This window comes from Chamaea fasciata, unplaced genomic scaffold (genome assembly GCF_029207755.1).
Source record: "Chamaea fasciata isolate MVZ Bird 193981 ecotype frontalis unplaced genomic scaffold, bChaFas1.0.hap1 SCAF_16, whole genome shotgun sequence".
Classification (NCBI taxonomy): Eukaryota; Metazoa; Chordata; class Aves; order Passeriformes; family Sylviidae; genus Chamaea; species Chamaea fasciata.
This window is the reverse complement of record NW_027094101.1, coordinates 294,136-438,314: the sequence shown is the minus strand read 5'-3', so window position 1 is coordinate 438,314 and position 144,179 is coordinate 294,136.

Here is a 144,179-nt window from a genome sequence, read left to right as displayed (position 1 = left end):
GATAATTACACGTAAAAAGCTGTATGGCCAGATGGTGTTCACTGCAAATCCATGAGCAAAGACGGTTTTCCCTTGTCTCTAGTTGTAAAAAACCCCAGACAACAAACCAAAGAATGCAGCCTGAAGTGTTCTCTGCCCATCGCCTGCCCAGTGGTTCCACTGTTGTTTCTCAGATCTAACCAAAGGCTGTCTCTTGTCTCACTGAGCAATACCTGATTTGCCTGGTTTGGATTCTGCTGCGTGACGCCAGCAGTTCTTTCCCTACAGTGTTTTGAGCAGGGGTAAGCCCAGATACATAAATACATAGATATATATGCACACAGACTTGAAATCTGTCTTTCAGCTCTTTGGCATCTTGAGTTACTCCTCTCTATACACAAGCTGTGATCTATTTTGTTTTGTTAGGTCGACACACAATTTTCCTTCTTTTTGCTGTGTGGTGGATTCCTCTGGCAACCACCTCATGCCAGCTCAGAAAAATATGGCATTTCCTGGAATTGCAGGGTGTTCAGAGACCTGTGTGATGCTGCTGAAACAGACCCTGCAAACTCTGCAGGGCAGGCTCATTTCAAAAGAGGTGTGTGACAGATGGAAAAAAAAGTGACATTGGCACTAATTTGTAGTTTTTATTATTAAGCGCTTTCCTGGCCTTGTCAGTGCTGCAAACAGAAAGAAAAAAGAGCAATAAAAAACACTGATCTCTATAGTTATCTCTAGTGAACCCAAGGGTGCTATCTTAGTGGGAAAGAATATATTGTTTTATTTCCAACAGTATAAAACCCAGAGCTGTGCAGGTGACATAGTGCCTTCCTTCATTTCACTTGGCTGCTTTCATTCAATATTGCTTTTAAAATTAACAATGACCTTTAGTGGCTGTGGAAGCATCAGTGTACAGAAGATTAAATAAAGAAATAAAGAGGGTGCATGGTAAATAAGTACATGAAGATGTAACTGATAGATTAACTATCATATCCCAGTGAATACAACTCGGAGTAGCATTTCCTGCTGGGGGCTGGTTCCTCAGCACTCTGACCTTACTGGTGGATACAGCAGTTGTAGCTTAGTCTGTATGTTATCCATCATTCTCATGTGCACTTAGGAAAACTTGTCTCAAAAAAAGGTACTTTAAAATTACTCTTTTTTTATTTTCCTTTTTTTTTTTTCCCCCCCTGCTAGCACTTAAGTTATTCAGTGTATGAGGGTACAGCAAATAAAACTGAGTGGTTGGACAATAAAATGGCAGATGAAATTCAGTGTGAACAAATCCAAACAGGGAAAGAACCTCTACCTTTGCTGTAAGTTGCTTTTCTTGACTTCAGGATGTATCTGCTGGGGCTCTTCTGTCTGATCCAAACCTGTGCAACCCTGGTAGAGGTATTTGCCATCAATGATAAGGGATTTGTATGTTCACAGCACACTGCAGGTACAGGCCTACAGGCTGATTTTGATGAGTATTTTCAATGGTTAGAAATCAAAATGTCTTATTGGACATCTCAGGAGTATTTTTAGATCTGCCATGTTCCATCCATGGGTATTGCACAGTAGTCGAACTGCAGCTCAATGATCCCTCAAGCTAAATTTCAAAAAGGAAATTGCCCCAGTTCATAATAGTTTAATACAAGAATTTTCAAATGTATGCGTTTATGGATAAAAATCCTGGATTCTGGAGGAAATGCCATTGGCATTACATGGATAAAATTATACTCCAGTATGTCTTCATGGAGTGTGCTACAATACTGTTTTCTCCTGTACCCTATGGCAGCTTTCAGTTTCACCACTGGGTGAAATACCCTAAATAATATCAATCTTGGCTCTTAAATGAAATATAGAGGGTTGTATGTAGACCTTTGGCATCTGAAGTGTGAACTGAAGGAGGACTGAACAAAGAAAACCGCGAGAGCCCTTTTCCAGGAGAATGTGTTTTCAGACTTGCAAAGAACAGAAATTTGAGTCTTAGAAATTCCTAAACGCCTGTACTCACTGCTGAATTTTAACTGACTTTTTGTACTCATTCCATCAAAATTGCAGGTATAAAATGTGTGTTCTGAATTGCTGTGTGGAAATAATGAGCATGTCACACCTTGCCGTGAGTCCTCAGCCAAGCATTTGCAGGAAGAGGGTTCAGTGGGTGTGCAGGGAGCCAGCCCAGCTTGGGCAGCTCCAAGGGGGAGCCTATGGAGATGCAGAGATGTGCCAGCGCTGGACTTGGAAAAGCTCGTGGAAGCTGCCCAAAAATGCAGCACCTTTGGATTCAGCCTGACAGGTGTTCAGGTAACAGGACTGCAGGTAGGACAAATACAGAGCTGTGAAGGAAAATTGCAGAGGCTCATTGCAAAGTTAATTCATGTTCAAATCCAAGTGGATTTCACTTCATTTGTTTAAGAATCTTTTGTTTGGGGATAGAGATTAGATGCAGCTGTTGTTTGAGAAGAATCTTCCTGCTAGCTGAATGATTCCTAGTCATTCAAGGCAGATTAGGAATAAGCATCCAGTAAGATGATTCTCAGACGAGGAACTCTGAATCCATGGAATGGGATTGGTGGCTCTGCCTGTGATCTGAACCATGCCCCGATATCTCTACTTGCTTTTTGCTGCATTTCAGGCCCTGCTCTATTATAAAAGTAGCACATTCCCACTGCTTCTTTTCGAGCACTTGCTGACAGTTACTAGAATAGTCCAGGGCTGCTCTGAGCAAGGGATGCTTGTCTGAAGGAGTCTCTTTCTGTGGGAAGCTCCAGCAGGAGCCGAAGGCAGAATGTCCTTGTGTGGTTGCCCAGGATGAAGGCAGGGATGCTGCTCTGCCAAACACGCACAGTAATTCATGCACAAAACCCAGCGCATGGATATTTTTGAAAACGTATGAAAAATATATGTGCAATATGTCTCTTTTCCAGGCGTGCTGCCAGCATACTGAGTTCTTCTGGGCTTTTGTCTTCTGCAGAACACCACGAATCAGAACAGCAAAGGCAGAACAAAAAAAAAAAAGAAAAAAGAAAGAAAAAAAAGAAAAAAAAAGAGAAAAAATGAAGAAAAGAAAAGAGGAAAAAAGGGAAAACAAGGGAAGAAGGATATATTTTCTGGCATCTTAATCTTATGTATATCTTCAAACTAAGGGTCTGACTTCTCTTCTCAGGCCTGCACTGTGCTCTTCCTTGGTGTGAAGTATGTGATAAAGCACTTTGCTGAGGATTCAACTCTGTGCAGCTGAATCGAATTCCCCTTCTTGTTGATTTTAATCTAATTACAGCCATGGCACATGTTAATTGCAACCTGCCTGCTGTGCCAGGTCTTGGCATGCTCTGCATGTGGGGATATCCAGCTGGAGACGGTTTTCATGGAGTTGGTTTTCAGTCTGGACCTTTTTATTGCTCTGCAAGAGCACAGAACTGTTTGTGTGGAATGTGGAAACTTGCTCAGAAGTTTTTGGAGTGAAGTGAATACGTGCAGAAAACATCCTGCTGACAGAGGTTGCCCAGCCCTTTTCTAGTAGAGAAGACTATTTAAAATTTTTATAAACTATGTCAAATGTCTTTGACTTTCACAGAAGGTGTTTGGTATTTAAGTGGAAGCCCCTGGGTCTACAGAAAAGCCACAGCTCTTTCTCCCTTGTATTTCGGTTAACTGGGTTATAAGCTCTTACAAGTTGCTGTTTCTCTTGCACATTCTTGTATTCCCCAAGAAAATTATGGTATCTACCCTAATTAGTATGTGAATATGAAACTCTCTGAAGAGCTAAAACTCAATTTAGCCTAAGTAGCAGCAGTAGCACTGCAGGGCTACGTAAAACACACAGTGCAGAGCAGCAATCCCAGTGTGAAGGGAGCTGCTGGGCCCCCATCCCACCCAGACCCTTCTGTGACATCCCCCAGTGGCACTGGGGACAGCTGAACTGAAGGAAATAGCTGGGGAAATAAAATTTTAATAGTGGTATCTGATGGTTTATTAATTTCTCACAGGATTCCAGACCGAGAGCCAATGGATTTGCTGTCCTGCCCTCCAAAATTAGAAACGATGAGATTTAAGGTTGCCCACTGGACCTTAATTCTTCCCCCAGCATTTCTGGTCCAATTTCTGTCTCCTCAGTGGGATCCTGGGTTTGTGGTGCTCCTTGCAGCAGAGAAGTTGCCCACAGAAATGACGGAGGGAATATTTCTCAGGCCTCTCTAATTCTGGCATATGCTAACTTTCAATTGGGTGACTTTGCTGCGTCCTTTAACGTAGCTATTTTTGTGTGTGTGTGTGTATAAATTAAAAATAGCTCTATAGAAATAACTTTAAAACCCTGGAGTATTTAATAGCAAGCAATTCCTTTTTATAAAAAATTTATAACAACTTATAAAATGTAATCAACAGAGAATTGTGCCCCCGCTTTTGAATTCTTTAGATGGTTTTAAAAATAATACTTTAAGGATGTTGGAAATGGCAGCATGAAGTGTTTCTTTCCTGTTGAATAGCTACTAAAATAAATTATTCCAACTGTATTAAAAATATGAAAAGCCTACCACTGTTACATATACTTGAGCTGTGTGAAAGCACCTCTGTTTGATGGGATAATTGCTCTGGCATATACAAACATAATTTATTTTACTGAGATTTAAATATTAAACACCAAAGTTCTTCAAAATGAGGTCCTAATGATGTAGTGCTTCACTATGCCTGCAGTCAGAGGTGTTCATCTCGAGTCAGTTAATGAGAAATGTTAAATATTAGTGTTTTATTTTACTTTTATTTGATGTTCCTTCCTATTTTCAGTAAGCAGTAAACACTATAGTAGAGGCTCAACGCAAAGAAGCTGTGAAAAAAAAATCCTAAAAAACAACATTTAAAAATCTATAAATTTGAAAAGGATGACAAATTGTGGAATGCTGGTTAAAATGCTCTTTAGGGCGTAGACAAAACACTAAGTCTGTTGTGTCCAGATAAAACTTGGTTTAAGGAACTTTACATAATCACTGGAGATGGTAAAAATGTCAACTGGTTTTAATAGTTTTAGGGAAATCAGCTAATTTTTCCCTGACCAATATTTCCCAGAAGAATCGTGGATGGGGCTTTTTTTGAGATATCAAAAGGTAAAAGATGCCATTTAGTTTTAATTTCTTCCTAAGGAAGCATAAAAACGGTGGCCAGAATGAAAATAATTGTTAAAATATTTGAGGCCCCAAGCAATGTTTCAATCCAAGGCAAAATAAAAAATATAAATAAATAATCTTTGTGCTAAAATCTCTCTATTGAGCTCACATCACACAAGTCTCATCCTTGTCAAACGGAGCAGCTGGGTAGAACAAATCCTGGCATTACACTCCCGAGTCTTTGTGGAGAGCCACAGGGTAAATCTGCAGCAATGGAACAGCTTCCCACAGCTGGGATGTCTGATTATGTGCTGTGCTGCAAAAATTACAACCACACTGTGCTTAAATGTGCTAACAGGATAAAGCTGTAATAGAAAGCCAGACAGAGACAACCAATACAAACACTCTGCCATAATAAAACACTTGATTTCCCTTCACGTGTAAAAATGCCTTGCTTTTAGAACATGGGTATTTGTAAAGAATGAATTTTAATGATGAATGCTAATTACTGTAGATCAAAACAAGACTCTGCAAGTTCACAACTAGATTCTAAGTAGAGCATGTTGTCTTTAATATAAGGGACATTTTAAATAACATTCCTTGTGCAACTAAACTTTGCAGTACGACCGCCCTTCTCCTGCCATCTATTATCTCCTTAATGCTCTGTGCGCTAAGGATGATTTACATCCTGGCTATATCTGACGCGGGTTAGAAAAATATGTTCTGCAGTCTTGACCAGCGTAGGGTTCCGAGGAAATGCCTTCCTTGGGCCATGACTGAATAGCTGAAAACTGACATTTAACAAACTGTTACTTTCTCCTCTTACACTTCTCTCTGGGAAGGGAAACTGTTTCAAGACAGTCTTTTCCAAAGCTGGCTCTTCAGACTCGTTTTCTGCGCATTAAAAAGACCCCAAACCCAATACAAAATTCCAAAGGCCCACCAAAGGTTAAAGAATAATCACGTTTTGTCTAGCATTGCTGTCACTTCAGCATTGCAGAGCACACTTTCCCCTTAAAACCAGTTTCCCATTCCTTTGACAGGCTGTTCCTACATGAATGTATTGGGAAGGTTGTCCTGCTAACGTTTGTTGGCTCCAGCGCTTCACAGGGAGTCAGCATGAACACGCAGCAGCCCAGTCCTGCTCTCAGGGGTGTGAATGAGAGTCTGCCACAACTCTTAGAAGCAAACTCTCACAAATTCTGTATTTTCCTTAAATTGTTATGTTGTAATGTACATATCTGTTTACCCCGGTCTTGCCAACTCCCTGCCCCAAAAATATGATAGAATGGGTTTTTTCTGTTCTTTTCAGTTTCTGCTGTTTGCTTGTGGGTATCTCCTCCCATCTCCCATTCCAGCAGGCTGGTAGCACTGAGATCAGGAATTGTGCTACAGCTGTCCTTGGCCTTTGTTATCAGGCCAAAAATAACATCAGCACCATGTGGTGGTGCCAACATTGTAGCGAGCTATAATGACACATGTTTTGTTGAGAAATTGATGCTGTGACTCTGAATAACAATAATAATAGTAATAATAGTAATAATAACAACAGTTGTTTGGCTGGTGCTGGTGGTGATTGCATAGGAGAGGGCTGCTCTGCATCCTTCAGAACTCCCTGGGTGTAGAATGAGCTTGTTGGGATCTTGGTTTGCATTTAGAAATCTCCTTGTGAAATGCAAAAACTCGTATCAATGTTTGTAAATACAACCCAGGCCAGTTCCCAATGGGCATCATCACGGCGCCAAACTACGCCGGGAGGGCTGCTACAGATCAGCCTTTGGCCAGAGTGGGGCTTCCATGTGCAGTGGTGGAGCCTGAGAAGCCTGGGTTACTGAACAATAATATATAAATATTAAAAAATCGTTTCAAGCCCTCCATTGCCCTGAAAAGACGTAGGTAAAGAGAATAAATCCAATAGGCTGCACTGATTTAAGCCAGTGGAGACTGGTTTGTTGTGTGTCAGAGGATGTTACACGTCTGGACTGCTCCTCCAGTGCATTCCAGGGTTCATTCTGTGCAACTGCTGGTGTAGCTGAGCAGGGTTTCTGTTCTGACCCGAGGTAAACCTTGAGCGCTGCTTGCCGCTCGATAATGCTTGGAAAACCAGCAAAGTGCTCACTGGAGTGAGTTGCCCACTGGACGCACTCACTGCCTGCCTCCTCCCTGCACAGAGCAGACTTCTGGGGTTGCTCATCAAGCCCCTGCTATTTATACCAGCAAACACCTCTCCAGCAGTGCAGGAAGTTTGTAGTCTGCTGTACGCCACTTGCCATCCTGCCTGTTAAGAGCTGAGAGAAAAGAGGAAAAAAAGTGTGAGGTGTTGACATCAGAGGGTATTTGTATAATGAGTAATATGGCACAGAGCTGGTACAGCTTGGCTACCATCCTTCTCCTGCATTATTTTAGTGGCTGTCTAGCTGTCTACTCGCTGTGACACATTTTTACGGTTTATCATAAAAATAAAAGTGTGTCTATTACCTCTAGCCGGAATCTGGATGATGCATAAAAGCTGAAGCAAGGGAGTTCATGTAAGGAATAATACAAAAGCCATTTTTAGTGTGCCATGACAAAGCACTGCTCATGCAGCAGGGCCTCCTGCAGGCTGTGGCTTCCCATGTACACAGCCCCAAAGATAAACCACCTCTGAGCTTCCCCAGGGAAGGGCTGGGTAAGGCAGCAAACTATTTGCAGATTGAGTGTAGCAAAAAAAGTGTTAATCGCTTCTGGTAGGAACACTCACTCACCTGCTATCTAAATAAGCTGTGAATTTGTATTCTTTCTTCACTTCACTACATTCTTTACTTCTTCCTATTTTCAGAAGCAATGACTTCTTAAAGTCATTGAGAAGAAGAAGGAAAAAAAATTTCTTTCTGGCCAAGTATTAAAAATACCAGGACAATCACTTGTATCTGACAATGAACCAACTTTCCCAGGAATTTAAAATGCAAAATTAAAAAAAAAAAAATCTTCAGTTGCTTCTCTTCAAGTCATGATTAGCTTAAATGGGCTCTTCATACACTGAAGGAGTCCTAGAAGAATATTAATAAGAGGGGGAAGATGCTGGATAAAGCAGGTCAACTCGATTAGAAAGAATCTTTTTGGGTTTCATTTGTTACCTCTGTGTAACTCTTGTGGGAAGTGTATTAATGAAAACCAGGAACTTTCTGGCCTAGCAGAGTGGTGATGTAGAGAAATAAATATCAAGGAGACCCTCTGGGACTCTATCCTCAGCTGTGGTAAATTGGAATAGCTCTCTCAAAGTTGTTCTAAATTATAGCAGCTGAGGCTCTGCTCCTTATCCCTTGCTCACTTGGTGCAGCAAAGTTTTGTCTTAGTTAAGTAACAAATAAGAAACTTATTAGTAAAATGAAGAATTTTTTTTAATGTTTCTTTCTCTCCTCTGTAGTCAATGGACTAAAAAAAGTTGTGTCCAAAGTCACAAGACAGAACATGCAAGAAATTTTGAATTTTTCTCAGAGAGAAGAAAAATGTTTTGTTAGCAGTTGTTCTCCTTTCCCTTTACTGTGGAAAAGGAAATATTACGGATACGATGCTGTTGGGGGCTATAAAACTCCCAAACCAGGATGCTGACCTGAGATGCATCAGGCTTAGTGCTGCATAAATCCTGAAAGACTGTTGGTTGTGGGAAATGGTCCATCTAGACATAATGTTTTAATTTAAAACAAATTTCTGATACAGGGAGAAGTGAACCTGAGGATATTGCACCAGGATCACTATGTCCACAGTTCCACTTCTAAAGCTGCCAGATTTTTCTTAGGCACGTATCTGAAACACAAGGTACAGAGTTGCTTTGCACAAATTCGTGGCTTGCTTCCAAGGCAGATTACTTCTCCCAACATTTGTATCTTTCTTCTCATATAATGTAACAACAAAGCATTAATCATGCAAATATCAATATTTAATGATTATGTGGTTAATGCCTGCAAAGCACTTTAGAGATAAAAACTGCTCTATAAATCCAAATGTAGGATATTTACTCCTTGCCTTATCTTAGTTGAATACAGAAGAGCTGAGAACCAGTTCATGTTATCTGGAAGGGCAGGTGCCTGATGCTTCTGGTACCAGGAGTAAAATATTCATGCTAAACCTACTGAGCTCTATGACAGTCTTTTCTCTTTCTCCAACCTGCTTTTGAAGTTTGCACTCTTAGAAACATTTGTATGTTAATGAGGATACTGCTCAAACCTCAAAATATACTAATTAGGTAAAAAACCAGGACTGGGAGCATTTGGCCAGCTAATTAAAATGTCACAGTTGGTGCTGCAGAAACCATTGTTACTTCATACAATTATATAAACGAACATCTACTGTCTAATGAGGGGCTGAGAGAGGAGGATTATTGTAGAAAAGTAAGTTGAGCGCAAGCTTTCCCCGCACGTCAGCATTGCTGAAAGCCCCCTCAATATGGCCCTTTCTAAGTGATGGGTGAGTCACAGTCACCTTTCCTAAAACACCTCCTTTGTACTGAGGAATTTCTTCTGGACAGGATGGCAAAAGTTAAATTGCAGCTTATGAAGCCACTGCTGGATGTTACAGAAGTTTGTGTACAAGACCCTTCTGCTGAGCTTGGCCATGAGCAGTCGCTGGACGAGATGAACTCCTCAAACCAAGATGCTGGCAGGTCTCCCTTGCTCCTTTTACTTTCTGTGCCTGTGTTATGAGCCGTGCTCAGGTTTACGTGGGAGATGAAACACACAAAAAGTTGTTTCCTCAGGTGTCATTTTTGCCAGCATCAGTCTCATTTGTCTGCTGGCATGTAGCAATTTTCTCAGCCATTAAAATATTTGAGGAGAAAACATCCAGTTCATATATTCCTGGAGAAGGTTTATTTAGCAGGATCCTAGATTTTGGAAATAGAAGAAGTCATGATCTCCCTAAAAGTCCCTGCTCAAAAACCTTTCCTTACTGTGAACACAATATTGAAACCTACTATACAAAACACTTAAACGTGCTGACTTTTGAGTTTACGCATAAATCTTCCCAAGTCATCTGAGAGTCTTGCTGAAGAGATATGGGTGTGTTTTATACCAGGCCTGTCAAAATGATGAAGTTTCTATTAAATTGCTTGTGCAACAGACCTCCTCCACATGAGGAGGCTTAATGAGAACACTGTGGCCATTTGGGTAGGGGTTTCAGACTCAAAATTGCCTGGATGGGGAACGTCTGGAATCCTGGAGGTCCAAAGTGGTAGAAGGGAAGATTACAGGTAGCAATAGGATCTGGCAGCCCAAAGTCAAAACTGGTAGGGGATACCCAGACACTGCAGAACACAGGGGTGGACAAATCGTGAGGCACTTCAGTGAGGGAAGAGCAGGGGGGCCTTGGAAGGCTGGAGAGCAGTTTGTGTCCTCAGGTGTTGCCAACAGTGAGCTCAAAACGTGGCTTTGCAGAGGAGAGATCTGTCTCTGGTGGATACCGATGAAAACCACCGCCACCATCAGAGCGAGACTTTGCACATTTGCTAAAACAGAAGGGTGACAGCACAGGAGACTATTCAGTCAAGGCTTCCAGGAGTAGAAGCACAGATTTATTTTTAACTCTTTTTTTGTGTCCCAAGTGTGATTGGAGAAAAATTATCATTTGATGAAACCACGTTGAGATTCATTTCAACCTGACAAATGAGGGAACATAGCAGAGAAGGCAGGTAAGGTTTAGTTTATTTAAATTGGATTAAAAATAGGGTTTGAAATTTGTTGAGTGACATAATTTCCTCATGGTTTGCAGACACCAGCTGGAGACTAGCTAGAATAGTGGAGAAAACCTGTTAGGCACCTCAGTGCAGGCAGCTGAGAGTCCTGCTGAAAGCAGTGGGGAAGAATAACACCCAAATCAGAGACTTCTCTCTCCACGTTTAACACTCAGTGTTTCGAAGGCAGGGTACTGATTATTGTCTGGTACGACCCAGGGCTGTTGTCACTTGGTTATAATTAGCTTCAGGCTCTTCTCCATGCTCAGAACTCACTGCTCTGGCTGTGGGAAGCTATTTAAATCTATTTACATAATTTTGGTACGTTTTTCTTAAAATATTTCCCTGTGATTGAGGAACTCTTCCCTGGATTGTGCCTGGCTTGAGCTATACTGGCAATTTTAGTGGCAAGTCAGATTTCAAGGGAAAAGGAGAGGCCCCCTGTGTGGAGGCTCCCTGGGGGCAGTGAGGTGGCACAGCCCCTGCCCAGGTGCCAGCCTGAGCGGGAGCAGTACCAGCCCACATCTCCCCCCATCACTGTCTCCCCATCCGACCTGAATATTCCTTGTGCCACTAAATTGTTTCGCCCTTGACCATGGCGACTGTGAAAATGTCTGATTTTTTAAAAGTTGGGCCCCTGTGGGAAAGACAGTCTGTCATTTAGTTGTGTTGAAAAAGAGGAAAGGAACCTGGCATTGCTAACAAGGTGTGAGGCACAAAGGAAAAATGAGCAATTAAAAACCTCCACAGTAACTTTTGCCTGGATTTTTCCTCAAAATCCTGAGTAATTTGTCACATCTTTTAAACAGTCATGAGCATTAGCATACTGAAAAGTGTTACCCCACATCTTCTTGATGCCTCTTGGGGTAAACTGCAATGGGCTGTGTTTAGAGACTTTAGGCTGGACGACTTCAGTTCATTCAGAGATATTTAAAAGTGGTCTTTGTCATGATTTTTGGTATGCTGTACTTCTGAACCAGCACTCTGAAAAATGTATGTTCTGTAAGGGAAAGAGTTTTGTCATGAGCTGACACTGGCTGAAAAGTAAAACTGGGGAGTTTGAGTGAGGGAGAAGAGTAAAAAGATATATTTTTGTTCATCAGAGGATGTGCAGTTATGGGACAAAGGAGGACACATTTGGGATTCAATTCAGGCTCAGGGTTACAAACGCTTCCTTCTAATCAGAAGCATACAGGTGAGAGACATGCTTTGTGTCTTTTGTGCCTCCCATCAGAACAGATTCGGGTGCATGCATAATGCATGAGGCAAGTAGCAGCACTGATGCAGAATAATCCATAAAATATGAAGCTGATGTTATGAATAATTAAAGCACAAACACACTCAGAAACACCTGCATGCAGCTAATAGGGTGGGTTGGACTTGGCCTGTAAGAAATGTAGAACTGTAGCTGTCCCTCCTCCTCCTCCTCGGTGTCCCTTGGGCTCTGTGAGGAGCTGCCACAAGGCACAGCTGGGGCTTCGGACCCCTCTTTGGGAAGGGGCTGAGCGCTGAATTTCCTTGGCTACAGCTGCAGAGAGGCCTGGTACCTGCTTTCTTTAGAGAGAAATTGCCAAAGTGTTTCCTTGTTATAATATTGAAAAGGCTGAACTTTCAGCCTCCTGGTAAGTAAATGCCAGTTTTGTTTAGAGACGGTGCAGAAAGATGAAATATTTAGCTTTTATCAATAATGTACCCTGTAAGTAACAGTGCCTACATCGACACATAATCTGTGACAAACTTTCACAGATCCTCTGATGCATTTGAGGCAAGCTTGAGGGTTTTTTTAACTTGTAGGAGATGAATAACTTCTGATGTTCCCTGCAGAGAAGGGAAAGAGCAGGGCAAGAACTAAGAGCTAAGAGTATCAGCAGCAGAGAAGGTCACATAAATTATTACAGCTTGTATGGCTTGTACAGATATACCCACTCAGGTGGGGTTGGTGTTCTTGCTTTATACTTTTATGATCTCAGTGGAGGTCCTGGGTCTGTTAGAGAAGACACCGAGCACAGAGCAGAGCAAAGCATCCAGGTCCTAAAGCATGCGTCTGACATAGAGGCAAAAAACTCTGAGATCTTCTCCGAAGTTAAATGGCCATATTTTATTGAATGAGTAAAGCAGGGGAATATATACAGATACCTAGCAGACATTGATCGCACTTTTACCTGAAACAGGAGAAAAAGCTTCTCTCATCTCAGGCAGCTTCCAAAATATGGTTTAATTTATACCTCTGTAAGAGTGATTTGAACGTAATGGAAAGTAACGTCTGGGTTGTAGTTCACATTTTATGGCTGTGCACAACTCACACTACAGCATATTTTAGTTTTTGTATTTATATCTCTAGGCTTTTACCCTGCTGCTCTGATAAAGAAGTTCTAGCTGGGTGCACAGCAATCTTACATCGTTGTTATTTAAAGTATCTTCTTCGGTCTGATGTGTTGAATCTAAGGAGCGTCCCTCTGTACTTTCATTTCTGAAGAGAGACTGTGTATTGCTGAGAACACAGAGCTTTCAAAGTAGCAAAATCACAGTGCTGTGGCTGGGTCACACAGAGTGAAGGCTGGAGGGACACAGTGCTCAGGGGAGAGAGTGGAGAGAGGACAGATTAAACCAGAGCAGCTGGACCCATGGGTCTGTGAGTTTGAATCAGCTAAAGAGACAAAACTCCAAGGGCCCCACAAACCCAGTCCTTACAGGCGCAGTTTGGATGGTGTTCCTGCCTACAAGAGGAACAGTTTTCCTTGGGTATCAAAACAATGAATTAATTTCTACTTTTGCCGTAACACTCACTGTCCAATGCTGTTGCATGTTTTGCATTCCCTGTTCTCAACTGTTAGACCTGGAGTGTGTTCCTATTTAAATTAGGCTATAGGCATTAGACAAAAATAAGTCATTTTTCAGTTAATTCTAGAACTAGGACAACAGCCCCTTTGGAAAATGCTTCCTTTATGAAAATAGTACTCAAATGAGCCTGACAAAGCACAAAATGATTATGTGTGATTCTCTAGATTGTTTTACCAGCTTAGTTTGCAGAAGCAAAAGTTCTGAAATACTTTGTGGCTGGTGTCTTGCGTCAAACATCAAGAAATCACCATTTGTGTTTATCTCTGGAGGTTATGCTAAGTGCTGAAATATTTTAGCATGATTTGCTGCCAATTTACATCCAATCACTCTTCCCTTGCATCTAGAAGCCTTAGATCCTGGGATGCCTTGGATTCTCCACTGACCTCAGATTTAATAAGTCGGAACTGCAGAAAACCTTCAGATACCATCAACTCTCTGCTGTTTAAGGGAAAAACAAAACCCAACAAGCACTCTAAACCCAAACAACCCCTCATATTACTAATGAGAAAGATGAATTCTTTCTGTGTTCCTCTGATTTTTCAGTTCAGTGCCATTTTCACTTTAGTAACTAAATATTCATATTCACAACAATCTTCTTTCCCTACTTCAGAACTGAAGGAGCTGGAGAGGCATTGGAACATGGACAACACTAATTATGAATCCAGGATCGTTACCACTGGCAGATTGAGGATTTTCATGCCACTCCTTGATTCTCAAATTATTATTTTTAGGCAGTGAATTTTCTGTTAATTCTGTCCTCCTGACAGGGAGGAACAAATTTTAAAGTGTAGGTTCATAGAATATAAAACATCTTTCAACTCTGAGCTTTTGGGAAAGTGTTCCTTTGCCACAAGCCGCCATAGAGCTGCACAGGCTTCCTGTGAGCTGAGCTGACAGGTAGGATGCTCTTCACATAAAGCCTATATTTTCCTCAATAACTGCTGAGTACTTAGAAAATAAATGACTAGAAACAAAACAACAAAATACATTTACTGTCACCCAGTCACAGAAAATTACTGTATGCAAGTACACATCCTAGAAAGAATAAGGGCTTTTCCTAAAACTACTTTAGCCTTTTATTTTGTTTTTAATTATGGCTTTACATCAAATTCAAGAACTTTTATGCTTCAAACCTGTTTTAAAAAAAGACCAAAGTGGGGCTGCTGAATTCTGCCATAAGCACTTTAATACAGAAAAGTAATGCTGTACATGGTGCAAGTAAAATAGGGATGCTTGTGAATTCTTTTTTCCTATTTAGCAAGGAATTGAAAAACGACACTTTTCAGTCCTGTGACCTCTGAGAAAGTATCTGCAAGTGACGTTGAGCATTTTTTAAATCATCCCAGCCACACTTGCAAGATCCACACCATCAGACTGATCATGCAGTTGATGGATACTCTAATGATCTTGGCCGCATTATGGCAATTTTATGGAGTGGCCTCAAAGCCACCGATGATGCCTGAAATTAACACTTGAGATGTAATAGATGGGTCTCCTGGTGAGTGGTTTTGTTTGAAGGACTCACAAACCTGCTGCAGTAGGAATCTTGCACAATGTATGCAGGCTGTTCTGCTGCTGATACTGTCCACATGGTTCCAAAATAGACCTTGCCAAATCATTAAATGGATCTTGCAAAGCACTGAATTTTAATTGCTCTGGGGATACTGAGAGAGAACAGTATTGATTGACTAACTTTATGTAAGTTTATTAAGAGTTGTTAATCTAATATCTAATTAAGGGATTTTTTTAAAACTTTTTTTGCACGATATCTCTGTGATTTTATTAATGGTATTTTAAATGTCCCTTCTCTAATAATTTAGATGCACCCAAAGGGAATTAAAAGAATTACCTTGAACTGAAACATTTTCCCTCTAGGACCAACTTTTAAACATGCTCGTTTCAGACAGTTAAATTCTGAGTTAGCCACAAAGGAGTGGTGAGATGCAGAAGACCTGAAATGTGGGAGGCTGACTGTTCATGTCAAAGGTTACACTGTGAGAAGAGGTGGCATTGGGCAGGATGGGGTTTTTTATCTGTTGTAAGCTTTTCCCCATAAAATCCCCTTGCAGATGAAGGTAACCTAACGAAGGGACAAACAAGCATGGAGTTGAGGTGGTGGATGCTCTGCTGAGAGTGGATGAAAAGGATGAGAAAGATTTTTTTGAGAAAGATTTTCTCTTCTTGAGAAAGATGCAAGAAGTACTTTGAAAAGAACAACTGTGTCCTGCCAAAATGACTTTCTGTCTTGCAGAACCTCCTCATTAAAGATTGTGGTCCCGTGAAAAAGTGAATTTTAACATTAGTGTCAGTGGATCAGATTTGGTCATCTCCCGCTGTGTGTATCCCTGTGGCTCCTGGTGAGGACAGAGCAGACAAGAGAAAATGGTGAAGATTTCTTCTTTTTTTCTTGTGTGCCCCAAAACAGAGCAGGATTGGTTAGCTTTGAATTTAATTTGCAAGGAGGCTGTGCAGACTAAGGGAATTTGTCTAGGAAAAGAAAGAGCTGATCGGGTAGTTTAACAGAGTACGTCCTCTAGCCCTGGAATTTTTCTACTGACAAATGTGACATTACTCCGACATTCTTGGAATACAAATTACTCCTGATCCATATGTCATGGGTGGATACCATGTTACTGAGTCTCCCAGTAGTTTTTAATGAAAAGGTATAAAATAAAATAAATTTCAGACCATGTTCCAGGGAGAATATTTTCCCTGTGAAAACTGTAGCAAAGGACATGGAAATGTCAGGGAGAGTGAATTTAAAGAGGGGGTGCAAAGCTGGAGAACCACTTCTGGCTCACATTACTGGGAAAGGACATATTTTGCATAGCCTATGGCACAAATAAAGTGTGAGGCTAAATCCCGTGGGCGAAGTGCAGGAGAGCCATTAGTAAATGACCATTTCCATATAACACATGGCACTGCTGGCACAGGGTGAGTAACAAGTGATGAGAAGGTTGGCACATCCAGCTTATTTGTTAATTGTTATGAGAGAGAGAGCGAGCTAAGAGATGTTTTGTACAAGATATATAGCACCAACCTTTGGTTTGAAGGATTTAGTCTGTAAATAGCCAAACAAAAAATCAACAGCTTTAAGCACTGCATTTCAAGTAGAGAATAGTGATCAGCAAAGGCAAACACAGAATTTGTCTCAGTCACCTCACTGCGTCAGTTGAGACTTTTGTAAATGTACAGAAAACACCCTGACCTGGCACCTTGGTAATCAGGACATTGATATGTGAAGGAAGTGTTTGAAAAATAACTTATTATTTGTATACCAATTATGTAAAAAAAAAAAAAATTGAACTTAGCAAAATGTGTTGGTGAAAATGCACCTACTTTAAAACCTGCTTGAAATAATAAAAGGGCATTGTCCTATGAAAGTCTGATCAATTAAATATCTATAAGGGAAAAACCCCAGCTCTGAGTGCTGTTAGTGCCTAGGAAGGCTTGTCTCGTAGGGAGCTTTATTGAAATTCATGTGGACACTGGCTCCCATCCTCAGGCTGCCTCCAACATGTGGCATTCAATTCCAAAACCTTTCTAGTTTGTCTCCACTAAGAAATGTCCCTGATGACCAGACATGCCAAGATTTAATAATCAGCCTTGGACAGAAATAAAGCAAATGCATAAATCCCAGAAAGAGCAAAGTGAATCTTGTGGTTCCTACCACGAGAGGCTTCCTACGGCAATTTTAAATTGTGTTTGTATGCAGAAGTGTTAGTTATTAGCTTTCCCTCTGATCTTTTAAGTCATCATGGTTTTTTGATCACAGAATTCCAAACATGTTACTAGGCAGAAAATTTGGTCCCTTGCTTAATTAATGAAAGTAGATTAAAGCTTGTGCTGCAAGGATAGTGATAATGTCACAAGCAAAAAAAAAAAAAAAAAAAAAAAAGATGTTATTTACATCATGTTTGCATCCTGGGTAAATAGGCAAAATGTAAAAAACACAAGGGTAGTTCCCACCATCTGCAATTTTGTGAAAAAAAGAAAAAAAAAAAAAAAGCTGATAATTACCAGAGTGCAGTCTGAGCTGGGTACATCTGTGTGCATTTCTATTAAACTTTCTACAGGCTATTTCAATAAAATGCTTCAAATGACTGTTTATTTTCATGGTACACAAGTCTCAACAAACACCCAGACTAGTAAATGAGTTTTCCAAAGAAAGGTGCCATGCTCATTTAGCATGGGTTTAATTTTTGTAGAAAGAGATGAGCTTAGAAGCAGCAATTTCACCTACTGAATTGATAGCACTTAGGAAGTTTTAATTGTAGACCGTAAAATTCCTCTTAGCTCCTGGCTCCGTTACTCTTGGAGACAGCATTGCAGGGTACAGGGTCTGCTCCAACCACTCCTGCAAACTGTAATGAGGCAAAATGCACACAAATGATTCTGCTAGTTTAGCATATATCATGTTTTTCCTGAAGAAAAAAAAAAAAAAAAAGGAAAAATCCCCAACACCCTGGGCACTAAAACAGTCGTGGCATGAAATCAATTTTGTAAATGTCAAGACATCGGACTGGAATTTTCCAGGGAGTCTAAGCGCATTAGCAGCTCAAATCCCATTGAAAACCTACCATATATACTCTGGACAAATTACAGAAACAGCAGATCTGTAAAAACAGCTGCCTGGCAATGTGGAGTGTTCTTTGGAGAGGAGCTGGGGTCAGCTGCACGCCGGGGTTGCAGGGATGGCACCTCGCTCCTCTCCAGAGTGAAGATTTTTCATGTGTCCTTCCCAACAGTGCAGGATGTTGGAGGGACGTTGCCCTCCCTGCAGAGCTGGGTGTAGCTGCAGCCCCAATTTACCCTTCCAGCAGTTAGGTGGGAATGGCTGTAGTGAGAGACGTTGTGTACCCATTTAAAGCTTCCTGGGCAAATAGGCAGGATAAATATGAAAATGTTTCTCTAAAAACAGCAGCACGGACCCTTCAGCTGACACTCACCATGTTCCTCCACAGCAGTTAAGTGAGGAGAGGATGGGCAATTCACACTGTCTTCCCGTCTGTGTTCTATCAGCAGAAACTTCTTTCCCTGGGATATTGCCCATCTTCCCTTCAGCAGTATTTAAAATGTGGTCTGAGCAAAACCCCAGGATCCTCTTTTCCTCAAAAATGTGTATTTGTATATATAAAAATACACATATGTTTATGTGAACATAAACTTGTATACAAAGAAATTCTTTTTGCCCCCCTGAAATCAATCATAAAATGATGATGATGATGCTTTAAATTTGTGTTTTACCACGAGTTGTAGCTGAAGTGTTTCTAACTCCAGTTCTTCCTTTAAACGATGTTCTGACCTCTGGCTGCATCTACTGTGTTTCATGGCACTGGCTGGTACCTGCCATCAGAGAGAGCAGGGACACACTTGAGTGGTGTGCTTGCATTTATTCAGATACTGAAAGTGATGCTTCTCTTTCACCTCCCAGGCACCTGGGGACTTCAGAAATGAGCTCATACGCTTTGTAGGCAGCAATATAGCCTTGTTCAAATCCTTCCAGCCTTCAAGTTGCACTGAAACAAAAGCTGATCAGCACTTTACTTTTACTTAAATCACACCAACAGCTCAAGCAGTATTTGGTAGTCTTTGACTATACTTCACTGATTACTGCTGAGAAAGAGTAATTGCAAATGGCAAGGAAATAAAGTTTCAGGCTTGCATTGCAGCTGATTTTAAACGTCAGCCTGAGAACTGCAATGTTAGCTCTTTGTGTGGAGAATACTGCTAAAGGAAATGTTATTTTCTCCAGTTTCATTATTGCCTTAAAATTTTTCTCATTCCTCAGAAAAAGAAGGCATAATTCTGATTTCAGTGAAATGCATCTGCTGAGGCTGATTGTCTCTCAGATCTATTGTTCACTCAGGTTCCTGTTTATTAATGGATGTGTCCCGAAGAAAAACGTTGTGCAATTTGTTTAATAACTTCATGAAGAAATTCTGTTTATGCAGGTTCTTATTTCATCTCCCTTTAGCATCTGAAGGCTGGACCTTTGCTCCTGTTATGATTTGTACCAAAAAGATAAATATATTTGAGAACATTACATATTCTGCCTCCCATTTCTACAGTGATGTTATGTTTTACTGGAGTTGAAAGTGTTATTTAGAAGGATGGTAGGATTAATATTTGCACCTTTGCTGTTGTAACGAGGAAGTGGAAGAGCAGAGTGTGCCTGTGACGTGTTGGCAACGGGGGGGCACAGGCCATGTGCGCACACATGATTTAAATACAAGAACTTTGTCACTCGATTTATCATCTAAACCCATAACCGGTTTATCTGATCTCCATTAACTGCTTTTATATATTTAAAAAACAAATACCCCTGAAACAGTTACACGTGAAGAATAATTTTGTGCTTGAAGTTTGTATTGCCATGGCTTCCTCTTCATCTCTCTGTTCTGAAGCAGTTTTTTTGATTCTGCTATAAGGTAAAATCCTATGTGTGCTGGGTAATGAAGAGGTAAAGTTGCTGGTTTTGTGTATGAATGATTTATAAAAGTTGTTAAATGTAACGAGCAAAGGCAGAATACAGTGGTAGCTGTAGTGTAAAAATATTATCAGATGATATAACTGTCAAATTAATTAAATTCACTGTGATATAAATTAGGCATCGTTGTATGCAAATAGGTGTTCAGGCACTTAGCTGTTTGGTTGTAACTAGTATGTCCAACTGATGCCAAGTAACTATCTCAGGGTAAAGAGCACCATTTGCATTTGTTATACGCTCCAAGAGGTTAACAGAGCTGAAATTCTGGTTGTGGAAATTTGGCCTAAGCTGTCAACATAAATTAAAAATACTACCTGCTCTTCATAACAGTCCTTTCTATTCTGGATCGTGGGCTTGTATAAATTAGTGCAGATCCATGGAAAGCAAATACATATCCTAAGGAGAGTTGGGTGTGAGGAGTGTGGACATGGAGTGTTTCTATTACCAGCTTTTACAGACATTCTTGAGACATCCAACTGGTAACAAATCTCTCAAGCTCCGTCCTAAGCTATTTTTTTTCCCCACTGTCACTCTTTCTAAAGCTGTGCCATCCCGCTGGCTGGAAACCCATTTCAGGCGTCCAGCCTAAATTACTGCAGTCCTTTGCTCCTCTGACAGTATTTTCTTCTGGCTGCTATCACCTTCTTAGCCCTCACTTTGCCGCATTTGCTCTTCATGGAAGTGAGGATCTCCTTTCTTCTGGTTGCCACTGGTGCTCTCCTCTGTAACAATTGGACGTCCTCTTTCTCAATGCCAAAATCATTGATATTGGTATGATGCTGTATTGTCTACTCAGCTTGAATATTGGGATTTGTAGCATTATTCCTCAGCTCTCTGGAGGGTTGGATTTGTTAACACTAGACATTCCTGTGAAAGTCATCATCCTGCCTTGTGAAGAACATCAGTCCAGGGAAGACATAATGGCACAGGCAATCATAACACTTTTTGTTTTCTTTCTGATAGCAAACCCATAATGTTTTGCTATTGCAAGAATTGTATTAACAGAGCTAGCTACAACCTGTTTCAGAAACTGGCATTCATTTGATTAAAATGAAACAAAGTCTTTTGTTATTTTTCTGTTCTTCACTGCTAGAAAATTGTTAATATTCTAGGGGACACCAAGAGGATTATTGTGTGAAAATATGAGAGGTATGAATGGAGAGAGTTAACAGTAATGGTAAGTAGACTAATTATCGAAAATGTTGTATTGGAAGTTCAGAGAATTCACCCCTGACTAGAGGGGATGGCTGTCAGAGTGCACCTGCAAAGCTTTTCTTTTTGAGGACAGGTATTTCATGACTTTGGAGGGTACGTCAGTTGTATTTTCTAACACAGAGCATAAAAACAGAAGTGGTTCAGTAGATAGCTCTGTAGTGACCCCAGATGCTTACAAAACATTCTATTTGAACAGGGGAACATTAACTACTTGAAAAGTACAGGAAAGTCACTAAGAACTGGAGTAAAATTCAACATTAGATATTCCCAGAACAATGGGTCTTCAAACCTGTTTAATTTTCTGTACTAACAAGATAGGAGATGTCACATATCTAAGGTTTTTTGATAGTGTCTCCTGTGAGCTCTTGTAAGCAAGATAGAGGACTACAGTTTGATAACAATATAGGGAAAGGAGGTCAAGACTTATTGTGAAATGAGCCTCAGAGAACAATTATAAATGATTGTCAGGATGGGAAGGCATTAACAGGCAAGTGCCCCAGTGGGCTGCCCAGGTACTGCTCAGTGTTCTCTTTACCAGCCCGCAGCAGAGTCTGTTCATTAAATCTGCAGGTTATATTAATGTGAGAGACTGCATGAAGAAGATTTAACATTTAGGAAAAGCTTGAAGAGTGGAAGGACTAGTTTGTGATTCCGTTAAGGGTAAATAAAAAGAGCTAGACTTGCGTACAGGTGATTATCAGCGCAGCAGGAGCAGCAGAGTGGGCAGGTGCTCTGGGCAAGGGGATGGGAAGGGCCCAGAGCGAATCACAGGGGATCACTGGAGTCCTTTTAAAGCTCACAGGGGGAATTTCTACTAGCAAATTACATCTATGAAATCATCCTTCCCTCTCCAGCAACTAGTAAGGGACTTCATCTGCCTGTCCCTCACCTAGTCATGAAAAAGGTGGCGTTGCTGAAGGAGTTTCTGCATGCCTAAATCTATATTAATTTCCTATTAGTCAACAGCTTCGTAAAATGATTTTGTTAAGACCTAACGTTCAGGAAAGGGAACCCAAGAATTTTAAGCCAAGCTGCATCAAGCATTTCAGATAATAACCTGAGGGAAAGGTTTCACAAAGATGTAAGGATTGTCACATCTCAGTATGACTAAATTTTCTACATCAAAAAGAATTGAGATTTCTGTTTTGCCTATCCCAAAGACTTGAGATATCTGTGTTGTCTACACCAGACAAACATTAAATATTAAACATTGCTTGGGAGAATCACATGCAGGATGCATGGATGATTTCATCCATGATCTCTGCCTTAAAGACACTGCTAAAAATTCTGAACCTTGCTTGTTTGAAACTGATTAGCTGGCCATTATTTTTACCTTATTACATCTTCTCACTGATATTTTTTCCTCCACATGCGGATTTCACTGTTCAGTTTCTTTGTAGTGTCAATAAGAAAAGTCTTAAACCATTATTTTAACAGATTTTCTTGCACAGAATGATCTTGTTTTCCAAGATAAGTTGTTTAGGTTCACTGATGACGAGGGAATCAAAAGTATGCTCGAGACATATGGTTGTTTTCAAACTCGTACCTAAGTCTTTTCCATGCTTTGCCAAAGAGTGGGCACGAGTGAGTTCCTCAAGGATAGAACCAGCGCAGAGTTATCCCAGGTCACAGAGACTTGCAGGGCTTGCTTTGCTCCTCGGTGCTGCAAACCCTGTGCTCACTCATCCCCTGGGATGAATGGTTTGTCTCACAGAGGAGCACCTGCAGCAGCTGCACCACTGTGAGTGCAGAAGCTTTTAGAGGGTCAGCCAGTATTTATAAAAGCACCGACTCTAAATATAATTAAGCTCATTTAGTTCAGCACCTGTGACCTGCATCTCAAAAGCACAGCCTCCTTGGTGATCCCCGTGTGTGCTGACTAATAATAATGATAATTTCTGAGAGTTTCAGACCGAGGTAAACAGTCAGTCAAACATTTCCAGCCATAGGAAGATGAGCACAAGAGATGACCTGGTTCAGCACACCACACTGGCCCTGGGGGCATGAGGGCTGAGGGACACGGGAGGAACTGTGGCCACTGCTTAAATACAAAGGTTGGAGCATTTGCCAAACATGTATTTATTTGTATTTGAAGTGGTATTTGTAATGAGCTCTTAGGGCTAGAACTGAAAACGGGTTAGGGACAGTAATGCTGATTGCTGTAATTTCTCTTTTTTTGCCTTGTATAGGTAATTAGGTAATGTAGGTAATAAAATAAGGTTTCCAAGGAACTTCTGTGCGCGTAGGACTTGGACCTAATTTAATGCTATGATTTTATTCACACTCTGTGTGATATTTGTTACCTGCCACTGACGATTTTGGAAAGCGACAAAGTAGTTTAAGTGCTCCTCCAATATTTGCAGAAGCTGAGTTCTTTGCAGGAGGGAGCTGAGGGCCCTGCTGGAGGCCATGGTAGGAAGATTACGGATTGCAGAGTTTAATCTGTCTCTTTTTGCACATCATGCACCAACTGCAGACCCTGCCTACTGACTTTTCTTTTTTTTTGTTTCTGTGACAGAATTAAAAAAAACCCCAAACCAATCTGAGAATGCTCTGTAGCATAAGGAATAAGGTCATAGAAAAGATGGTCCTTTTTATATCTCTGTTTCTGTCTTGCTGTGCAGCCCTGGGTAAATGAGATTTTCTCTCTGTGTTCACTGTTCAGCCCTTGGCTTTTTAAATGAGCAGGATCCCAGAAGCAGGGACTGTGTCTCTGTCCTTCTATAACATTGACCTTTTAAACCTACATTTGAATTTTGCATTGAATTAGCACACATGAGAATCATGCACTACCCTACACTTGATTGCAAACTGAAATGTAACTCAATAAAGAAACTGCAGTCATTAAACTGAGAAATAAAGACAGAAGTAAACATTTCTGCTTCTCAGAGATTAACCAGGTAAAATATATTGTTCCATTTGGAGTTTATGGATTACAATGCAATTGACAGTGTAAAAAGCATGTAGACTTTTAAATACAGTTAAATATTTCAATAAAACACTCTAAATTAGGGCTGTATAAATTTAAATGGGACTTGCTTATCTCTTCTTTCATGGTCTGGTGGCTTCAGAGCCTGACATTTCTTTCAAAATAGTGGAACTGTGGCAGGAAAAAGCATAGTGCTGCTGTGAATAAAAGCTACTGTTGTTTCCCAATGAGGTTTTGTTGTCAAGAAGCTCTGAAAGAGCTTGGGAAAGGACAGAGGAAGGAAATAATTACAGATTTAAAAAAAGCCAAAACCCAGTGAGAGCGCTTACCATAAATTATTTCATCCATTAGAAGTAGAAACAGCACCTTCAACACTACTGCAAGAATTTTCCTGCTTATTAGTTCGATGTTTTATTGTTGTTTTCCTTGATGATTGTTGCTGCGAGGTTTGTGGGTGTTAGGAATGCACTGGGGAGTGTTCTATTGAAGCAGCTCACCTGTGCTCCTGAGGCAGCCGCTGTCCACTAGTGCGCTTTAACCCCAAACCAAGCCTCGTTGGCTGACACTTTGAACAATTTCTCTTTTTGGCTAGTCTGCAAAACACCGTTTACCCTGGGCCAGCACACACATGCAGCCAGATGTGAATCTGCAAGAGTCACTAGAAAGGAAAAAAAATCCTTCTGCCTTTTGAATTCAGAGCAAAACCAGTTTACGAATATTCTTATTTAAAAGATTTGCAAGTAGTTAGATGATCAGGATTCTGGCTTTGATCAGCACATACTCCCCTGCCTTGTGCTTCTTTCAGCCTCCTGAAATTTTAACTACAACCCCAGGGGCTCCCCAAGGGCATGATTCAGCCTGGAGCCTTCTGTTTGAGCCCTGGGGAGCTCAGCCTGGGGCTCGCTGGGGATCTGTGCTCAGCTGCTGGCGGCACTGGAGGCTCAGGCTGTAATTCAGGTCTCCTCTCTGCGTATTTGGATTTCATTAAAGAAATGGCTAGACAGAAAATGATTGGAACATCTTGATGTGAACAAGCAGATTTTGTTGCTATAATGCCCAGCAGAAACTGTAAATTGTTTGTTGCGTGCATTAGGAGATGAATGCTGGCAAATGCCAGCTGTGGATTCATAAGGGAAATAGAAATATCTGCTTTTCTGGCCAGATGTCAAATCCTTTTCTTGGATCATGTATAAGCTTTAAAGAGAAGAGGCACTGGTTTTGAATTCAGACCTAATATCTGGTGAAAAAGGAAGAGGCACGGAAGGATGTTTTTAAAGCATCTGAGAATTGCCAGGTGGGTTCTGCTGTGAGCTGTACTCCACGGCAATCAGAACTCTGGACTACTGATTTTATACATCTGGAGTGCCTGAGGGAGGAAATCTAGAAAGGTTTTGAATAAATTATCTTTTGCCTACAAGTAACAAATGCAGGAAAAGGATTCCAAAGAAAAATATTTCCATGCTGATGTTACTTTAAGAAGCGTAAAGGTAAAAGATATTTCAAAAACAAGAAACTGGAAAAGCCAGCAATAGTCTTTCAATATGTTGGTAGCTGCAGGAACAGCAAGAAGAAGCAGAAAGGCACTAAAACCCCAGGAAAACACTGTTCACAAAATTCAGTGTGATAGATTGGAAACCCCAGCATTGCCCCAAGCCCTGTGTGTGAATGGGCAGGGACACACCACTCATCCTTGCAGCAAAGTCCCACAGTGGATGGATAACGTCTCCACAAGACAATCAGTTTAGGAATAACAAATTTTCCAGCTGACAGAAGGAAATTTGCTCTTCTTCTACACAATCACACATCCCATTTAAAGGTGCATGCCTGGAACGAATGTAGAATTACTCCCCAGAGCACAGATTTTCCCCAAGAGCTGCAGTGACCAGGCAGAGTGTCCCACACTGCAGGTGGAAGTGTAGTGAACCCCATCTCCCAGTGGGAATGGGACATCAGCCACAAATCCCCCCAGCCATCAGTGTGGCTGCACGGGATGCGCTTGGCTGTGCTTCCAGGAGCAGTGAGTTGTAGCAGGAGAGATCATGGCAGAAATACACGCAAGATGCCAGAATGTTTGGATAGCACCTTACTGAAAACTGGATTTAGGGCCAGAGCTGGTTATGCTGTGTTCATTTTCGTGGTATGTTACATTATTTTATTTTTTGAGTTAGGGAACAGGTTTGAGAACAAAGGAACTGATAGTCACAGTGAATGTAAGACTAAACCACCACCTCTGAAAAGGGCTCTTTCCCCACACCTCTACTTGAGGTAGCATGTGGGAGGCAAGTAGGGATTTTAGGGGATTGTTTTTTTAAATCTCTTTTTTTTTTTTTTTCTATTTTTATCACTGGCAATGAAAGCGATTCACAGATTTGGCAGGCAGAAGTCAATCGGGGCCATTGCTATTTTAGGCCTAAAAAAATCATCTCACAAAATCAAGAACATAAATTAAATACACCTTTTCTCATTTGGAAAGTGTCAAAGGTTCAAAGACATACAAACGTACATCACTTCTCCACGTAGATTTTGTAAGGCTTGAGCATATTTTGCTAACAAAAGGAAAATTTAGAAAAGTAGCTGTACGTTTAACTGATGAATCTGTCTGGGAACTCCATGGGAAGTTGTTTGCATTTAACAGCTTCTATTCATAGGACTTCTAAAAAAAGCCCCTTGTAAACCTTTAGGTTTGAGTGAGTGACTGCGTGGTACTTAGATGCCAGTTGGGGTTAAACCATGATGTATTGCATATTTTATCTGGTGGATTTTGATCCTTTTTTTTTTTTTTCAGGCTGAATAGGCAGAAACATGTCACAGTTTTGAGAAAATTAGGTTTTTAACTCAAATATATTCAGGTATACTGTTTCTGAATAATTCTTTGTGTGGAAATAGTAAAAATTCAAACTCTTCTCCGATTTTAAAATAGTTGTCACTGACTGGAAAAAGACTTTTTCTGAAGACCAAGTTTCAAACTGAATGGCTGATACCATATAAAAACTGTGTAGTTGTTTTCATTTCTTTATTGGGTATAACAGCACTTTGAGGGGAAAATAGTACACATGGAAATGTGAAATCTAGTCTGTGTAATTTTCCACTGATACAACAGCTGCATTTCCTTTCTGGAAAAACTGCTGTCAGTGATATTTTATACCTGAATATTGAGATGAAGAATGTAAACAGGCCAAACTTATGTAAAAACAGAGACTGTTAAATAATGAATAGTCGTACACTCCCTGAAGTCTTGCCATCAAAACACTTGTGATTTTTCTTATTTTCACTCCTTGTTTCAGTTGTTGTGAAGAGCAGTGGAAGGAATATTCACAGTGTTGTCCTCAAGCTGCATGCTGGCTTAGTCTGTGTTACACTTGTTAAAGTGAGTTTAGGAACAGCTTCCTGAGGTGCCAAGTGCTGTGTAGCGCTTCAATTCCATTGACTCTTTGTTCTATGGGATGGAAGATTTTCCAAGACCGATGAATCCCCTCTGTTCATCAGACACCTCTGGTCCTTGCCCACCGGAAGGCTTATCTGCTAAAGTTTTCTGTCTGAATTCTGGTCTAAATTCAGAGGAGAGAGGCTGAGCTGCATCGTGCTCTGGGCTGGGCTCTGCAGGAGCTGGGGGATGATCCCTTAAAGCCATCTGCCATGGGCACCTGAGGATGATTTCTGTTCTGGGACTCTAGCCCAGGGAAACACAAGGCAAAACCAGCTTTTCACCAACAGCTGCCTTCCCTCCACCCCTATTAATGATGAATGATGGACTTCACAAGAGGTGAGAACGTGAGGGAATGAGGTGAGACTGTTTTATTAAAATGTTTGGTCTTCGCTGTGGAATCATCACCATAGGATCCCTCCATCTAGAGAATTGTGTGTTTTGAATCTCACCAAGAGCCACTTTACCTTGCAGAGGTGCCAGAATAAATATACATGTTATGAAGGTGCAGCTAAGGCAGGGATCTAACTCATACTGCTATCTTGCTGTATTTTGGAAATAGTACAGTAGGGAGCCAGGCCTTTTAGTTTTTATTTGTAATGTTTCCAGCTTGAGCTGGCATTTTGTTACAAAAATAAAATCTAGCTGAGCCAGACAAAAAAACCCAAAACCCCTTGGCTTGCTGGTAACTGTAAATAGATACCACTTAATGTGGAACATTGCAACTGAATGCTTGCAGGCATTCACACTCAATTTGTGTTTAATTAATGACATCATAAAAACAACTAAAGGCTCAAAGTGTCTGTTTTAAATATATTCTCAGATATGGAAGTGTACCAGGTGTGGAATAGGTGTAGGTCAATAGGTGTAGAACACCAGCTATTTGTGGACTGCTCAACAGGCTTTCCTTCTAAATCTGCGAAGGGTTATTGTTGACTATTTCTGTTTCCCCTGTGCAAATCCCATCTCCTCATTTTTGGCTATAAACAGGTACCATATGCTCAAAGAGCTGATGGGCTTCACTGTGGTTGTCGCTGCTGTTACTGTAAAACAGCAATGTCTGAATTAACATATTGCCTAAACTTTGTGGATCTGAGTTTTTGACTCTGGTAGTTCTAGTGTATTTATTAATTTATTAAAACCCTCAAATTTATAAGGACAAAAAAAAAAATCAGTTCTAAAATTCTATGTAATACTGAAAAGTTTTGTTTTGTAAGAGAAAAAAAAAATAAAAAAAAAGGAAGGGAATAAACCAGCCCCAATTGACGAGGCTGTAAACGCCCTCTTTCTCTGTTTCATGATATTGTTTACGTCTAAGTGAAATCTAACGTCCCCGCTGGTTTTGCTCTGGATGATTCTCCTCCTCTGTCCCTTGCCAGGCTGTGTCCCCCGTGCAAGCGCGGCACAGACAGCCGGAGCGTCTTTCAGAGGAGCAGGACGGGTCCGGGGCAGGCTGAGGGCAGTGCCACCAGCTCTGCGTGCACAGAGGTCAGCCAGGCCACCACCGTGGGCACGGGGCCGTGCACGTGCTCTCTTGTAGGAGCCCAGGACGCCCGTTTTGAGCCTGGCAGTGGTAGGAGTCACAGCACCAGCTCCATCCTCTGCTCCTGGCCTCTTCCTACACCATTCCCATGGAGGAACGCTCCCAAGTGGGGCCTGGTGCTGCCAGCGCTGGGTGGGTGGAACCCTGAACGGTTACCCAAGTCCTGAGCTGCCTCCTCTCCAGCGGCCGCCCACACCTCTGGGGCAGAGGGAGCTGCAGCAGAAGCTCAAGGAAGCCCTCAGTGGGATCAGGATTCCCCCCGCGCCTCCCCTCAGCCCTGGGCGGCGGCTGCAGCCGGCGCTGGCCTGGCGCAGCCACGGCCTGGCCCAAACCCGGCCTGCTCCGGCTGCCGTGCTCTGCCGGCACAGACACTCGCCAGGCCCCACCGTGGGTGAGGCTGGGGAAAGGCTCCAGGAGAAAAATAAGCTGGGACAGCAGGACGGGGTGACGGCCACCAGCTGCTGGGACAGCGGGACGGGGTGACGGCCACCAGCTGCTGGGACAGCCTGACGGGGTGACGGCCACCAGCTGCTGGGACAGCGGGACGGGGTGACAGTCACCAGCTGCTGGGACAGCGGGACGGGGTGACGGCCACCAGCTGCTGGGACAGCGCGATGGGGTGACGGCCACCAGCTGCTGGGACAGCCTGACGGGGTGACGGCCACCAGCTGCTGGGACAGCGCGATGGGGTGACGGCCACCAGCTGCTGGGACAGCCTGATGGGGTGACGGTCACCAGCTGCTGGGACAGCGGGACGGGGTGACGGTCACCAGCTGCTGGGACAGTGGGATGGGGTGACGGTCACCAGCTGCTGGGACAGCGGGACGGGGTGACGGCCACCAGCTGCTGGGACAGCCTGATGGGGTGACAGCCATCAGCTGCTGGGACAGCCTGATGGGGTGACGGTCACCAGCTGCTGGGACAGCGGGACAGGGTGACGGTCACCAGCTGCTGGGACAGCGGGACGGGGTGACGGTCACCAGCTGCTGGGACAGCGGGACGGGGTGACGGCCACCAGCTGCTGGGACAGCGGGACGGGGTGACGGTCACCAGCTGCTGGGACAGCGGGACGGGGTGACGGCCACCAGCTGCTGGGACAGCGGGACGGGGTGACGGTCACCAGCTGCTGGGACAGCGCGATGGGGTGACGGCCATCAGCTGCTGGGACAGCCTGATGGGGTGACGGTCACCAGCTGCTGGGACAGAGTGACGGGGTGACGGCCACCAGCTGCTGGGACAGCGGGACGGGGTGACGGCCACCAGCTGCTGGGACAGCGGGACGGGGTGACGGTCACCAGCTGCTGGGACAGCCTGACGGGGTGATGGTCACCAGCTGCTGGGACAGCGGGACGGGGTGACGGTCACCAGCTGCTGGGACAGCGGGACGGGGTGACGGTCACCAGCTGCTGGGACAGCGGGACGGGGTGACGGCCACCAGCTGCTGGGACAGTGGGATGGGGTGACGGTCACCAGCTGCTGGGACAGCGGGACGGGGTGACGGCCACCAGCTGCTGGGACAGCGGGACGGGGTGATGGTCACCAGCTGCTGGGACAGCGGGACGGGGTGACGGTCGCCAGCGGCTGGGACAGCGGGACGGGGTGACGGTCACCAGCTGCTGGGACAGCGGGACGGGGTGACGGCCACCAGCTGCTGGGACAGCGGGACGGGGTGACGGTCACCAGCTGCTGGGACAGCGGGACGGGGTGACGGTCACCAGCTGCTGGTACAGAGTGACGGGGTGACGGCCACCAGCTGCTGGGACAGCGCGATGGGGTGACGGCCACCAGCTGCTGGGACAGTGTGGCACCACCCAGGAGCTGGGCCTCCATGCACGTGGGACCCTTGGCAGGGCATCCACCACAGCACAGGGAACTTCCCTCCCTCAGCAGCACGAATTAAGGATTCTTGACAAACCGTGGTCCCTCACACCACGCACTGAGAATGGCCTGCTTCGAATTTGCAATTTTTTCCTTCCAAAGGAGTGCAGACAATTATACTGGAGCCACCTCAGAAGCTGAAGGGTGAAAGACGTTGGGAACTTCAGATACTTTGTGATTCTTCCTTTGAGTTATATTGCAAAATCCTTCACACTGCATACAAGAGCCTTGCTCCCTTCAAGAGACTGAGTGTTGTTAGCATGCATAAGAGGTCTACCAGTAGCTGGAGAAAGTAGCAAAAAAAATTGAACCCCAGGAGAATTTTCATTTTCTGATAGCTGAGGTTGCCCTAGCTGAATTAGCATTTCAGAACTTACACTGGGATAATCCATGCAGCAGTTAATTTCAATGTTTTACTGCTATAGCAGTGTAAATCCTAGTAAATTAATTTCTGTGATGCTGGAGAAGACTTTTTTTAGACATTCCCTTTCTCATTCATATTTAATAAACTCTGAAAATCTGCATTAGGACATCTATGTAAATGTCTTGGTTTTTTACTGATATTTAAACAGAAGGTTACAAAGAAATTAATGATACTTAGTCAATCATTTGCTAACTGACAGACCTCTTTTCCTTAGGTGGAAAGGTTCCAATTCTTTTTTTTAAATATCTACTTTCTCACTTGAGACTGGTGTTCATGGCCAAATAATCTAAATCTTGAGGGGTATGTACTTTAAATAATATTTTGATGTAGTGCCTCTGTTTTTTCCTTTTGATTTAACAAATCAGGAATTTTGCAGAAACACAGGTTAGAAGAAACTTTTCTGCTGAGCTCTGTTTATAACTTCTTGCTAAATGTGCTGTCTTGGAGAAGCTGTAGTCTCCACTGGGATGCAGCTGTGATTGCAAGAGGAAAAGAAAGAATTCAAAGATCTGCAACTGATCAGCAATCACAGGAGTGACTGTGCACAGCACCGTAAGAGAGCCATCCTACTTACACCCTATTTTTCTTATAAATTTGTCCATGACATGCCTGAAAAGGGGAACAATAATTTAAAATAACTACCTGGTGTAGTTATATCCAATATCTTTCCACACTGATTTTTGATCCTTAAATTTTAGTCTCCTAAAGTTACAATTGTGCATCACACCCAACTTGTTCCTGCCCAGACAAAAGCAACATAATGTCAGTGAAATATTTTGGAGGCAGAATATAAAACTTGTAGATGTAAATTACTTACTTAAAAAGAAAATAAAGCAAAGGGGAGGGCCTTAAGATGAATATTTAAAGGTTAAAAAATGTCTTTCTCCTGCAAAGTCATTAACTCTGCTTTTCACTTTCATTACTCCATTTATCCAATTATTCTAGCTTGAAACTGCTAAAATCTGCAGAGAACCTTTAAAATTTCATTTCAGATTATTTTCTGTGCAGTGTTACTAAACACTGACTTATTCTGAATGTGAGAACTGCAGAACATTTTTCTGCAGGGAATGACCAAATCTCCTGGGGTAAAAAAATTTGTTACTGACAAACAAAGCTTGCATGTACCATCATCACAAGATTTTGTGTTTTGTTTTTTAGTTTTTCTAAAATGAAAAGCACTGTTAACCACCATTCTACTTGTGTCCTGCCTTAGTTAACTCCCTGGGAAAGATGTCAGGGGAGCTGGTGCCTCTCCAGGGGTGCAGGGGGGAGAGAGAGGGGACAGAGAGGGAACACAGGGAATATGAGGGGAAGGGAGGGGAGTTTTCTGATTGGGAAAGAGGCTATAGAGAGAGGCAAAATCGTGAAAAAAGGTTTGTAGCTGGCAGGAACAGGCTAAGAGACGAAGAGCATAAAGTTCATGAGCAGGAGTGGGGTGAGTTAGTTTACAAAGAAGGAAAAATTGATAGTATATCAAGGGGTCAAATAGGAACACCAGGAAAATCCTTTTCCAGATATCAGTGGACAAGCCTACAAGCAGAAAAAATGGATAGCAAGGAGTAAGGCTTGACAAACTTAGGCATTCTTTTCCCCTTGTAGTGGATTCACAGGATTGGGGATTTATTATGAAAAGTTAATTGTAAAAAATGTTGTAAAAAAATAGATGTTATTTACTAAATTTCCAAAAAGGATGATAGACTGGGGAGTTGATCTAATTTAATAGCTGTTGTCCAGAGCTATAGAGAATAACACACTGACATCAACGAGGTGCGAAATGCTCTAGTCAGCATTCTAGCCAGAGACTGGCACCTCTGGCTCTCCTCAGCCAGTTGCCCCAATAAAAGTCTATGCAAGAAAAAGGAAAAAGCATGGACAGGCATTTGTTCTACGCACTTTAAAATTTACATCCTTTCAGTCACAGGGCTCACCAGAGGGGACTGCTTACATTCTCTTCAAAGAGTGCTATGAAAAAGGAGTTTCTGTACGTTTTTGTAACGTACCTTTTGAAATCTGTTGTCAAAAAGAATAATTGTTTGGCAGACCTTCTGAAAAGATAATACTCTCAAAAATTTCACTCCTCATGGAGAGTTTAATGAAAGTCTTTATTGACCCAATTAAATCAAACTTTGTACTTCCCCCTTTTATTGATTAATTTTTCAATAGAAAACATTACAGCAGGTGATCAATGGCAGTAATTTAGAAATGAGTTCTTCCCAGGCTGCATAGCTCAGAGGTGTCCCTGCCGTCCATGCTGTCACTGCAGTAGATGTGGTACTTGGGCATAACGTTGTCAAAAAACATTTCAAATAAACTTTGATTGCTTGGTAAATGGGGAGGAGACTGCCAGGGCCCTGAGGGCACTAATGTGTTTTCTTTGCGCTGAGCAGCCTCACCTGGATACCCCAGCCCCTGCTCCAGGCTCGGTGTGCTCCAGCTGGGCTCAGGTTTGGTCAGTGTGCTGCCCCGAGATTTCTGTCTCCAGCCTCATCTCCTGAGAGGCTCTTTGGGATTCCTGGACTGATCCAAGATCAGCTCATTCTCCTGCTGTGTCTGCTGAGGGCATCCTTGGGGCAGCCCTACTTGCGCTACATCCCAACAGAGGTGTCTTGTCAGAAAAGGGGTCGGCCAGGATCCTTTATAGGGTGTGAAGAAATGGAAATGAGAAGGGAAAGAGTCTTGTTCCCACCTGAATGGGTAGGATGGCCATAGGTGCTGAAAGGAAATGCAAAAAATTAAAATGCTCAGCTGCTGGGGAAAAAGAAAATGGAAAGCAGGAACTGATGACCCAGGGGAGGAGCTCTGCAAGGACCAGACAGGACCCTCACTGCTTAAGGCTTGTGGAAATGGAGATAGGAAGAGGACTGGAAATTCACGCTGAAACAAGAGCAACTGCGTGTTTCTGCACGGCAAAAGGCTGTGTGGGAACCAACCAGGGCATGAAGTGGAACTACTCAAGTTATTCTCAGGAAGCTTATGGAGGAAAAGATACTAGTCCTGAGGGGAAGGAGAATGATGGAGTAGGTGCTGAGTCCAAACCAATCCTATCAATTTGACAGCGAGTGCTCTGCATGGCTGGACACTGATGTGTACTGATACTTTCATGTACAAGACGCAAGCAGAGAAAAAGGAGATTAAAAGAAGAAGTGAGCATGGGGGAGCAGAGGAATGCAGTAAGAGAATAAAACCAATTTTATTTGAGTATAAAAAAAGAAACAGGCAGACATATAGTTAGCGCAGAGAGAAGGTAGCAACATAAATACCTTCACTTGTGTGACTCATTTGCTCTTTCTTTGCTGGCAGATTGTGCTTTAATTATGTCTCTGTGAATCAAATAGTGGTGAACTGTGTATTTGAAATACATAGATGTAGGTAATTACTAAAGAGGTACCAGTGTCCTACAGCCACCTCTCTGCATCTGCTTCCCATTGCGGAATTTAGCTAGGATAACTGGAAACACCACTGGGCTTAGTTTTGGATGTTGGTGACCAAGTGCTGAATTTTCCCTGCCAAAGCTCAGGTACTACACTGGCAGCTCTGCCAAGTTAAACTTCTGTGGCTGATTCCCCAGTGTGTGTGTTTGATACCACTGGGTCTAAGGAGAAAACTCTTCCATTTGCTGAAACATCACATTGAATGATTTATGGCAGACAAATAAAGATGTATATGTGAGGCTCTCTAAGTAGGGCTGGTGTCAAAGGAAAATATTGAGAGGAAGAAAAATATTGCAAATTTCCAATTAATTTGTTTATTTATGCACACAAACCTTGAAATATTAATAGAGAATGCATAAGTAATTGATGGGTTACATATGATTTTTCATTTTCTTTATGCTGAGATAGGCAGGAAAGTGGTTTGTCACAAGGCACAGGCACATTACAACCAAAAATCTGCTGTAGGTTGGGACTGGAGCTGCTCAGCTGCTGGGAGTGATTGAGCACTCCTTTCCCAGAGCAATTCCCAGGACTTTCCTTGAGCCTTATGGGTCTTCTCCTGGTCTGATCAACCTTGATATCAAATGGTGGGTCAGTTTTTCATCTCCTATTTAAAGCAATGAATTGAAGGTATGCTTTTAAAGCAGTTTAACAGCTGAAATAAAACTAATTCATATCCCAAGGGCAAATAGAAATCTATTAATATAGGATATTAAAACTCTGAGAGATTTTAATGCCTGACTCATGATTTTTGTGAGTGCTGGGGTTGCCAGCAGACACTTGTCTGAGTTGTGGAACAGACTCTCTGGAGGGTGCAGGAGGTGGCATGCATTAGCAGAGTGGGAAGCAGCATTGAACAAGGGCTTCTTTTTTTTCCTAAGTTAAGAATTTTTTTGTTTAGAATAGGAAAAATAGGCAGAAGGGGAAGAGTTGAAAAGATTGAACTGCTAGGAATACCATCTTAATTTTCTACTTCTGTTTAATTTGGGTGAGTTCTGGCAGGGCAGCCAAGCTCGAGGCCTCTGTGCCGGATGTCCCCAGCTTGCTCTCCTCGGGCTGTCTGAGCTCACTGCTCTCAAGGTATCAAGACCCCCTGAACCATAAGCCTCCCACGAGTGCCAATCTGCAAAGAAGTGCCTGTGCTTCCCTGTTTCTTTGTTGGGAGAGAAAACTGCTGAACCCCAAGAGTTTCCTGGTGCAGATCTCCATGGACTGTGGCAAACCCGCTGATGCTCTCCTGCCTCCTCTTTAGCTGTTTTCCACTGCTGGCAGTGCCCACTCTGCACAGATCAATACATATGCCTGTTCTCTTTAGCCCAGATGCCCTTCCTGTTGGATAGGGTCCCAGTGCCTGTACTTCCAGCTGAAGAAGAGCGAGAAATACCTTTAATTTTCCTGCAGGCTACTGTCCCTGTTGACCTTTTCAGCTTCTGAATCTTTAGCTCTCCCCTGTTCTCTGATGTTGGGCATGAATAATTAAAAGTCCGTGGAGAAAAGAACACGGGAAATTCTGTGGTTTTTATTTTAAATGCCACCACTGCATTGACGATAATTTTAAGATTTGCATATCTCTGGGTTTGGTTTGGTTTCTTTTTTTTTTGTTTCTTAACTACACTATAAAAAGGACAACTAGGACAGTGCACTGGTGTTCAGGAGGCTCATTTCTCTAGCAGGACCATATCAGCCTCCCCACAGTCAACACCTCATTTCCCCTGTTGATAAAACTGGCTGATAGTTCTGTACCAAATCTTGCCAACAAAGGCCTTGGGGAGCTGTAATACCAGAAACTGTTTCCTCCTGGTGCTTTTGATACCGGCTGATCTGAGGCCACAGATCTGCTGATGCTTTTCCTGGTGGCAGTGCTGATGGTGGCTGCTGGTTTCCTTTCCCAACAAGTTGTGCAAGTAGGACTCAGAGGGAAATTTGTTTAAAACGATTTTACTACTTTAGAGATTATTATTTTTTTTATTGTTATTATTATTAATACTGTTATTATTGTTATTATTTGCAGCATCTATATTATTATAGAGTGTAGTATTATAGTGTGTCAGTGGAGCCAGACAAGCATTTTCTGAAGGGAATTCATCCCAATTAATCCCTGAGAGTGACTAAATTTGTCTCATTTGTTTAGGTTAAATGCAAAATTTTATGCTGATGTTTAAGCATTTGGAGATGGTTGAAATTTGTGTCTGTGTAGAGCCCTGGCTTGAAATGAAAACACCATGTTACAATATTGACTCTTTCTTTCCTCCATTCCAACCTGAATGTCCGTATTCTGAGGGGTTTCTGAGTGGACTCAACAGCAAAGCAAGCAGCCAAAAGTCAGACTAATATTTTGCAAGCTGTGTCTTTTGTAGAAGGCTTATTCAGCCACTTCTGATCAGGGTGTCTGTTCTGTGCTTCCTACCTGGATTTTGTCAGAAGTGAATTGACTGCAGTGGCTTCACTCCTACTCCTTCACCCACAATCTCCCCTCCTTTGCACAAGAGAAAATCTCAGCCAGCACTAACATCCCTGTCCACCCTTTTGGGGTACACATTCTTTTATCTCAGGTACTTGCAGAAAAAAATCTCAGTGACGTGCACACAGGACTGTAATATAATAGCCTGTAATTTAACAGTGAGAGTTTTGATTTGCTTAGTAGTTAAGTTGCCCATACGAAAGGTCATGAAGATTTTTCTGTCTCTCTTGCCTATAAATTGTATCAAGAACCCTTCCAAATTCAAAGCTGCCATATGGGTTTTTACAGTCTAGGGATGTTGCCAAATTAGCCTTAAATATGCATTATTTATTTTGACTGCTTAAGAGTCAGCCTTTGGTATCTTTCTTTACTCTTTCCTTGCTTAGAGCTTGGTCTGCCTCCACTGCAGAGACACTGTTGCACTGCAGAGCGAGCCCTGCTCATCCTTGCTGCTTCTCTGGGGCACTGTGCATCCAGCAGGATTATTTGCTTACAGATTGTTTAAAAAGAGACAGAAATCCTGACCCAAAATGGTTAACAGGTTTGCTATCCCCTCCATTGGGCTCAGGATTGTCTGCTTTTACTTCAAAACACATTAGGTTAAGTGCAAAGCCTTTTTTTGACAGCCTGGACTGGTTAGCAGTTTATAAGCACCTTTTTCCCAGGCTGGGCTGACTTAGCAGGCACCTTTGCAATGCTGGGTAAATACACTGAACCATTCAGGTGGAAAATCATTTTAATAAATAGCATTTTAGTAAAACCTTTGGTTTGCCCTCTGAATCCTTATTAATAAAAATAAATCTCCATTACCCTCTCACTTGGCCTTACCCTCCTCTTTGGTAGAAATTTATTTTTTTTTCAGTAGGATCATTAAAGATTCATCCATTATTTGGAGTAATTCTTGTGCAATGCAAACCTAATAGACTTGATGCATAGCATTTTCTTTAGGGTAAAAGCTAGCAGTCTTTATCCAGCTTACACAATCCCTTCTGAAAGAGCCCTTTATACAGCTCATGTCATGTCAGCAGTAATCATGGCCTGAGCGGTGGTGCATGCAAATCAGCAGCTGCTCTCTAGCTGGGCTGGAGGAGTCACATAATGAGTTTGCCAGTAAGTGCAAGGGCAGATCGTATTTAATGCTGATGGTCTTTCAGGCAGATCACTCTGTTATCTTTTCTCTCCTCACCCTGCCCAGCCAGCACCCAGGCTGCCACCTCTGCAGTGCCCATCACCAGCCAAACCCAGCCAACAGACATCAGAACCCAGGGCTGGGAAAACAAAACAAGAGTTTCCAGTTGTCCTGGTGTTTGTTTTCCCCATAGCTACAGCATGGGACGGCAGCTGCGTCCCTGGAGGGTGTGGATACCTTCACATAACCTCAGAGTTCTGTATTACATCATCAAGACAGTTGGGAGCTAGTGCTGACCTAAGCAGTTCTGTGCTTCGTTTTGTTTTTTTCTTCCCCCTCCCCAGGATGTAGATATGATGGGAAACCAGTCAGGAATGCAAGCTAAGGCAGTCATCTAACCCAGGAGTCTGAACTGTTCACTAAAGCAGATGTTTCAGACGGGTGGGGAGATGGACTAACATCTTTATATTACAAAATTCTGTTGTGATTGTAGATGAAAATCTGGTTTCATGAGTGGATAACAATCACCATTCCTGATCCATACCATGCAGGCTGATGTCAGTGAGAAGTCCATGGATTTCCTTGCTGAAAGAAGCAAAGGGTGCTAAGAACTGGTTTATACCCGTGTTTTTCTAGCAATACTTTCTAAGCTGTTTGTGTGTGCTTCACATTTACTGGGAGTTTCTGTCATGTCCTCAGAGCACAGGTTTTCAAAAGAGGGAGAAGTTATAAGATTATCACAGAGAGTAAAAAAAGGGAAAAAGTCTGCATGGGAATGTTATAAACTACAAACTGGAAACTACCCCGTTGCCTTTCTCCTCTTCTACCAGCCTCTTCTCAGACAAAATCTTTGCCTATTACTTTCCACGATGATCAAAACTATTCCAATATTGTTTTGTTATTGGATTCCTGCTCTGTTATTTCTCTTGTTAAGCACTTTTCTGAGGTGGTTATGGAATAACCCCCTGGCCTGCTCCTTCTCGATGCCACAGTAGAATAGCAGTGAATCACTGAGGGATAATTAAGGCTTTTCGGATCCCAGTGGGTTCTGGTGTGTTCCAGAAAAAAGGGCTGGTAAGGAGAACGCAGGTGCCTTTTGCAGCTCAACTGAAGCATCACTCTGACCTTGTTTAGCTGAATTTTAGTTTGTGTGAGGTGATGTCATTTCTTTGGCCATGCCAGATTGCACAAGAGGGAAAGCAGTGCTCTGGGTTGGTACATCAACCTTGAGTTTTGCAGTGTCTGGAGCCACTTAAACCCCTTCAGTAAGATGAAGGTTTCCTGCTGTCTTGCAAGACAAATGGGCAGGAAGCAGGAACTGTTTCAGAGGAGATAAGTGGTTTGGGTTTGGTTTTGTTTATAGCATATATCTTTAGAAAAAAATAATCTGGAAGTATATGTGAATCTCCTTGCTCTGCTTCTCCTTCGGATCCTTTTCTCTTTCTTTTTGTGGAAGATTTCCTTGGTGTCTGTTAGACTGAGAATACTTTTCAAACATCAAAGAACAGTAATGTATCAAAAAGAGGAGATTTCGCCATTGGAAAATAAACTAAGAGCAGTGCAAATGCCACCTGGGTTTTTCAGGTGGTGCCTGCTGCTTTATGCTGCTGTCAGCGCTCATCTAGTCATTGCTTTTTCATCTCTATTCCAAGATTTTGTGAAGAAACGAAGCGGAGTTCATTCCCACAAACTGCTTTGGGTTTACAGATTTCTCTCTCTTTACCCCTCACTTCACCCTTTCTGCCCCCTCCCCTCTCCCCCGCAGCCTTCGTGCAGCCTGACAATCCTTTGCTTAATCCCAGAGAACATATTTTTGGTACTGGCACAATAAAGAAAAAAAGAGACAAATTGATTTGCATTTCTTATCTGGGAGATTCACTTGCAAAATCTAGTACAGTTTCACTGACGCAGAGGCAGGAGAGATGATCCTGTAAATCTGACATATCTTTATTGAGGCTGAGAGGAAAGGAGTGGGAGGATGGTCTGAGCTCTCTACAGGAAATCGTACTGTAGGTAGCTTTGCTTGTTGTCTCAACACACGTTTCACAGAGGCCTTCCTGGCTGGTTTGGAGGTGCCCCCACAGTGCCACGAGCACCCAGTCCCAGGTAATCCAGCTGCATGCAGCTCCTGTTTCCCTCTAGCTTGGCTAGAACTGAACAGGGGGAACAGCCCCCTGCCAGACGGGGTGTACGCACACCCTGCCAGCCCAGACACATCGTCTTCATTTTCACACAGATGCACGTGCTGAGCCCAGTGAATCAGCTCCAGTGAGAGCAGAAGTCTGCCTTTCGTCTGCTGCTTCCCTGTGTGTGAGGACTTGGAAGGCAGAAGTAACCAGAGTAGAAAAACCACATTATGGAAGTGTCTGGGGTCTCCTCCTTCCTACAGCTGCCAGAGCAGTTGTGTCATTCAGGTTTCCTCTACATCAGGCTCCAGCTGTGAGCAGTGACTTCTTACCTGTCCTCTGGCAATCTGTGCTATCCTCCTACTGTCCGTGCATCTCTGACACCTGAGGAGCAGAGGGGTGAAGAGCCTGTCCTGATCCTCAGCTGTCAGAATTCCTTCCCCTCTTCAAAACAGGTTCTTGTTCAAAGCCCAGCAGCAGCACCGAGGTGCGTCCCCTGTTGGACTACCAGGCTGTGCTTCCAATTGGGACACAGAGTGGTTCTTTAAGCCTAATTTTGGGCAAAAAGAAGTGAAAAACTGAGAGGTGGAAAAAGACAAGTATAATTGGCTGGATGAGACAGTAACCTCCTCGGGTGCCTCTGCACTCAGCACTTAATGCAGCCTCTCAGAGATGAACTACTCATGTGGTAGGCAGGAGGTTGCCCACGCCTCGGATCACTGTGTTCTCTGTTCAGGTGATTCCACCGCCTCTCCAGGCATGTCTAGGAACACGGAATCTAAGGAAATGTGGGGTTTTGGGTGCCTGATGCCTGAAACAAGCAGAAATTGCACATCAGTCAAAGAGATATTAAAGTGCTGCTCTGGGAGCTGGTTAATCTTTCAGAGCTTTCATCATGGCTTTGTTTGCTGCAGCTGCACAGCCACCCTGTGCTTGCTGGGGTTGGTTGCCCTGTTCTACAGCAGTGTGAAGGAAGAAATGGGCTCTTACATATTCAATTTTCACTTTTGCCCCTCTCCTTCCATTCTGCCCTTCATGGCATCTTCAGAGCTGCTTGCTCGAACTGTGAGATCACAGGATAACAAAAACCTTGAGGCTACTCAGGGCAAGGTCCAGACAGATGTTTGGTATCTCCAAGGATGGAGATTCCACAATATCTCTGGGCAACCTGTTCCAGTGCTTGATAACTCCAGAGTGAAAAGGTTTTTCTCTTGTGTTTGACCAGAACCTCCCGTGTTTCAGTTTGGGCCCATTTCTTCTTGCCCTTTCACTGAACACCACCAAGCAAGTCAGGTTCAGTCATCTTTGCACTCTGACATCAGCTACTGCACACATTGATGAGACAGTCACGAACCCTTCTCTCCCCAGGCTGAGAGGTCCCAGCTCTCAAGCTTCCCTCACATGAGCAATGCTGCACTCCCTCCACTGCCTTGGTGGCCCTTGGCTGGACTTAATTGAGTCTCTCTTGTATGGAGAAGCCCAGAAAAGGCCCAGCAGTCCAGATGTGCCTCACCAGTGCTGAGCAGAGAGGAAGGATCGCTGAATGCCAGAGATCTCACTCAAAATCTTTCCCAGATGTGCAATTGGTTGTGGCCAGGCCATGGAGCAGATTAACTTCAATGAATTTTCTAATTTTACCTTATGCTATATCAGCAGAGTTGTTTGCTATTTGGCCCTGAGTAATCTCTTCTGAATGGCAAAGCAATCCAATCAAGTCCAGCCCTACTGATGAGTCTGTGATGAAGTGATTTGTGGTGCTGGCCTGGTTCTTGGGTAATTTTCTTGTTCTGATTTTTTGTCTTGGCTTTGTTCAACCAGCACAGAAATCATGATGCCAAATATAGACAAATGACATTTCCAAAGTTGTGTTTTAAGGATTTCTAACTTGTCTTTTTGTGATTTGAATTCTTATGAAGGCCAGTGAATTGAAAACAATTGTTTCCAATTTATTTTAAAATGTTCACATCATTCATGAAATACATGATGACAAATATTCTATAGTCTTCTTGTGAGTGGGCTGTGTTATTCAGAGACATTTTTGAATTGATACACTCAATCAATTCTTCAACAGCTCCACAAGGTTCAGGTATTTTCACTGGATTAATCATTCTGTGAAATCTGTCAAGTAGCCATACCCTGATGATGCTATTTTTGTCACTTCTATCCTTATGTAGAGCTAGATATTTATTATGATAGCAGACTGTAATATTCCAGTAGGATTTCTGTGAGGTGTTAGTCATTGTGGAAAGGCGTTTTGCTAAATATGTCCTGGGTTGTATAAAGAAGTGTGGCCAGCAGGTTGAGAGAGGTGATTCTCCCCCCGTCTGCTCCTCTCTCCATAGGCCCCACCTGCAGAGCTGCCTCCAGCTCTGGGCCCCCAACACAGAAGGATGTGGAGCTGTGGCAGCAAGTCCAGAGGGGGCCATGAAGATGCTCAGAGGGCTGGAGCACCTCTGCTCTGGAGACAGGCTGGGAGAGCTGGGCGTGCTCAGCCTCAAGTAGAGAAGATTCTGAGGAGAACTTAGACCTCCTCCAGTGGCTAAAGGGGAGCTGGAGAGAGAAAGGACAAGGGGAAATGGCTTCCCACTGCCAGAGGGCAGGGTTAGATGGGATATTAAGAAGAAATCCTTCCCTGTGAGGGTGGGGACGCCCTGGCACAGGGTGCCCAGAGCAGCTGTGGCTGCCCCATCCCTGGAAGTGTCCAAGGCAGGGTTGGACGGGGCTTGGAGCAGCCTGGGATAGTGAACGGTGTCCCTGCCCATGGCAGGGGGTACAACTGGACGGTCCTTAAGGTCCTTTCCAGCCCAAACCACAATGTGATTCTGTGTCTCCATTAATTTTCTATAAGTAGAAGATACTTTTTTCTGCTTGCAGATCACAAGGCAGAAAGATCATGTTCCTGCCAACTTCCTATTCTAAACCTCAGACCAGTTCAGGAAGGAATTCTCGGTAGTAACTCAATGTTTTTATTTCATCATCCAGTACTTTGTCTCCTTGTACCAAATGTAATAAAAATACACCTTATTTTAGACACTTCTGGAAAGGAGATAAATGAAGCGTGCAAAATCTAACGGTGGCTCAAAAGACAGGCCTGAGGGGTGAGAATCCAGCAATGTGGACACAACCACAGGATCTGGCCTCACTTGTTCTGATCATAATTCACGTTTCAGTTCTGATCAATTGCTGGTACAGACCTTGTTCCCTTTGGAAAAGGGTCACTGACCCAGGAGGTACTTCCTAAGGTATAAATCCCCTTTTCATTCTAGTCTTGTTCCAGGCACAGAGGTGTCAAATTCCAGCACCTTTTGCTTTTGTGTTTAGTATGCAGGCTGGTGTTTGGAGCCCCATGTCCGTGTGTCTGACCAGTTATGAAGTTTCCCTTGGTTTATGTGGGTTGGGTGCTTCACCAGCTACACCTCCCACACGAGACGCAAGGTGTCCTTCTGTCCCAACCAGCCCTTTCTTTGAATGTGTAGGGACTCTAAAATTATCAACTAAGCCTTTTTAAAGAGCTGCTCCATGAGTCTTCCAAACTCCCTGGGAAGTGCAATCTGTAAGCACAGTATCTTGACATCCTCACAAAAAAAATTACCTTGGAGCAACCAAGTGAAAGGTTAGGACTGTTGAGTGTTTTAATCAATAATATATGAGTTGGATGAGCAGTATACTGTACTTTGCAGTGCACAATCAATAATACATTTTTTATGCTCACCTTTTTAATCCTCAGAAAAACTACTTCAAAAATTTCACCCTAGACTGCCCACGAGAATCAATAATAGAGAAAGGTTGCCTCTTCCCCTTAGTACAGTTTAATGAAAAGCATAATGAATTTATTTCCTAAATGATGCTGCAAATCAATTATACATCTTCTGGAAATACCAAGTGGAAAATAATGTTTAATACAGTAATAGAGTTATGAATTTTCAAAAACTCGAAACGCAATGTTTAAAGTTTTCACTGTAACTTCATATTTTAAAGAATAAAAGCAAGGAAAATGGAGTCTATGTAAATCAAGCTGAGTTTATTATTATTATTATTTACTATTTGTATTCTTATAGTGTATAAAATCCTAAAGAGACCATTCCAATATACAGGGTAAATAATTCTCTCTGATTTGCATTGACTTTAATGGTTTCACAAATACCTCATGACTGCTTCTGTGAATGGAAGCCTGGCACTAGCTTGGATTCTATTTGTAATCTAACCTCTGTAATTTTCAGTACATTTGACAAAAGTTTTAAACTTCACTTTTTCTACTTAATCACACAGAAAAGTTCTATACTTTTGAAGTTTATGTACATTTATAGAGAATTTGCCATTATACTAAAAGAAGGATCAAACTTTTCTTAGTGCCAGCTGACCACATTTCTATTTCAGGCTTGAAGGCATTAAAATTCCTGCTTGCTGAATCACAAAATGTATTGCTTTGTTAGCAGTCCTTCAGATCCCCATGGACTTCTGCTGCTGTTTTAGTGCATCACCAATTATTTGTGATGTATTATTAATTATATGTGATCTATACTTGCACCACTTTCATGGCTGTAGTGGTAGCTCATTTAAACAAGGAGGAGATTATGTAAAAAATGGCTTTTTCTTCTGTTTTTTTGTTTTCCCTGTGGCAAGTTGCCAACTGAGCGGCATAAAAAGATTTTTATCCCAAGTGTTACGAAAACTCTGTTGTGTGCATGCCCAAGCCTGGCAGGAGCAGGCTATAGGACATACACTGTTCTGGACAATGACTGGGGAGAAGGTTGGAAATGTAAAAGAGAGACTTCAACCTCAGTGTTATCTGTTTTCTTTCCTAGAAAAGAAAATAACTGATTCTATTTTCCTGCGGGGATTGTTGTTCTTTTGAGCTGCGGTCTGTGAAAGTCCAGTAATTGGTCCTGGTAGAGCTGAGATGGGGGTACAGTAGGCAGTGTGTTCTTTCTTTGGCAGTCGCAGTTTTCTCAGTGCTGTTTCGGAAGGTGCAACATTCAGAGGGGACCTTTTGACTCCATTAAAATCCATGTCATATCACCAACACTACTTGTAGTCAGTAAAATTTCCCTTTGTGTGAGGTGTCTGTGTGTGTTGGGAATGGCCCTGCTGCTGTAACATAAAAAAGATGTTTTCTGTATCCACCAGGATACAACGGCAACAGGAGAAAAGGGAAAACAGGACAAGTGAATCCTGCCACTCTGCTGCTATCAAAACCCACAGAAACCGTGACACAAGGATCCCTCAGCAGTGTGTCTGACCGCAAATGTGAGGAGATGGGTTTGAGGTTTAGGCTGTGTCTTGGCCAGCTCTGGTGGAAACCTCCCCGTGGAGAACTGAGAAGTAGAATTCAACTTCGCAAACACATCACAACAGTTGTTCCAGTTTGCACTGCGTTGGGATTGGTACCTTAAGATAAAGCTGTACTGCCTTATCGCTGCTCACAGCTACCTCGTTTCTCATGTACAATAAGTTTTGTAAAATCCTATACAGCAGGCAAGTAAAATTCTAAGGAAACAAATGTAAGTGTTGCTGGAGGTAGGAACTAAAATCAATTAAGATTTTCTCACAAAGTAATTTCCCTCATTTGCAGTCTACTTAATCGTCTCTGAAACTCCTGCACAGGGATGTAATGAAAATGTCACTTTTCATGCTGTTTGTCTCTTTGAGAAAGCATCCCCTGGTCGGAACAGACCCATCCAGGGCAAGCTTGTGCTGGCGTCTCAGACACCACCAGCAGCTGAATGCCAGGAGCAGAGTTCAGCCCTCCCCAGCTGCGGGGGGAGCTCATCCCAAGCCTCAGCGTGGCAGCCCACGCCCGTCCTGCCTCGCTGGAGGGATCAGGGAGTCACTGCCCTGCCAGTCAGGAGTGAAACCCTCGGGTTCCTTTATGCTGGAGAGACAAACGCCCCCGGAGTGTGACTCAGACTCCAATCTGCTAATTTTCTGGAGGTGTCTGCCTATCTGCATTTACTATTGAGGGAGTACAAAATGACTAGTCTCCTAAATTAGGTGTTCTGCTCGGATGTTTCAAGGTGGAAGAATGAAACTGTATCTAAGTGCTGAACACCCTTACAAAGGCTGAACTTCTCGCCATCATTGCCCAGCTCGGATAAAGTCAGCCCCAGAGGGGCTGGATGTCAGTGTGCTTGCAGCCCGGGAAAGGAAGCAGTGACAGCTGCATGTCCCTGTGGCTCTGGCCGGGCGCAGGCAGTGGGGACCGGAAAGGAGCAAAGTCGAGGATGGGTGTGTCTGCTGTTGCAGCGGGGCAGGGAGATGAAAATCTGACATCCTGCCATAGCTAAACCTGGTCATTCCCAGGAACGAGGTTCTCTCACACGATTACTTTTAGCAGTCTTAACCTGCATGTTATTTCTGGTTTGTGATTAAATTTTCTACTTGTGTGGTGCTGAGCAGAACCCTGTGCTCACCAAGGCAGTGGAAGTTACAGCCACCTGGTGCTTTGCAAGATAGAGAACTTGACAAGGGGCAAGCAATTAGCGATTCTTTCAAAAAAGGATAAACTTTATTATGAGGGTGCTTGTTTATGGTTCATGCAAGACCTTCTCCTCTTATTAAAAAGGAGGATGTTGGTAATTACCAATATCATCCTTAACAAAAAACCCACAAAAATCCTTGATGGATGCCATTCTCTAACTAGAGGGAAGTAAAATATGTATTTAAATATTGCAGTACAAACACTCCTAATCCTGAAGGTTAATCAAATATGTTGCAAGTTTTTTCAGTCTTGGTTTTGTACCAGTTCTAAAGTTTATCAGTTTATTGGGCTGGATGGAAATGAGAGATGCCTTGATGCTTTGCAGAGATCATGGGTGACATTGTTGATATCCAAAACATTCCTTTAAGTAATGGCAAATCTCTCACTTTAGTCCATCTGTTTTCTCTTTTCCCCATCACAGTTGCTTTCTTGACCACACTCATTATTGGAAATAATTTTTTATCCTAAAAATGCTGACCAGGGAGCTCTGCCTTGACTGACATGGGTCTCAAGTGACTCTCCACAGTGGTTATTGTGGAATTAATCATTTTTCTCTCCCAGGAGGAAGACCCCTGAGCTAACTTTCCGCAGAATCTTGTTATCATTATTATTATTATTATTGCCTGCCAATAAATTTATGTGGGGCTGCAAATAGCAGTAGACGTCATCTGAAAGCAGTTTGCAGTGGTGTTGCTTTTGTTTGATTGTTGTAGTGCTGGTTAAAATTCCTCTCAGCAGCACTGTTTCTTGATTGCTGGGTGCTGCAAATTCTGGAGAATTAGAGCTGTTTGAGTGTCGTGGATAGACTGTGGTGATTCAGCAGATATTCTGCCTTTGTTCTTTCTGCAGCACCCCCACATGAAAACCTACTTTTCCTACTTTGCCCATGGAGAGACAACCTATTTTATTTCTTTTAACCACCTTCAAATGACGTCTCCTGAGACTTCTTTAGGGGGGAGAAAAAAGACCTATTGTTAGTTATAACCTGCTCTCTCACGGAGATATTTGATGAAATCAAGGGCTGAGAGATGACTTCACTTACTTCTGCCTTACTTTTCAATCCTAGCCTTACATTCTCTAAACAAGAGAGGGGAGGAAAGGTTGGATAATGCTGCTTAAGTACTCGGGGAAGTAGAAAGATGGCAGTGCTAGATCCAGAAACTTCCTGCCGCATTTTAGATGTGCATGTGGAACCTCAGCCTCCGAGGAGAGTGAGAGGGCGAGGGTTGCTTCCTTCAACACTGTGCTCTCTTGGGAGGAATAGTGTGTGTAGCCGTGTCAGCTTCTACTTGGAGCAGGATTTGCCAGTCAGCTGCAGCCAATCTAAACACACTCTGCTGTTGGAGGGGATGGTCTGCTGCAGCTCTGTGCAGCTCTGCACGCCTGTCCTGTCGTCTGCACTGCTTAAATGGCCAGATTATCCTGACCTGAGGCAGGGCAGCTCAGTGATATGGCTGAAAGTAAACCTGAGTTTTGGGTTTGTTTTCAGTGGTTGCTCACCCCCGTGCTGGGGAAGAGACGATGCTCTGGAGGTTCCTCCTGTGTGGTGGAAGAGGGCAGACCTGCCTGTTCACCAGGGTCTTATATCTGCTGAGACTGCATGAGAAATTGCAAATCTAGGTGTCTGAAGTGGGAATGCTGACTCTAAATAGCCAGTAGGCACAAGGATCCCTTTCAAAGCTTCTCCAGTGTAACTGTCTTCAGCAGCAATCTATTAATAGTCCGCCAATTTAGAGAAGTACCAGTGGCACTTAACATTGTGAAGTGACACCCATTCAAGGGTGGAAATGCTTATTCCTGCAAAGATGATGTTATTGCACAGGGCAGCTTCTGCTCATATTGGTGTGTTCATGGAGTACTGGATTTAATTGGGAGCTGTGAAATCTGTATCAAGTGAGGAGTTTTGCTAAAGCATTGCCGTTCCTTTTATTTTTAGTGGTTTTCTTGTCCCATGTTCCACAATAAAACTGTATGGTGAAGGAGGCTGGGCTGCCGCACATCACAGGAAAGCTCTCCCCCCAGTCCTCCCTGTGGAATCAGGGGTCTAGGCAGCAGGGCTCCTTGGAAAGCCCTTTGGGAGAAGCTTCTGTGGCCTCAGGGTCCCGAAGGTGCTCAGAGGCGGTGTCATGGTGTGCTGTGTGCTGCTCCCACAGGTTCTCACTCCTTCCAAATACACCCTGATCCTCCCCCTACTCTCACTTGCTTGTGTGACTCTCAAGGAAGTTGCGCACACAGGGAGACCTCAGAGTTGACTGGCAGACCAGATCCGGATTACAATGCTCTGTGGATTTTGCAGGCCAGATTAAAGTGCTTGGAAGGATCAGTCTGGCTCATGGGCTATATTTTTGACATACTTGTTGTAGGAAAGTATTAGGAGTTGTAAGAAGGACTAATGTGAGCTTATATTTTACAATTTGGTGTGGTAACTGCTTTGTTAGGGAAAGCAGAATTGGAAGAAGTTATACTATTTTTGTCTGTTGGGTTTTTGTTGCAGCAAATGCCTGTAACGTCTCCTACATTGAAAAGCAAACCTCATTTCCACCCTTATAACCATTCAATTAGTCTCATCTCTGCTCCCATTTTCCAAGCAACTTAACAAGATGAGAAAAATCCTTCAAATTGCACTTATAATATAAACAGACTGCCAGTGAGCCTTTAGCAGGCAGGAAAGCCGATGGGACAATCTCCATTTACAGAAAGCTGGTTAAGAGCAAACGCATTTCAGCTGATAAATGGCAGGTAAAGGTGTGTGTCTGCATAATGCAGTTATTGCCTGTGAAATGTTTCCCTCGTAGAGATGTTAATGTACCTTGCAAGGGAATGCGAGTATCTTTCTGCTTCTGAGGCACAAGGAAATTGAAGGACAAGTCTGGAACAACATCCCAAGGACATGCTGCCAGAAGTAGGGGAGTTTTGTGACTGTGTTGGGTGTCTTCCATCTTCCATCCACTGACGGGGAATCAGTCTTGAACAGGTTTTATGAAATGTTGTGTCCCCTTTGCAGTAAGGAGCTGTTACTGGGTACAGTGAGAGGCTTCAGCTCAGTGTAGGGCTCAGGAAAGCCCTGAGGAAAGCTGATTCTCCAGCAGCATGTGACACTGGACTTCCTTCTCAGGCTGAAAACGGGACATGCTTAGGGACAGTGCCTGGCCTGGGGGAGAGAGGTTTCATTTAAGGCACCTTTATTTCCCTCCTCTCTATTTTCTGTGTGAAAATTACAGCTTCTGGGTGGAAAAGGCTTGTTTGGTTTTCTTAAATGTCTCAGAATATTCAGATAGCTTGGATCACTCTCCAGCTGGTTAATAGGCAAACAAGTACATCCAGCTGGTCAGTGTATATCTGGAGCTTGGGGAATGCCTGTAGGGAATGCAGCATTTCCTGGCCGGTAGTTTGGGATGTGAGGAGCAGATGGCAGCATTGTTGCCAGGGCAAGAACACGAGACAGGTACAAACACTAGAGGACATTGTAATCAGAAGGGACGGGGAAAACTGTGGTACAAAAATGAAAAAATAAATTGATAGAGGTCAAACCCTACAGGTAATGTAAATTCATTAGCTCTGCTATTCTCTCATACAGCAGCAGAAAAAGTTTAGAACTGACCTGAATTTTTTGGATAAAAGAAATGTAAAAATCCATGAAAAAAAAAAACAACAAAAAACCCTAACAAAACCCAAACCAAAAAAGCTCAGGCTGCAGTCTGAGAATTATCTGTACCACCTGTTCTTGTATTAGTTTTTTCTTAACTTTTATATGTAAATGTGTATAGATATTTTGGGCAGAATTTGTAGGCTGGGTTAAGCAGGGTGAATATCATAGACAATGAGGATAAAATAGTATAAAAGGAAGGTTATTTCGATATTTGCATCACCATCTTATGTGGAACTTGGCATTGTGCTGGATTTCATCTTTGTCTTCATTGCTTCAGTCATCAAATTTCTACTTTAAAAAAAATGAAATTTAGGGAGAATGTGGAAATTTAAATTTGGCATTAAAGGTCATATAACAACATTTCTGATGACTTCAGCTATTTACTTTTCTGCTCTTAAACTTTTGGTTTAACACCTCTGAGAACACTTTCTGCCCTGTCATTGGCAGACACCAGATTTTACGTGTGTTTCAAAACAAAATGGATGGCTCTCTGCTGATATTTCTTCTTTTAAACATGTCATTTCTGGTCCCAGAAGGCTTCTCTGGGGGCTGCTGGACTGTGGATGGCTGTTGAGGGGTTGAATTATGATGTGTTTCCTTCCATCCGTGTGGGTTTCCTGCACTGCCACCACTTTTATCTGTTCCAGTTTCTGATTAAACACTTCCAGATCGTCGGTAAATTCACTCATCAAAAATTAGAAGCAAACCCCCAAGCTGACCAAGAAATTGCTAGTCTTCTTCCCCAAACCTTTCTTCTCCCCCAAAGTTTCTGCCTCTCCCTGCTCTGCGTTTGGAGGAACCTCCTGTTCTTCAAGCCAGATCCCAAATTCAGGAGCTGTTTCTGGAAGCCAGGGAAGAGGAAGCTGTTTCTGTCTGGTGTGATTGTGTCCCTACTAAATCAGTGAGATTTCAGTGTAGCTTGGATCAGTCTGTAGTTCCCAGCCAATTTAAAATTGCAAAGTTTTTTACTTACATATTTAAACCAAGTACTCACTTTGCTGAAAGGAGCTTTGAAAAAATAAGATGGAGTAGTCCGCTGGAAAATCCTTACTGAAGCGTGGCACTGCTGTCAGGTCCAGAATTTGTTTTCCAGATGTTAATTTGATAGAGCTGGGGTTGGAACTGCTCAAATTGCTAAAAACTTACAGGAGAATTGTACCCTTCAGAAGGGACATGCTAGTCTGACCATTTCCTCTGCAGCAACACCCTTCTTTGATATATGTTTGACATTGCAGATCTAAGTCTTGGCATTTGCTATCCTCTCATGAATTAGTGGCCATGGATGCTATTTTTTCTGTCTTGTAAATGAACACTAAAAACTTGTCAAGCTCCTTATCTCTTTGCACCAAAAAATAGCTTCGATCATTGCAGGATACAGTTCCTACTAAATGTGCTGATATTAATATCTAGGGGGTTTTTTAATATGTCAATCTTAGCTAGAATTTCCTTGAGCAAAGTGACTGAGACACCAATGGGGGAAAGTTAGGAAAGGCAAAATTTGTATAGATCAGATGAAACGCTTAAAATACCTCTTTAACAACCTTTTTAAATATCTAAGTGTTGATTTCCATTTTCAGTGTAGTACAGGCATTGCAACAATTAGACCTTCTATTTACAGAGTGCAATTGGCACCCTCCTGTAAATATTGCACATCCAATGTTTGTTTTGATTTATAAAGAATTATCAGGAATTACACACAACTCAGTGTAGCTACACACAGTTCAGTCTGTACTAGAGGTCTATCTACTGCAAAATCGAGGCCAACATATTTTCAAGGCTGGTTTTAAAGGAGATTAAAGAAAATCTACAGAATGGGATTTTCCTAGACGAAGATTCAGGTTGGGGTAAATGACATTTAGGTCACTGCCTCAGGACACACCTAAAGTGTGTGCAGCCACATAGCAGCTTAAGCCTCATTGAGGGTTATTCCTTCCAATAATGAAAGTGAGTTTGTGTTTTTGGAGTGATAAACAATACCCCCCTCAGTGAGCAAAGAGATTAACAATACATGACATTAAACACAAGATGTGCAAAAAGAAACAGCACGCTCACTAACTCCTCTGAGCTTTATATTATCTCAAAACATAAATTTTGTTGCCAATGGAACTCTATATAAGAATTAATTAGGGAACTTCACAAGCAGTCAAAACTCTTGTATGCCATTATAAATTTATCATTGCTGAAAGGATCTATTTCTGCTGTCAGACATCATGCTTATGTGGCAGAATATGGAATAAATAATCTTCTTCCTATATAAAGAGCCCTGGAAAAATGCTTGGAAAACTTGTTTTTAAAAAGCCAAGCGTGTTTATTTTCTGTAAGGCACTGCTGTCGAAACAACCAGCTAGTATGCTGCCATTCAAATATTCAGACAATTGCAGCAGATCCCTTGCTCTCCACAATCAAAGATAACCTCCACAGGGGTGTGTTGAATACTGCGCTGCTTGAGCCTGTCCATAGGTGTTCTCCCCCAGAGAAAGGCAGAAGGTGTGCTGGGAGTAAACCCCTGCCATTCAGGAGCTTAGGCAAATCCTCTTGGACTGCAGGACCAACTTACCTTTCTATTCATTTTTATTTGAGTTGTATTAACCATGAGCAATTGCTCTCTTCAATAGTTTCCTAAGCTTATCTCACTTATTCCCGTGTCAGTATTAGGTGTGCAATTACAGTTATATATCTAATACTATCAAGATACTTGGGAAAGCCAGTACTTCGTAATTCCAGTCATTACATATAGTTAAACATTCCGCGCTATTACATTTCAGTAACTCCACGGCTCCACCCCTAACAGGTATCAGAAGAAGTGCTATAGGGAGGGGAATTGCATATCCTTCTCCTGTGGAGGCTGACATTCAAGGCCCAGCCAATAAGAAAATCGGAATGCCTCAGAAGTGTTTTTCCTGCAGTGTGTTGTTACTAAAGTGACTTCACTTGCAACTGGGAAAAATCCTTTTTTCCCATTCTCTGTGCACTCTCAGGTGCCTTGTTTAGCTCAAACACCATCACAGATAACAAGCCAGTCAGATTACTGGAGGGTGCACAGCACTACTGACACAAGCTCCTCTGGGACCTTGCTCCTGACGTCCCCACAAGAGCACTCTCTTCTCTGCAGTGCCAAGAGACACAGCATGAAGGGCTGCTGAGCAGTGGTGGGAGTGGGAGCAGGAGAAGGTGATGAAAGAACTGCTGGAGCCCAGATTTAACCCTCTGAGGGCTGAATGGCAGGACTGGGTCTGTATGTGGTACCGCAGAGCCTGGATGTGAGTGCTGGGCGGTGAAGCGAGGGCAGGGTGGAGGAAGGACACGGGACCACGAGCAGTGAGAACGTGAGGGGCTGTCCGGAGGAGCTGACTCAGGGCAGAGCCCTGGGGAGTCTCAGCAGGCCCTGTCCCCAGCAGCAAAGGGCTGTGCCTGGGTGTTCACAGTCCCACTGGCTGTAAACTGAGGGCAGAAACACTTCAGACAAAGTGATGTTCTAGTTTTTTCACTGGCTCTTGGAGTGGACGCTGTGTTATCCTGTTGTTTTAAGCTTTGAGGAGAGTCAGGCAGGTAAGGACTTAGTACTGTCAAAACCTCCAGTCTGAGTCTTTCCTAACTCTTGGGTCATTTTGCATCAGACCTTCTCATCTCTCTTTTGTATCATTTTACTGACAAGGCGATTTGCCAGAAATTCACACTTTTGCTGCACATCTTTCACACACACTGTACTGTGGGTGTGATCCTCATCCTGCTTTATCTGCTGTTTTTATCCATGCTGTATGTCACCTTAAATGCACAATAATAGACAGCACTTCTCAGGAGCAATATTTTTAGGTAGCAAATCTGTGTGGTTTAATGTTATCATTTCTAACTGAAGGTGATACGTTGAGCTGTGTGAAGCTATTGCCCCATAAATACCTGGGAGTGCCCGAGATGTGTTTATTTGTGGTTCAGCTTGCTGCCTGATGAGCAGGGGCTTTCTCACACATTCCTCTTGTCATTCTTTCATGTTTCATTTACTTACGGTCCCATGGTTGGTTGTTTTTTAATGCCATGAAGATGAAGTTCCTTCTGTGATAAAAAGCCTTAGAGCCATTGTCAAAGTGTGACTTTGCTGGAGTTAATCTCTCATATCACATTTACCTGTTTGAAAGGTTCCCCTTTTATTGTAGTGGGTCCTTAATGTGGGTGTGATGTGTGTGAAACAAATCCCTTAGAGGGACATCCTACAGCCTCTCCCTGGGTGCTCCTGTTCCCGTGGGCTCTCTACAAATTCACAGTGCACAGCCTCCCTTGCAAGAAATCAAATGCCAGCACTTGTGGGTACACCTACATTGCTCAAGGTTAGCCCTAAAAAAAAATTAGACTAGAAATTCGGGTTGGATAATAACACTGTCTTTCAGTGACGATATTGAAACAGTGAAGTATTTTCTGGAAGAGATTACAGTTCTTTTTAAAGAAGAAAGGCAAGATAAATTTCTGTTGGGGATGTCCGGGTAGAGTTGATTTGGATTTGGGAAGGACCTAGGTATTTTTTGGAGGACCCTTCCATCCCATCATTCTGCATTCTGTCACAGACAGTCTACCAAAGTGCAAAAATCCTAATGGAGGCTGTTAAAATAGAAATCTGTCAGGTTTCTGTCAATTACTAGCCAAGCAGAAGATCTCCAGAGTGAGGGGGGAAACAACTCTGAAAACCTTGTACTCAAAGATGGGTCCACACCTGAGAACATTAATACAATGTGAAAGCTTGAAAACATCTGCCATCAAGTGAGATTCAGGAGATCTGTGTGAAACCAGATCTGTGTGAAACCATAATTACAACCAGTTCTGTGCCCGCAGGAGCAGCTGGAAATGTGGAGATGTTGAAGAAACTTGAAGTGAAGGCGCAACGAGCAATGGAAAAGAGATTTCTGTACTTTGATTTATGTATTATTTTCTAATGTCTGAGAGTTGAAATCTTGAGCAGCTTTTCATACTTAATAGTATTTATGGAATGGGTTAATTGAATTATTCGAGTTCCCAAATTTAAAAAAATATTTGATTTCAAATTTTGCTCGTGTTATGGGTAAAAGCTATCCTGGCATGAAGTGACATTTGGGGGAAGAACAGTGTGAAGGAAATTACATTTTGGTGTTATATTTTAAACACGGGAGCATGTAATGTTTTGACAATCTCTAGCTTTTATTAGTTTAGGTATTCAGTTCTAATGAAAAGCTTAATAATAGACCATGACCATCTCTGTAGAGAAAACACGGAGGCTGTAAATGTTACAGAAATAGTGTTAATGGGTGAAATTAAAAAATTAATACTTCGTAGGGAACAGGAATAGCATGCACACCCTGCTGCCTGCTCACTGAGTAGGAATGACTGTGCAGCCCATCTAAAAAAGATAAACTTGCTGGGGCTGGGCTGAATTGGAGTGTGGAGGGTGCAGGATCTTGCAGGCTTCGGACAGCAAATACATCTCTTTGGACGGTAGATGGAAACACGGCAGGCAAATCCAAAGAAATGCAAACTGGAAGAAAGAGTTTTAAAATGCTTGCACATGAGAACGTGTTCAAAATTGTTGCCAGAGTCATAACATGTCATATTGGGGAGGACCACTTAGGTATGTTTGCTGAATTAAGAGATGTAAAAGAATGAAAAAAGCCGTGAAATGAGGGAGAAGGTTCTATTAAGGAGATAATAACGTAGAAAGTTGCTAAAATGAGGAAGTAAATGAACTTTGCTCTATGCTTCTTTCTCTGTCTCATCTATGATGGCAACAGAAATACCTAAATTGAATTAAAATGAAGATATCTTTTTATCCAATAAAGAGTTCTCCAGTTTTCCTTACATAAATCTCACTTATTGCATAGATCAGAGCTGGTTTCTTCATGGTATTCTGTGTTGGCTGTGCCTGAGGCTCACTATTGGGCTTGAAGGAGCCTTGATTTCTTTGGGAGTGATAAATTGATACTTCCATTGATGTATTTAGATGTGAAGGGAAAATGGGATTGATGAGGATTTTATACTACGTGGCAATTTAGGACTGAGATATGCACAATTCCTGTTTTACCATCCAGCATCTCGTTTGTAACATTAACGGGATCTCCAGAATTTCAAGTTTAATGAAGGTTTCAAATGAAAGATGTTATGATATTTACAGGTGTTGATCTTTTACTTGATGTCTTTGTCCCAGATTTCCTTTCTCTGAAATATACGTCTACTCCTTAATCTCTTTTATTTTTTCCTTGGAGGTGGAAAATTTTTTTTAGAAGTCATCTGATGCTGAGAGCAGAACCAGAATCCGTGTCCAATGTATTGGCTCAGGGTGAGGGTTGACTGACATTGAACTGGATGGTCCCTCGTGATGGCCAAAAGCAACTGCTGGGAGGATAAAAGGACAAGGCTTCTGCAGTGTGATTCCCTCTGCTGATTTTTAATACAGATATTTTGTTGATTGAGTTTTCAGGGAAATCACACCAAGTACAGCTTTTGGGCTACAGACTTTCCCAGTCGTTAAATAGTTACAGACCTAAAAGATATGTTTAGTCACTCTTAGCATGATTTATCCTTTGGCTCTCCACAGAGCTGCTTTTAAATATTCCTGGGGTCAGAGAAGGATGGATGGTCCACAGCATTTGTCTGATGCTAAACAGACAAATGTGTTACGGTGCGCCAGCAGCCGGGGCCCTGTCCGTGGGCTCTGCACGGGCTGAGTGTCGTGGTGTCACAGCCTGTGCGTGCTGAGGGAGCTGCTCCTCCCCTCAAAGCCAGGGACAGCCCAGCCTTTGGTCCTGCTCACTTGTCCCAAACAATCAATTTATCTCTGCAGCCACACTGATGCTCCAGCTAAACTTGCTGCATTAATTATATCTGCCCTGAGCTAACAAGCTTTTAGAGCTATTTGGAACATAAATTTTGCAGGCTTGCAAGTCAGCAAGGGGTTTTTCTTCTTCCAAGGTACCCGACTTGCAATTAAATGAAACTACCAGGTGTTGGTCATTACCAAAACTCCCCTTCAGTCTGCAGATTTAGGGTAAAGGATTGATATTTCTAGGTTATTGAGTAAGTAGCAGGGAGCGGTTATACTTTAGGACACTTTTGTTGGACACTTTCTGTCACTCTCAAAGTGGGACTTATTCAAGTATGTTCTTGGCAAGGAATGTGACAGAGACATTTTCTTCAATGTATTCCTTTACAAGCTAAAAGCATGGACTGAGATGCATTACACACATTTAAACCCACTCCTGGGTCTAATGTGCACTGTCGTGGTGTTGTGAGTGGCTAATGATGGAGTATTTGGGCTCTGACAGAGCTGTATAATTTTAAAAAAATGCCTACTAATCATATACCACAAATTCTATTTTAGAATGTGACAGTCCGTGTAGCAGTGCCTTAGTGTTCTTAAGGAGGTCTCTGTTTGCTCCCTCAGGATGAAGTGAAATGTGTAATTTGGGAAATCTGAACAGAGAATTTGTGAGGAGACAGCACAGAGACAGGAGTATCCCTGAGCCCATGTTAGAAAGTATTTCCCAGGAAACTGAGTACAATTTTGTGAGGTTCTGGATGCTTCCTCCTGTGTTTCCTTAAACTCAATCTGTTTGTGGAAGCTTTCATCACCATGCCTGAATTTTTATGTTAGTAACCACACTTATTCAGACAGTAGTCTTTAATTGGAAATCTAATGGTTACGTAGGTGTTCCGATGAAGAAGAAAAGAGAGTCTTTATCCACTAAGCATTGTTTTGGGTCAATAATTAGTTGGTGGTCCACCAATTTAAAAAGCTACTGAGTGTGTATTTGATATGTATTTTTGATTAAAGATTTCAATGCTAGTTTAAATTCTCTGGCTTCAGTTTAATCTCTTCCAGTGGTTCAGCTGATATAGGAGAAGAATGTAAGACAGTTACATTGCTCATTACTTACACACATAAATATTTGAAAATTTTGGTATTTCAGTCCTAGCTGCTGTAGGGACTTTGTTTTGAAAAGAATCTTCTTATATCAAGCCACAGCAGACTTCCTGATTGTTCTGAACCTGAGTTCTTAGCAAAATAAATGGCAGCAGAGCTATAAACTGAACCGAAGAGAGCTGCTTTTAATAGAAATGTTCAATCTCAAGTTTCCTGCAGAGAGCTCTTGGGAGACAAAATCTGGAAAATGAGCCAGGCTGGGACAGCCCCAGAAAACAGCAGTCCAGGGACCTAGAGCTTGAACACCACCTGTGTCTCCGGTAAAACACCTGAGTAAGGAGGGAGCCCCAGCTAAGCCCTTGTGTGCCCCAGTGCAGAGTGGCAGAGTTTCTTTCACATGGGGCAAGCATTTATCTCTCTTTATGAAGGGATGCTGTGAGCAGGCACTGCCAGGAAATGTTGTCCTCACAAAGGGCAGCCTCTGCAAAGTGGGTCATGGAGGGTTGCAGGAGTTACTGCAAAGGCAGACCCAGCGACGGCTCCTTTTATCTCTGCTGATTTCTGTCCTTCTCTCACCCCTCACTCTCAATGTAGATCAGATTCCTTAAAGCAGCTGCTTGACTTCCAAAAATGCTCAACCCTCCCGTCTCCTGCTGAGAGGAGGAAACGGTTACTATGGCTTCACCACACAGGAACAGATGTATTTCAATATGCTGGGTACTCACCGCACACAGAGCGCTTCATGGTTTTAGGTCCGGAATAGGACTGGCCCATGGATAGCCCAGAGAAGGCTGCCCTGGCTCTGAATTCCTCGCACTTCATTTCTGATACTACAGAGAGTTTCAGTGAAGAATAACAGGAGAGGTCTGAGTCCTGCTTATGCTCTTCCTTCGCTGGTGTTTCACCAGGTTCCAGCCTGATTAAGGGCTCGAAGAGAGGGTAAGGCATCCAGATGAGCCAGAGGCTGCATCTGGGACTGATCCTACCCTCCGTACGTCAAGAAACAGTCAATGGACACGTGTGGGTTAGGAAGGTGAGGGTTGGAAGCGATGGCAATTTCCAGCAAGATGGAAGGCGATTTTGGTGATTATGCTGTTAATATATTACCTGTTAATATATTGCAGACTATTAAAGGGAAGAGAGTGTACATTGTACATTGGAGTTGAGAGAAACTAATTTTCAGACTTTGGGGAAATTTGAGTGGGGATCTGAGTGGTGTGGTTTGAACCTTCCTCCATAGTGCAGCATTAGTGAGTGAATCATCAGAAACGTTCGGACATTCTGCCCATGCAGTCCTATTCACTTCAGCTCATTTCTAAAACCTGATTCTGTGCTCTGATGGATTCATTCTGAAGGGAGTCAGGGTGGACTGGGAATAGTTTCTGGATCTTTTCCTCCATCACTAACTTCTACAGGGGCTCTAAATAGAAATGTAGCATACTTTGCTGAAGCACATGAAATGTCAGTTCTACAGTGCTGTCATTCATAAGAACTCAGTCATGGTATGGTAGTCAGTTCCCTAAAATCGCACTCCTTTTTGGCGTTTCTCTATTTTTTCATCTTTGCAGAAAATGGTGGTTCTGAGAATCAACCTGTCTAATTTGAGTGAGACCTTCCATTAAGTGAACAAATAATCTCTCTCTTTCTGATTGTCTCAGATCTTGAAAGGTTTGTAAAAGTCCTTTTTTTTTGCTAACATCACAAGGCTTTACAGTTTAAAAAGCCTAGAATTCAAAGCTTCATCTACATTTTTAATCTACAAAAGTAAATCTTCTGCACATCTTAGACTTCTGGTAAGTCGTTATCTTATTTTATCCTCCATTATTTCTTTTGATTGGAGTTTTACTGCTGTGTTCTCTAAAGTACCACAATTCATTTCTTTAATATATGAAAATGTGTTTAAAGACTTGTCCATCTGCAAGGTCATTTATTTTGCAGGCATCCTTATAAATCAACCCAAGTACTCTAAACACGATAGCAGGCTAATTTATAAGTGCCCTCAGTGGGATGCAAAAAGATTTGAATAAATCATTGAATTGCTGAAGACTGGAGGTGAGGCAGAAAGAGACAGAAATATTGGAGTGGTATGTCTGGGGGAAGAATTAACAAAGCTGTTTCCAAAAAACACAGAAACTCCCCAGTCAGCGTGTGGGACAGGGCAGCCCCAAGCAGACTCACCTGCTCAGGAAGCACAGTGAGGTCAGGTGCCCAACACTCATCCTGTGCCCAGGTTTGGCTCTGGGTGCCCTGTGCTGGTGAGGATGGGGACAGCTGCCTTGCAGCCCCAGTGTGAAGGATGCGTGAGGCTTGGCCATGGGGTGGCTGTGAGGAAAGGGAATTATTGCTCTCGCCTGTTACTGACAGCTGCTAAAGAGCCTGTCCTGGGATGCTCTGGGAGGCTGTGCTGTGAGGAGCAGTGTCGAAGTGTAATATTTCACTAGGCTGTTCCCAAGACACGGCTGGTGATCCTGGGAGGAGCAGCCCTGTGGTCTGCGAGTGGCACAGCCCGTGCTGGGTGTGTGCAGGCTCCCTGTGTGATTCTGGTCCTGTGCCACCTGGAATATATCCTCATCCTGTGCTTCAGAGGTGTGGATTGGCCTTGGCTAAATTCCTCCTTCGACTTAAGCGATATCATCTCCGAAAGGCTGTGGCAGAGCAAGAGTTGGCACCCAAATTTCTTTCTCATCTGGATACCATTTAATTGACTAGTCACTTTTGACTTTTTTATACAGCACCACTTCCATGTGTGACTTTGTTTTCATTCTTGTTCTGACATGAACAGGATGTGATACACTCAAAACAACATCTGAGGCTATCGAAACACAATGAATAATGTCTGAAAAATATAAAAGAAAAAGGAGAAAACGTTAAAAAGGTTTAGTTGCAGTGAAAGAGCATCTCATCTTCCTACATGATTCTTGGCCTCTGACCTTGAGGTGAGCACAGGAACCATCAAAAGTTGCCCTTTCTTTGAAAGTGAGGACTTACTTCTGTGTCTGCTAAAGCCCTTTGCACATTAAAGTCCTGGCCCTTTGTTGGCTTCCCTTTTTCTGAGGCTTGGGCAGGACAGCTGTAACAACTTCATTGAAATGTCCGAGAGCAGAATAAAATCAGTCCTGCAAAGAAATGCAAGTTTCTTTATCCTTGTGGGATTGTGTGTATATACAATAAAAGCGAGTTCAGTGTTCCTTACTGGTTACTTAGAAGATTACCCTTCCAGCAGCCTCAGTTCACTGAGGCACTTAAGCATGGATTTAATTTTAAGCACAGAATGAAGTGAGAGCCAGTTGTCAGCTCTGTGCTTTTCATCTCCCCAGCTCGAATTATCTTCCTTGCTGCTCTGATCATATCTTCCACTTACATATTCTCAGTCCTCCCTGGCTCCCTATCTTGTCACCTGTTTCACATACCTTAATCTCACCTTAAAAATGCCACCCAGTTCTTCCTGTCTCCAGGGATTTGCCTCACACAGAGGCAGTCTCTTAATCCCACTTGACACCGGCAAATTCCCTTGACCTGCAGCACATTCCCTCATCTGAGCAGATGGCTGCTACTCTTCTTCCCTGGCCCCTGTCCCCCACCCCACCAAGGACCTCGCTGGCTGTCCCTTGCCACATTTGCCAGCACTTTCCCAAATAATTCTCTGTCCTTATGCCTCCCACTCACCTCATTGTTTACCATAATTTAATTTGAATGTGTGGTACAGCTTAAAAACTCCAGAACAGCAGGTTTCACGAAGAATTAAACTCTTAAATGACAGGGTCAATATTCTTTGTGAGAGCTGTGTGTGCAAATTCAGGTGCAGAGGTCAGGAATGGATCTGAGCTCCAGCTGACTCAGGGTGGCTCGTTCCTGGCCATTGCATGGAGACACAAGCGTGTGATGTTTGAGGAAAGGAGGGATGCCAGTGCACACCGTGCCTCTCATTTGCATTTCACGTGCTGTTACTGTCTGTGGATGCTTTGTTTTAGAGCTGATTGGAAAGGCTGATTACATCAGTCTGTTATTGAAGGAAGGTGTTTGCAGAGGACAACAATAATAAAACCTATTAAAGCTTCAATACTTCCCACCTTTCAAAACTGGAAAAAATTTCACCCTTTCAGATTTTTTGGCCTTCACCTTTTTAGTTCTTCCAATTTTAACATGGAAAAAGCAGTAAAACCTCTGGTGAATGGCCATTTATACTTTTGTTGCAACTTTGATGCTAGAGGACAGAATTTGCTCCCTCATGAAGTTGTGCTACTATTCACTACCAGTAATATAGTAAATCAGTTCACTCTTTTATAATAAACTGCACTTTAATTCTTACAAATCACTGCAGTTTCACTCTACTGAAACACCCTCTCTCCAACAAAGCTAATTTCAAGTCATGTTCATTTACCTGACAAACCCTGACTTTGCTTGTTGCTTCACTTGTTTTTCAGTAAGTGCTTCTACGATTTACTGTGACTTGCTAACTATTACTTCCACCAATTGCCTGTTTAAATTGTATTATTCAGATTGTAACATGACTGAAATGACAGGAATTAAAAATAGATCCTGCTCTCTAGGGCTGAAGACCTGGAACCATAAAATAAAATGCCTTGAACACTTGTTAGAAGCCTGGATTAATTCTAAAATTCATAAATAAAGCGATTGCAGCAATTAACTTCACCTCTCTTAAGAGACTCTAACTATACAAGTTAATCTCTGAAGGTTCTTTGAAAGTATTGCCCACAGTCATTTCCAGGCACGAGGTCTCAGCAGAGTCCTGTCCTACTTGAGAGGTTCAGGCTCACTGAGGCAGGAAGATTTCCAATTTATGCTCCTAGGAGTCTGCATTTGGTTTAGCTGGAAATATGCTATGGGAACAAGAGCCAAAAGCAGTTGTGGCATATAATCATTAGCAAAGACTTTTATAACCTTTTTTATAAGTCAGCTCTGACCACATTTCCAAACGTGTCACTACCGCAAGCAAGTTACTTTGTTTGTGAGAATTAATTCAAAGCCAGTAACAAACTACCGGGACAGATTTATCTGAGGTTCTGCTCATAAATTTTGAGAATGCCCCATTTACCAAGTGACCAGCTATACTTAAACATTTTTCAAACACTGCCTTAGGGAATTAGAAAGACCAGGAGAGTGAGAAGAGATGCTGTTTCTGTTTAAAACACGAGCAAGAGGTTTTTAATGATCTTTAGTCTGCAGCTCCCACAGGGCAACTCAGTATCGCAGCAATGTGCTATTAATTAGCAAGGTTGGATAATTGAAGCCGTGGTTGCATGCAGTTCAATGGGAGTGACAGAAGCTGCTCAAAGGCAAAATAAGATGTACGTGATATGAAGTTGCTGAGCTCCCTGTGCCTCTTCAGACTGCAGTAGGTGCTGGAGCCGGCTGTTTAAAAATTGGCTCACAGCTGTCCACAGACCATTGTGGCGGTACTGCAGTCCCTAGATGATACCTGAAAGCTACTGGTCATTTCCTCCACTCCAGAAAAAGAGTGAACAAATAAACCCCAAGAGAGCTGCAAAGCTCCATGCTATGACTGAGGAAGTAGCTTAATTGTTTTGTAGCAAAGGGAAGAATGGCTCGTTTTCCTGGCAGGGGCCGGAGGCAGATGCACACCTTCACATTTGGACTAAGCTGACCAGTCCCAAGGCAGCTCTCATCCGGGAGCCAGGGATCTGCAATGCAGACATGAGTATCACTGCCTTCAATTTTACAGATCAGAAAACTGAAACACAAAAAGGTAAAATGAATTACCCCAGGTCTGTTTTTTCCATGGTACTGTCATTTATAAAACTGGAGCTGGTCCATGCTAATTCTTCATCCAGTTGGCTCTGAAGCTTTTCTGTCCTGTTTTGTGCAGCGCATCTTTAATCACAGGCAATATATTCTGTGACAGAGCCTTGTAGGTCTTGCATAGTAGGTAGATAGAACAAGAATGAGTGTGTAAGGAATGAAGTGCAGCTCCTTATCACAATTACTTGGCAGTCATGCCTTGAGTCCGGAACACCCTGAACCACGGTCTGGTTCTTACTAGATTTATCACTGGTAAAGATGTGATTGCTGATCTCACTGAAGGTTCCTTCTGGTTTTTAAGAGATTATTTCGCTTAAAGGCATGAAATGTCCCAGTATTTCTATCTGTTATAAATGCTATTTTCCCCTCTAGGACCCAGTGGAATTTGTCATGGGTGTTTTTGCTGCCATTAGGTTCTGGGAAGCCATTCTGGCTCACTGTATCTATAGCACTCTCAAAGGCTTGGGTTTAGTTACATTTCAAGAACAGTTTCTCTATTTCTTGTAAACTGCAAATGTCCTTGAAGGACATTTAATTCTCTGCAATTTTCCAGCTCAGATTTTATCAAAATGTATAGCAGAGGCAAAGTTAAAATCCTTTTACCGATAAAAATGAAGGACATATGGTTGAAAAGGACATATGGATACGAAATGTGCATATTTATATAAACATGCTCTGATCAGCTGAGATTACCTTTTTCTTTCTCTTGTGATCAAAATGTGATAAGGCACAGAGGATAGTGTAGTTCCTTCACAGACAGATAGGAACCTTGCAAAAGGCATTAGGAAGATTTCCGGTGATTTCCCTAAGCCTTGGACCAGGTCTTTGTTGCTCGGTGAACACCAGTGAGCCGTTTGGGCCGACTTTACCCACGTGTAAACCCCTTGTGAGCAGTTGAAGATACGAAATATTTTCAGTGTAATTTCATTTCCATTTTGAGTGTGTACTAAATGACGAAATAAATAAATACATAGATTTGAAAAATAAGCCTAACCAAAGAAAAGAACAACCTGCACAATGAGCTCATGAGGAGGTGATGATATGGACAGAGGGGTTTGCCTGTTGTTTCTGATTCAGTTCCCAGGGAAATCAATAGGAGAAAACTCTGTTTGCATTTGAACAGTGCTAGTCACCTTCTCTACCAGCTTCCGAGACCCTCAGCTAATGTGCAGGCAAACAGCTCAGCAGTAAAGAAGTGTGTTGAGTGTGTAGAGCTACACCAGCTACATGAGATGAAGACCTGTCCCTGAAGCATCTGCCAGTAGCATCAAATACTCAGATAGCCCAGCAGTTCAGCTGTTTGAATTTCAAAATCCCATCAAGATAAATCTCGTAAAGTGCCCTGCTGACAGGTTATAAGCATGGCTTGTGTTTTTCTTGTGCTGCTTGTGTTTTCTGGGAGGATCATTATCATAGTTTAATAAAGAACATTCTTGTCCATGACACACCTTCCAGCAATGCTATTTCAATATACTGAAATACCTCATCAGTGGCAGCTTTGGATTGAAAATGGGCTTTTGTGGATCGTGGGGAGCATTAAAAAGAAGATGTTTTCTTGTCTGTATGTTCAACAGCTTTCTGATTTCTCTTGTTTCTTTCAAGTAGCATTGCAATTGCCTGTGTTGGTAGAGCATTTTAAAAATCACTAAGATTTAAATTTTCTTCCTAGTCTCTTATGAGATCAAATGCAGCCAGACAAATTTGGAAGATTTGCACTCTGTTATGGGCAATAAGGAATATTTCCTATAGCAATTCCTGTTCTGTTAATATCAGGTAAGAGTGTCCATGTGTATATTGTATGACTCTCATTTTATTTCCTTCCTACCCTTAAATGTTGCTATTTTTCATAAGTACTGCAACGTAAAAAGCCACTTCTCAGTAGCAGAGAGGGGAAAAATAAGAGGTATTAAAATACTGAGTATTTTCTGGTGAAGCATTTTGTGTTGCCAGCTCCCAGTCTCTTTCCATGGAAGCTGAGGGCTTTCCAGCTTCCTCTTGTTCTCAGCAAAGCCTGTGGGGCCCAGTGGATCCTGCACTGCACCATCCTGGAGATGTGCTGTGGCTGCTGGCAGTTATATGTGGAGTGCTGGGAAATCTCAGGGAAAATAGATTTCTAAGGAATCTAAGCTCCCAACTACAACACTTTGCATCAAGGTGGTCTCAGCATTCATGAGCTCAAAGCTCAGCTCAGTATTCAAGCAGAAGAGCCAGAGCTGTCATTTGGAAGAAGGGTATGAATGAAAAGGGAAAAGCATGTGATAGATGCCATCTATCCTCTCTCCCTCCCAAACTGAAATCTGTATTTCCCTGCCAGGCCCCTCTCAGGGGACAGGCTGCAATGGGAAGGTTGCATGGCTTGGGCACTGCTGAAAGTGCCACAGGTCAAATCTCACTTCTGCACTAGATAAAGACAAACATTCCTTATCTGTTCAGCCATGAGATAGCAACAGCTGTTCTGTGCAAGGCCAGGAGTTGGACTTTGAGGATCCTTGTGGAGCCCTTCCAGTTCAAGATATTCCATGATTCTGTGATTCCAAGGATCAGCAGTGGATTTAAGGTAAAGGAAAAGGGAGGAAAGGTGTGGAACCTCTTTGCAGGAGGATGCTCCCAGTACAAGTTTCTCCCTCCGGAGCCAGCACAGGGTGAGCAGCTGGTAGGAAAGATAAAATCGGAGAACTCCAGGCTTGAGAGACCACCCAATCCTCCTCCTCCAAATGGGATAACTGCACCTGTCCTGACAGCTCTCTGTCTAATCTGTCTTGAGATCCCCACTGATGGAGACCACTCTGCCTCAAGGTAAATAATTTTCTTGATACGTGTCTTGAGTCTTCTCTTTACAGCTACTCAACCTGTTTGGCATACCAAGGTAAAAGATTGTTCTTTCCTTGCTTGCATAAAGAGCTCACAGTTAAGCACACCTGATCTTTTCCTGTTTGATGTTTCTTTTGCAGTGTGTTATGTACTACTAAGGATATGAGAACAATCTGAATCCACCAACCAGCTCAGAAAGTGTCAGCCAAGGATGCTAAAAGGCCTGAAAGTTTGGAGAAGTTCGGGCTTGAATTCAGATGACAAGCTTTGGCCTGGGTCCAGCTGTTGCTAAAAACCATTCTGGTGTGCAGACAATAGCTTCAACAAGCTGGAGAGATGGGCTGCCAGCCAAGCTTTGCTGGGCACAGGCAGAAACCTGTGCCACGTGCTGAATGGGAACTGCAAGAAAGACAAAACATTGATGTCCAGGGGCCCTGGACATACAGACAGGTCATTCTGGGGCTGGACAACACCCAGAAGGCCAAGGAACATTTGGTAGCTGACACGGGCACAAGCAGTTCTTGAGGTGCAAAGATACTGTGGCAGGGCCAACCACACTTTAAAAAACACTCCAAAAAGGCCAGGAAACACTCCTGAGAAGTGATCTTGGGCCCTTGGGCCTGCAGTGGGAAGCTGGAAAGTCAGCCTCAGTCCCAACTCTTGCCACTCAAACGTGAAAATACAAAATACGGAAGCATATTGTCTGCTGTCACAACTCATCTGTAAAGCAGATGTTTCTTTTGGGGAATTATTCATGGTAAAGATCACACTTCAAAGTAAACAATAAATGTCATTTGTTCCCTTTAAAAAAAATGAAGGCTGAAAATCAAATTAATGACTACATTTCCTCAAGGGAAGAGACAGAAGAGGGACTACGATTCTTTTAGTGTATTTGTAGCAAGTAGTTTTAGGCAAACATATTGGTTCCATGCTATTTTCTCATGGATTTAGATAAGAGGGATACAAATAACAGTCAGGGGAATAAAAGAAATTGCAGAGGAGGATGTGACAGGAAAAAGAGTACGGAGGGGTTGAAATGAGAAGACTGTGTGGTCTAGAGGGTGAATACATTTGGGCAACAAAGAAAGCAGCAGCCTGAAGGGAAAAATAGTCCATGAATTTGTAGAAATTGCAAAGTCCTACACCATGAGACAAAGCCAGGCAGGTATTTTTAGGGCAGTATGGTAAGCACAATGCTGAGAGACTTGGTTCTATGTCCCGCACTATTTTTGTAAACCTGGTGCTGTGTCTGACATGTCTTGGTGTGGGCAGGCTGGGACGGCTGCAAAGAGAGGCTGAAACCCATTAGGTTTTCCTATGGGTCACTGCTTTGCAGCCTCCTGCTTAAGACTTTATTTCAGTGAGCTCCTACGACTCCATAGAAACCGAAAGCAGCTGTGTTTCAAATTACTGCATGATTTATCACCCAGACCAATTTTTACCCGCCTTGGGTCAAATACAGGATGAATGGCAGCCTTTAAGTGTTTAAGAATTGCCTGGGAAACCAGAGTCCTGTGCGATACCATTCTTGGACTCCCAGGCTGCTTTCCTAAGAATAAATTAAATGGTGCCAAGGCACATTCCCAGGCACCAGACCTGAGCTGTGATCCTGCACCGGCAGGATGGTCCTTCTGACTGGTCTGCCGTAGTGGGGCAGAACCCCCTTTTGGCTGGTTTGGATCCCACAAGTCTGTCCATACAGAAATCTTCCACATGAAACATTTTGGACTCACTCACTCACCGTGATTTTCAACAATAATATTTTGTTGGGTAAATTTCTGATCTTAACTGACTACATGCATGATTTCAGAACTGGAAAAATACCTGATTCGCATTTATGTCAGCCACATAAACACTGATGTATGGACCTACATTCCTGTTCACTGTTAATGAAAGTTAGTAAAATATTTTGAAAAATGATACCAATATTTTGATTCTTCATATTTATCTCTTCTTGGAAATTCCTTGCACCATTAATCAATTATTGTTGTTTCCCTGTACCAAAGACTATTCAAAAAACTATAAATGCATTCTGGAGTCAGGCTTCATCAAGACTTCTCATCATCAGTTCAGAAGCTTGTACCCAGGGTTAGTGCAATTGCTGTTATGAACTTTGAAAAGGGTAGTTGAATGCTACAGCCTTCATTAAGTTTTGATAAATGCATTCACTTAAAGTTTGTATCCCAAAGACGTTACTTTGGCTTGACTAGCTCCAGAAAAAATGTTGTGTATTAGAATTTTCAGGATGAAATCTTACCTGGAAGGTGGGAAGGAAACGCAGGTGTTATTTGGATATTTAAATTTATTTATTTATTTTAATGTTAAAGCTGGCGATTCATGACATGCCTGTGCTCGTTCTTTTCCCCAGTTCCTAAAACCAGCTCCCCCCTTGAGCCGGTTTGGGATGAAGGGTACGGTGCGTAAATCGTTACATGGCACGGTGCTGGATAATTAAACAGCTGCTCTGCACAGAGCTCCCTCGTTCTCCGACAGAGCAGATGTTTCATCTCTCTGCTGATTTCAAGTGTTCCTCAATAACATATCATGTGCATCAGCCTTACTCACAGTTTTGCTGTGTCTGTACCGTCCTAAGTGTGGATCAAAGCGTGGATCAAAGACTGGTGCAGGCGGCCAGAGGCTCCACATGGAAGTTAGTGCTGTGGAGCTTCTCAGCCCATCCCAGTGGGTGCCCACCAGCCCATCCCAGTGAGACCCAACCAGCCCATCCCAGTGAGACCAACCAGCCCCTCCCAGTGAGACCAACCAGCCCCTCCCAGTGAGACCAACCAGCCCATCCCAGTGAGACCAACCAGCCCATCTCCCAGCCCATCCCAGTGAGACCAACCAGCCCATCCCAGTGGGTGCCAACCAGCCCATCCCAGTGGGTGCCAACCAGCCCATCCCAGTGAGACCAACCAGCCCATCCCAGTGGGTGCCAACCAGCCCATCCCAGTGGGTGCCAACCAGCCCATCCCAGTGAGACCAACCAGCCCATCCCAGTGGGTGCCAACCAGCCCATCCCAGTGAGACCCAACCAGCCCATCCCAGTGAGACCAACCAGCCCATCCCAGTGAGACCAACCAGCCCATCCCAGTGGGTGCCAACCAGCCCATCCCAGTGAGACCAACCAGCCCATCCCAGTGAGACCAACCAGCCCATCTCCCAGCCCATCCCCATCAGGCCAGGGCAGCCAGAGCAGCTCCCCCCACCCGACACCGCAGGTACCGATGTCAGACACGACGCCGTCATTTGCATTCCAATAGCTGCGAGTGGGAGCACAGCGTTACAGGAGGAGCAGGAGCAAGAGGATGCACAAGTGGGGGTCGCCTTTTGCCTCCCTCCTGCCGCTGGAACTGACAGCCTGAGCTGCTCAGCTCCATCCTGAGCCCTCAACAGCATCCACTCAGCACACTGGGGTGAGAGCTCATGGGGTGTGTGTGTGTGTCAGCAGGGGAATGAGAATCTCTCCTGTATTTACCTTCTGTGCTCTCAGAAGCACCAAGCAAATCCCAAATGGTAGATGAGCTGAATAAAAAAATGCATCAAGTCAAGTGGTATACATTCCTCACCAAGCTGAAAAGATATTCCTGCATCATTATTTTCTGCCCTTGTTATCACTTGATTTACGAAAGAGGTGAGCGTGCACAGAGCTGCAAGGAGCAGGTGCATCCCTCCAGGTGCGTCCCTCCTGCCCTGCCCTGCTCCCGGTGTCTCGTGGCTGATGCTGAAGCTGCTTCCCAGGGCAGTGTGTCAGGCAGCTGCTAAAAACCTGTGATGAAAAGAGGACTATTATAAATATTGGGAAGTGATAGCCAGGGTGTCCCAAGGATATGTGTGTCTGTGTGTTGGTCAAGCAAGAGAGCCCGACCCCATCCTCATTCTTCAATCAAACACTGATTTCCAAAGGTCTGTACTTCCTCAGACAAATATTTCCATTTAGTTATGTGCCTTGCTAGGATAAATTTCATACAGTGTGGAGATTTTTGGACTTGCAGATTTTTTTAATTGGCCCTGCTACAATGTACACGTTGTTCTTATTCCTAATGAACAGTTTACATATTTGTACCCATTTCCCATGTATTTATAATGGGACTAAAGTTTATATTTCGGTCCGTACTTCCAGATGGGAAAATGCCCATGAACTTCTTATTCAGGGGACAAATGGGTATTGTAGTACATGGTCCATATTCTGCATTTTTATATACTGATCCAGCTTGCCAGATCCTTCAAATTACCTCTTTGAAAGTGAGCGAGGGAGATGTGCCAAATTCAGAGCCTGGCTGAGAGTCTGGCTTATTTTCTAGAAATGTTGAATATTCCAAGGCTTGCACAGTATCTTTCAGTGATGTAGAAGAAATAACTGCCTTAGAATGCCTCTCTTCACAGAGACAACAATTTAAAATTATTGTGTAACATGCCCTTTTCTTCATCACATGGTCCTCATTTTGTTCACCATTATTTTTAATGGGCCAATTTTCTCTCTTCCTTTTCATCTACTGAGTCCTTATTATTATTATCATCATCAAATTCTTTGTGGGCTGCCAGCATTTGATATTTCATTTCACTGATTTAATTATCTCTGTAGCTTGTTATGGGCCTGATTATTTTTATAGATCTCCAAATCCTCCTCTTTACCAAAATGCTTACATGCAAATCTGTTTGTTCACTGTTTATATGGTGCTTGGAACTTGGGCTCTTTTGTGCCCTGCATTTGTTCCAGGGGGTGTTTTAGACTGATCAGATTTTACAGCTTCATCCACCAAACATGGGCAGACAGGTAACACAACAGGGTCTTCCCATGTGCGGGTAAAAGGATGTTACACTGGTTCAAATAATTTGATTTTGTCTTCTGAGCATCATCACCATCTTTGGAAACATGGACAAGGGATAAAAGAAGCCACTCTGAGCTAAGGGGATTTTTGCTGTCATCTCTGCTGTAGATTAAACAGCTCTTTGCATCAGCTGCTAAGATTTTCTGCCTGACATGACACTCTAGGAATGACATGAAAGAAGTCTTCACTTGCATCATACTGTGAAAGCTCCTGCTACAGCTTTCATTGTGTTTTTCCAGTCAGCTCCCCCAAACCATTGCCTTTATGTGATCCAGAATATTTGAGTCATCCCTCAGTAGTACCCCAGTGGCTGGCCCCTCAATTCTCATTCCTCCAGCAAACCAGGCCAGCCGTGTGCTGTCAAGAATGATCTTGTAGCTGCTGGTCTTTCCGAGAACCTCAGCCCAGCTTCTGCATTGTGCTGACTGGCCTTCTGTAATTGCAATTACTCTAGGAATAATGATACACACACATGGACACACTGTAATTTTGTGAGTTTCTTGGACCTATTGTAATCAAGAGTCCATAAATAACTTCTTCTCATACATTTGACTAAAGAAAGTAATTACTGTATAAAGGATTAATTTATCGTGCTGATTAAGTGCTCAATAGGTGAGAACATTTTAATAGAAAGTAACTTAGTAAGTATATTTTTAATAATTATTATTTGCCTGAAAGGGATCTGATGCAGAAGTCATGTAATGACAAGCTCTAATTGATGTTTTTAAAGTATATTTGTTTTGGATAAAGAGTTACTTTATTGCACGTATCTCTTTCCCTCATATGCACAAGTTCCCAGCTGGAGGCCCTGTTCTGTTTTATTTTAGTCTGTTCCTCCCTGCTTTGGAAAATTCTCTTGCTTGTGCTTGTGAAATAATCTCAGTCACTGCAGCACAAAGCAGGATGTGAGCAGAGGCAGGGAGCTGCTGGTTTCTCCAGAAGAAGTTCTAGTTTTAACTTCAATTGACTATTGGGCTTTAGGTTTTGTGGTGGTACTGGGTGCAAGGCAAACAGAATTCTGTTTTCTACACAGCCGGGCTTAGAGAGTGAGCCAGAAAAACCCTTGGAAGGTCAGCTTCCTCCAGAGATGGAAATCAAAGTAACAGGGCAGGGCAGGGTATCAGTTTGTAGACATCCTCACAACTGCCAGATCACAGAGATACACGGATGCTCCCAGCTGTGTCACATCTCAGAAGAGCAAGTTTATAACTGGGGTCCTCTGGGGTACATGGACATTTCCCCCATGGTGGTGGACATGAGCAGAGCTGGGAACTCCTACAACAGAGACCTTCTCACCTGGGGAGTGTGCAGGATGCCAGGCCTGGAGTGAAATGATTGTGCAGAAAGAAAGGATGAAGTGCAATGTCCAATGTTAATAATTTCATTTGCCATGAAGGAATGTGAGGAATGGGAGCTGGACAGTTGGACTGGATGAGCTTCAGGCAATGCAGCAGTGTCCCAACTGTGTTTTAATCAAATATCCTGGGAGGAGTTTGAATTGGGAACAAGTAGTATCAGATTTAAGGACTGGGGGAGTTGACAGCTGATGTTCTTTCCTGGCAAAAATGTTATGAGAGAGTCTGTACTGACCTTTCCTTAGCACTCACTTGCTGTTCATCTTCGCACGTCTTCACCTCCCTGTGATTCTCTGGCATCCTTGGCATCACTGGGCAAAGACTGTTCTTATTTTGTTGTAAATTCAAAGGGAGATCCTCTGAGACTAAAATGAGCAGTGGACGGGAAATGGATCCATCGGTAGCACTGGCATGATGGGGACAGCCCCATCATGTCACTGCTCTGGCCTGGATCTCTTTAATTGTTTTCCATCCATAAGATGGAGTTAACTATGCACATTTCCTTCATGAAAACCATTTAGTATTTTCTGTTGAAAACTCCTATATATGTTAGAAGTGTTAATCATTTTTGTCACTCAGGCACTGATTTAGGAATTTCTGGAGTACTCCCACATGTTGAGAATCACACCTATCTTAAGGACCAGAATATTAGATCCCAGTACAGAGCTGGGCTAATTTGACAATGACATATTTTTCTAGGATAATGCCTCAGATAGATCTTATATAAGAAAATGAATTGCATTTATATCCAGAAAGAACTATGGATCATATGATTTTAAATGTTTAAATCCAGCACTCCTGAATTTATTGAAGGAATTTATGTATGTTTATGGTAGGGTTTCCAGAGAGACATTGCATCTTCTTCTTCTACTGTTGGTCCTTTGTACCTGTGATTACCTCTTATGTAAAAAATCTCATTTTCTGGATTTTCTTCCCTTTTTTTTTTTTGCAGGAAAAATAGATAAATTACTGAGGAGGTTTTTTTTTTTCCTTTTCTTTTTTCAGAGTATTTGTTGGGGTCAGGTGGGTGGTTGAGCCAAAAGTTAACAACCCACAGGTCTTACAACTTCTTGGTTCCTGTTGCTGAAAGGAGATGCCCATAATTGTTTAACTAAGAAAGTTATTGAGGTAGGTCCTTAGGGATTTAATCTAATAAAGACGGTGCTTATTCAGTAAAGAACAAACACTTTAAAACCAGGTACCCTCCCAATGAGTTATCCAGCTTGACTTTTGAGTCGTCACTCTGAACTGGAACGAAGAATTCATGGAGTGTCAACACAGCAAGCTTGAATGCTGCTGTCATAATCTGCTTATAGTCACACATCAAGATTCAGCTTCAATCCATGTGTGGGCCTTGAGGGGTGTATTCATAAGGTCCACCTTCAGTTCAGGTTTTATTAAGCAGTGGAGAAACATCTGATGGTCTCAGAATAGCAGGCAGTGAGCAGGAGTGAGGAACCAGTAGGCAAAATCTGACACTCAGACCACTGGATGCCGCCTAAATTGTCAGAGTAAAAAACCCAGTAAGGCCAGATTTGAAGAGGCAGCAAATAACTTTCATGCAACCAGCTAAAAGAGCTTGAAAAAAATGGATACACTTCCAGAGGTGGAAGTACTTGTGCAGGGCTGGGAAACAATAAACTCCAAGTCTGGACCAACATGTGAACAAATTACTCCAGTGTTAAACTTCTAATAATCAGCTCGATAATTAGGTGGGGAAAATATTAACTCCTTAGCCATAAAGGAGCACCTGGGGACGCCAAAGTAGGTCATTAGCTAATAAGCCCCTGCAGGCTCAGGAGAGGGAAGGGGAAGCCTGAAGAGGGCTGTTGGTAAAGGGCAGGTGGGAAAGCTGTACCATCAAACCACTGCCCCTCCTGGCTCCACGGGCTTTACTGCCTGGGGGAGCGCTGAGTTCCAGTTCCCAGGTATTTGATTCATCTTCTTTGGGGAGACTGCTAGATTAGGAATCGGAGAATTAATTGGCAGACCTTCAGCTAACGGTAAGCAAGAAAGCAATCCTTGCAAACCACAGTGGAGATCGATTAATTCAGAAATGTCTCATCACGGAATATGAAGAACACTTTTCCTCTTCCTCTCAGCTGCAGCTTCCTACTTCAAGTGTTAGGGAAGAAACTATAAACTTGTTTGAATCACAAACTAAACTGTATGCTGCCCCAAAAAAGGGGGAAGAAAGTACATTTAATGCTTATACATTATATAACACATAAGCATATATCATTTAAAAGGACATTAACAACCTGACTTATTTCCTCATTTTGGACATGATGCATTAAAAGGAAAATGCCACTACTGCAGTTTTCTTCTTACATAAAGCAGATTTGTGTCCACAGTGCCTGTGCTCAGCTCTGGTGCACTGGAGAAGCAAATCCTGCTTGCCTAGGAGCAGATTTCTTTGCTTTTCTGTGGAGGCCATTGCCAAAGGTTCTTGGGCAGTGTGGCCCAGCAGGTAAAGGTGGCACAAACGGAGCCTGGTGGGCTCTACTCACAGCTTTTTTCAGGTGCCCGGGGTGGCACCAAGTGGAGGCTTGTGGTATGCAGGCAAAGCTTTTGCAGAGATTTCCTAATGCAAGCAGACAGTGCACGCATCCACCCTACTCTCGATTTACATACCTCTGAAATATCCTTAGAAGGCAGGGGAAGTAAAAAATGTGGTGTCATGGAAGGTTCACTTTGGCAGCTGAAAGCCAACTCCTCCTCCTGCACAAAGATTAATCACAAAAGGCCTGTTGAGGTTGATTTGGAAAGTCTCTTACAGCCTGGCACCTGGAGCGGTAGCTAAGGAGAAGTGCTGCGAAGGATCTCCCTCGTGAGGAGATGGTCATGGAGTTGAACCATATACAAAATGCAGGAAAGTTAAATTGTCTCCTGCTAAACCTAGGAGACATCCTTGTTTACAAGGTATTCTATTTAATGGGATTGACTATTTATACACATTGCTTTCAGGCCACTTCCATGTATTGCAAAACACCTTGCAGAACATTTTCCAAATCACTCTCCCAAGAAAAATTCTTTCCCGTTTTTCACTTTTTCTGATATCTCAGGGTTGCCTGCATCTCATGGTACTGCAGAAAAGAAAGAATTTGCAGCTTTTGTGGGTGTTGTAAGTACAAGTACATATTCAGAAACGATCATCACTAGGAGAGTTTCAACTGCAATTTACTTTAGACCTTTGGTATGAATCTACCACGTGATTTTTTTTCCAAGAGCTGTGTACCTCCCGTGAGGCCCTGTTTGTGTCTTGACCCAAAGAAAGGGCTGCAGCTCTTCACCGAAGGTCCTTTGGACACGACAAGCCTCAGTGCCATTCCCCCATGAGGAGAGCGGGCTCTGGGTCACTGCAGTGCCAGGGGCTCCTTGGGGTGATGGAGCTCAGGAGCCCCCTCCCAGCGGAGGGGTCAGGGGCCCCCTGGGGCTGAGCACCCCTTCCACGGCCATCCTCAGGACATGCTGCACCTGCTCGCTGCTCTCCCAGGGGGATGGCCCCTCTCCATGTGGTTCCTGTTATTCTGTGACTCCTTTCAGGCCCTGCTGGCGGTCGTCAGCACCCCTGAGCCGGGAGCTGGGCTGTGGCTGCTGCCAGGCCCCCGAGCCCACGCTTGGGATCCTCGCACAAGTGTGGCTCAGGCACGGCGAGACATCACAATAGACCTGAGTCCCACAGAAATGAAGCTAATACTGAGGCTTGCTGCTTTCTTTTCAGTGGGCTTTTGGCTTTCAGTTGGGTGGCACAGCAACCCTGCAGAGACGAAGACTCTTTTCCTCGTGGTGTTTGCCCGGCCTGGCCCTGCCAGGTGTCTGCAGCAGGGACAAGGGCCCGGGAGCACCGGCGGTGGTGTTGAATCAACAGAGAGAAGATGGTCACATATTTAGCATGGAAGCTTTGAGGTAAGTCAATCTCTTATTATTGTTTTATCATATACTTTGAGCTTCATATTTAATTCAGGTCAAATCTAAACTACTAAAGAGAACTCTTATGCAGCACGCATCTCAGATAAATGAAGTGTGGGTTTAGCACAGCTCTGACCTAGTTACTTCATGCAATGTTTTCTAAAAGCAAAAATTGAAATCTTTTATCTGAACACGAAATGAGTCTTTGTTCCCCTGCCTATTGCAGCACTTTGCATATATTTGGTTTCAAAGACTGATGAAATTTGCCATTCTGAATCTTTCACAGGTATCATAAAGCCTTGTCTTTCCTGGTAACCCAACCCAAGAGTGTTTTGGCAAAAAGAATATCTGCCATCAGAGGTTCACAGAGTGATCTTGACACATCAGATGGCAGTAAGACAGGACCAGAGTTGATAAACATTAATAAAACATTAAAAATAGCTAGATGTTTTTAAAAAGAGTAATTCTATTTTTGTTACTGTTCTCAAAAAGTAAAAAAGAAGATATTTGCAGGGAAGAAGAGGCAAACCAAAGTATGCAATGCCAAGATATTTGAGACTCACAAAACACCAATGTGTTTTTCTAATCTTCCTAAAGTAAATACTTTCTACCATCCATAGATCTATAAAGAATTTGAGCCTGAAAGAGAAAGAGAACACATTCTCTTTAATTTCTTTAATTCCTTCAAATTTCAATTTGCATTATTTTAAAAATAGATTTGCTCTGAATTATCAAGAAATCTGTAAAATAGCTATGGGGGAGGTTTATGTTTGCAATCAAGCATGTGTTCCAGTAATTAATTCTCATTATATTTGATTTTAGAAATTCTGACAGGTTCTGGTTATGATTAAAATGGGAAAAGTAGATGCAGAATGATGAAATGTGATGAAACCCAAAATGCAATGTTCTGCATTCGACCCCCTGGTTTATTGAGAAAATTAGTATTTATTTAAACCCCTGATTTTAGAGAAATAGCTGGGGTTTTGTTATGAAAAAATGAAGACAAATTGTCAACTAGGCTGCATTAGTGAGTGTCACACAGCAGTGAGGGGGCAGATTCCGCCAGGAGAGCTCAGAGCTGCTCATCCCTGTTTGGCAGGGAAAATGCTGGTCTTCCAGTGGACTGCGAGACACCGGGTGACTGGTAACCACCAGATGCCCTGTAGGTGCACTCAGAAGTGACACAACTGGGGGCTGGAATGAGCGCTGAGATCAGTGGAAGGGATGAGGATTCTGTCATTCCCACTGGGCGATGATCCCGCTGGGATTCTGCAGTCATGGCAGGAACACCTGTGCCTTTGCAGGACAGCAGTGTGTACCAATGCAGTTTAATGCTTCTCATGGTTTCCATTCCAAGCCTTCTGCTTGGCCAGGATTTCTCTCGTCTTCTTTTTCAACTCTTCTTGCCACTTTCCTCCATTTCTGTTTTGTATTCCCTGCTTCTTCCTGACACCCTTGAAAACGTAACATTTGTTAATCCAGTGTGTGAGGCACTGAAACCACGCCACGGTTCCTCTCTTTTATCTATTATTTATCGGGAAGGCTTTTGAAAGCAATGATCAGTGTTCGACACAAAGACTGGGTAGCTCACGAGACAGCACAGCTGAGGCATGTGCCAGCTGGGGGAAGCTGTGGTGGCAGAACAGCGGTGTCACAAGTGAAAGAGAGAAAATCAGGTTGTGGGGAGTGCAAAGGGCAGGAGCTCTGACCTGGCTCTGTCTCTGTGGTCCGAGGGAGCTGCTGGATGTGGGAGCGGCTCATTGCTTTTACACTAAAAGCTGATGGGAGGAATAAACAAAATACTCCATTGATGGCAAAATGTTATTTAAGGCAACAGTGCAGGGTTATTTCTGTGGTAAAGTCGACTTTCTCCAGATTTGCCTGCTCCTTGGAACTTAAGGTAAGGGGGACAGTCAGTAAAGAGCTCATGAAGAATTGCTGCCTGAGCTAGTTTAGACTGGGCCTGGCACTTTCAAAGGTGTGGTCTGATGAGAAAGATCAGGAGCCTGCCTCGGGTGGTGCATCGTGGCTCCTGGCCCCCTCTTATTCCCAGAAAAGGAACCAAAATACAGCTGTGACCACCACCCTTTATTCCTCACCTCTGGCTCCATCACCTGCTGTCAAGGATAATGACAGCTTGGAGGGGAATTCTCCAAAATATTGTCCTTTCTTGAACTTTCTTCCTGTGTATGGAGCTATAAAAACTCAAGCCAGCCAACAGCAGCCAGAGATGGGTGAAATTTTGAATGAGTGATTCATCACTTGAAACAACTGTCTCCAACTCCTTGCCTTACCAAGCTGCTCTTAGACTTTGCTGCCATTATTCCTTCTCATTTTGAACAAGGCAGAACTCTGCAGAGAATATACAAATTCCCAAGAGGTCTTCAAATCTAGTTTTATTTGAACACTAAAACTCAGTAGAACCCAGGTTGTCAGAACTACTTTTTCTTGGCTCCATCCTCATACTTCCCTCTGTAACTCAGAGGCATGTCTAGCTTGGATATGGAGAGGAAACGATGGATAAGACCAGACTGAGGGACTACTTCATTGAGATTCTATTTTGGCTTCTAGCATTCGTGGCTCATACTGAGAAATTAGTCAAGTTGGATTTTTACATTTCATGTGTGATTATGCGGGGCATAATTCTGCTGTCACTCATGCAAAAATAAATACTGAAACTAATGGAGTTATATGAAAATAAAACTGATATAAATGAGAAGAGAATCGGCCCCCCTGTGGATGAGATCAGATTACTACCATACTCTTGTTTATCCTGAAACTCCTTTATACCTCTGACAGTCAGAAGTGATTTTAAAGTGGTGGAACAGTGATATCCGCCCATTTGAAGATGCCTTTGTGCTTTCTGAGTGGTAGCAAAGGCTTTCTGGTAAGTGTGACAGGAATTCCCTGTTCCATCAGGAACGTGGGACTGTTGATGCTCCTTGGTCACCCCAGGCTCCCTGCCCTCCTGTGCACTGCTGCTCTCCTGCCTCAGACCAAGCACCTGATATCACCAAATTTCTTTTAAAATCTTCCAAACCTTTCTTTGCTTTGATTCTGTGTATAATGCCATCAAACTTTGGAGAACATGCTGCCACGATGACCCTTGAAATTTAATGTCAAGATGAACTCTCAGGTAAGGAAACCCGAAATCCTGCTGCCTTAGAAAGGTCTGAACAAAGAGCTGAAGGAGTTCTGTGTCTCCTTGAGGAGCAGCCCCCAAAGGAGCAGCACAGGTTAGATGACAGCCGTGGTCTTTCCCAAGCAGAGGGTCACACAGATGTTCTGTGTTTGCTGTATGGGACCCACCCTTGACCCCAACACAAGTGAAGAGTGAAAGTGTGTTTCATTGTCACCTCAGGGCACCTTTCTAACCCCGCGGGATCACTGGAGTAGATAACTCAGGTGAGCACATGGAGGGCTGGGAGATGTGCTGCAGCTCCGGGTGATTTATCTGCACAGGCAGAGCGACAGCTCCCGCTCTGCTTCAGGATTGCCTCTAACAAACACTGGCATTTTTAAGTGCTGTGCATCAAAATTGCTGAAGTATGAGATGGGCAGCAAAAAATGAAAATTGGATAAACACATCAGCGCGTGACTCTGCAGAGGCTTGAAGCATAATTAGCTGTAGTATTTTAATGATCTATTTACAGAGTTTATAGAAAAAGCAGCGTGTTTACGCACCGAGTTCAGCATTAGGAGCTCTGCTGTGATTTGTTCTCTGGAAATGCAGTGCTGCAGCCTCTGATTTTACAATCTGTTGACTGAACTCATGGAGTGTCAAGTACGTCTCAAGATTATCCATGTTTGGATGTCAGATTATATTTTTTAGGGAACACGGCTTCTATTTATTCTTTACTCTGCTGATGATTTTCCCAGGTTTGTGCCATATGCTATGTGTCACAGATGAGTATTTTGCTGTCGGAAAATGTGACAACTCTGTATCCACTTTAATAGTTCTGTCATGTCAGCATTGTCATTAGCATTGAATTACAATCGTGGGTATTTAAGCACCAGATTACGGCATCCAATATTTGTTAATATAACAAATAACAAGGGCAGACATTTTAAGAAGAATGAGTTTTAATTTGATTAATGATTTTAAAAACACCAGTCAGTCAACAAAGTCATAAAGACTGATTTAGTGACTAATTAGACAAAGTTTGCTGAACGGTTATGCCTACCTAGATAAACTGCAGTTTTATGCGTCTGTCTCACTGTGGGCTTTATGTATAATTCGCACACACTGACAAAACTCTGTTGCAAAAAATGTGTAGACAATATATTTAATGAGCAGTTTTAAGAGCCTGAAGATTAAAAACAGCAGAAGATTTGTAAACTCATATTCAGAAGGGATGCAGATATACTGTTGTGCACAAATTGTATATGAGCTGGCTCTCTAATATAGTTTATGCAAAATAGATAGAATGTGTAGTATATTAGATTATGTAGTATATGTGTGTATATATATTATATATATTGTGTAGTGTATATACTGTGCAAGGTTGATATTGATCAATTCTTTTGAAACCACATTCTTGTCATGCTGAAAGTAAACACTCTTCTTACGTTCAGAAGTACAGAGAAAATAAGTGGGTGGTGAGATAAGTACTCTGCAAACCACAGCCTTTTAAACTCCAGAGTCACATAAATGAGTGCTGCTGAATGACAGCAGTCATTTAGTGCTACCATTTCCCTGGTACAATATCACCAGCCCATCAAAGCACTGAAATTTAAATCCCTTTAAAAATGGGGATTATTTATGTGCCAAAATGACTTACTTTATTGGATTAGAAATACAATTCCAAATAAGGACTTGATTTGAACAATAATTGCAAGTTCCTTGTTATTGAAATGGCAGCCTTGTGTTTCTGCTGTTTTGCTCCCAACTTTTTTTTCTTCTCTCTATTTTTATAAGCATTTCTCTTTTAACATCTTTCCAGTGCTTGAACCAGGACCAACCCAAAAACAGTAAGGGGAAGAGTTTCAATCAGCTGGTGGGAATTTGCGTTTTTTTATCCTTCTGAACATTGTAACCCAAACCCAAACACGAGCAGCCAGAGCACTTTCTGTTTATATCCACACTGTGATTTTAAGCAGACCGAAACATTTAACTCCTGTGAGTGAACATTTTTCTTATGGAAGTAGCTCTTCTGATGTGTTCAGGTTAATAACTTTGCTTTTACCTTTGTTTGGGATGATTTATCTGCCTGCTCTCTCAGGCTGCTGGGGGATGTCCAGCCTCTTCCTTCATGGCAACTTTGTGTTGATTAGAAAAGCTGCAACAAATGGAGAAATCTTCCACAAGGTCCTTGTCTCACCATCTTCAACATGGCTCTTCCCTAACATTCCAATGAAATCTAAATATTAGTTCTCTCTTTAGGTTTTCAGGCCATACTCAGCGCTGTAACTTGCTCTGTGCTGAGCGAACTACCCCAATAGAACGTGGGAATGGAGCAGGGAGGAAGAACAAGGAAGCAGAATCAGTGTTGGTGCTGCTGCTGTCTCCTCTCTCCCGGGCAGCCGAGGGATGAGGTTATTAATTCAGTCTGGAGCCATCTGACATTTCACGTGAGTCAGAGCAGGAGCTTGGCAGCACAGTGGGACAATAGATTTGCAATTAGCAAATATTTTAATGTGCACTGGCATGTGCTTTAATCAGTTGCTCCCCCAGCCTTTTCCTGTTTACTTTTCTGAGAAGAAGGTTTGCTCTTGTGAGAAGGCTTCTCTGAGCAGATTTCTCTGCTGGCAGGAAGGGGCTGGAACAGCAGTGTCTGCGTGTGTCCAGAGCTCAAGGACACAGGTACGACAAACATTGCACCTCCCAAACAACCCCTCCTCTCCTTACAGAGTGTCCAGACCCAGGCAAGTAGAGGGGATAAAACTCTGTGACTGACACAGCCCAAGCTTTGTAGCAACTGAGTGGCACTAAGCAGTCTCTTGTGAGGAGGATGTGCGCAGGACAATGGGAATCTCTTCAACCATTTCTCTGCTGCATTTGTCAGCATATCATTTCTCAAGGTAGTTGGTGAATTGAAAATATTTCTGTAAATCAAATCTACTTCTGCATAGTTCACTAAGAATAAAACATCTGCGAAGTACAATAAAAGAACTTGTAGCTACGTGAAAATTATAATCTTGAATTAAACAATACCCCAGTTTCTATAAACTGTGTGATTGAGGAAAAAAATGCTGCTTTTTTCTGGCCTTCTCTAACCCCACACTGCAGGGGTTAGTCCCAAGAATGGATAATGGAGGCATAAAATAGCAGTGGCCTATCTCCATGAGTTACCTTTCCTGGACATTTCTTCCACTGGGGCTTCAAGGTCCTGGCAACAACAAAATTTCCTCCCAATTAATTTTTCTGTGTGGCTCGATAGGCTGCTGCCTTCTCTCCACCAGGACAGGCTGCACACTTTATTGATTAAGCTGCCTGGTTTTCCCTCTCAGTGACATCCTTCATTTGAATGTGTATCTGTTTTGCTGAATCAGCTGTGTGTTGAAATGCTGGAGGGTTCAGCTGCTCCTCTGTTTGAGCTGCATATTTGGTTTAATCCTCTTGTGATTTTTTGCTTGTTCATCTGGCTACTGCTTTAGCCAAGTAATTCTGGGGGGAGGAGGGGTTGCACTGCCAATTGCATTTCTGACTGGGAAACATACTCTGTAAAATGAGTTCAGTCGTTCATTGTTGGAGTTAAATGCTTTTTAAAAGAAAAAAAAAAAAAAGATTTATTTAACTCCCCGTGTTGGCAACACGGTGCTGGGAATACTGAGGGAGCTCCCAGTCTGGAAGCAAACAATAAATAATCAGGAACACGACCTGAAGCTGGACATGGGTGAGGTGGGGCTAGGAGGTTGTGTCAGTCTAAATGGAGATCTGAGAGGATCTGCTTATTGTCTCTCTTCAGCATCTGTGGAAGTTGGGAAGCCAAGAACACAGCCTGGCAAAGGGAACACAGGTACAGGTTCAATCACGTTTCAAGCAAGCAGTGTATTCCCATGGCAGGAACTTCCCTCAGAACTGAAGCCAGGGTCACAGATAGATCTTTGTATTTGTTTGCTGTGAATATAGATCCTAGACTTTAGGGGATGATTTACAATGCAGATCCAGAAATGCCAGCTGCCCCAAACCCCAGATTCTAGCTGCAGGAACTACTGTTCGCTCCAGCATCATCTTTCTTTTGGCCTTGAGCTCCTGTCTGAGACCTTTCAAATGTGGCAGAAGATGCTTCCTGCTCAAGAAAAATTAGCTCATCTCTCAGGAGGGAGCAGACTGCAAGTTGTAGCACACAGACTGGTTAGTGATAGCCCAGACCTTGGGAGAAGAGTGAGCTCCATTGCCAGCAAAGGGATGATGCTGCAGCTCAACACTGGTGGTAGTGTCCTTCCACCTTCCTCATCTTCTTTTTGGACACCAGGCAAGACTTGAGGGCACCTAAAACCAGCACTGTCTTCCACAAATGATGCAGTTCTCCCTCCAGGGAGAGCCAGAGGTTCTGTGAGGAGCATAGCCACAGGGAACAGCTCACAGGCACATTAGGCTGGATATAAAATATGGATAGGCTTAGTACACTGCTCCTAAACCCGCTTTAATGTCTGCCTTATCTCCAGTTGCTCATCACACAGACTCACCTAGAAAGTGCCTGCAGCCACAGGATTAAACAGGGAGCAGCCTGAGTAGAACTTTCCCCTTTCTGGAGTGCAGAGACATTAAAAATTTGTTGACATGGTGGAATAACTCCCAACACATCTGCTCTCTCTTAAGAGAAAAGGGTTGTGTCAGTGGTGTCCCTAGGGGTCGGGCATCGTGGCTAGCAGGTGTGGTCCCCATTTCAGTTCTTTTCCATGCTTTTTTCCTTGCCCTGAATGTGGTTGGGGTCTGTATGTATAACAAGAACCCTGTAGAACTTTCCTTAATCTTCTCCAGCTTCTAATTATCACCTGATATTATGGCATTGTTTCTGCTAAATCATTTGCTTGCAGTATTTTGGAAATGAACATGATAAGAGAAAAGTGTTATCAGCAAACCTTGTGGGTTTTTTTTTTCAGCAGAACTAAACAAGATTGTTATCTGGAAAATATACTTCTGGGAGATTCCCAGAAAAAAAGCTTTTTGGATACTCCTTGTGCTTAAAGGATTCTGGTGCAGACTGAGGACTGTACTGGTAATTCAGTGGAATTTATTTCAGTGTCTGCACCTGCCTCTTCTGTTCAAGCAGAGGCAAGTCAGGGAAATTGCTACTAGAAGTTCTGTGATCCTCTTCATTTAGGCTCTGCATTTAGTAGGGAAATTAAACAAAACTCAAAACAATGCAAAACATCAGCTAGTGGAGAACATGGCAAAGTTGCAGTAAAGTCTAGCAAGAGGCAGATGTCCAGTGCTGGTGAGCAGAATGTGCACAAATGATGTTTACAGTCCCTGTTTCAGGACACAGCTCTAGCAGCTCTTATCACCACAGGGAGGATCCTCTGCACTTCCTTACCGTTATTTCCCTTTCAAAAACGTGGCACCTTTTGTGCCCACATTTCTATTTACTAAGTACATTTTCTGTTATTTCAATAGTGTTGCGTTTTAAAAGCATCCTCCCCAGGGCCCGGGGCAGTCCCGGTGCGGGAGGAGCTCGCTGTGCCGGGGAGATAAGGGCTGGGAAAAGGCTGGGAAAAGGCTGGGAAAAGGCTGGATAAAGGCTGGATAAAGGCTGCGGCGGGGGAAGGCGCTGGGGCTGCCCCGGCGCTGGCCCTGTCCCCAGCGAGGCTTTGCCTTGTGTGAGCATCCCCTGGAGATTAGAGCAGCCTGGCTGCCGCAATCAGCCGGAGATCAGCCTCTGCTCCCCTGAGCTCTAACCAGCGGCTGGCCCCACCGTGACCTTGCTCTACTGGAACGGCATTGGACTGAAGGACTTTTTAATTTTCTCTCCTTCCCCCCCCCCGGTCCCATTTTCTTTATTCCTTTCCCCCCACCCCTTTTCGTTACTCTTTTCCCGCTCCCTGCGCACACCCCTCACCCCCTGTTTTGTTTAGGGTTTGTGTTTTTTTATTTTTTTGGCGGTGCATTTTGGACCGCTGTGGATTAACGTCTCCGCTGTAAAGGAGAAGGGCTGAACGGCTGTCGGTGTTACCGGCTCGTGTGGAAGCGATGCCTCCCGGCCGGCCGCAGCCCGGAGCTGAGCAACTGTGCCATCATCCGGCGGGGATGAGCGCCGGGAGCCGGGCGCGGCTCCGCGGGCCGGGAGGTGACGGCACGCCGCGGCTCCCACCGCCCGGTGTGCTGGCACATCCATGGCCAGCACCGCCAGGCTCCCCATGAGAAAAACGGGGTTTATTTCACTCCCTTGGTGAATTTTAACAAAGAGGTTTAATAATAAAAAAAATGAGATAATTAGGAAACAGATTAAGCAAAAAGGAAATATGGTCGGCCCGGGTGACTTGGCATTCAGCCGAGTCCACAACCTGCTGTTTCAGAGGTTTTCTTTAAATACCTTTTCTATTGCATCAGTCTTGTTGAATATTCATATTTTTTCATCAACTAGTTTCTACAGTCTGGGAACTTCTGCATGGTCTCTTCTTGGGTCTGCATTTTTAGAGCATGCGTGTTTCTTGGCTGTGTCTTCATTATCGCCTCCAGCTCGGGCCTTGGTCCGTGCTTTCTTCAAATGGCAGATGTTGATAGTTGGTATATCAATAGCAGGGTCTTCTTTACATGTTCACTGGGTGTTATCTTGACCAAACAAACTGTTCAAACAACTACTATGTCACTACTACCACTATACCTAATTTTCTTTAGTAATAGCAAAAATAAAACTTATATCCTTACCACAAAGTTATTAATCGTATAGCACACATCTTGCAAAAAGACAGCTTTATAATATACACTTATAACACCTCTGAGAAATTTCCTGTCGAGTGCCAGATCAGTGTTTTATTTTGTTTGGTTTTTTTTGTGGTTTTTTTTTGTTGTTGTTGTTGTTTTTTTGGTTTTTTTTTTGGTTTTTTTTGTTTTTTTTGGATCAAAACTGGGGAAGGAGAAATAAATCTGAAGGGAAAGGCTATTATTGCAGTTCATGAGCTGACATTTTATCTGAGAGCAGGAGAGATAAAGAAAAGCGTTAGGAAAAAAGTCACCCAGGGAAGTTTGAGCTAGCCTCAGCAAACACTGCTAAATACTTGCTGGAGAATTCTGCAGATCACCAGCTGCTTAGATCTACAATCTCCCAGGGCAGGAATTAAAACACAGGTTGGTTGATCACTCATATTTCATTTCATTTCATGGGCCAAGCCAGCTACCTAGGGAAAGAGGTAAAACTGAACAAAAACGGTACATAAAGCATGACCTGAACCCAAAGTGATCCTGCAAAGCTGTAAAAGGTCTCTCCTCTGAAGACAGAGGTTCTTTTTGTTCTTATACAGGACCAAGTGCCACAGTGTTGAGATGCTTTTGCACTCATGTGTTTGGTATAGAACCGTTGCCTTGGCCCAATATGAAATAAAAGGCCCAAATTCTCCCCTCTCATTGACCTGAAATACCTCCCACACTGACATGTTTCACTGTTGGTCTCGTGGTTGTTGTTAGCCAAGATTTGTTGGCTTGTGGTTTTTGTCAAAAGACTGGCAACTTTAATCAGCCCAAACTCTGCTTTTTGCTCTGTCTGGGGGCTTCTTTCAAGGCAGCTAATGAAGGGAAGAAAGCCTGTCTTCAGGATATCAGGTTTTTAAATAGGGGTTAGCACCTCTGTTTCAGGATTTTCTACCAGAGACAGTCTGAGATCTGTTCCTTGGAAAAATAATTCCTTACTGACCCAGAGCAAGACAGTAAGTTCAAATAACAAAATGAAAAGGATGAAGCCTGCAACCTGACTGGTATACACAATTTCTCTTCTTCTACAAGGTTAAATGCACAAAATGCAAAAAGCCCTGGAAACTGGTCCCTCTTTTGGCTCAAAACCTCTCCTTCAGGGATCTTCAGCCCATTGGAACGCACCTGAGAATCCAAGAGCCCAGAGATGTTTGGTGGCAGCCCCGTGCTGGGAGTGCCCAGGACCCCGGAGACAGTGGTGAGTTTCTAACAGCTCATCAGCAGAGTCCACGAGAGTAAACTGGGAAGTTTTCGATGGAAACGAACTAATTTCCTATGGATATTAAACCTTCATGAGGTATGGGTGATAATCACCTCAATCCACAAAGATATTCTTAGAAGACATTGCATCTCCAGGGTGAAAAGGTCTCAGCTGTGGCACTGAATTCTAACAGTATCATATTTGATTTACCAGTGATCATTAGGGTTTACATCAAAGGTCGGGAATAACTCTGCTATTTGTAAGCTGAGAAAAAGGTATAAACACTTTAATTTATTGCCCTGTCACTGTCAATTCACCTGGTATTTGCTGTGATAGCACTGCTGTTAATGAATGTAGTTGGTAATAATGTGGATGTCATAGATATTTATGCTCTCATCTCTTTCAGTGGCTCAGCAGGTAAGGCAAGTTAGGAGCTTTGCCACCTTACATTTTATAAATTAAAGAGGGAAAATAAATCTTATTTTATCTCAATGAAGTACTTAGCAAATATCTATCACATTTAGCTATCCCAAATGGGGATCTATCTTATCACAGAAAAATTAGTACTGCAAAGAAGGTGATAAGTGTCTGGGATTGCTGGAAGCCCAAGGGGAAAGCTTTCCATGGCTTTGAGAGGGAACAGGTCAAACTCTGTTCAAAACATGAGGATTAGCTGATCTATAAATATAGCTAATAAATTGAGCTAATAAAGAAATTTTTTAAAATTGCATCTTTAAGTTTTGTGTATGAACAAGACTTAAGTCACAAATGGGAGAAAGTACTCTTGGATATGTTTCAAATCCTGAATCAACAAGAAAAGGGACCAGCAAAGGAACCATAACCTTTGCACAGTGGAGAAATGTGTGCCTGTGTGGAGCTCACAAAAAAATCTCCTAGATGTAAGTTAACCTTGATTTTTGAACAGTCAGATGGCACACGTGCATTTAGGTGACTCTGCATTAATGTGATTTTCCACACATTTTAAAATGAAACACAAATACCTTGTAATCTCTTAGCACACATTTTTAGCCTGCTCTCTGCAGATCACCCAGCGGTGTCTCAAAACCTGGATTTGTTTTCAGTGAAGGTCAGCAGAAGCCTGACCACTGCTCCCAAAGGCTCTGGCCCCCAGATTATAACCAAATCATTCATTTTGTAGTCTAGTCATAAGCCATTTCAAAATATTAATACAAATAAACAGCAAATGCCTTCCTCGTTGTGAAATATTGCCTTGGAGCAGGAGGCCCTGCACTCCCAGGCTCATGAGATCATTACAGAGCAGCTGCTGACAGTTTGTGCATGGCATCCTACAGGAATGCCTGGAAGATGTTTATACACCTTGGCCGTTGCTATCGCTTTGTTGTCGTGCAATAAAGCATTCTTATTCATATTTGAAGAGCAAATGCTGATCAGACAGTTCTATGGGTGTGAATTTTCATATCTTTTATGATGGAAGTCCTGCTCCATTAATGCTTTGAGTCCAGCTCAACAGAACTCGGCAGGAGGAGGAAATAATTGACCACAAGTGCACTTTAAACCCTCTGCTCTGGCCCAAACCACGTTGCCCATAACTGAGGGTCCTGCACTTTCAAACCCTGAGGTGGTACAAGCGGGCTGATGAGTCCCTGCCATTCCCAGGGCTTCCTGCGCCACAGGGAGCCCCCGTGTGCCCGGGGCCAGGAGGATGGACACTTGTCCCCTTTTCCACAGCTGCCTGTTGTAGCTGTAATCGCCTCACCGCAGCCTCGGTGCACTGATTAGATCCGGAAAGTGCCGCCCTGGGAGAAGGGAGGCTGGCAGGATGTGTGCCAGCCTGACAACTGCTGTGGCTGGGGATGTGCTGCCCTCCTGCACATCGCTGGTGGGACTGGGCTCAGAAAACCCAACATTTTTGTACGGAGAGGGAGACAGAAAACCTAATTTTTTTTCAGAGCCTTTCAGTGTTTTCTATTGAAAAGATCATTAGTTTTCTATGCAGTAATTTGTTCCACAGATTAATTTTATGCTTTGGTTACGAAAACTTAAATGTTTCCTTGAAGCCTTCTGCAATTTTTTGCCTTTTAATTAAGATGGAAAAGTACCTAAATGCCTGAGTGGTGGCTATATTATGAAATAATTCACTATTTGATACTTTCCCCATTGAAGTTTGTGAAGTTCAGTGTCATACTGAATCTAATACCTTCCTTTAGTGATGCTCTGGATGCCTGTGGAGCCCTTAGCAAGAGCTGGATGTACAAACAGAAATGGGAAATTCACAGCAGACTTACTTGGAGGCTTATGAAACATCAGGCTTGCACTCAGTGCAGACGTGACTCGCTGTGAAGGAGTCTTCTGGCTTCCTTTGTTACTACATGAAGAATTCATTTTGGCATCTCCCTTTAGGGCTGGTTTCTTTTGGGCCATGATTACATTAATAATATCAGCTCCTGGTGTAACCGATTGAATCCCTTTCACGCTGGAAAAGAATTAAAGCCCAATTTAATTCACTACTGACCCATAATCAGCAAAGCCATGAAGTAAAGGGCATTATTTTCTCTCAACATTTCTGTATGGATATATAAATGTTTACATTTCATACTCCTGAAGTAATTAAATACCCCTAAATGAGGAAATGTTTCATGTAAATGGGATTTCAACACCACAGATTGAACTTGTTCCCAGGGAAAAATGTTAGTTAACTAAAAGGCTGGTTTCATTTCCTGAAAGCAAATATATTTTGAGGCTGAAATTATTGTTTTATTACTATTAAATTGCTCAGATGCCATAACTGGATTTTTAGCTGAAGAATAAAAGGACACCTTGATTTTTGCAAGTGTATACACTGTGATTTTTTTTTTTTTTTTGCATTGTTCAGTTTGCTGCCTCCTTAGATCTCTTTGCTTTAGGATTAGCAAGATAACAAACATGTTCAGGTTCTAAAAGCTTGTTTTGGTGATGCTCTCTGAAGTGCTGAAAAATGCAAACTTAGCCCCAGCTTTACAGGCAAGGCCTGCTTCCCACAGCTAAGCTCAACACAAACACAGGTGGCTCACACAGGTTATGCAGGAGCAGGATCGTTTCTACCCAGCAGCATTCCCAGGAAAGCCATTCCCAGAGGACCCAGGCATGCACATTTTCCTATCCACACCTTACAATAGTCAGCCTTGCATGCAGATTTTCTGCCTTTTGTTTGTTTGGTCCTCGGTTTACCAGTGGCAGGAATTCCCTCTGAGGTGCCCCACAGAGTGTGCAGAGGCAGCAGCACGCTTTGGGTGGGAGCTCTGCCGTCACCCATCCTGTGGAGGTCAGTAAGTGTCACCTTTGTCTCCCTGGCAAAACTCTTTTTAGTCCCTGATTCTTAACTGTTCATTAAAACCTGAAACTTGAGAAGATTCTTCGCATTTCTTCAGTATGGTAATTTATTTTCCCCTTTTTTGGTGGTACATATAGCTGGTCTTTTATGAAGCTTTTCATCTGGACTCTGGGGCTCCCTACAATAATGAGTCCTTCAGACTAATTGTGCACCAAGGAAAATAATCTTTTGGTCATTTGTGGATTTTTTTGTTCATTTTAATCATATTTAATGCTTTGTAATGAGTCCCCTAAAGGCTTTGTTCATTCCCCACTGAGATGGAAGATACCTCTGCAGCTGGGATCCTCAGCAGATGCTGATCTTTGCTGAGCTGTCTTTGAGGTCCTGCCAGCTCTGAGAAGGGACAGGAAGAGAAAGGGCTGGACCATATTCAGCAGCAAGGAGTCCCTTGGAGAAGAGCCTGGCGTGGTCCTGAGACGCAGCAGAGGCTCAGAGGGCACCCCGCGCCCTGCTCCCCGAGCACTCAGCTCCTCTCCCAAGGAAAGCCTGGCAGTGAGCAGGGAGGGAGGGCTCTGACAGCCACCCATACCTGAGCCACTGCAGCTTCCCTCAGGACTGCTCAGAAGCAAGAAAAGTCACCTATGAATGTTAAGCTTAAAAAAGCAGCAGCGCTGATGAGTATTTTTGGCATGAACTGAAGAATCCTTTTGTTCCAGCTACAGCCCACATGCTGATTCAGCTCAGCAGCTCTCCTCTTCTGTTCTTTTCCTTTCCCAGGGCTTTCTTAAACACCACTTCTAGGTTGCTGTTTTCTTCCAGCCTGCTTCAGTTATGTTTGGTAATGATGGCTCATAAAAATATTGGCACATACTCTCAGCTGGTGGCAGTAGTCTGCAGGAGCATGCCATCAGTCAGGATATGACTCTGTTCTTTTTTCATGGTTCTGCTATATTTATTTGATCTCATCTACAATAAAGCCTTTTGATACTGCTGAAGTGATAGAAAGGCATCATATGGTAAATGGTAATCAGGCTTTTCAATATGAAATGGTTTGAATAAATTTGCTTTGTGGAGTCTACCCAGAGCTAAATTCTGCTGTAATTTGCCACCGAGGCAGTGCCCAGACTGCTCAGCTCTGGCAGGTGAGATGTGCCTGGGACAGAGTGGGCAGTGTCACCCCTACACACTGCATCCAGAGCCCAGAATAAAGGCAATTTTAAGTAGAAATGATTCCTGCCTAATTCTTTCTTGCTCAACACTCTTTATTTATGAAATGATAGCTGAAACTATAACTTTATTTATACTGACTATACCAGTATTGCATATAAAGCCAGAATCATCTCACTGCATGCCGAGGTATCATAAATAGCCACCTTGAGTGGCTATTTATGCCTAAATAAATGAAGAAAAAAATAAAAAAAATTAAAATAATAATCATAAAAAAGAAAGCCAAAATACTTTTGAAAAAAAAATGTCAGGGAAAGGATAAAGACAATAGTCAGAACATGCTGCACAAAAAAGGATGATACATATTTAAGAACCCAGTCTTGACCAGAATTTGAAAATCCTCCCAAATACTCAAAAATTCCCTGCAACAAAATTCCCAGTTTCCATCCTCAGGAGTAATTTATTTGAACAGCACACATGAAGAGGCTGCATCTTTACTGCCTGGGCTCAGGATAAGAACCGAAGGAGAAAAAGCACCTAATTAACAAGCACTGGATCACTGAAGTGATGAGGTGAGGTCCCAGTGAAGGTCGCTCAGTGCCCAGCAGAGGTGTCCTCTGTGTCCAAGAGCATTCGCAGCAAATCAGGCTGGTTTATATATTTATATATTCATACCATCACCCAGAAAGGAATTTTATAGTGCTGGTTTACCTCACCTGGCCTGGAGCCTGGAGCCACAAGGGAGATATTTCCTCCGTGGCAGGTGGCATCAAAGGAGCTCCAGGGACATTCACTGCATTTCAAGCCCCAAGTGAGAATGTTGTGATGTGTTTATTTGATTACATAATGCAAAACAAAAATCGTCTTATACAAGACTTCAGGCAGAGCAGTCTGTACTTTTTATTTTTCCCATTTTTCTGACCCTAAACCTGCAAAATTATTTCCAGTTATTACCCAAAATGGACCTTTTCTTTCTTTGTCTTCAGGTTTATCAAGCTCCTTTAGGAGCATACAAAAAGTGTTAAATACCACCAGAGATACAGCTGTGATGGATTTCTTTTTTGTGTTCTTATTTCTCCTACGGAATATTTTACATGTTCAATAGTGAGCTCTGTTCTGTGTCTGGCAAGGCTTGTATCCATACACTCTCAGCCCAAACCACAGTGACAGAGCATTTCCACCACGTCCTCCTCTCACTCTGCCACTCAAAAGCCTCTGCTGCTGCAAATTCAGACTGACTTTTCATTGCCAGTGGCCATGGAACCACATTGTGCCTCTTCTGCAGGGAGGTAAGTGCTGGGTAATTTCACCATCATCTGCGCCAAAACCTTAGAGGAGGCTGGCAGAAAGTCTAAAAAAAAAAAAACAAAACAAAACAAAAAAAAAACACCAAAAAAACCCACACTAAAATCTCAAACAAAAAGTAAGTTAGTTTGAAAGCTTGACTAGGAAAGTTTCAACGAAGGGGACAAAAGGTGGCTGTGGAGGTGCTGGAGATCTTGCACTGGCCAGTTCCTGAGCTCAGCTGCAGCTGCCTGGAAACCTTGGGCATCCGAAAGCAGAAATTGCCTGTGACTCTTCACTGTGAATTCCCACCAGAACCCACAGAACCCCTTTGGCCACCCACCTTCTCTGGCTGGGCTGGAGGGGCTCCCGTGGGCTTCCCAGAGAGCCTGCGGGGACAGGGGCAGAAATGGAGATACTGCTCCAACCTTGGGAACTCAGCCTCTGAGGACTTGTCTTTTCCAATGACCACGCCCTGAAGGACAATTCCCCACAACCTCCTGGATGAATCCATGTAAAGCCAAAGCTGAGCATCTGCTTTGTGTTGACACTCTGTTCTGGGGTTTTTATTATGTTTATTTTCTGAAGAGGAATTTCTTTTTCTCCTGAAAAATGTTGCGAGGAACTTGAAATGCAGATTTCAACCAGCTGTATTTCTTATCTGATGTCCTTTCACGGCACTGTCCTTTCACGTTGTCAGAAATGCATGATCACACCTTGAGGGAAAAAAACTTACTGCCAGAGTCTGTTGATTCTGTGTAACTATATTAAAATACTGGAAATTACCTTGGCACTGATGGCTCGTTTGTTTGTTAGTTTGTTTTCCTTTTTAAAGCTGGAGAAAGGGTAAAGTGGACTGACTATTTACTCCTTCCATTGTTTGGAGTAACAACTGACCTTTCTTTGGAATGGGAGATCTAAAAATGGCATTCCCTGCTGGTGACAGGAGGGTGTTTGAGATGCAGGCTCCAGCCCAATGCTCCCCTCAGACGTGGGAGGAAGCTATTGCTATTGAACGGTAAGACGGATTAGATGCAGAATGGCATTAAAGGGAGAGAGTAATGCAGAAGCATCACTGTTGTTTCTTGAATGTAATTTTAAGTAAATGACCTTAAACTGCTCACATGCTTGAAAATAAATCTCTGTTCTGCTTGGGTAGTGTTTCCACAGTGCTTTTTATTTGCAAGTGGGTATGAATAAGACAGATCCTGGATTTTAATTTCTTGCCTTTTTTTTTTTTTTTTTTTTTTTTGGTCTACTTTGTGTCAAGCTAGCAATTCTTTAAAAAGCAAGTCAGAAGTTGCAATGAAGATATTTTCAGGAAGGAGCCTGGAATGGAATGACCTGCCAAGAAGCAGTGGTGGCTGTGCTGGGCCTGGGGAGGGCAGTGGCAGGGGCTGTGGGACCCCAGAGCAGCCGGTGTGACACATGGGGTGGCATGGCCACAGCTGTGCTCTTCCCCTCCTTTGGGCTGCAGGAAGGAGCACTTCCCCAGAATGACAAGAAGTCCATTTGTTTTCTGACACACGGGGCTGTTCTCCCCAGCTGGGAATGCCAGGGGGGTGAGGAGAAAGGCCGGGCCACGGGCAGGTCACAGTGCCCTGGTCCCTCAGGCAGGTGCGGCAGCATCAGCCACCGCCCAGTGACAAGGGTGCCAGACTGGCCCTGTCCCAGAGTCCCCTCAGGGTCCCCTGTCCTGGCTGGGGCCGATCCCACACCAGGGCTGGAAGCAGAGATGGAGCTCCCAGAGCAGCAGGAACGAGGGGATGGCTGGGGATCCACCCCAGGCTGCCAGCAGAGCCTGCAGAGCCCCGCGATCCGCTGAGCACTGACCCGTTCCCTGACCCTAAACCCAGCCACGGACCGTGACAGCAGCACTGCAGGTGCTTGGCAGTGGCTCGGGGACTCGGCGCACGCTCCAGGATGAGCGCATCCACAGTCACACGGTGCCCAGGAAAGCACAGCCCAGAGAGCTTTACCGGGCAGCGGCTGAGGGCTCTGTCAGACAGGAGCACTCCCAGGCAGGAGTATCAAAACATCCTCGAAACGCTTTCTCCCCAGTAGCTGGGGTTTTAGGTAGAACTATAAGAAAAAAATAAAATCATCATGGAAATAGAAAAAAATAAAATCATCTGTGGAAACAAATTAGATGTACAGAAGCAGGGCAATGAATATATTTTGATAAATTTGAGGACTCCAATTTCTTTCCTTAAAGGAAAAAGAGGAACAGGTGGGGAAAGGGAACTGAACTAGATTTCCAGGTGAGGAAGTATTCAGTGATTAGATTCAGCAGATTTGATAGTCAGCCATACTTTTGGAACTGTCTTAAGAGTTCCATTTATGTGTTTTCAAAGTGAATAATTTCAATTCTTCAAATTATTGAGCATAAAATACCTTGACATTTACCTAAATATTAAGAAGATGGTTAAAAAGAACTTAACTGGGTTTTTTCAGTTTGGAGATGAGAAGGCTCAGGAGGGACCTCCTTGCTCTACAGAACTACCTGAAAAAAGGTTTAAGCCAGGTGGGGGTCGGTCCCTCCTGCCTTGTTCCAAGTGAAAGGATGGAAATGGCCTTAAGTTCCACCAGGAGAGGTTCTGATTAGATATTAGAAAAAAACCTTTCGCTGGAAGAGTGGTCAGGCATTGGAATAAGTTGCCCAGGGAGGTGGTGAGGTCGCTGTCTCCGGAAGTGCTCAGGAGGCCTTTGGATGTGGCACTTGGGTTTAGGGGTGATTATGGTGGTGCTGCGTCGGTGCTTGGACTGGATGTGCATCTGAAGGTGCCATGAAAGTGGACTAAAATATTCTGCTCAGGTTGAAGGCCAATATTAGGCAAGCCTTAAACTGTGTTAGAAACACGTACAGTCAGCTGAAACAAAATACAAATTTTAGGTCAATATTCTCTCTTAAAGTGAACAGAAGATTACACTCACATCCCTTTCCTGCTGATAGCTGTAGCATCGCAATTTCCATAGGTTCTTAGCCCTCCCTGGGGAGCCTCAGCTCTGCTCCCAGTGATCCCCGGCAGGCTGCAGGAGCCGGGGTGGCCCCAGCAGAGTGTTCGGGCAGGGATGGGGTTTGGTGTCCCAGCAGTGCAGCGGAGCAGAGAGCGCAGCTGCAGCTCGCCGCGTCCTTGTACCACCCGCCTCTTTGCAAGGAATGCAGACATGGTGCTGCTTTTAGAAGCCAAGGGATGTTGTCAAACTTTCTGGGGGAATGTGTTCTGCCATGAGAAGCTGTCTGGGTGCAGGGTGCTCCCAGCAGCAGGCAGATGGGAACAGCAGTGCAGGCAGCGGGAGCGGCTGAGTCAGAGCGGGATCCCGGCTCCACCCGCTCCCTGCTCCTGCGTCTGGAAGGGTTTTACTCAGACCGGAGAAGATGGACACTGGCATTGTTTAAAGCACCACTGAAGCTTTTCTGCCTCTAATTTTGAGAAAGGTGGAGGCTGTGCATCCCCAGAGCTGTGCCTGCGAGGGGACATTCGGCAACGACCTGCTCCTGAGTGCTCTTCTTGCTGCTCAGCACAAAGGCTTGGTGTGCCTGCAGCCCATCCAGGGCTGCTCACCATCCCTCCTGTCTCCTCATGTGTGTCTGGACTTTCTTGTGTTGTGTTTATGTCAGTTAAACCCAGGGAATCGGGTTCCAATGACGCTGAGGCTCTGACACACCATTTCAAAAGCACTTACTAAGCATGACACAGCCACCAGCTGATGTTTCAGCACTCTCCACCTGCCATGAGCTGGTGATAACTGAGACACAAAAAGCTCATTTTCCCTACAAGTTTTCAGTTCTTCAGTCAGGATATGTAAACCTTCTTAGCAAACAGGACTGATTAGGAGTGTATTTTTTAGCAAAATAGACCACCCACGGTGCTCCAGGCAATCATGAAGCATTAGACCCAACAGGTGAGTTGTCAGTACATGGGAATCGTTTTTTCTATGAAAAAAAGAAAAAAAACCTACTCTGATCAGCCAAATAATCCTTAAGACTGACCCCAGAGAAATGGGGCAGGTCCTGGCTCTCCTCCCAGAATTTTATACAAATCCCAAGTTTATAAGATTTTTTTTTTTTCCTTCAAGAAAGAAATCAGGAAATATGGTGTTGTTGTGGCATTTACAATTTTGTCATAGGAGAAATTTTTCCTTGCTGGTTGGCAGATAGAAATGTAACAGCATCATGATGCATTGCAATAGATGGCTTTTACTGCTTCTGTTCATCTTCTATACAGTATATTTTTTTCACTACCTTTACAGGAGGCAGTCACAGACCCTCAATGTTTATTTCAAGATGAATTAAAATGTTATTCTTTGGAGAATTTTCTCCTTCCCTCTCATGTCAGCTGTGGTGCCTGTTCCCTCTGCTGAAAGGAAGAAAGCTGTGCTGTGAAAATGTTGGATGGAGTTAGTCATTCAAACAGACTTTACATTTAAAACTCAGACACTCACATTTCAAAATTTGTTTCAAAAATGTGTCTCAAACCAGATTTTTTTTCTTACTTGCAAACATCCATTGGGCTTTTTTTGATGTATTTCTTTACCAAAATCCAGTGTGACTTTGTAGTATATCATTACTGACAGGTAAATAAATAAAACAGATTTGTCAGACATAAGAAATTAAATGAATTTTAAAATAAAATTACAGTTCTTTGAAAAGGCAAATTCTGCATTAAAAATCAAATATTCTGAGTATGTTACAGCCGAAACTTTCTTTTCAAGGCTTTTCGCTTTGTAGGGCTTCTTTCCACTGCAGATTCCAGAGGAAAAATAAGAAAAGTAAAGTAGCAACTGCTAGTAGAAATTCCTTTCAACAAAAATATTCGTCTGATCCAAATTTCCAGTTTATAATATCAGACGGTTTATTTGTTTGTTTGCCTTCAAAACTGTTTTTTCTTTCCTCAGTGAAGATCCTCACACATTGGTAAGTCAAGGAAATTATCTCCATAAAAAAAGTCTTAAAGATCAGATACCTCTGATCCCCAAAGCCCGCAAAAGAAAAGAGGAGCCTGACCAGTGGATAGGAGCTGTGATGTGTTTTTCCCTCACAGTCAAGAGCTGTCACAGGAGCCGGACCGGTTCCTCCACGTGTTCCTAGAAGGGGTTTCCAAGCCGAAAAGAGGCCGTTTGTGCTCTCCGAGGGGAGAAGGGAAGGGTCAGGCTGAGCTGGAGAGCCGAGGGTCCCCTCTGTCCCCTCCGTCCCCCCGTCCCCTCTGCCAGCTGCCTGTGGTACCCGGAGGAGCCAGCACAAGGCGCGGGGTGCGCGGGGATGCTCGGGGGTGCAGCCGGGATGTCCCCGTGGGCAGGAGGGACAGAGGACACGAGCTCGGTGGGACAGAGGACCGGGCTGGCAGCGCGGGGCTTTGAAGCCGGGGATGCTTCTAGAGCCCGAGCGCTCCCGGTGTGGCAGGCAGGCAGGAGCGCGGCCGGCGCACTAAGTGCCCATTAAGGAACCAAAGGAGCCCGCAGCTCCCGGCTGCTTTGATCCTGCCTTCAAAGACATCCCGAGCCTCCTCCTCCTCCTCTTCCTCTGCAGGGCAAACCGAGCCTCACAGCGCGCAGGCATCGCTGGGAGGGGATGGGTGGGCTCCAGCTGCCCATCCAGGGACTCCAGCTGCCCATCTGGGGGTCTCTTGCAGCCCCCAGCCCACTTACATCACCAGTGTTGACTTTCTTTTTTCTGGCTAGAAACACAGTCGCACAAAACCATACGATGAATGGTTTTGGTACTAAGGCCCTGGGATTGCACATAAAAAGGTCTGGAAGGGGATTACTGGGGCTGCCCCGATGCCCACACGCTGCCCTGGTCAGGTTTTGGGGTTGAAGCAGTGGAAGGCAATGCCAGGCTGACCCAGCTTGCAGCAGCTGGGGATGTTCCCTTCTGCCATCCCTGACCCGTCCCACAGCAGCGTCACTGCATGCCCTGGTAAGACATTCCTCCTGGACACACCGTCCCAGTTTTGGCTTGGATGGAGTTAATTTTCCTTTTAGTGAGCAGTTGTGTGGTATTTCACTGCTGCATGTACTTCAGCATTGCTTTGTGCTGAGACATCCACTAGAAATTACAAAGCACAGCCTAAATATATTCCCTTAACTTCCTTTCAAGCCACTGCCAGGGTCTTTGAAATTACAGTTTTACTGGTGCCACCTTAATGCATTGCAGATTCAAGAAAAGAAGGTCACAGTGCTTGGAGAGCTCTGGGATTTAACAGCAGGGTGTTTCTGCCCCTGGCAGCACGAGGAGAGCTGCCAGTCACAGGTGCACTCCAGCACCATGCAAACGCGCTCATGGGTGTCAGTGCACGTCATGCCCCTCAGTCATACAGGAAAGATGTTGCCTTTCAATCTCACAGAGTGGTCTTCAATAAAAGATCTCAGGTTTTCCAGAGCAGATGTGCATTTGTCCAGCCACCTGCAGCCTCTTCACTGCAAACTTCCCCTTGTACTACCCCGGACACCAGCCCCTGCATTCATCAGGCAGGGAATGGAAGCAGCCCTCCTCACCGTGCGTGTGCAGCCAGCCAACACCAACCCTCAGGGCAGTGCTGCTTGAAGCCAGGATGTCAAACATCTGTGTTAACTCTTTGGGGACATGTGAGGGGTAATATCTGACTGCAGAAAGTGCTCAGGACATTTGCATTCGGCATCTGTGTGAACACACGCACCAACATTACTCAGTGAACACCGTTAGGGAGCTCCAAGACAACAAGGCTAAATTCAAATTGTGCATGGTTTATTGATACATAAAGCCTGTTCTAGGCTTTATTGTAGTTTTCTCTGTGTTTGTGACTGGCTGTGCCTCCTTACCGTCCATACACAGATTTGACCTGAGTTGGCACCAATGAAAGCCTGTGAGAGCAGTCATTAGTCTTGTACAGTTAATAAATATTCTCATTCTCTCCAGGCTGTTGCAAAGGCACTAATGATTCACGTCTTTTGAATAAAACATGTCACTACTGTCCATCTTGGATCACTGGTAATTACAGCTCTCATTGTCACCATACAAATGCTCCTGTAGGGCAGTTCATGTATTGTGAAGGATGGCTCAGCATCCATGTCAATACTTTCTCTGCAATTTTAAAGCATATCAAATATTAAAATGCAATTAGAGTCATTACGAAGTTTTAGAAGAATGGCTTTCTGCTTCCAGTCAATCAGACAGGCTTTGGAAAGTGAAGAATTGCATGAGGTTTGGGAAACTTGAGGTCACAAATTTGGGTTTCAGCATATATTTTCTCGGTGATAGAAGTCATGTCTTTATCTATAGTCTTAAAAATCCAAAAACCCTGGAAGCTTCACAAGACTTTGCAAACATTCTGCCCCTGCCATTTCATCAAAAAGGAATTATTTGGAGAAGAAGAAGTTCAGTGTGTGGCATATCACAGAGTTATGGTTTTCTGTCTCTGTCCCTGAAAATGAGTGCAAGGCCAATGGTGGAAATTGCAAAAGTTAAATCTGGAACTAGAAATTTCCAACAAAACTGCTAAAAAATGGTCACCTTTGTACACTGCCTTCCCTTGAAAACTGATCGCCAGTTATTTTTGAGCAAGGGCAAGAGGCCTCCCATCGCGGGGCTCAGCCTGGCCAAGCTCCAAATTAAATAATTGTGCTGCAGCATCCTTGGCTTCCCTGAGCCTGTGGACACCAAGGGAAGGGTGGTGGAGTAACAGCCCCATCCCATGCCTCTGAGCAGCCTGGTGGAGGAGGAGGGCTGAAAGGCAGAGGGGCTCCGGATTCAAAGGCAGGAGCCGCTGTGAGCGCTCAGGAGCGCCTGTCTCCGGCACCCTGGTGCTGTGCACATCCCTGGGCACCAGGGCAGCACGAACCGCTCTGGGCTGCTGGCTGCACGGAGCTCTCCCTGCTCAGGGCCCACAGGGTGATCCTGGCACCCCGGCCACGAGCGTGTCTGCAGTCAGGCGGGATGAATCCCTGCCTGGCCGTGCTGGAGGATCGGCGGCGGCATCGCACGCGAGGCTGTGCCGGCCCGGGGCGGCTGCTGCCCTCGGCCCGGGGCTCAGGGGGCTCACTCCAGCCTGGAATGGCACGGCTGTGCCCCAGGCTGTGTCTGGAGCTGCTTCTTGCTGACCTCCGGGGATGGGGGATCGGCCACTCCATGAAAGCTCAGCCCTGGGACTCGCTACAATTTCTTGCATTTTCATGCTTTATGAAACCTAAACTCCATCCCGAGGCGATTCCCACTCAGGAGCGAGTGAAGATCGAGCTGAAGGAGATGTCAAATGCTGTGTGAACCAGGAGCCAAGTCAGTGCAGTCAGAGAAGGAGATGACCTTCATTGCCTGTGCCATTAGGCCACCATTGAATTTCTATTCCTGTAGTATATTTTCTCACCCAGTCAATTAACAGAAACAGGCAGACCCTGACTTCTCATGCTTTTTAAATATTCACAGGCCTACGACACTCGGTTTTCAACAGCTGCATGGAAAGGGTGGCCTGTAAGTATGATATGTATCATCTGAAGTTCATTCCACGTCCATCCAGTATGTAGTGGCAGCTTTCATTAGGTTTTGCCAGGAAGAAGCTTCGCAGGAGACAGGAAAAGAAAGTGGCAAAATTATGAAGTTTGACAGTGATTAGAAGTTTTAGCTAACCCCTTCCTTTGGTCCTAAAGAGCCATTAATCACAGGTGGATGCGGATTTATGTAGTGCTCAGCAGTGACCGTGGAGGAAATAATGCTGACTCTCCTGAAAAAGATAAAAATAAAAAAATCTACCAGGTTAAGGATCCTCTCTGAAGTGCTCAGAGGATGTCGCAGCTGCTTGGCCCTATCAGTCACTGGGAGAGTGCTGCTGCCCCGGGTGTTGCCGCTCCCACCCTCTCTTCTGCTTTCCTTGGGAATGAGGGTGGGCTGGGGATGGAGTGCCCCAGCAGCCCTGTCCCGATAGCTCCAGTGCAGCTCCAGCACAGCTCCAGGGCACCCCTCCCCTGCTGCTCCCCTCCCCTGGGGCTCACCTAACACACAGAAAACTGCCTTCGTGCTCATGGGGCTTCTTCCGAGACACCTCTCACCTTGTGTTTAACAGACACTTTTTACGCTTAGGAGAAGCTTTAGCAAGGACAAAATTACCCAGGTCTGCCTTTAACGGGGCTCCAATGATGTCCCTGCACTCCAGGCTGGTGTTTTCACACGTACACTGTGTGCAGGGCCCTGCTGCTGCTGCTGCTTCAAAGGGACCAGCCTGAGAGATAAATGAAACCTCTCATCAGGGATAATCATTCCCATCTTTAAGAAACCCAGTGAAGGCTGAGGGTTTGTGGAACCTGAGTGTGATAAATTGGGGGAAAAGTTTGTGTCAGCTAATTAAAATCACTTGCCCTGGAACAGGACTGCCGTGCTAACAGGTGATTTAGAACCATATCACAATTCTCTGGGTTTGGTGCATGAATCTAGCAGAGACAGCTTGGAAAACTAATTAGTTAGATTCTCTTTCTACCTCTACTCTCTTTTGCCATCAAAAGCTTCATGTGTATTGGACAATTGAACCACAAATTAACTGTTGTTGCGTAATTTCTGTAGGCATTTTATAGAAATCAAAGCATATTCCGGATTATTCTGTCAAACTCAAACCCAGCTAATTCCAGTAAACTAATTTCCAGAAGGCATACAAATAGGGAGCCGTGATAACATCTCATTGGTAATGTTGTTGTTTGGGGTTTTGAATTTTAAAGTGAACATAAATTTAAGATGATTACATGTTCATACATTTTTCATTTTTAAAATAGATTACTATTGGTAATACAAAAAATAATAACATTCCTGTTGCTTACAGACTCATCCAGCAACACTTTATTTTGCAGTCTTACAAAAGGGGAGAAAAAGCTTTACACAAATACTCAGACAGACTTGCATTTGGCACTGAATGAAACAATTTCCCAGTGAGAAATCTGTGGTTCCGCAACAGTGATTATTTCACCTTGGTGTTTTCAAAAGGTGCTGTGGAAAATGTTAAGAACATAAAGTACCACTTAAACCTGGAATTACCTCATTTGGCTAACTTGAATTCTGAAATTATATTTTGCTGCTACGGTCCTCTTTTCAGTCTTTAATTCAGCTGAGATTGCTCAGACATCATGAATTCACACCAATATATTTCACAGACTATCTTTAGGGAGATGGGCTTTTAGAGCAGCTGCCTTTTTACAACCTGTTTATGCCTCCTGTATTTGGATTAAATACAAAACATTTGGACAGGAGATGCCACTGCCCTTATGGCAAGGACAAAAGACTCATTTCTGCTCTAGCTCCATCCTGGTGCTGTGCCTGCAGAGAAAAACTTCCAGGCTCTCACAGAGCTACACAGATTGCAAAATATGGGTGCCTTGAGGGCTATTTAATTTTTTTTTCTTTTAATAATGCCCTACTGTGTTTGTAGAAGAAAAATTCTTCAATAGGCACCAGTGAACGTAGACATCTGCCTGAAGTGAATCATGTAGGGCCTTTCTGCATTGAGGTGTTGATAGGCTGAAGTGTCTGAGAGGTTTGGTCTGAAAATGCAAGAGAAGTCGGCATTTTCTCATCAGACACACACTGTCACTACCTTTCAGTAAAGTTTTTGACAGAAATAAACTCTGACACATGACCTGTAATTCAAACTTGAGTATAAGATAGTTTGATGAGAATTCAGACCTTCCCTGAATCCAGGGAAAAATGATCCCAGCCATTGTCTGCAGTGCTCCAGTGGCTGATTTTGAATGTGAGATAAAAAAGACGCATTTCTAGAAGTGGCAGGGAAATATTTATGTGAGCAAATATCCAAAACAAAACAAAAACAACAACAACAAAAAACAAACCCTGTGTCACGGGAAATAAAGCCAAAAGATGGAGAAAGGCAGGTGCTCAGCAGTGCAGTCTTCATGAACTTCTGGTAAGTAGAAATTAAAATGATAAACACAATCTAAAATGCTGTGAGTAGAAATGTCAGGCACTGGAACAGGATCCAAGCCTTAGAAAGCAATTATTTGTCCTTAGGCTGAAAGAATTTTTCTGTGCAAGACTTCCTCCCTTACACTTGCAGTTCATTGTGGAAAATATTTATTTTACTGAACTGTGTTGGTTTTGGATAAATTAGGAGGAAGTGTTCTGAAATGAACATGTCTTTAATAGTAGACAGGTTTTGGCAGCCTTTCTCTCACAGGTATGAAGGGAATTCTTTGGGGGAAAATAAAAAAAAGTTGTTTATACAACAAACAGGGTACTCACAGATACAAAAAAGAATGAACAATAAGGTTAGATAATAAACCTCAATGTGGAGAAAGAAAGCTGGTGAGTCAATTTTGTGGATGTGGCTCAGATTCCTCCAAAAGGTGGAATGCGGGATGTGGCGAGCCAGGGCCTCCACCCTGGCAGGAGCAAAGCAAAACAAAGCAAAACAAAAAGCCAAAGCTCCCAGAAATATTTTTCTCCTTAATCTAAGGAACAAGAAGGCAGCCGAAAAGCAACGATGAACTCCCTCTGTCTGTGCTAGACAGCACAGAGAACCCGGGGCAGTCTGTGAGGGCTGCGGACAAATTACTCACAGAGGAATTTTTACAGATCCCGCCCCACTTGGAGCTTCAAGGTACAAGACTCGTGTCTGGGCACAAAGCAGGTGATAGGGGATCCAGTACCATGAAGTCGCCCCAAGAAACTAACCTATCCCAACCCCTACCCATAACCCTAGCATTAAACCGAACCTTAAATCTAACCCTAAGACCTAACCCCAACCCCAACCCCAACCCTAAACCTAACCCAAACCGTAACACTAACCCCTGACCGTAACCCTTAACCCTAACCCTACTCCTAACACCTAAGACTATGCCTAAACCTTACCCAAAGCCTAACCCTAAAGATGACCCTAACCTTAACCCTACCCCTAACCTCTGGCCTCCGCCACCCTCTCTAGGCAGCGTGCATCCTGAGGAAGTGGATCTAGAGGGGATGGATCTGCGTGGTGTCCTCTGGAGCTGCCCCCAGTGCTGACCACAACCCTCTCCGTGGCCCAGTGAGAAGCCTGAGCCCCCAGATCAGGAGCTGCCCAAGCCCCCTGCCCCTCTCCCTGCTGGCGTTTGCTGTGAGCACTGGGAGGACTCATTAACACAGAGCTAATGATCTCAGGCTCAGAGTAGGAAATCTACATGGCCAAATAATGTCAAAATTAATTTGTTCCTTTATATGATTCATCAGATGAATCACCAGACCTTTCAATTTACAATTCACCTTTATGATTTATTTTGGTTTTATCACACTGCTGTTAAAGATACTCCTGCTCCCTGCACACACCAAGCTAAAAAAAAAAAATACATTACAAAAGCCTCAGCTGTTAAGTAGTAGCATGTTGATAAAATGACTGAACAGAGCAGATGGGTTCCCACCACTGTGCATGTTGGCCCAGGGCTCCTGGTAAATATAGAAGAGCGATTTCTGTCATCCTGTCAGGGGTATTTATATGCTGCCAGTCACCATCCTATCAAGGGCAGAGTAGTATTAACATTCTCCCCCAGCATGGTTTTTCTTGATCACTGAAAGGCTTTGCTCTGGCATGCCAAAAAAGTCACGTAAAATGTTAGATGGTAAGTAGCTTGAATAAGTGTAGGGTAGTGACCCATCCAGACACAAAACACTGATCCTCTCTGCCTCCCTCCTGCCAAGAGGCACAAAAGGAATCGAGCTTTTCAGGGAATACGTTCAGGTACGGTGTTTATTGGAGAATGATGGGGAATGACAGAAGGAACTACTATGTAGAGAAGACAAACTGGAAGTTTCTATTCATTAAACAGTCACAGAAATACCATTTTAACACCAGGTAATCAACAATATCTCTTTCACCGTAACCTTTTAGCCCTCATTATACCTATGACCAGGTAACAGTGAATGTAGGAGGTCAGCAGAGTGCAAGGAGGGCTGGAATTGCTTGAGCAATGAGGGCAGACCACACAGCACCTACAGCTTATGAGGGATTTTCTTTTAATTTAAATAAAAAAAGGAAAAACCATCACTGTGCATGTACTCATCTCAACACTTAATCATATTACTTTCAAGTTTGCAAACATCCAAAATCCCCAGAGACAAAAATAAGGAGTCATAGACTTTTCAAAAGAAAAATTTTAAACAAGAGCAGACGCAAGTCCCTTGCTGTGTTCTATTCTATGGAAAGCACAGAAACCTGAATTTTTTTGAGGTTAAAAAGTACAGAGATTGAGCTCTAGAGCTGCGCCTAGAACCTTCTGCACGGGCTCCAGCAGTTTTACTTCCAGCAGCGTCTGGGCAGCGGAGCACAGGGACGCCGGGGCAGGGGCTGCCAGCGCAGGCAGTGCCAGCAGTGCCAGGGCTTGGGTGGAACCCCTGTTACTGAGACACCCAGGGTTTACATCCTGCCCAATATTGTGCTTGGCAACAGCCCTGCTGGATCCGGGAGAAAACCCCAAACTGAGGTGGCACTGCCACCGTGACATCTGGTGTGCCCATTTAGGACTGGCAATCGCCCATCCCGAGCTTTGGGGCCCAGTAATTGTTTTTAATTGCATTTGGCACAAAGCCGCTCCCAGTGCTTCTCCTGCAGTGCTGTCTGTGGCCCTGAGCAGGCCGTGGGGCCTGGGCAAGGGCAGCGTGCTCAGGCTGCGGGGACGGGCAGCGGCTGTCCCCGGTGACACCCGGCAGTGACAGAGGGGTGGCTCCGGGGCATTCGCCTGGTGCGGAGCGGCAGCTCGGCAGGACAATGAGCCAAACTCGGCAGGCCTGGCTGTGCTGTGCTCCAGGGGCTGCAGGCAGGGCAGGGACCCGGGGCTGCTGCTGGATCTGGTTTTCCAAATAACGGGATGGGGCTGCTGGGAGATGTTCCCTCGAGCTTTATGGAGGCATCAGTCCCAGCACAGGGTGAGGCAACTGAAAGACGGCAACAGCTCAGTCTTGCCAACAGCAGCCGAAATTCTCAGTGTTACAAGGTCTTTCAAAAGTGTTTTAGCTGATAGGCTAATGATAAGAGTTTACAAGTGTCTACTTAGGCCAGTCAAGAAAGGGTACATGTACACCTTACACCATACAATAGTTGCTTGGTTTAGATTTTTTTGCTGCTCGGAAACTTCCTCTGCTCCAAATATTTCCAGGCCTAAAATTCACCTGTTTCACGCCTCTATCCATGTAAGCTTATTGCGACGCTGTGAAAGTCCTCTGCTTTTTCGGTTCCCACAGTTTTCCCACGGGCTGGCTCTGCCAGCAGCCCCGGGGCCAGCGCACCCCGCCCGTGGCAGGACACTCACTGGGGCCACGCTGGAGGCCACCACGAGGGCGGGAGCGGGGGTAACAGCATGGCCACTCCTCTTTGGGGTCACCCCTGGGGCCACTGCAAATCAGAGTAGGGAGATTTGTGGTTTAACAAGTCCTACGTGGATTTTTATTTTGCCCTGCCTGCCTCCTCCTCCCTCTGAAGGAAGCTGCTCTTCTGGCCCCGGAGCTTCTCTTCCCGCTCCTCTGCAGCAACTTTGTCCTGCTCATAACAAACTCTAGAAAGACCTTTTTATTTACTTACTCCTGAAAGTAATTTCTCAGGACTTTTATTCTCATGTTTGTATTTTGTGTTGGTGTTATAATGAGCGGGAAAATAAATCCTCTTGGGTACAGGAAGATTTTTCAATAAAGCCTGATAACCCTTGTATATGTATGCATTGGATTCTTTTTTGAACAGAAAGACCTATAAACTATTTTCAATTTTGATGACAGGCATGTATAAAATCAGTGGCCCCTTATCATTTCAGGACTTCACTCTGCTGCACCTTCTTCCTAGGGCAAATGTTTATGAAATAAGCTTATCCTTATCTTCTGAAACAGCCTTGCTTGTTGCAGGAATCTACTTCCTTTGCTTCTGATGACATCTTTCCATTGGCCGTAATGGAGAAACACAACTTCTGAAAGTTTATAACCTACTCAGGCACGGTATCTCTGAGAATCCACTTAATTCCTTCTCTCTTTTTATTTTTTTCTTTTTTAAACTTATTATAACTTTGCTGTAGTTTGGACTGATATTATATAAACCTGCCTAAAAGGACAATGGGATTAGAAAACTTTCTTTAGCTGCAAGCCTGAATACTACTCAATTTTTTTCTAGCCATTACTCAGTAAGAATGTTTTCCAGTTTGAATTTGCCACGATGCCTTCCTCCTTCTGGGATTCAGAAGTATCTGCTGGGGTCTACAGGTGAAACACAGGTGCATCAGCGCACCCACATCTCCCCTCCTCTGAAAAAAAACCACTTTTCAACATAACAAAATACCAGTGAGACAAAACCAAACCCAGTCAGGCAGGAGAATAGAGGAGTCTTGTACAGGCAGTAGAAGATTAGTCTGTTCCTCTCCCCCACCACCCATGTACCCTGAAAATAAACCCAGAGTGCTTCTAAAGAAGATACTTGCACTGCAATGGAAGAATTTGTGCTGTTTTGAGCCTAGTCAATGAAAAACCCTTCTCATAAAACTGTTTGCTGGGGGAAGACCAGAAAATTTCTGGGTTGGTGTAAAACATGGGATACTAAAGTGCCAGTGACATTGAGATACTGCAGTGCCAGCCCCTCAAAGGTGATTTAACCTCAATCTGCAGCAAGGGCTGCCTGAGCATCAGTGGTGGCTGTGGGAGGGATTTGGGAACAGGTGTTTACTAACAGCCAGGGAATGCCTGAGAATTGCTCTCCCCAGAGAACTGTTATCCATCTTCACAGCTGCTAAAACATATTCTAGCTTCCCAAAGGGAAACGCTTATGGTCCCAAGTGGTTAGGAACTGTTCAATATCATCCGTCTATCTGTCTTTTTATCTACCTGCCAAGGACAGGTAAGGGAGCAGACATGCCCATTGCTTATGGAAACACAGGAGTCCCCTTTCTTCTTTGTAAAAACGACAGAGTTTCATTCAAAGGAGTGTGTACTGTACCCCAGCATAACTCCCAGCTCATCAGAAAGATAAAACACATTAGGCTGAGGCACCTGGTGTGGAAGGAGACCCCAGGGCGTGCACGGCAGCAGGAATAGGCAGCAGTGAGGTGGCCCATGCCAACCTGCTGCCTGCCAGCAGAGAGCTCGGGGGGCTGAGCTGGCTGCAAGTGCTGCCTGCAGGGCTTCCTGAGCCTGGAACCCCCGTGACCTCTCAAAACCTGCTGCTCTAACACACGAGATCCTTGTGCTGCAGCAAAGGAATGGATCAAACCTACTGATGCACCACTGCCAGTAACCCTAAGTGGAGGCAGATGTCCCTGCAGCCTCACCAGTGCTCAAAGACGGGACTGACCGGACACTCCCAGCACTTCAGAAAAATCGTGTTGTAGTCTAGATCAGGGCTTGGAAAGCCAATCGTCTCTGTAAGTGCACAGAGAGGGGCACAGGCTAATTAGAGGAATGGTAGGATGTTCAGCCTTGCTCCCTGTGCCAGGTTTTCACGGCCTCACACCACTGAAAGGGCACGGCTTGTGATGGGCAGGAGCCAGAGCTGGAGCTGAGAGCAAGCAGAGCTCAGGACAGTGTGCTCGCCCTGAATGAGGACTGGCTGGCTCTTAAAAGACAGGCTAGCATTTTTGCTTTAGAAGTGCTTAAACTCTAAGCTGAATCCAGTATTTCTTGATCCATTATAATTGAATCTGCTCAGACAGAAGTTTTATGAAACTAATTACCTACTGTCTCTACTGGAAGTAAATATTGAAGGCAAGAACAATAAACATGGGCTGAAGTGTGCTATGCAAATAATGTGTATAATTACCAGTTAAACCCATGCAGTCTGTTAATCACTATGTGGGTTTAGATGGTATTCACAAAGCAAAGGCAATAAGACAGGAGAAGACTCTGTGTTTTTGTCCCTCATTGCAAATAACAATCCATGAAGAAATATATTAATGTGTCTGCCTCCTGGGTCTCAACATTGCAACATAAATAATGAGAAAATTTATTCTTTGCCAAATCCCAGCTCCTTTTATCTTCCCAGGGACTGCTTTTCTAAGAGTACAGGGTAAGGCTTGGGTCACTTGTACAATGCATAAAGCAGAGGGAGATTTTTCAGAAGCAGTGGGCTTTAAAGAAACTCTAATCCTACCAATGGTAGCGACGTGGAGGCAGTTCTGAGTGCTTCTTAAAACCCTAATAGGTTTCCTATTTGTTTTCCTGCATTAAAAAGAATGATGAAGAATATAGCTGAAGGAAAAAAAATATCGTAAATAGTGAAGATAATCTGAGAAATACCTTCATAACAGCATTGCTCAGTAGAAAAGACAAACCCCAAGGATCCCTGGTCTGTTAGGGTTAAATCTGGAAAGGGAGCTGAGGTGAGAAGGGAGATTCTGCATTGGGAAGCCAGAAAGCCAGCTTGAGTTGAGTTGAGTTGAGTTGTGTTGAGTTGGGGCAGCTCTGAGCTGTGAGAAGTGTTGGCTGCCCAAAGTTTTTGGGGATTCTTTCTTGGAGGAAATATTTAGAAAAGGAATTAAAATAATCCTTTTTCTTTTTCTTTCTCCCTCCCATTTTCCTGTTGGGAAATGTTTATAGAGTTGCTCGAGATCCTGGCAAATATTTCCAACCTCCTCTTGTTCCAGGAGGTTTGGCTCAGCCCTTGACCTCTTCTCAGACGGGCTGTGATTTCAGTTTCTCTCTTGACAACAGTAGTCTTAAATAAGAAACTTCCTCCCCGGCCAGCGTCCTACATTTCAGGCTGCAGCACAGTCTCCATGGCTGACCTCATGCAGCCAGCAGCAGCTCCTGGGCAAGCTGCACAGCTGGGCTATTTTTGGCAGCCCAGGATTGCTGCCTGGGGGGCTGGAGCCCCTTGCCCAGTGCCGAGGGGAGCCGGGATGCTGGGCCTGTGTCCTGCTGGGCTGTGGGCTCCCAGCCCCTTCAGCGGCTCTGGCAGCAGGGAGCTGCAGCTCCTAAAAATATCCAAAAGGAAACAAGGGGCTAATGCTGCTGGCCTGTGAGCTGGAGAGATGCATTATTCATAGTGTGCGGAGACAGGAGAGGGAGAGAAGATGCCTGGCAAAGCCCTCAGAATGGCTTATTTACCCCTGAGTAAAAAACTTAGGTTTGTTGAGTAGACTCCATAAATTTAGGAGGACTCCTGAAATGTCCAGATGTTTCTGAGCAGATGAATAATGTTCTCTTTCTGAAAGCTTACTGAATCTTTTATCATTTTATGCACTATTTGCATGGGCAGGTCTTCTGAACGAAGAGCGGTAAACAGCAACCTCTGGTACTGCCAAAGGTATCCAGCAAGGGAGGAGAGCCAGGGACTTCCAGAAAACCTCAGGGTGTCCTAAGGGTGGCTGTACTGAAGACCACTGTTAAACAGTCAGAAAATAAATATTAAATTAATGAGTTAAACCTCCTGCAGGAGTCTGACTGTAGCTGTGCCGTGAGAGGCTGGTTGAGCATCACAGCTGTGCCCCCAGACACAGCAGCAGAGTGAGGTGTTGCACTCTTGGGCAGCCAGGCCTCCAAAAAGGATCCTGGAGTTAAGGCAGAAGCTGAGTGGGCTCTCTGTTGAACCAATTCCACATTTGCATCAGTTTGGAAATAGTTTCCTCTCCATGGCAATCCTTCAGCAATGCAGCTCCACTTAGACCAATTTAGACTGAAAGAAAAAGATTTCCCAGTGAGAGCTCTGCCAGCAGGACCAGATTTATATCTTTACCTTGTTTATTATCTGCAGGGTTTACACTCTCATCTGATTAGGCTCTCTTTTGTGAGATTCCCTGAATGCTTGAAACAGAAAATGTCACCAACCCTGGCACTGCTGACAGGACGGGGCCGCCTCTTGGACAGTGGCTCTCTGTGTTTATTGTGTTATCTGTGTTTCTGTTTAGTGTCTGTACACAAACCAGCCGTGCCTCTGCTCTGTCTGTGCCTGCACTGCTGGGTTAGTGCCAGCCATATGTGTTTAATGAATTGAGCTGGTTTATGCGGCTTTATAGCAGAGGTTTAATTATTTTGTGGGTTCCCTTCTAGATTCTGTTCTCCTCTGTTCTTGCCTAAAGACTTATTTTACTTGAGGTCTTTACTCTGTGTGTGCTTTCTTTGCTGCTGAGAAAAGAGCCTGTAATGATTCTGAGTGTACATACACAAATATGCTTGTCCTCTTTGTATGTTCATGCTTACCTACAGCTACTCCCACATATATATATGTCCACACATATATATATGTATATACAGATAGCTGTGTGCAGTCAAAATGAGATTTCTGTCACTTGCTAAAGCCACCAGCAGGCATCACAGTGCTGCAACCTTGATACACTGGTCACCTTTACAGTGACTGTAAATGTGACTGACTCCAGCCAAGCCTGAGCTGACTGCTCAGGACTGATGCCCCAGGAGCTGGACATGCAGAGCCTCTCTCCCCTCAGCCCCCAGCTCTCCCTTTGCTCTCATGTTGCCATCCTTGCACATCAACTGGAGTAGCTATAAGCTGGCTGCAACCTAACCCCAGCTCAAATCATGGCCAGGATGCGGCAGCAGCATTTGTTCCTGCTTTACTTTAGAGCATAGCTGCAGGGGGGAGATGGCATCAGCGTCCGTCCTTTGTGACTCAGCTGGTGCCGCAGCATGGGAAGCAGCACAGCTCCTTCATAGCTCCTCTTCCTCCCCCAGCTTCAACCCAAACCTCCCAAGCCAGGCTCTCTGGAGGCTGGGAGCTGTTCATCACATCAGGGCTTCGCTGCCATGGACCAAAGCAAATGAACATTTGTAGGAGATGAAGAGAAGTCATGGACCCAAAGGGCAAAAGAGATTCCCAGGGCAGATTTTTGAGGAGGCACAGGTGGGTGGCTGAGCAGGCAGTGCATCCTTCAGGGAGAAGTGCCCTGGGGGCTGGGCACACTGTTTATACACGTCACACAACGAGCTGTCAGGTAAAACACAGGAACCAGCCTGGGATGAGAGGCAGGACCCGAAGCCTCTCTCTCCAGCTCAGCTTCATCTTCACTGCATCACCACTGACACCTCTCCCCACTTCATGCAATAACATCCCAGGATATCTGTCATTTTTATCAGCTCCTGCAGCTCAGCTGCTCAAAACTTCCTGCTAGTGTCATTTAGCCTCTCTCATCTCATAGATAGCTCCTAGCTGCTAATATATACTAACAATTTTCACAGTCGCCTGCTTTCCATCTGTTACAGCTTCACTGCTGCTTTTTTTCTAACTTCCTCTATGATCTCAGTTTGCCTTTGTTGAAGTTACACACTTTTTTATCCTTACTGTGAATTTTTGGTTTTTTGGACATCAAATGAAATGTCTCTAAACAGTTTTCAGCTCTCAATCATATTTCCTTCGATTTCAGTTCCTTCTTGCAGATTATTCTATTCATAACAGCTTTCAGGCTGGTGAAACTGGTGTTTCAGAGGTGCAGAGATTACTGGCTGAGCTTTTTTTCATGGTACAGAATGGGTGTAATGCAATCACACTGTCTTGAACCCAAGTGTTTTTAACTTTCAACCCATGTGGTCAATCCTTTAGCTGCGAGTGTAGCACTCCAAGTACACTGGGAGCAACACCTTTAGAATTACAAAATGTCATTTATAATTTCATACGGTTCTGACTTTTAAGGGTTATAATGCAAGTCCTCCAGCAGCTGCCTCCCACTTGGCAGCCTGAGAGTTCCCTGGTACAGACAGGTGAGGGAGGAGCTGATGTTCTCAGTTTCTTGTGTCATTTGCCTGTCCTTAGCAGGCACAAGGTAATGCCTGATCTGTCTGTTGTCCCTTAGGCCCATGAGCTGTGTGCCTCAGCGTTGTCTGACACATCAGGGTAATACAGCCTTGGCTCAATTATGTGCTGCTCTTTTGTTTTTATCCAGCTGGTGCTCCCCAGGTCATCCGAACCACTTTGTGCAATTGAGCCACATGAAACTTTTGGGTTTCAGCAGCAGAAAGGTCAAATATATATTCATAAATTACCAGCTCCAGCTCTTTGTGTTTAATCAGCAGACATGTAGCACCTGTGACTCACAACAAAAACAATTGTCTTTCACTCCCTCTTTTCACTTTCTTGACCTCAAGCAGAGTCAATCCAAACTTTAAATTCATCCCATGTCTAAGGTCTGCCTGTCCTCAGGGGCAGAAGGTATTCCAGACTTGCCTGAGGACATTTGCATTCAGGGAACATCTCAAGAGGAGCATCCCCAGGTGTCTCAGTCTTCAGGGCCCATGTACCTGATGTTCTTCCGCCTGAGTGAGGAGCTGCACACCCTGGGGGTTTCTTTCTTTGCTAAGTGGGAAGGAAGGGATGCTGGGCAGCACCAGAAAAGACACTTATAGAGTTATGATCAATGGCAGGTCACCTGGTGCCTGGGATTGGACCACAGATACAGATCTAGCAATGGGCAAAAGAGAGCTGAGGACTTTGCAGCACTCAGTGGAAATCCTGAATCCTTTTTATTAGGCTGATAAAAGAAATGAGGTATTAAGTGAGAGGAATGTGTGCTGGAGGCATCAAAAAACCCATCAGCTACTTTACCAGCAGTAATGGCTCTGAGTGAGGGGTTTGGGAGCTTAGACAAAGAGTCACCTAGAAATCAGGTTTATAATGGCACTGAGGAGCCTCCAAAGATAAATGGCAGATTTCCTACGGATTTCTGATTTCCTGAGACAGATTTCATTCTTAGGCACTGAAAACAAAATTTTCATAGTCAGAGAATTTTTTACTGAATTGCAAATTGAAACAGCTAAACGGTGTTTATGCATGTGCATGCATATAAATATGCATCAACTTCCCTTCCTCACTTGACACGATTGCAAAAGAAATTCCCATTCTGACTTTTCACACCCACATGAGTACAGGAAGAAGGAATTTAAAGGTTGCTTAAATTTATGTATCCACTGTGAAATTCCTGAGTACTGAAAAGTACATTTTGTTGAAGAGATATGAGTGCTATGTAATTTACTGTTTGAGGGCTTCCTACTGAAATGTTACTGTACATGGTACAACACTTTCCATTGAGTGGGAGTTCACCTTGCTTATCTCTGGCCAGAAGTTTGCAGTGTTGGTGTCTGTGCATCAGCTCCCCTTCACAATGGAATCAGGAGCATTTAACTGGTGTTACATAAAAGTCAATTAGTGCTCAGCAATCCCTAAAAGAGCATGAAGGAACTTCTTGCCTTCAACAGACAAGAATGTGATTGTTTGCTATTAATATTAATAATATTGCTGTGGGCAATGGGTCTTCGGGGATCTGAGAAGTGAGGTATGCAAAGTATGGAGGTATAAACCCAATGAATAAAAGAAAGGAACAGAAAATCCACAGCTGTGACAAACCTTTGCCATCAGCCCCTACAGACCCTTTTCAGAGAGCGTGGTGGCTCAGGAGATGCAACCACATCCCACTGCCTGCCAAATCAAATCCCTGACTGGTTTTTTTCCCCAGAAGTTGGTCCCTCTCTAGTGAAAATGCTGCACTGACCTGCAGGGGATGTCTCTGTTCCATGGGCAGCCATGCTCCTTGCTGAGCTCCCCAGAGCTTGTCCTGCTTCCTCCTGAGCCTCTGCCAGTGTTGCTCTCGGATTGATGAAGTCTCAGGAGCTAAAGTAGGACTTCTGCAGAGCAGCCTTGTGCCTTCCACAGAAACAGGCTTGGAAAACTCAATTGGCTGTGTCCTGGTTTCTCTGGGCTCCTGCCTGTGTCAGCTTTGACCGTGGGAATGATGAGGCTAATGGAAGAAATATTGAAAGGCTGAGGATGAACCTGAATTCAAGGCCAGGGATACTCACAAAGGATTGCCACATCGTGCAGATTGCACAGATCAAATTGAATTTGACTTCCTTGCTGGTTGGCACACCTGGCTTGTCATTGTGAATGTGTAGCTGTAAATAAATGAATACATTTTCCCTATGTTTTGTGGATAAATATCAGAAATTTGACTTTTCTGTCCCAGAGATGGAGAGCAAGCCCCACAGATGATTGTACAACAAGAAAGCATATGTCAAAGAAAATGTTTCATGGCTCCAGCCCTCACTGAATTAACAGGAGGCTCAAAAGGCTGCAGACACTGTTTGAATTGCTTTCATGCTACTGCAGACACTGTTTGAATTGCTTTCATGCTACCAGCTGTTTAAAGGAAACTTTATGACAGCAAAACAACAGACTTCATTTGCCACAAGTCTGGTAAACAGAATGAAAGGAAAGAGAAAATATCAAGGATGACACTGCAGCAGCTCTGGGTCTCCTGAATTCACTGGTGCCAGTTATGTCAGGCCAGCTCTTCCTCCTTTAAATTAAAACTGTGGTTTGTATTAGAATAATTTGATTTCCCAGAATACATGCACTGGAAAATCCAGGCTGTTTTTTTTTCAAAAGGATAAGGGTCAGAGACTCAAAGCAACAAAAGAGTAGTAGAGGAGTCATATTTAGACAGCCTGGAACCCATCAAGCCTCCATGCCCAGGGCTGCTCATTGACCAGCTTGAAGTCTGTAGAGCACAGTGCTCAGCTCTGGGACCACTTGGAATTTATTTCAACCCTAAACCCAAATATTGTCATTAGTGGAACTGCCAATATTTAAGTAAATTGATACCTCTTTCTCAATGCCTACACAAACACTTGTGTGTAAACAGTGTCAGCCAGAGCTTCCTGCCTTTTCTGGCACTGTGGAAATTGTGTGCCCAGACCAGCCAGGAACCGATGTCCTGGTGACACGGTGTGGGTCTGCCCCATCTCTGCTGCTCCCTTCCCACCCTCATCCTGAAAAAAGATTGACCTTCACGAGCAGGACGGAGTGCTTTCATTTAGAAAATGTGCAGTGCTGTAATAAACTTAATCTTTATTAGCTGGTGCACATAGAGCAAAGTTTGCAGTAATTGTACCTTGACTCAATAGATTAAAAAAGAATAAAATCACTTTACATTTGCCCTTGATGTAGAGCATAAAGAAATAGAAATAATTTACATACAAAGAATTTAGTACTGCCTATGAAACCTAAAAACTAAGTTCAGAGAAAGTTGTGCCAAGACCAGGAACATCCAAATGCGTCCCCAGATGTTCTTGGATCTGTAGCTGATGCCAAAAAGGACTTCAATGTATAAACTGAGCAGCCACCACAAGGGGAGCTCAGAATCACCGGTTCTGATGAACCACCTCAAACTGGCAAGTGTGGCCAGCCCAGTGTGTGCTGCGCTGGGACAGAGGCCGGGGAAGGGGGAGTGTGAGAGCCTTGCCCCAGCCCCTGTCCCACTGTCAGCCTGCACCTCTGTGGTCAGTGGCAGGGCAGTCTGCCCTCGGTTTTGTCACAGATGGGGAGATTCGGTTTAAAGAATCGCTCCTGATTTCTGTGAGTAATGTGTTTTCTGCAGACTTCATCTTGGAACAACAGCCCCATAAATCATGTTCAAGAGAAAACGTTTAGAAAAGCAAGGCTTTCGCTAGCCATTGACAAAGATCTATAAATGTCCAGCACCCACACAAAGGCTGTATCTTTAACTTATTTAATTACCTAGGAGTGGTCACCAGTTTCGGTAAGTGTTGGAAGCAAAGGTGAACCAGCCAATTTTTTTGACCGTGTTTGCATCAGATCACATCCTGCTGCAACTGGGTTTGTATCTGTCATTGAATACATGATGAATTCACAGCAGTAAAATACAGAGCAGGGGGCAAGAAGTTCACATGGAGAAACTGAATGGCTCGAGGGCCAGTGGCAACAAATGGGGATATTTATCAATGTGACTGCTCTCTGATTTTATTGATGTGAAAACAGGATTAACAATAGAACATGTTGTCTTCCATCAATTATCTGGAATTTCCTTTTACTAACTTTGAGTTATCTTCTTATTATTGGAAGAGTGGGCTGGCTGCACTTCTGTTGATGTTTTCCTTGTTTGGAGGGGTGTCCTGGTTTTGGCTGGGATGGAGTTAATGTACTCAGTACATTCCAGTTACTATCAGAGACCTAATTGCTTCAAGTCAAGGAAAAGAACCAATTCTGCACTGCTAAAACTTTGCTTTTTTTAAAAGAAGTAATGGATCATATTAGAAAAAGACCCATTTTGCCTTCTCAAAAACCCACAAACCAACAAGTGAAAAAAATCCACCCACCAAAAAAAATCTGAACCAAATCCTCTCAGTTCAGCTTCATTCTGTGGTTCAAATGGTCAGGAACAAAAACATCACACATCTTCTGGTCTATACCTCCCTGGCTGTCCTAATTAATAGTGGCCAGAGGCAGTATTTATTTCTTAGCTCACGAGATAATAGGTTATTGATTGATCTGGGAGCTAATAGCCAAGGTTATGTCTCACATAAGAAGTGATTGTGTGGATTGAAGTTCATCATTGATCCTGTTTCCACGCACTCAGGGGAATCATACATTTAACTGTCACATAAATAAGAACAAAAGACCCTTAATGACATTTATTGACTCCCAGAGACGTGATTCCTCACTCGCACCCACCACCAGTTACTGTGGTCAGCCCACAGCTCGCCACTGACTTGAGTCTGGTATTTTCATTTCAGTGGCTCCTCCCTGCCGTGAGCAGGGAAATTGGAACGTGCTGGAATCTTCTGCTCGAGCAAGGAAGGTCTGGATTTCACTGCCTCGCCATCCTGTGGTGTTGGCATCTCACCACAGCAACCATGGTGAAACTCAGGAACCATGAGGGGAATGAAATAGCCAGAGTAGTATTTTAAGGGGCTATAAATGGTTTGCAAGAGATTAAAACCAGAAACACACGGAGTCATAGATGCAGTGTGGAATTGAACTCAAATATTGAACAGCAAGCACATGATGGGAACTGCAGAACTGGGCACAACCTGGAGCACCCATTCTAATGAAAGCTTCAGGATCATAAAATCCGGTCTCATTGCAGAATATTTTGTGGAAACCATTTGTTTCAGTTATATCACTTTGGTTTTTCCAAGTCTTAACATCCAGAACTGAAAACCTTATTAAAACGAGTTTCTGTAATGTGATTCACAAACATGGAGGTTTCAATGATTTGACATAGTTCTGCGGGATGGTTTGAGTTCCTGTGAATTGGGATAGTCAGAATGAGAAATGATCTGGCAAAAAACCCCCACCAACACTAAAACCGAAACCAGCTAAAAAAACCCAAACCCAAACCAAAAACAGAAATAAAAGGAAATTGAATAAATTGAAATATATGCTTTGTTTAGATGGAATCCAGAACTAAAATGACTATTTTATATAAAAACATTTTGAACTGTTCTAGTCGCTGCCAGGATCAGTTCTCCTACTATTCATTCCTCTACCCATTCATACCTGTATAATTAATTACTTTAGTTTACTCTCTATTAGGAGTCATCTGGAGACTGCTACTGAAAACCAAATGCAGAAAAGCACCTAACCCTCTCTTGTAGCCTTGTGTTAGTGTCACTGAGGAATGCCAGTTGTTTTTTCCTGGCCACTGATTTTCCCAGCCATGTAGGTTCCTTCCACCAAATTCTGGCTGTCCCTGCCTGTCCCTGTGTTCTGTGTGCACCCACAGCCTTTCTGAGACTGTCTGCTTGCTTATTGTTTACAATCTCCCACAGCAGTTTGGGAATCAAGTTGACCTTCCAGTTTCCCTGAGCCTTTTCTATGCTGTAACTGAACCTCTGTTTTTCAAGTGCTTGCCCAGCTCAGTCAGTATTTCCCAGTTTGCTTCTTCACCTCCATTTAATTTTCAGAGAAGACACTGCTTATGAAGGTACATGATGGGAACCTAAAAAGCTATTAATTTATTTGACATAAAAGCATTTTGGAACCGTGCTGCTCAGTGGCACATGAACCCTGTTTTTATTAAGCCGTGTAATGGGGGAAAAACTAATATCAAATCCAAGGAAAAGCATTAAAAAGCTGTTTTGCCTTAAGGTACAGAAGCTCCTGAAAAGCATGGTATTTTCTCCTCTTTCAACTATTACAGAGAAATAGTATTTTTATTCTCTCATTTATGTCAGTTAGGATAGCTAATGATATATATTATTACAAGACCCAGAGCCAGCCTCGTCTCACCTTAGCATTACATTCTCTTCTTTGCATCTAGAACTGCTTTTCCGACTATTATGTGCCATCCAAACAATTTCGGATACAGTTTCAATTACAGGAAATAATAGGATCCTCGAGGAGGTGTAAATGCATCAAATATTTTAGCAGCCTGTCCTGCTTGGCAATAGCTGAAGGACCTGTTTGTATTTCCAGGGAAGGAGCTGGAGGTGCACATCTGCCTTCCATCAAGCAGCCTTTAAAGTTTCTGTGCAATGCTAAGAGGATAAATATCACCTACAGGCATGGGAGAGAGTACGTATGCCTTGCTGTTTAATTGTGCACTTTCACCGTAAGTGCCCATTAAGGGACAACGTCTGCTTTTATTTCCTCTGAACTCAATACAAACCCAACAGTAGCTGCAACATCTAAGTCCAGCTACGGGAGGTTTTTTATATGATATTGTATTTCTTGGCTCAGGTTTGAGCGAGCCGTGCTAACTAATGAAGGATTTCCAAATGGATGTCCACGATTTCAACAAAGCCAGTGTTTTGGGTGAAAACATTCTGCACTGTGGAAAGAAATTAGATAGATTTTGTCTGAGTAATTAATTGAAATGAAATGCTTAATTGAAATGGAATGGGTATTTGTTACTTGCTGTGCTGTAGCCTGGTTATCGATTCTCTCCGCAGAACACTAAGGCTACAATTTTAAACGCTGAGGATCTTCTTAAGAGCCTCCTTTTGGATTTCTAATACTAAATTAAAAATTCCCTTTTTGCTTTGGGATCTGGATTTAAATGAAGTAACGTCATAAAAGACAAGAGCTCTGAAACAGATCAGCTTAATTTAATTTAAGGCTAAAAAAAATCCTGCACTGAATTTCATGACTGGGTGCGAAGACGTGTCAGCACAAAGTCACTGGGATCTATTCAGGGATCCATGCAAAATGTAAGACTATTTCCACGAGTGCTTACGTTGCTAATAGACCTCTTAAAAATAGTATAATGGAGATTGAGGTTTGTATCTGAACACGTCGTGCTATTTATCACTGGCAGCTGCACCTGGTTTTCACATTAATCTTCATGGAGAACACGCGCCCAAGGACTGAAGGCTTGGGCTGGGGCTGACACTTCCCCCAGAGGCTGTGGGACACCCCGTGGGTGCCTCAGAGAGATGGATCCCTAGATTCCCCTCGGAGAGATGGATCCCTGGATCCCCCTTGGAGAGAGGGATCTCTGGATCCTACTCAGAGAGATGGATCCCTGGATTCCCCCTCGGAGAGATGGATCTCTGGATCCCCCTTGGAGAGAGGGATCTCTGGATCCTACTCAGAGAGATGGATCCCTGGATTCCCCCTCAGAGAGATGGATCTCTGGATCCCCCTTGGAGAGAGGGATCTCTGGATCCTACTCAGAGAGCTGGATCTCTGGATTCCCCCTCGGAGAGCTGGATCTCTGTGCAGCTCAGGGACACAGCCTGAGGTATCCGGACTGACCCCACAGACCTGTGCTGCCTGTGGCCCTTGGAGGAGGGAGCTCATCCCTCTTTCTTTCCCAGGGATTGCCTCCCATACTGATGCCTTCAGTTTTAGCATTTATTTTTTTCAGATCCTGCGCTGCATTAGTGTGTAACTGAACTCCTGATAAAGTGTTAGCAAGCTCTCTTCACATTTTGGTCAGACAAAATAATCCTTCCAGGCCTGAGAACCAAGGACACCCTCTGCCTCAGGCCCCAAAAAGTAAAAACAAAAGTGAATCAGGGAGGAGAAGCAAACTGGGGGAATATGACTTCATTACCGGAAGCCGTAATTGGAAAATTAACCTCTGATATGCAAATAGACCAAACTTATTTCTGTCTGAAACACTCGTGACCCTCGTCCCTCTTGGGGGAGCCTCTGCCAGGCTCTTGCACTGCCCAAGGTGTATCTGTTAAAGGCCTTTCATAAATACCTGCTCTTGTTCTCTTAATCTTGGCTAGCCTCTGCTCTAGGTACTCACTCCAAGGCAGCAAGCAAAGCAGTCCCAGAGGTGCTGGCAGTGAAATTCCTGGGAAGTGCCATCCCCCCCCCCCCCCCCCCCGCCAGGTTTGTTTTGCACAGCTATGAAAGAAGGGTATTTACATGTGTTAAAATAAATAAATAAATAAACCCCAAAGAATTGTTACCTTAACTTAAACTTCCTACTTACTTTACATTATTGCAAGTTCAGCAAGTTTCTGTGCAACCACAGAAACTTTTGGGACTTTTGATCTACTCCCCGTGACTTCATCCCTGGGTTTATCTGGAGGTGGTGCAAACACCAGGATTGAGGTTGGTGAGTGATGGGCCAAACCCCTCCTTACATCCAGCCTTATCCTTCCCGCTGGAATGAGTGCAGTAGGGTATCTGCACGCTCCCAAAAGGGCCAAGCCTTGTCAGGATAAGGGGGTTTTGGTTTTTTTTAAGAAAAGCAAAGAGAAATTGCCCAAATACAAAAAGCATCAGAGTCCACCCAGAGCACGAGAACAGGCAGGCTGAGTGATGTGTTTTGGTACCAGACAGCTACATCAGCAGGTATTATTCTCATTTCAGTTTCACGTTCTGCTAGATGAAAGGCCCATTTCTGGATGCTTTAAACTGCTGGGGAAAAAAAAAATCTATGCTTATGGAGGTAAAATGTGCCATGTAGAGGTAAAATATATCAGATAATAAAACAGCAAAAGACCAGACTCTGCCATAAATGAAAACAAATATTTTTTTTTTTTTTTAGTAAGCAACATATTTTTCTAAATAATGCATTACCTGCTTTTCATTTTTCGAATTAGAGTCTATTATTTTCAACTTGCTATCACTCAGTACAGCTTGGATATTTTTAAATACTTTATAATCATGAACCTGAAAGACATTGGCATGGTAAGAAGCTTAGCAGCAATAAAAAGAATGTAAGTGGAAAGGTAGAACAGATGAGAAGCAGCAGCAATGCTTTTATGATAGTAATCTAATTTTAAAACAGCTTCTCATTTCTATGCAAAAAGGTATTTGTGGAGCTGCTTCCCACACACCTGCAGGGATGTGGAGCAGGAGGAGCTCTGCGTGAAGGACAGGGGAGCAGCCTGGGGGCCCCTGGGCTTCTTATCTGAAATGTGCTGAGAAGCCTTCCCTGATAAGATGGAGTTTTCACAGAGGAGAGGAGCGATGCTCATTCTGCCAGAATTCAAGAGAAAAAGTTGTTTAGACATAAATTAACAAATACAGGATGAGGAAAGATGCAAGAGCCTGGGCTGCTGTATCACCCCCACCCCATGGGCCCAGCACCTCGCTGGCTTTGCTGCCTCTGGTCAGGTTTTCCTTCCTGTCCCCATCCCAACCATCCTGCTCTGTGTTTGAGCACCCGGCATGAGAGAGCCCTGGCTCAGCTGGAGAGTCCTCACAGCCAAAACAAATCAGTGTGCATCCTCAGAGTCACTCTGCTTTGTTTCCATAGCAGATTTAGCCTTCATCTGCCATATCACGAGAATTTTCATTACATTATACTTTTTATATTTAATGATAATACATATTTATTTACCTCATGTGAACTTGTTATTATTTTCTATCAAAAATTATTCAATGATATGATTAAAGAATCCTCTTTTTAGATGAATACCGTAATTTTTTATACCTTTATTGTTACATTGCTGCAGCAACTGCTGAATGAGTACATTGCTATGTAGCAGAAAGTAAAAATCGTCAAGTGCTTTGGCATACTCCAACAGTATGATTTTTTTTTTTTTAAGGGGGAAAAAATTCTTTAATCATTTGGAATCAACCTTAAAAAACTGGGAAAAATCCTTAGGATATAATTTTAAGAAGGGGAAATGGTAATAAAACACATAGCTCATTTTGTTAAGGATTAGGGAATTTTGCAAGCTGAGAAACAGTCAAGTAACTATCATGACAAGTAGAAAATAATTTTTTTCTGAGAAAATACCCACGGAGGTGACCTCTCTGTCAGATTGAGGGCTGTTTACCATACTACAATATGATTCTTTTCTCCAGAAAGACTGAAATCCTCCAGAGCAGTGCTTGTGTCCTGCTGTGCAGAATGGATCATTTTGACCACAGTAACCTTTTCATAAATGAAAGCACTCCACCATTCACAAAGGAATGTTTGTGAGTGATGTGCTTCCTTCTACCATTTATTACTAAAGGCTACCCTGTAGCAAATTCCTTTCCAACTGCATTTCAAATCTAGCAGGTAAAATATTCTGCTTTATTTTATTACATGATTTACCACTTGCATCGAAATTGAATGTATATGTACATTTTTAAATATCATTAATATTGCACGCTCACTTTGACATTGCATTGGCACATAGATTATTAGGTTCTACACATCTGCTTTTTTTTTTTTTCAGCCTTGCTCTGAAATATCACAAATCCTGAATTTTGATGCTCTCTGCTCACCAACTTGACGGGCAGTGGTATTCAATTGCAATGTTCCTTCTGAGCTCCCACGTCTGCAGTCCTCTGTGCATGTAGAGGATGTCAGTGTGATCCATGGACTTTTGCTGACTTAGTTTGATGAATTTTTCCTCCTGAGTCCCTAGAAAAATCTCCTGCACAGGGCTCCCTTGTTTTAGGGCAAGGACTGCTGCAGAAGTGCTGCCAGGAGTGACAAACTCTGCCTCCTGCCAGCCCTCTCTTCCCTCAGCTGCCCAACCCTCTTTCCATGCACTGGGGTCATTCAGAGCGGACTCTTGTATGCCCACAGTGTCAGCTGGGGCTCATCTGGGGGTCAGGATTTACCAGCAGCCCCCAGCAGGCCATCAGCCAGATCAGAGAGCTCCTGTGGTGGGAAGAATGGCAGGAGATCTCATTTCCCTGGGTTTCTTTGTCAGTACCTATCAAAGTCCTTCTCTGGAGAATGTCCATGCCAAAAAAACCCCAAAAAGCACCTTCTATTAGGTAAAGAAACCAGGATCATACTTTGATATTGACTGCAGTAAAATCAAGGAATAACAATACGAAGGTTTGATGCACCCTGCCAGCTGGGGCTGCTGCAGCTGAGCTGGGCTGGCTGGGTGCTCCTGGATGGCCCAGGCACAGAGGGAACCAGCAGCCTGACCCCCCCACTGCAGACAAATTTCCCCAGCTGAATTATCCACTCCCCAGCCTGTGTGGAGAGCAAAGCTGGAGTCACCATCTCCATTCAAGTACTGCACTCGCTTAAAGGCACAACACAATTAGTCCACTGTCACATGCAATTAGTTACCACCATGTTGGCACATATTATAAAGCTTTTTTTCTTTAGCTTATGTGCAGCTAATTGGAGTCTGATTCTGGAGAGCTGCACCACAGGCGTTTCTGCTGCAAGGAGATGGTCCCTTCCGCCTCCACTGCAGGAGGGGAGGGCATTTTCAACAGAAACTTGGAGCACAGTTGTGACATCTCAAATTAAGGATGGATTATGTGACCAGGACTGAAAAAAAAATCATCAGAGGCCAATTTCTTGGGACTTTCTTAATGACTTTGAGGTGCTTTTTCTCTCTTATCTGCAGTGGGGTCCCACTCTCCCCTTGGCCTCACAGGACCAAAACAAAAGTGCACGGATTACTTACGGCATTAGACTAACTTTTTCCTAGGAATCAATTAGTACACATGCCAAGGAGTTCAGGTGTTCTTTCAGCTATTGCAAATGTTCATCACATGTGAGCACTCATAAACTTCTCTCAGGATTGCCTGAGCTGCAAAATCCCCACGGCATTGCCTCACGGTGCAATTCATGGGAATAAATTACCTGTAAGATAAGGTAATACGGACCTTGTTTGACCTCAGCGTATTAAGACAATGTTTTGATGCTATTACCATAATAACACCATGGTCACGTCGTTATCACCGTGTAACAGCAGGTAATTACTACCTGTTGTAACCTGCCAGGCTAACCTTACAGCGCTCATTAAAACAACTGTGAAACGCTCATTTCTCTACTGAGGTGGCTCCACCAGAGCACAGAGCAGGTGCACACTGGCGTTTCCCTGTCTCAGCAGCAGAAACTGTGCACTCAGCTTTGTGTACAAGAGGAAAGAGCAGCAACTGCAAGCTCATGGGATGTTGCAGGGCTGCCAGGGGGCCAGGGGGATCAGACACACATCATAGAGCAGCGAATTGGTAACGCTGGGCTCGGTGTTGGGGCCAAAGCTGAGAGAGTTGTGGAAATGAAGGAGGGGGATGACTGCTTGGTTGTGGGAGAGGTCCCTGCGGATGTGCTCACTATGGAGGTGCAGCTGTGAATTCTAACAAAAACGTGGGGTGTGATTTAACAACTGCATGGTACTATGAGACATGAAGTGCAGTGCTGGAGGCCAAATGGGACGAAAATAGTCAGCACCTCCCCACAGAGTGGCTTAGATTGTCCACAAAACTCTTACAGCACTCTGCTTTGGATCACAGCAAATAGTTAGCTCTCCCGTTCCATATAAAACTGTGGGGTTTTGTTGGGCTTTTTGGGTTTGTTTGGAGGGTGGTTGGTTTGGTTTGTTGTTCGGGTTTTTTGTTTGGGTGTTTTTGCTTTGGTTTTGGGTTGTTGGGGGTTTATGGTTAAACACTGGTTTAATCATCAGAAGGTATCTGGGTTGCTTTTCAGGTGCACTCTCACCTCAGCAGACCTGGGTCCTGCTGTTGTACCTCACTCTCCCTGAGCAGCAGAGCACAAAAGGGAAATCCACTCAGCAATCAGCTGCCTTGCATGGGAAAACACAGACTGGTTTAATTCTTTCCTCAAATATACTGCCCCCATCCCTTGAGAGGTGGCCCTAACCTGTGTTCTTTGTCTCCTCTGCCCCACAGGCAATGAAAGGACTTGCCAGGATTCTAATGGCAAAGTGGGGCATTCTGTTCCTCATTATTTTCAGCTCTGCTGTACAACCCCTGCTGCAAGTGGCCACTTTAGAGCAGTCCTGGAAGCAGCTTGTCCCAGGCTGGCAGGGCTGAGGTGTGCAGCTGGGTGCTACAGGCAGAGCCCAGGGGCTTCAGCTGCTGCCAAGGAGCCAATACAACATGGCAGAGGGGACAGAAAGCTGTTTGGAATCACTGTTACTGGACAAAAGCCTTTTTTCCCCAGAATGAACAACCCCCTTCAGACTTGCAGAGGGCTCTGTCAGTGCTGGGAGGGTGCAGATGTCTCGGTGTCTCTCTCCTGAAACACTCCACAGTCTATCTTTTGTCTTTCAGCACTTCATTGTAGGTGAAGATGGACAGGGCCTTGCTGATGCCTCTCTGCAGCACCTCTCTGCCTGAATGCAGAAATGTGGGGGCTTTATGCCGGATAAAACCTGCTGATTCTTCCTGAGGAATCCCAGGTTGGGAGATGTGACCCAAATAAATGTTCTCCGGAAAATGTATTCTGGCAGAAGATCTGCACATTGTGCAGATTACAAATTGCACCCAATTTTCTGGTTTAGCTGCCTGATTTTCAGTGCTGGAGCTGTTGATTGCTTCAACTGTTGCAATTCAGAGAAATGTTTTTCATGCAAAAAGAAAAGTAGCAGTTGCAGGCGTTTAAAGAGTGCTGAAACGCAGTGGTTTTCATGGATGTTTTTTAATCCATGCTGCATTGTTCAGTTTCCTATTACTGACTAATATCAATGACATGAGCCCTGATCTCACATGGGCCTGTGTGTGGCAGTTTTGGTGCAGTTTCAGCTCTGAGCAGAGCAAAGAAAATAAACTCAGAGGTGGTTACGACACAAATCCGTGAGAGCAGTGCCCATTTGTCCAAGATACCCGCGGGGTCATGACCCATTTGGATCTCCTCTCTTTTGTTCCTGCTTGAAATTTCTCTAGGATTCCAGTATTGACGTTTTCTGTAGTGTTTCTTCCAGAACCTGCTGCTCTTGAATGGTCAGAGAGCTGGTGATTGGAGGGTCAGAGCACAGGCACAGATTTATTGTTCTTTGGCCCTGAGGTGCTCAGCCCAGCCCTGCCCTGGACCCTTCCACAATACTAATTATAACAAAAACTAAACACCTGGAAAACCAGGAAAGAAAGAATTGAATCATTTCAAAATTAACCTTCTAAATGTTGGAAACCATAACTCAAGGGTCCCACAGTGCAATTTTTCGTCCTCTACCAGTGATGCCTGGCCCATGGAGCAGCACAGCTCCCAACATGGGCACACACAAGCCCAGGAGACACCACCCAGCTCTGTTAAACACCACGGGAGACCTGGAAAAGTTCCCAGCACCCTGTGGCACCTCCAGCAAGGGCTCCTCCTGTCCCCTACCACTCCTCAATCCTGCAGCCCCAAAGCTGAGATGGGATCCTGCCGGTTCACATGATCCTGGGAGACCTCGTGCGTTTAACTAATTCCCAGCTCCTCCAGCTTTCTCCATCACTTTGCAAGTCCTGTTTCCAAGGTGGGGACTGCAGCCCAAACAGGCTTATCCACAGGATCCCATGATGCTGTAAATAAACAAATGTGGGAGAGTTTTCAGCACTTAATGGTGTCAGCCATGAAGCAGAAATCTGTTCTCAGCCCTACCCATATGGGAGCTGGCACGCTGCAGTTGTCTCAATATGGGTAAAATGAAGCCCTGTGTTTAAGATCTAATGAAGGTCTGGAGAAAAATCCCAACAGCTCAAGCAACCAGGCAATGAAGGCACAACAGAGAGCCCCAATGCACCTGTGGAGGAGTGAGGACAATTTTCTTTTTGGGTTAATACAGTTTAACATTTTTATTAATTATTGCATAAGGAAGCCCACCCATTTAGGAAAAACACTTGTTTAATCTATTTGGCTGTCAGGTTTCAGACCTAAATATCCCTATTCAGGTTCCTGGGAGCCTGATCCTGACCTGAATGCACCACACCAAGGAGGAGAAAGGCAGTCACCACTGACTTCTACAGATACTCCGAGGGAAGGGAATCCAGCTCAATGATCTCATGATTTCTATCAACACAGTGGTAACCAGACTGTTACTGTCTGTCCTGTCTATCTCTCAGCTAAAACACTGGCTGGCTTTAAAAAATTTGGCTCAAAAGTTTGAAGATATTTCCCTGAAATCCATCAGGTCTGATCAAAGGAGTAAAGAAAAAAATCCAAGCCCTGCTTTATCTGCTTGTCTTTTTGTACCAAACATTAAACCACTGCCTTTTTCACAATAAAATTTAAAACCTGAATATCTAGTCATACTTAACTTTTTCTAGCTCCCACCTGTCTGTCACTTACATTCCCACTCAGACATGGAGACGGATCATGGAGACAGATTCTGAGTAGCAAGAAATTAAGCCCAAGCACCCAGACAACCTCCATCCAAGACATACCTGCGGTGCTTCCCCCACTTTCCAGTGAGCAGGGGCTTGTTGGGGCACTTTTCCCTTCCTCTCCAGCTTTAGGAACATCACGTACTAGCATGATGAATTTCAGCTTCTCAACAAGAGTGAAAAAACCTCTATAGAAATATATTTTAAACTCCTGACATCTAGCTTCAATTAAGTTTATCTGCATTAATAACATACATTTCTCACTCAGTGGGTAAGGATATTTTTAATCTTTTATGCCGTCATCCAATAAGCCTGAAAACTGATAAAAAATACATTCATGTGCAAATCAGTCCCTTTTCATTTCCTTTTACTTTTTTTTTTTTCATCCTACTTCAATATTTTAAAATCCAACCTCTTTGTGAGCCCTGAAAATATTTCCTATTGGCATGGCCAACAACAAAAGTTCAGCAGTGAGCTGTCAGCCACTGCAGAGAAGATGGGCATCAGTGAGCCGTGCTCCTCTCAGAGGGCTGATGGTGACACACGGAGCCTTTCAGGCCTCGGTCGCCAGTTTGAATCTGCAGCACCCAAACCTCACCTACCGTTACAATCATGTGACAATTACCCGGCTGTCTGGACATGATTGCTGCTCTCTGCTCATCCCCTGCAGTGGACAGGTATTCTGCTTGCTGACAGGAACTCTCTTTCCTCTTGCTATCAATCTCAATCATTCAGTTAAAACTAAAGGAATTATTCTCCTCTCCCAGGCTCTCTTATCCTCAAAGGGCTGTGTGACTCAGAAGGTAACACTTGACAATGATAGCTATCCATCTTCCCACTCACTTCTACTGTCGTCCTCTTCCCTCCACTGTGGCTGTGAAGGAGAAGGAATTCCTTTAGCAGGAGCCAGGAGGAAAGAAAAGTCTCTGGTTAGAGGCTATCTGTGTTCTCAGGTTCTTGAAAGAGACTCTGGTGACCAGAACACAAACAAATGGGAGAAAATCTTCCCAAGTTCTTTATGAAAATCTGTTCCTTACATCCCACAATCACTCTGTGAAGTCCTCATGGACTTTGTTTTATGGACATGCAAAAAACAATTGTGGTCCAGCTTATGCAGACATAGTCCAGGTCAGGTTTGTGTCATGCCTCTCTAGAAACATCACCCTTTGAAGACAGCCTAGTCCCTCAGCATCCCTCCCTGTTTCCCTCCTCCCCCGGGGGGTATCTAGCTGACCCCTGGTACTTCTCTGCCCACATTCTCTGAAGATTTTTATCATGTAAGTGAAGGCAGGGCTTAGTTCTGTGTAATTTCCTCCATTTTGACAGTTGAAATAGGAGAAGTTACAAAGGATATTCAGATCATTTCATTCCCACTACCTTTGCCCTTTTCCCTGGGAAACACTACTCTTGAAGAACATGCAAACTGTTCCTTTTTAGATTGAAGAAGATGAAAACTGTTCCTTTAGATTTTCTGCTAGTAGTAAATATATTTCTCTTCATTATTTTATTTCCCTGATCTTTGTTCAAAGAAACCTACAAATGCAGTGAAGTGTTACCTGTCAATCAGGTCATCAGCTTAGCAAATGTCTGGCAGCAAAGAAACATGAAACGAAGCAGCTACAGTGTAATTTTCTGATCAGTCTATTAGACATTTGTTCGTTTGAACAGTTTGTGCCTCTCTTCTGCTATGTCATCTGGCAAGAGCAGACATCTGAAAATTATATTCTTTCACCAGATATAAAGTCTATAGCACTCATTAAAATATTCATGACAAGAAACACTCTAGTAAATTGGTGAATTGCTGTTACTGTTAAAACATAAATCACCACCATGCCATTACTGTGGTGTGGGAGAACTTAATGGACTTGCAGTAATTTGTGTGTAAATACAAAGAACAGGAACACTGTGATAAGCTCAAAGCAGCCAAGGGCTTCTCATGTGTAAATGAGAATTTGTGTACAGATAAGTCTGTAGAGAATTTTGTAAAGAAATTAGCAAAAAGTAATTTGGTGAAAAAACCCCTCCAATTACAAATGAACTAGTTTAGGTACAAGCTCAGGTGCTGCAGGGAGCACAGCAGAGAGTGCAAAATCCATGCAGGACTGTAACTCCCAGGCTGTCAGCCCTACCTGAGCTCTGCCAGCTGGGCCTCAGAGCAAGGAAATTTGGGCTCATTTTCCGACAAGAATGGCAATCAGTGCCATGCACACCCTACATTTCCCCAACTGAGGAAATGCCTACAGGGTGCTAATTGAAACAGCCACCGGGTATTTCAGGTAAAAGAAGCATCAATCTGACTATCGCGCTCAAAACAAAGATCTTCTAGGCTGGAGACAGCACATTCTGGAGCAGGAAAATCCTTCAAATGTGTATTTGAAAGAAACATGGAAGACACAAAAGAAAGGTGACTTTTCCATGGCAAAATCCAGCCATTTCACCTGGAGCCAGCCATATGGCAAAGGGCAGGATGGATGCTTCTTCCACAACTGCATTTTGTAATCTCTGCATTATCAGCTACAAGAGTGACTCGAATTAAAGGGATGAAAACATGAATGAACCCATGTCCTGGGTTTGACCAAAGGCCCAATGAATTCTGTCAAATGGCGTCACTGACTCCTGGCGTTCAGCTCAGGCTTTTGGCAAGGCTGGTGCTAGGATGCATGTATAAATTGATTCAACAACCTCATTAAAAATGGCCCAGAAACACTCAAACCCCACTCCCCAAACAAAAAACACCACCCAAATGGAGAAACTTTCCATTCTAGTTTTCCTTCAGAGTACAAATACCTTTATAAAGAAGTTTTTTACAATTTTGTCTAACATTCAGCTATCACTATCATGAAAGTAGTTTAAAAATCCCACCATTTTTGTCTGATTTATCTACTCATCACATCTTAATGATTTATAGATCATTCCTACTCTCAAATTAACCTTGGGAAACATTTAGATACTCTTTGGGAAATGCTCAGCTGACTATGGAAATCTCTAATTTCTACATCAACAGAGGGCTTTGCATGCCTGGTTAAGTCTGGAACTGTCTGTTCCTAATTTGTTTCTCCAGCTGAATATTTATTTGATTCACAGCCTGTTTCACAGATGCTTTTACACATATTGTCATCAAGGAACTGGGATGCAAAATGAGAAACCACTATTTTGTCTTGCTGCGTGTTACTACTAAACCACTCAGGTATTTCACCTTCCAGTTCTGCTCTGAAGAACAGAGAGGGCCTAACCTTGGAAAAGCCCATTCGTTCGCTTTGGGACGGGTTTGTAGTTGCTAGAGAGCAACTGCCTGCTGCAGATTAACATAGGAGGAGACTTTGCTGGTAAAACCATTTCTTGTATCTCTTTTTATGCTGAGTGGCAAGCTCCTGACCTTGAACTCTGCCAGGTTGTTGTAGCAGAAAAGCTGCCAATTTTAGTAGGAAGGCTAAGTGATAAAAATAAAAAGATCACCAGGGATGGAAAAAGACGTGGTATGATGGACTCTTGCACAGGGTCAGATGTTATAAACCCCACGAAGGTCTGTCACCTCTGAGGGTCCAGACCTTGCAGAGAAATGGCTTAAAATAACAGCGAGATAGTTCTTCAGGGGTGTTTTGTAAAGCAAAGGTTTAATAAAGACAAAATTGAAAACAATACAGAAACAAAAGGAAGAGCTGGGCACAGGCGTCAGAGAAGCCCTGACACCTTGCTAACACACCCCAAAAAGCACTTGAGTTCCTTTGTGCACCTTTATAAATACTCAATGACTTAGGAGGGGCAACTTGGCTTGCTGCCAATAGAAGCAGGTACAGATGTTGAAAGACATTTCTAAAGACCTCCCAGTGTCCCTGTGCTGGCACCAAGCCAATTATAATGAGATATGGAAAGTTCTAGTTCAACTTCCTTACATGTTTAGAGGTAAACTGGAACTCTTTCCCTTAGACAGAAACACCTGCTCGGGTGTGGGAGTGCATTACTACAGTGGTGAGGCAGAAAATGCAGATAAAATGGAGCAGAGACTGTAAGAGAGCCAGTGCTGGATTATCAGTGGCAGAGTGAGGGTGGTCACCCTGCCTGCATGGGCTGTGTACTCCCTGTCCCAGGGAATCTGCATGCAAAGGCAGCCACGAGCAGCTGATTCGTTCAGCTACTGCTATAAACTAGAAAATAAATTGTTCCATTAAAAAAAGATATTTTAGCATCAGCTATGATCAGTGAACCTCTTGCTCTAATTTTTCTCTTCTTTCCATTTGCCATGCGTCCTTCTCCAGCTCCGTCCAGGACAACTTAATTACCCGCAGTGAGCGATTGCCACGGAGCTGCAGGCAATGTGATGAATCAGTTTGAAAGTACAGTGGCTCATGTGCAACTTCTGCTGCTGCAGATTACTGCCCTAAAGATTACAAGTCACCCAGAAAATCCCACAAGAGAGCATCATCAGGGTTTAAACAGAGTATGAAAATTGTAGGTTCACATCCTAACGTGTTTCTTATTGGATTTGATTTGCCACGAGAGACCCAGCATAACTCGTGTCTTGTATGTTACCTCACACTCAGCCGTGGAGAGGACTCAGGCTCTGTTTGCAGAAGGATTATAAATAAAGCTGTCAGAAGCCTGTCCCCACAGGGCCATTCGTTTGTCCATACAATGACAATGGTAATACTCTATTTTCAAAAGCTTTTTTCCATCAACGTGGACATGATTTTGAGCTCACATGAAGTCCAGCCAGTCAGAAATTGTAGCCAGGTCCTGTGGTGCTATTTATCCTTGTCACTGCATCCTCAGCAGTTCAGAAGTGAAAATCCAGCTGCCATTTAAAGCAAGAGCTACCCTTCAAATTAACATGTGCCCCAAGTTATCTCCACTTGATAGCCTAATCCTGTTCCCAGAGAATTTTGAGAAAGCTGCCTGACTCCACAGAAATCCTCTCCTGCCCAAACCTGGCAGCTGCATTAGCACATTTCAGGCCACAATGGGGGCAGAAAAAATAAGGTTATTCTCATCAAGGATTTGAAGGAAGTGCTCCAGTTCTCTAAGCTACAAACTGGGATGTAGCCAGGAATGGCAAAAAAGGATTTGGTCTTATTTGAGTATAGATGTACTTTTAAATTTATATTTATAATCAAATATAATGGAAGTTGATGAAAAGAAAAATGATGTTTTTTTCAAGTTGGCATAGCTGTCATTCATTCTGACTGTCTGGATTTGTAATCAGCTTTATCAGTTTCATTTATAGCGTGGTTTGTGGCAGCACCTTTCTCAGGTTCAGAGACAGCTGAACTCAGTTAATTAAAGGCCTGGATGTTCCTTGTGCTTTATTAATGCAAGTATCAATATATTATATGGAATTTAGCAAAAGCAGGAAATTGAGATTTTTTTGGGAATGTAGATATGACTGTTAGGCCACGTAGAGAGGACTCCTGACAAGGCTAGGAGAAAAGTCAGACCAAACAAAGCTGAACTTGCCAGGAGAGATCAGTGAAGAATAAACACTGAATGCCTGATCCCGTGGAAAAGGAAGTCAGACAGCACAGCAGGCTATCTCCAGCAGTGAGCCTTTCCCAAAAGCTTGACAAAGAGCTGGCAGACTTTCAGGATTCCCAGAATATGCTTCCACAAATAAGCAGGTCCTGAACATATTTAAATCAGTTTATCTGTGCAAGCCCTGTCTGTGGAGCCTCCCTGTTTAAGAGCGGGGACTCTGCTGCCTGCCTGGGGTGTGTTGATGAAGGAAGAGGCTCCTCTGCTCCAGGAGCCAGGTCACTGCAGCTCTCTGGTGTCATCATGCTCATCCCTTCCTCTCTACACACTGGTGCTCTCCCACCTTGGGTTTTTTTTGAGCCAGTTGTTGTAAAAGGACTTGGAGAAGTCAAGTTTCACTGGTTGCAGTCCCAGTCATTTCCTACCCAGCGGTTTCCAAACCAAGAACCGTGACTTAGGGACAGGGAATGCTGCATGACGGTTCCTGCCACACACTCAGTGTGAGTGGCACCCACCTGCCTGAGAGGAGACAACACAACTTTGATCCATCACCCCTTTCCCTCCTGAAGTCCACACATCAGCCACTGAGCCTTGCCCAAGAGCCTCTGAGCAGATTCTGAGGGAATCTTAAAACATCACACATCCTCCCGGTGCCCTGGTTTCTCAGTGGAGGACAATCTGGGATTGCCTCTCAGAGGTCACAGGACATCCATGGCAGAAGAGGTGGGGAGAACAAAATGCCCAGATATTTCACAGTTCCTGGGATGGCAGAGTGAGCTGGGGAATGCTGGGTCAGGATTACTGGCAAACCGCATGGCCCAGGAGCCACACTAAGCTCTGTGAGCTTGGCAGCGCTGGTTTCTCGTTCTGTGTCTGTCTCTAATGACTCTAATCTGCTCTATTTCTCACTGCATCCTTCACAGCAAGAAATCACACAGCCCTAAGTGACTTTCCCCAGACCTTTACCTTCAGCCCTGTGGATATTGACAGACATGTTTTTTAAGTGTTGCTATTGTTGTACAAGGGCGGGGATTATGCTGCCGGATGAAAAGGAAACCACCACTGAAATGCAATGCCAAAGAATCGCCACAATTAAGCCAAAAATATTCATTTATATTTATGGATTCAAAACCAATCACATACCCTTGAAACCAAAAATCCTCATCAATATTTGTGGGCGCAAAACAAACCCTATTTATATGATATATTTATTTAAAGGAGAAATCTAATCTCGAGGGGATGGGAATGACATGATTGTTAGGACACTGAACTTTCCTTCTTCTCCAAGTTCACCCATTCGACCTTCCCTTGCAGGACACCTAATCAATGCATGCAAATCCTTTTTCACAGCTCTGTTCCCACTTAAATCAATGGCAAAACTCCCACCAAATCCAATGAGGATATAATTGAGCCCTTCACATTTTTCTAAACTCCACTCAAGTAGCTCACAAACCTACAGACTGAGTGAAAATTTGGTAAGTAGATGGCACAAAGCATACAGAGAATGTGGAAAATACAATAAAAGCCAGTTTCACATGCGTTTTGGCCAAGTCTAATAAGCCTTCTACTAATCCTGTTCCTCCAAGAGGGTTGTGGAGAATCCTGTTCAAGCAAGTCATCACAAATTCAGACCTGTCTCTGAACAAACATGCTGCCTACATCTTCCAAATTCAGGATGACTGGTCTGCACAAGATGAGATTCTGTCCCCTTTCTTCATAGTGATGTTATCTACCTCAGATTGCTGGCTTGGGGATACAAAAACCTGCTGAATGTGTGCTTCACAAGGTCCAGAGATGACAGATAACCCCAGGATTGCTTCTGCAGAGTCATTGTGCAAAGTGGATGCCCCCAGCAGTAGGAAAGGTTGAATCTCCAGGATGCTCACCCTGCAGATTCAGAAGACATATTTAAAGGTATTTGTAGCATATTGAAGGGGAAAATAGCTGGTCCTGGTTTAACGTGTCTGTGTGAACAGCACAACTGGAGGTTTTCCATTTAGATCAAGCCCAGCAGTGTGTATGAAGTTCAGGCAGGCAGAACCCAGCAGTGGTGAGGTTTGTCAGAGTCACTAGAGTAATCATTTTTCCCCAACTCCATAGTTAAAAGTGGCATTTCAGGGTAAAAAGTGGCGTGCTGTGGCTTGGAAACCACTACAAAACCATTGCTTGCCAGAAGCACTCGCAGGCTTGTGGTCCTTTTCTAAGTCTTAGTTTTGAAAACTGGCTTTAGAGCATCTTCCAAATCTTTGCAACCCAAGCTTGGGCCCTAGAGCAGAGTGCCCTGAATGCCCTGCTACCACCCCCTACATTTCACTTCACTGCTGCAGTGCCCAGTCTCGCCCTGTAAATGCTGCCCACTGAGAGGTGCCTCCTCTGAGAGGCAGCGCCATGGCTGGTGGTGCAAAGCTGCTTTCTCCCAGGCAGCCCCCACGGGTGTTGCCCAGCCTGGCACTGCGGAGGTGGGATGCAACTCTCTCCTCAAAGCAAGCACAAGGCAATAAACAGGAACAGGAGTTCATAATTCTGCTAAAATGGAGAACTAAAAATAAGATGAAAAGGAGAAGGGAGGTGCTCTGCTGACAGGTTTGCCTTCAGATATGTCCCCCGAAGCACCAGCCTGCACTGGGGGCTGTGCAATGCCCTGAGGGGATGGCAGGAGCTGTGCAGAGCTGTCTCTGAGTTTTCCAGCCCCGTGCTGCCAGTGGTGGGGTTTCCAACAATGAAATCCAAGGAACAGCATCTTGACATCGGAGTCTGGAAATCAAAACAAATCTTTGGGCAAGTCCTGGACTCAGATTGCCACTGTTTTCTTTCTAAATCTGTTTGTCTTATCTTTTAGACAGGAAACAATTTGCTAGAGAGATAATTTTGCCATGAATATGTAAAATTCTCCATAGAGCCCTGGAGGATGTCCTATATCATAATAAATACTAATATTTTATCAAAGTGTGAAAGTATCATCTCTTTAGTGATGTTACAGGGATAAGTACATTTGTAATGCATGCGTACGTATTTACGAATGCATATCAGGGCGCACAAACATGTATAGGGTAGGACAGGTTTAGACTGGATATTGAGAGGAAATTCTTTACTGTGAGGACAGTGAGGCCCCGGCACAGGCTGCCCAGAGAAACTGTGAATGCCCCATCCCTGGAAGTGTCCAAGACCGGGCTGGATGGGGCTTGAAGCAACCTGGGATAGTGGAAGGGGGTGGAATGAGATGGTCTTTAGGGTCCCTTCCAGCCCAAACCATTCCAAGGCTCTGTGATTCAGATTTGAGGTCTGGATGAGCATGTAGGTTCCCTGGGATGAAGCTCCTGGCCCGTGTTCAGCAGAGAGGACGGGCAGGGTCACTCAGGTCCTGTCCTTGCTCGGTGAGAGCCCCTGGCAGCTCATGGCAGGGCCTGTGGGGGCAATGTCCCCCTCCGGAGGGACACGCTGCTGGGCCAGACCCAAGCACTGGGAGAGCAGCAGCACCACAATCCCCGCCCTCATTATACACAGATCTAGTAACCTACTTTGTCAGAAAAAGCCCTGAGTGAGATGGGGTGGCTGGGGACTGGAGCAGCAGCTCTCCGTCTCGTCCATCTTTGCACCGTCACTTCACCCCACTGAGATGCAGCATAAGCAGCAAGGCAGGGAGGAATTTTTCATCGGCCTGGCACAGAGAGACCTTGCTGCTGCTAAAGCCTTTGATTTATTCCCCGCATGAGCACCAGCTTCGTTTCCCGTGGCAGAACAGCCTGTGAGCGAAGTTCTGATGTCCTGGTGCTGTCACCCTCGGCTGTCACCATGCCTCCTGTGCACCCCCCTAGCAGAGGGCAGGGGCAGGCTGCTGCTCCGAACGGCTCTGTCAATGCAATTAAAGCATCCCACAGCCACAGCCTGCTCTCAGGTTTCAGTGGAAATCACTGATGCTCTGTTCATCAGCTACACTTTAAGGACGCCCCATCTTTGGAGAGCTGGACAAGATGCTGGGAACAAAGGGAGGGCCACTCAAAGGCCAGTACAGGGATTGCCAGGGAGGTGACCCTGGGAGAGCCTGACATCGTGGCAATGACCCCCAAATCTCTGTTTCCAGATGAGCAGGCAGGTGTCACCTCCCTTTTATTTAAATGACATCTGGACTGTTTGAACCTCTGCTTCCTGAAGTCAAGCAAAAGAAAACAGAACTCACAAATAATTTTCTCTGGGATGAAATGACTTGCAACCTGTAAATGACTTTCAAGATAACTTCAATGTAGCCTGAATATGAAGTATTCATACCTAATTATACGCACTGAGGAGCAAACAAAACTGTCTAAACACAAGTTTTCTCACACCGTTTCATGTCCCAGGGACTCGCATTGAGGGGATATTGTTTTCTTTCAGGCATTAACTGTTGAGATATAAAATTTCTGGACCAAAGCATCCATGCCAGAGAGTGGATAGTATTTGTGAACAAGCAACATATTGTTCACTTCATTGGTCACATCTTTCCTATCCCAAAAAGACATTATGATAGCTGCAGGTCATCCAGCTCACATCATTTGCAGTGTTATCAACACTGGGTCGGCTTCCTGTGGAGGTGCTTTGTGCCTCCCAAACACCACATGGACACTGCTGCTGTGACAAACAGAACCACACACACAGGCACGTTCACCAGTCTTAAGGCCACAGAGGAACCTGTCATTTCCAGTACAGCTGCAGCAGGGCTTTAGCAGAGAAAAAGGCTTTCAGAGGGCCCTCCCAGGTCAGGGCAAATCCCTTGGCAGCTGTGGGTCTTTCCTCTGCCTGCAGCCCACTTGGCCAAGCTGGAGGAGCAGAGGGTTCCTTCTCCTGGTGCTTGGGTCAGCAATGTGAATGGTGTGTTCAAATTTCTTCTGGGATTTCCAGGGAGATTCTCCAGGGAGAAGAACTTTCTGGCTTCTGGTGCCCTGCCATGTGCTGCTGGGAGTTATTCTCTGCAAGCTTTTGGCCTATGGCCCACTTTCATTTTCTTTCTGTCAGAAGATGACTTACTCGAGTTTGCAAACATCTCCTGCACATGCAAAATTTTGAACAAACATGACTTGAAAACTTTTCACCCAATTTTACTGCCCACATCTCCTGTGATCAGTACAGCCAGATGCCTATTTTACAGTAAACCGCTATTTTTCAGTAAACAAATATTTTGATGTAAAAAGAACTCCACAAAATTCATCCTATTAGGTGCACTCCACTGTACATAGTAATCCCTTTTTGTTGTAAACAAGCACAATTTCTAGCTTTCCTAACACCACAGATCAGGTTCAGAAGCTTTTTGTCCTCGTGTTTGCGACCTAGAATACAGCCCCCAGAACTATATGTTTTTATGTATATATCTTTAATTTATGCTGGTGATGCAGGAAGCCAGAAGGGTCCTCTTCCATGCCTCAAAGCCATGCACCGAGTTTGCTTTTTCGACACCCCTGCCTGCTCCAAATGCAAGGAAAGACATCAGAAATGTTTGCTGATCAGTTTTTCCTGCAGTGCCTTTTCAGAACAAGTGATCCAGGACAGTTTTTGCCCATCTGGCTCTTCATGAAAATGCCCTTCCTGGATGATGGCTAATTAGGCAATATAATAGTTTATCCTTGTAATGAACTGATTTGCTCAGCAAAGCAAACACTATGCTGGTGTATTTATTCGTGGCATTTATGTAACTGTTTGCACATAGGTATTTCAGTGACTGTGAAATAATTATGATATTGAATTAGCATAAACGTTGCATATCTCAGCTCACAAAATGTCCCCTTTTGATTTCAGGGGCAAAAAGAAGTGGGAGGATGCTTAAACATTTGAGAATGAAACACGCTCATTAACTGTAGCTCAGTTTATGAACTTCAGAGGTTAAGCATTAGCTACAAAAAAATCTTTTAATCAAGATGGATCAAGCTTCTCCACTTAAACGCATTATCCAAATTTGCAGTCTTCTCTAGTTAATGAGTCAGTCTGAATTAGCCTTTCAAAAGAATTAAGGGAAAAGAATCAACACTTTGATGGTGTTTGAAGCACAAGTTGAAGTAATTGAATCAATGTGTTAAATCTTAGATGAGATCTTTTAATCCGTAAAACAGTGATCGAGAGCGGTGTGACTGAAACCAGATGCAGTGGCTAATTTGGATGAATTATTCCGTGCAGGGAGGTCCCCCTCAATAGCAGCCTGCCTGAAAGCAGAATTTGCTTGTATTCACCCTGCTTGGAAAAGGAACAATTAGGGCTGAAATGTGCCAGATCTCACCGGTGCATTCCCCTGTGACTTCAAGATAGATTTTTGGTTTCTAGGTCAAGGCTCATACCTGAATGTGTTGTGAAAACAAGACTGAGAGCGAGTCTCTTGGGAATCCACCAGGGAGGGATAATAAAACTTTTATCTTTCCAGGTCTCTGGGATGAGGCCCATTAACAGGCGCCCTGAATTCGCACTGCAGACCTATTCTGAAGTTTACCCAGATCATTAATTTGGGAAATTTCTAAAACAGCACATGAGGAGAAATCTTGTCTCCTCAAAGAGTAATTTAAAGGGATCTATTTTAACTTATAATGGAACAGATCCCTCAAGATTCTGATGACATCCTGAATGTGTAGGTCTAAAAGGTATAAAAATTTGAGCATTTTCCTACCAGAATAAATTGTTAAAAGGAGAAGTCATCAGTGTCCCTGGTCCTTGTATTAGTCCTTGTCCCCTGGCTGCCCACTCTGTGTGAAACTCCCTTTGAAGCAAAGACCACATTACTTTTGTTAGGAATTTCAATAGCGGTCAGAGTCAATTTCTGTAATTAAGGTGTGATGAAACAACAACCAACCAAGCATTTTTTTCCAATAAAATATTAACTTCAGAGCTATTTATATGCTTAAATATGACCCATAAAACCACCCATCCTTTGATGTTCTCCGACTGCAAGTGCCTCTACTCAGTGACAAAGCTCAAAGGACAAATAACAGTGGGCATCAAAACCCAGCGCTGAAAAAAGTTCAGCTGTGTTCAGGAAGGGATAACTGTTCCCTTTATGGCTGCTGAAAGCTGCAGAAATGCACCAAGCACCTCTGAACCAGGAGCTCCTCAAAAGCAGCGTGTTGAACCTGCCAGCTGGGCCTCTTACCCAAAGTGAAATACAGAAAACGAGCCCAAAGCTGGCCAGGGCTGTTCCAGCCGCAGGAGGGATGGAGGCACAGCACCACCGTGCTCAGCCCTGGGCACGCCCAAGGCCCTGCACGCCTGGGATTGAAAGGAGGAGCTGCAGAACAATCCAGTGATGTGATAACTCACCCAGCTTGTCTGGGATCTTATTCAACAGGTTGCATTAATTTCCTCACTTGTTTCCTCTATTTTCTTTTCCCCTCCTCATTCTCTAAATCGTACCTAATCAGAACCTTGGGCCTGGGCATCCGGAGGCGCCTTCCCTGGGCTGTGGAGCCCCTGCTCCTCTCTGTCCCTGCCCAGAGGCAGCAGAGGGCTCCAGTGGGCTCTGCCCTGCACAGGGGGTTTGCTGTCCTGGAGACACCAGGGAAGGAAAAAAGACAAAGCTTCAGGCACGGTTAAAAACAGTTTTTTCCTTTCAGCACAGAGAAGGAAAAAATAAAAAAGGGGGTGGGAAATGTCATGCAGAATAGAGAAGATCTGAAGAAAATATCACATATGTAACCAGATTTTTGTGTGGGAGAAATGAGCATTGACAAAATTCTCATGTCTGAAGGGAATTTAATTGAAAGATTAAACATAAGTCAAGACTCAGAGGCCCCAAAGCAAAAGATATCATGCTTTAAAAGTAGAAAGTCATGCCCTTGCTTAGAAGAGACTGTGTTTAACCACGTGCCTTGCGCTGGCGCAGCCTGATTAAACTGCTTATAAGAATCTGAAACCTCATTAACTATGAATTTTTAAAGTTTGTTTTTTATAAAAAGACAAAGCACATGTCAAAGCAAGTACAAGGTGGTTATAGCCAATCTCTTTTCCGGCAGACACAGATATGCTCCCCTGATCACTGATACAAAAAAAAAAAAAAAAAAAAAAAAAAAGAAAAAAAAATAGACTGCACTGGGTTTTAGAGGTGAGAAATGGAAAAGATCTATTAGGTCAGCTTGCCCAGCTCCCAGCTAAAGTACACAGCTTTTGCTATGGATTGTTTACCCAAGTTTCTGGAAAACCTTCCCTCGGACCAAATAAAGCCTCGTATAATGTTCTTAGTAATATCAATATTTTCCCTGTGCTGAAATAGCTGGGTGCATTTCTGTGTGTTGAAAATATTATTTCCCTGGTAGCTATGGGTATAAGGTTCCCAGAGCTCAAGAGTCCAAGCCCAGCTCACACGGCTCCCTGTAAGAGCTCCGCTGGCGCGGATAGCCCTCCATCCTCGTCTCCTGGAGGAGAGGATTTGAGGGATGTTCAGAGCTTGGCAGCTCAGAGAACCCCAGCAAAGCA